At 38.9% G+C, this 107327-nt stretch overlaps 1 protein-coding gene across 9 annotated transcripts; it reads left to right on the forward strand.

Annotated features, from left to right (window-relative positions):
• Nucleotides 1-25687: 25687 nt before the first annotated feature.
• LOC135108104 (caspase-1-like) lies at nt 25688-90379 on the forward strand. 9 transcript variants are annotated; one of them, XM_064018770.1, is made up of 8 exons: nt 25688-25839; nt 35234-35391; nt 64091-64246; nt 65000-65120; nt 74332-74452; nt 83486-83673; nt 83776-83920; nt 89527-90379. In XM_064018770.1, exons 2-8 carry the CDS (start codon nt 35267-35269, stop codon nt 89775-89777), a joined length of 1107 nt encoding a protein of 368 aa, XP_063874840.1. In that variant the 5' UTR covers nt 25688-25839; nt 35234-35266; the 3' UTR covers nt 89778-90379. The 9 variants fall into 9 exon arrangements, with proteins under 9 accessions (XP_063874840.1, XP_063874839.1, XP_063874845.1 ...); XM_064018769.1 differs by having other exon boundaries at nt 25704-25863; XM_064018775.1 differs by having other exon boundaries at nt 25704-25863; nt 64160-64246.
• Nucleotides 90380-107327: the final 16948 nt, after the last annotated feature.

The following is a 107327-nucleotide window of genomic DNA, read 5'->3' on the forward strand; positions in this document are numbered from 1 at the left end:
TTAAAGAGAAATTGGACAAATTCGGGTATGGAGACAGGACTAATTGAGCTTTGGCTCAGATCCTGTACTATACAACTAGGTAAATACAACTAGGTAAATACACACACACACACACACACACACACACACACACACACACACACACACACACACACACACACACACACACACACACACACACACACACACACACACACACACACACACACACACACACACACATATATATATATATATATATATATATATATATATATATATATATATATATATATATATATATATATATATATAGGAGGAGGCAGTAAGCACCTACCAAAATGATAATTACTCCCAGTGAGGTCTAAAGCAGGGGATCAGAAGGTGCTGTGAACTTATCATTAAACCCAGGTGTGACCTCACTGAACATTTCTCTTTGTGTCTTACAATACAAGGGGCCAGTCACAGCATGCCCTATAAAGACAACTCTCTTCCTTCACACAAAACTTCAAGCATGTAATTACACACACACCCTTCACTCAAAATTCAAAATCATGGTGACTCCTACACCGGCCTCGGAGTCCCCATCTGGGGAGGGGACCACAAATGTCCCCAGGTCAGACCGCTCTTCTGGTATCAACCCTAAGTGTCTTGACACCCCCCTCAACTTTTTCTTCATTAATTTCTGCATTATTCACAGTCTTAGATCTAATTTTCAATCTGTAGAACATCATTTCTCCTCTAATAAACCTCATCTTCTTTTCCTCACTGAAACACAGGTGTCTGAGGCAACTGACAGTAGCGCCTTTTCTGTTCCCTCCTAAATTTCTCTATCCTCATTTTCAGTCCAAAGCTGGATGTTGCATTTATGTACACAATGACAACCTGCTCTTATATCCACGCTCTTGAATCTTTTTGAGTTTTCCACCATCTGGCTACAACTATAGAGTCACTCTCAATCTAAATTTATCTATGCTGTGTACCTCTCACCTAACTCCTCTGACTATAAGAAATTCTTTTACTACTTAACTTTCAAAGTGAAGCACATTCTGACTCTTCCCTTTTGTGGAGATCTCTATTCTTGGAGACTTAAGTGTTCACCACCAGCTTTGGCTTTCTTCTCCCTTCACCAACCATCCTGGTGAACTAGCCTTCAACTTTGCTATCCTCCATGACCTAGAGCAGTTGGTGCAACACCCTCCTCGTATTCCTGACCGTCTAGGAGATACTTCGAACATTCTTGACATTTTCCTAATCTCTAATCTTTCTGCTTATGCTGTTACCCTCTCTTCTCTGTTGGGCTCCTCTAATCACAATTTCATATTTGTATCTTGTCCAATCACTCCAATCCCTCCTCAGCGGAGATGCCTCTGGAATTTTGCCACTGCTAGTTGGGAGACTTGAGGAGGTATTTTGCTGATTTCCCTTGGAATGACTACTGCTTTCATGACAGATACCCATCTCTGTGTGCCAAGCACATAACAGAGCTGATAATGTCTAGCATGGAGGCATACATCCCTCACTCTTTTTCTTGACCTAAACCTTCTAAACCTTGGCTTAACAGCCTGTTCTTGTGCTATACATGATAGAGAGGTGGCTCACAAAAGGGACATGAGCCTTCCATCACCAGAATTTCATGCACTTTATATTTCTGCCTGGAACTATGCCAAGTCTGTTTCTCCAACTTTTTTTTATGTAGGAGGGACACTGGCCAAGGGCAACAAAAATCCAATAAATAAAAAAGCCCACTGAGATGCCAGTCCCAGAAAAGGGTCCAAAGTGGTAGTCAAAAATTGAAGGATGTCTTGAAACCTCCCTCTTGAAAGAATTCAAGTCATAGGAAGGTGAAAATACAGAAGCAGGCAGGGAGTTCCAGAGTTTACCAGAGAAAGGGATGAATGATTGAGAATACTGGTTAACTCTTGCATTAGAGAGATGGACAGAATAGGGGTGAGAGAAAGAAGAAAGTCTTGTGCAGCAAGGCTGCAGGAGGAGGGGAGGCATGTAGTTAGCAAGATCAGAAGAGCAGTTAGCATGAATATAGCGGTAGAAAACAGCTAGAGATGCAACATTGCGGTGATGAGAGAGAGAGGCTGAAGACAGTCAGTTTGAGGAGAGGAGTTGAGATGGAAAGCTTTTGATTCCACCCTGTCTAGAAGAGCAGTATGAGTGGAACCCCCACCAGACATGTGAAGCATACTCCATACAAGGATGGATAAGGCTCTTTTACAGAGTTAGCAGCTGGGGGGGGGTGAGAAAAACTGGTGGAGACGTCTCAGAAAACCTAAATTCATAGAAGCTGTTTTAGCTAGAGATGAGATGTGAAGTTTCCAGTTCAGATTATAAGTAAAGGACAGACTGAGGATGTTCAGCGTAGAAGAGGGTGGACAGTTGAGTGTCATTGAAGAAGAGGGGATAGTTGTAAGGAAGGTTGTGTTAGGTTGGTAAATGGAGGAATTGAGTTTTTGAGACATTGAACAATACCAGATTTGCTCTGTCCCAATCAGAAATTTTAGAAAGATCAAAAGTCAGGCATTCTGTGGCTTCCCTGCATGAAATATTTACGTGGAAAAGTGCAGGGTGGTAACATCAGCATAGGAGTGGATAGGACAAGAAGTTTGGTTTAGAAGGTCATTGATGAATAATAAGAAGAGAGTGAGTGACAGAACAGAACCCTGAGGAACACCACTATTAATAGATTTAGGAGAAGAACAGTGACCGTCTACCACAGCAGCAATAGAATGGTCAGAAAGGAAACTTGAGATGAAGTTACAGAGAGAAGGATAGAAGCCATAAGAGGGTAGTTTGGAAATCAAAGCTCTGTGCCAAAAACTCATTCATTAATAGAAAGTATCAAAATCTTTCAAGATCTAACTCCCCTCGTGACTTCTGGCATCTAGTCAGAAGTCACATCTCCAATAACTTTGCTTCTTCTTCTTTCCCTCCTTTATTTTAACCAGATGGCACCACTGATATCGCATTTATCTCTAAAGCTGAACTCTTCACTCAAACCTTTGCTAAAAACTCTGCCTTGAACAATTCAGGGCTTGTTCCTTCCTCTCCTCCACCCTCTGACTGCTTCATGCTACCTATTAAACTTCTTCGCAATGATGTTTTCCATGCCCTTGCTGGCCTAAACCCTCGGAAGGCTTATGGACCTGATGGGGTCCTTCCTATTGTTCTCTGAAACTGTGCCTTCATGCTTGCACCTTGCCTAGTCAAACTCTTTCAACTTTGTCAACATTTACCTTTCCTTTTTGTTGGAAGTTTGCCTACATTCAGCCTGTTCCTAAAAAGGGTGACTATTCTAATCCCTCAAACCACCATCCTATTTCTTTAATTTCCTGCCTATCTAGGGTTTTTTAATCTATCCTCAACAGCAAGATTCTTAAACATCTATTACTTTACAACCTTCTATCTGACTGCCAGTATGGATTCTGTCAAGGCCACTCTACTGGTGATCTGGCTTTCCTTAATGAGTCTTGGTCATCCTCTTTTAGAGATTTTGGTGAAACTTTTGCTGTTGCCTTACACGTATCAAAAGCTTTTGACAGAGCACAAAGCTTTGATTTCCAAACTACCCTCCTTCAGCTTCTATCCTTCTCTCTGTAACTTCATCTCAAGTTTTCTTTCTGACCGTTCTATTGCTGGTGTGGTAGACAGTCACTGTCATTCTCCTAAATCTATTAACAGTGATGTTCCTCAGGGTTCTGTCCTGTCACCCACTCTTTTCCTATTATTCATCAATGATCTTTTAAACCAAACTTCTTGCCCTATCCACTCCTATGGTGATAATACCACCCTGCATTTTTCCACGTCTTTTCACAGACATCCAATCCTTCAGGAAGTAAACAGTTCACACAGGGAAGCCACAGAACACCTGACTTCTGACCTCTCTAAAATTTCTGATTGGGGCAGGGCAAACTTAGTATTGTTCAACGCCTCAATTCCTCCATCTATGAACTCATCACAACCTTCCAGACAACTATCTGCTCTTCTTCAATGACACTCAACTGGCCCCCTCTTCTACACTGAACACCCTCGGTCTGTCCTTTTCTTATGATCTAAACTGGAAATTTCACATCTCACCTCTAGCTAAAATGGCTTCTATGAAGTTAAGCGTTCTGAGATGTCTCCGCCAGTTTTTCTCACCCCCCCAGCTGCTAACTCTGTACAAGGACCTTATCTTGTCCATGGTTGGAGTATGCTTCACATGTCTGGGGGGTTCCACTCATACTGCTCTTTTAGACAGGGTGGAATCAAAAGCTTTTCGTCTCACCAACTCCTCTCCTCTAACTGGCTGTCTTCAGCCTCTTTCTCATCGCCAGAATGTTACATCTCTTGCTATCTTCTATCACTATTTTCATGCCAACTGCTCATCTGATCTTGCTAACTACATGACTCTTCTTCCACAGCCTTGCAGCACAAGACTTTCTTCTTTCTCTCACCCCTATTCTGTCCACCTCTCTAATGCAGTATTCCCAATCATTCATCCCCTTCTCAGGTAAACTCTGGAACTCCCTTCCTGCTTCTGTATTTCCACCTTCCTATGACTTGAACTCCTTCAAGAGGGAGGTTTCAAGACACTTGTCCTTCAATTTTTGACCACCACTTTGGACCCTATTCAGGACCAGCATCTCAGTAAGCTTTTTTTTTTTTTATCAGATTTTTGTTGCCCTTGGCTGGTGTCCCTCCTACATAAAAAAAAAAAAAAAAAAATTAAATTCAAGGCATTTTACCTGTAAGACAGAGGGGAGGTGAGTGGGAAGTGGCATCATGAGGCACAGCGGTGGAGGATTTGTCTGCCCACCCACAGCATGGCAGTGCATCCCCTTGCTGTCTCACTTAAAAGTTGCCTCAATAACATTCAATTCCCTCTCTCCTCTCCCTTGCTATACAACTTTGGGATCTATTATCCCATTAGTGAAATGAATAAAGGAATGTGGAAAAATTTAGTGGCAGGGGCAAAAATAATTTCCCTTTTGAGTGACTGATACCTGTGTTCCTTCCTAGTCAGCTGAGACATTAATTTTGTACTCCTTACCCAAACGAGCTATTAGATATACACATCAGCGGGTTATTTAAAATACAGAAGACAAGGAAGGTGGCATTACATGGCCATCTTCCCCAGGAGAGAAATTTTCTTCATTACTTGATTTCACACTACACAGCCTTAGGTAAACATGCACATATAAAAAGAAAATAGGTATAAGGTGTTGCACATCCTTGAGTTGTCAAACTTGGCAATTCTCTCCTCAGCCTCTCCCATCACTCCTGAAATTCACTCTAAGCCTAACAGGTCTCAGCACAATTGACAACATTGAAGTCCCTATAAAACCTGTTGCCACCCTTTTTTTCCTAGTGGATTCCTTACTCCACTTTACCCACCTAAGTCACTCCATTTTACTTTCCTAAGTGACTTCCTTTCACCCTTCTAAGTGACTCCTGTCAGCATCCCAACCTACACTCACTTTAAGAGTCTGAATGACTTACCAAATTTGGCAATATAAATATAAGCATTCATTTACTCATCCCTTCCATCTCCATAGCAGGTGACCTTCCTCGGTGAGTTCTAGTCAGAACTTAGATTATGTCCTGATTTCCCTCTGGGCCTCACAGCCAGTAGATTGTCTAGTGGGGCCTGTCCATACTTCTTGTGAGGAAATGGTTCCCCATTAAGATGTGACAGAGTATGTGGGGCCTGTCCACCCTCTTTCTAGAGTGGTTCCCCTTGGGTCCTGTCCATACCTCTTTTGAGGAAATGGTTCCCCTTCAACTCCTTCAGGGTTCAAACTAGGCCCAGAAGAGTTAAAGTGGACAGTCAACTGACCAGAATCACTCGACCAAATAATACATTTCACACACACCCTGCTCTCAGATGTTCATTCACTTTCCTGACATACTCAGAAAATATAACTTAATCCTAAGCATCATAGCCATCTTTTAGAACAGTAATTTTTCTGTAACACACATTAGCACTCTTCTATGAGTCGTCGAGGAGGATGTCTCATACAAGGTGGTGGAAGTTAATTTTCAGCCAGTTCATCACATGACACTTCAGGAGGGGCCAGCAACCACTCTTGTGGTCCTTCACAAGGCTTGAGCTTTTCTGCAGCCCTTTGTAAGTTTTGTCCTGTGTACGTATTTTCCAGGAGATGGCTGTCTCCATCCCTGTATACTTTGATCACCTGATAAGGTCCATCCCACTTCAGACTCAACTTTCTGCAGGTACTTGGAGAGTAGTTTCCCTTCTCACCCAAACAAGTGCTCCAAGACTCACCACTTGATTCTTCCTGCACCGATTGGTGGTGTTTCAGGAGTGTCTGGTGAGTGTCAGGTGTGATTTGGCAAATGACCTCATGGGCAACATTCATCCCTTCAGTTCCTCTGTCCACACTAGGCATGTTCCACCCTGTGTGGAGCATGCCTTCCAAAGAAAGTGAGTAAGGCTGGGCTCCAGTGGACATGTGGACTGCATGGTTTAAGGCTGTCTGACTTGCAGCAAGGTGTTGTAGCCATCGGAGAGTATACTCATCATAGAGAGTAGCTAAGATTGTCTTCAGAGGGTGATAAATTTTCTCTGTGATGCTGCTTCCTCTTGGGTTGTATGACATCATGTAGTGTGCCATGACGTGATGCCAGGCAAGGAAGTCTTGGTACTGATTAGACAGTCTCCATTGTCAGAGACCAGCGACTGCAGTATTCTGAAGTCTGCCACATAGCTCTCCATTGTTTTAATGACTATCTGAAAGCATTTGTTTTTTAGTGGTACAAATTTAACAAAATGGCTATAGTGGTCAATTATGGTGAGGACACATCTGAGACCCTGAGTTCCTGCCACCATGTCGGTAAAATCTAGCCCTACCCCCTCAAGTATTTTGTGTGTGGGAGATGTCTCTTGCCATTTTTGCTGTAATCCTGTGATACCCTTGAATCTTTGACAGGCAATGCAGTTTTTTTACATACATACAGGTTTCTGATTGCCAGTTGGCCCAATAGGAGAATTCCTCTACCTTGGCTATGGTCTTTTGTCCCAAATGCCCTGTTGATATGTGTGAAAAATTTAATGCCTTGCTCTTCATACTTTGAGGGACTACCAGGCAGTAATGTAAGCTCCCATCAGTCTTTTCTCTGACATAATATAAAATTTTATCATGTACAGCAAACTGTTCCAAAATGGTCTTGGGGTAAGTTTTAGTGGGCAGTTTTCCTCCCTCCAGATATTCTGCCAGTTCTTTCCACCTAACATCTTTTTGAGCCTGTACAAATCCTTGGGCTGTCAGACCTAAGAAATCTCTGGGCCTTACATGTTTACACTACCCTAACTGGTCTGGATAGGTTGTCTGCCACCAGATTATGTTTGCCTTTTAAATACTTTGTCATAAGAGTATTCTTGCATCTCAAGAATCCACCTATTTATGTGAGGCTTTTTGTTTTCCTTTTGAAAATGCTAGTCAAGGGTTCATGGTTTGTATAAATAGTGAATGTATTTCCCCAGAGGTAGTGATGGAAATTTTGGCATGTTAGTACTGCTCCTAATGCTTCTCTATCATTGACCTAGTAACCAGATCTCTGTAGACATTAATTTCTTTGAAAAGTATCCAATAGGTTGGTTACTCCCATCAGGCTGTGTCTGGCTAAGGACTCCTCCAACATCAGTTTTATTGCCATCAGTGATGACTAGGAAGGGTTGGGTTAAATCTGCCCCTACCAAGACAGGGGTGCGGGATAGTACTTCCTTCAGTTTCTCAAAAGCTAATTTGCACTCCTCCATCCACTTGAATGAGGCATTTTTCTTTGTAAGTTGGGGTAGGGACATGGCTATTGCTGCAAAGTTTGGGATGTGCTTCCTATAAAAGGAAGCCATGTCCAGAAAATGTCTGACCACCTTGACTGTCTTAGGTGAGCAAACTTGTTGGATAGCCTCCACATTCTTTGGATCTAGCTTACATCCTTCCTTTGGGACTACACAACCTAAAAATTTAACTTTGGCCTCTCCAAATTTACATTCACTTAAATTTAGTTTCACTCCATTCCATTCAAGGATCTGAAGTTCTTTGTCAATTCTTTCTAGCATGGTGGAGAAATCTGGTGCTCACAGGATGACATCATCTGAATAATTTCTTACCCATCCTTCCCTCAATAATGTGGTTAAGATGGTGGCCATTTGCCTGGAAAATACGGCAGGGGAGCATGGAAAGCCAAATGGTAATCCCCTGAACCAATACAGTGATGTCCCATCACTGAAGGTGGTGACATCTTGTGATTGTTCACTTAACATTACTTGATAGTATGCCCCCTTTAAGTCTAGGGTTGTGTAGTATTGATGGCCTGAGACTTGTTCTACTAGTCCATTTAATCTGGGAGTGGGTAGATGTTGGTAGCCAGGTGTTGGTTTACTCTACAATAGTCAAGGCACATTCTCTTGGTGCCATCAGGCTTATTCACAAGTACTATGGGACTTAACCAAGCTGCAGTGGAGGGTTCTATGATTCTGTGAGCCTCCATGTCTTCTAACATGTCCCTAATTATGCCCTTTGCTGTCTCGGTATCTACAGGTAGGCCCCCCTGGTTGGAGTGGGGTCTGAGGATTCAATATTAGCAAGGGGAGTTGTGAAAGTTCCAATATCTCCTTCCTCTAGCAAGAATGTTTGATCATGGGCCATAATTGTTCCTTCTAAACTTTTTCTTAGAACATTTGATAAATTAGCCATCTTTCATTGGGCCAAAAGTTCTTTTAATTTTGTTTTTTGGTCTCCAAGGGCAGTAGACTGCTCAAAGTGGGACACCAAGTCATTATGTATGGTGTGAACAGAAAATTAACTTTGCCTTTCTTCCACTGGCCAAATAAGGTACCTGTCTTGAAAACTTTTGGAGCCTTTGTAGTATTTGTTATGGGATAAGGAATTTCTTGATTTGAATTTACTACAATACAAAATGGGTGACTGGTCACATTGGTGCTGCCTTGGGGATGTATTACTACTGTAGGCCCTATTTCCTCCTTGATTGGTAAGAATACAAACTTTGATTGATAGTGGTCTAGAGTGATCTTGGGGGGTGTGAGGATATTATTATGAGGGGGTGAGATTGTTATCAAAGGTTTTATTTCTGATTTCTCTTGATTTTACTTTTATGATGGATTACTCTTGTCGGGTAAGGAATCTTCCCACACACTAGGGTCTTATTCTTAGCATCCCATATAAATCATAAGGGAGGTCACATTCTATAAGCATGTTTGAAGTGAGTGGTACTGGTACCCACTGCTTAGTAATACCCTCACTTCCCACTTTTACATCTAGCAGTATTGATCCCAAAAGTGTGATGGGTAACCCTATATCTCCTTCCTCTAGCAAGAATGCCATGTAAGGCAGGAAGGCATCTTGAGTGATTTATTTCCCCTAATCTTTTTGCTGTTTTTTGTTTGATGATGGAACTGTAACTGCCAGTGTCTACTAGGGCAGAAATTATGTTATCATTTACCAGCAATGGAATTACAATCTCTCTATCCTCCTGTTCTAGTCATAATTGGTGATTCATGTGACATGAACAACCTGGCACACATGCCATATACACCAAAGGAAAGACCTAGAAGGATAAAATGGCTACCATTCAAAGGCTACACCCTGAAACATCATCTGATCTGATTTGAACACCAGGGGGAGAAGAGGACCTGCTATGACCCAGACAGGGGGCAGGAAAATACTGTTGCAGGAAGAAGATCTGCTATGACCCAGACGGGGGGCAGGAACATACTGTTAAAGGAAGAGGACCTGCTATGACCCAGACAGGGTACAGGAACATACTGTTGGAGGAAGAGGACCTGCTGTGACCCAGACGGGGGGGAGCAGGAACGTATTGTTGCGGGAAGAGGACTTACTATGACCCAGACAGGGGACAGGAACATATTGTTGTGTGAAGAGGACCTGCTATGACCCAGACTGTGGGTAGGAATGTATTGCTGCATGAAGAAGACCTGCTATGACCCAGACTGTGGGTAGGAATGTATTGCTGCATGAAGAAGACCTGCTATGACCCAGATGGGGGGGGACAGGAACATACTGTTGCAGGAAGAGGATCTGCTATGACTCAGACGGTGCAGGAACATACTGTTGCAAGAAGAGGACCTGCTGTGACCCAGACGGGAGACAGGAACGTATTATTGCGGGAAGAGGACCTGCTAAGACTCAGACCGAAGCCAGGAACATATTGTTGCAGGAAGAGGACCTGCTATGACCCAGACAGAGGGCAAGAACATATTGTTGCAGGAAGAGGACCTGCTATGACTCAGAAGGGGGGGCAGGAACATACTGTTGCAGGATGAGGGCCTGTTATGACCAAGACTGGCAGCAGGAATGTATTGTTGCGGAAAGAGGACCTGCTACAGACCCAGATGGGGGCAGAAACATACCGGGAAGAGGACCTGCTGTGACCCAGACGGGTGGGCAGGAACGTATTGTTGCGAGAAGAGGACCTTCTATGACCAATATGGGGGGGCAGGAATGTACTGTTATGTGAAGAGGACCTGCTGTGACCCAGACAGGGGGGCAGGAACATACTGTTGTTGGACCTGCTATGACCCAGACAGGAGGCAGGAATGTACTGGTGCATGAAGAGGACCTGCTATGACCCAGATGGAGTCCAGGAACATACTGTTGTGGGAAGAGAACCTGCTATGACCCAGACGGGGGGCAGGAGCATATTGTTGCAGGAAAGGGACCTGTTATGACGCAGATGAGGGGCAGGAACATACTGTTGCATGAAGAGGACTTGCTACAGACCCAGATGGGATGGGGGCAGGAACATACTGTTGTGGGAAGAAGACCTGCTACAGACCTGGACAGGGGGCAGGAACGTACTGTTGCAGGAAGAGGACCTGCTGTGACTCAGATGGGTGGCTAGGAATGTACTGTTGCAGGAAGAGGACCTGTTATGACCCAGATGGGGGACAGAAACAGATTGTTGTATAAAGGATAGACCATGGAGGACAGATCATGCATCCCTGCAGGAAAAGGAACAGAGTGCAGGTGCTGCATTAAGCAGGGCACAGCACAGGTTGCTGCAAGGCCAACCGAGAAAGCAGGTAGATAGCCTGTGATCACTAGTGATAAGAGGTGACTAGAGACTGGAGACAGGTGCACCATCTCACTGAGAGCATTATGTAGCTAGCTTCTCTTCAGTGTTAAGAGAAACCTTTGCCTGTTGTCTGTGGAGTTGCAAGGCTGGGTGTAATGTTTTGCCTTTAAAGTGTGTGCCCTCCGAAAGACCATCATGTTGAGAGGTTGTGCATAGGCTAAACACCACCAAGAAAGGCAGTTTGTATGCTTGCAGAGGGTACCACCAGGGACTAAGTTTGTATGCTTGCTGAGGCAACCACCAGGGACTGAGTTTGTATGCTTGCTGAGGCTACCATCAAGGACTAAGTTTGTATGTTTCCAGAAGCTGGCACCAAGGACTGAGTTTGTATGCTTGCTGAGGCTACCATCAGGGACTGAGTTTGTATGGTTACTGAGGCTACCACCAGGAACTAAGTTTGTATGCTTGCAAAGGCTACCACCAGGGACTGAGTTTGTATGCTTGCAGAGGCTACCACCAGGGACTGAGTTTGTATGCTTACTGAGGCTACCACCAATGAACAAGTTTGTATGCTTGCAGAGGCTACCACTAGAGAATGAGTACTGTATGCTTGTAGAGGCTACTACCAGAGAATGAGTTTGTATGCTTACAGAGGCTACTACCATGGAATGAGTTTGTATGCTTGCAGAGGCTACTACCAGTGAATGAGTTTGTATGCTTGCAGAGGCTACTACCAGAGAACAAGTTTGTGTGCTTGCAGGGATCAGACACCACCAGGGAGCAAGCTTGTGTGCTTGCAGAGACCAGACACCATCAAGGAGTGAGCTTGTGTATTTGGAGGGATCATACACCATCAGTGTGCTTGTGTGCTTGCAGGGATCAGACACCACCAGGGAGTGAGCTTGTGTGCTTAACCCTTTCCTTCGGGCACTTAAACTATTTTCCCGTTTGCTATGACGGCTAAAAATGGTAAACCTAGAAATTGTCAGAAAACTGTTTGAATACTAATAATTATTTTCTCTTTGTTATTCTGAATACAATGATGTACAGTACTTTGTAACTCGATGTGACCTCTGAAAGTTCAGTTTATGCCTTATCAAGGATTCCTCCTCCTCCCGCTGTGTGATCCGTCTTCCAGAAACAGCCCGGAGAGCGATGACACCACGCGCACACACACACACACACACACTCTCTCTCTCTCTCTCTCTCTCTCTCTCTCTCATCTTGGAGGAGAGCTAGTGACAACACTATACATGTGGAAACATGCCAGACACTTCCACTCACCATCTGACTCGAGAAACCGCACTTGGAGCTCAAAATTGAGGCACGAAAATTCTTGATTATGGGTATGATCGCCGTCGCTACGAATGCATTGATGCAATCGTATATATACGATTGCCGGAAGGAAAGGTTAAAGGGATCAGATACCATCTGGGAGTGAGCTTGTGTGCTTGCAGGGATCAGACACCATCAGGGAGTGAGTTTGTGTGCTTACAGGGATCAGACACCACCAGGGAGTGAGCTTGTACGCTTGTAGGGATCAGACACCATCCGGAAGTGAGCTTGTGTGCTTGCAAGGATCAGACACCACCAGAGAGTGCATTTGTATGCTTGCATAGGCTAGACACCACCAGAGGGTGAGCTTTTGTGCTTGCAGAGGCTAAACATTACCAGGGAGTGATTTGTGTGTTTATGGTTGTGTACTTACAGAGGCAAGACACTATCATTGGCTGCCTGCAACAGCACTCATACGAGAGGAGTGAACATGAACATCTTGGACTCAGGTAACTTGCATGGATATGACAGGAAGCAAGGTCACTTCAGAAGGACTCTTAACTCTTGAAGCCAAATTGGACATAGGCCAGGAGGAGGACAAGAATTCTTCAATGCTTGCATGTGACACCGAGTCACAAGAGCCTCACCAGGGGGAGTATATAATAATGAGAAAGACCACTAGAGATCCTGACATTTTTGAATGCTGACCTATTCATCACTGCCTTTTGAAACTCTGCGCTCACAATTATGTCACTATAAGCATCAGGCTTAGAACTAATATGGTAGTAATGAACAGAGAACCACGATGAACTGCTGAGAACAGGTGTGATGCTGAGAGTATGAAACTCGTTCCTGACCAGAGATGAAGATGAAACCTTTTGTAAATGAAACACATAGGCAGAGCTGGAAACATATCCAAGCTTTACTAACCAATTCCCTGTGACTGCTGTGTAGTTGAAGACATCGCCAGTCAGTTCTGCACATAATGATGTGTAACTGCCTGAAGGCAGCAAATTGTGACGCAAATTATTTATTGCATTTGGTCAAACCTGAAGACATACATAATAAACATAAGATGTGCGTAACATTACTAACCATTAAGTACTGTATCAACATAATACATCACTAATCATGGATTATGACAATTAGGGCAATCGACCCCTTGTAATACAAATGTGGAATTCATGTATTTGGGGTTTTAAGGAGGCCTGTCACCAAGCAACATCTGCGTCTATATTATAGTGGTCTGATCTTTCCTGAAGTAGTCACACCCAAACGCGGTGGTGGTACAAAGGGATCTGTCCCTCCGGGCTTCATCCCTGCTGGCCCTCAGCACCTCACTGAGGCTGCTGGACCAGATATGCAACCCTGGGTGACTCATTCCTCTACAGAGATCCCTCTGTTTCTTATCTATCCTACGTGCCATGTCATCAACTTTATTACATAAACACAACCCTCACTGCCTCTCTACAGCTAAGCTCCCCACAGCTAGTTCCTCTCACACAACTTCACCACTGCAATTAACTACTATAATGAATTCAGTTTTCTTAATCTCTACTCTAATTAACTCAGTTTCCTTAGTGTTACACACACTTCATATTAGTCTCTTGCCACCAGCCTCACAGGAGCTTGTGAGGCAACACAGCTGGCAATAGCACCATAACTTAATATAATAGTTCACTTTAACTCTCATAACACAGAACATGTTATTTAGCATACACATTTGTTTATTCTTCCATCATTACTTCCATAACCACCAGCACCACTGTTGGTGATAACAGGTGCATCGGCAGTAGTGTGAGTGACTATGTTTTGGAGTTTTCCCTGCAGCTTGCACCATAAGAACATAAGAAATAAAGGAAGCTGCAAGAAGCCATGAGGCCTACACGTGGCAGTCCCTGTGTGAAATATACTTACCTATTTCCACTATCATCCCCATCCATAAATCTGACTCATCTTCTCTTAAAGTTCCCTAATGACTCAACACTAACAACTTGATTACTAAGTCCATTCCATTCATCTACCACTCTATTTGAGAACCAATTCCTTTTCATCTCTTTTTTTAAACCTAAATTTTTCAAGCTTGAACCCATTATTTCTTGTTCTGTCCTGGTTACTGATCCTAAGAATTTTGCTTACATCCCCCCTGTTATAACCCTTATACCACTTAAAGACTTCTATAAGGTCCCCTCCTAACCTACATCTCTCTAAAGAATGTAATTTTTAATAGCTTCAATCTCACTTTGTAAGGAATACTCCTCATCCCCTGTATCCTTTTAGTCGTTCTCCTTTGTACTGATTGTAATAGAGGTATATCCTTCCTGTAATATGGGGACCAGAAATGCACAGCATAGTTGAGATGAGGTCTGACCAGCGCCAAATATAATTTTAATATTACTTCAGGCCTTCTACTTTAAATATTCCTAAAAATTAATCCTAATACACTATTTCCCTTGTGTCTGGCCTCTATGTATTGCTTTCTTAGATGGAGTTCAGAGCTAACTATAACTCCTAAATCTTTCTCGTAACCTGAACCTACCAGAGCTTTGTTGTTTATTGTATACCTACTATGTGGGTTTCCTTTATTTATGCTAAGTGCTTTGCATTTGTTGATATTAAATTCCATTTGCCATCTGTCTGTCCATTCATTCATCCTATCCAAATCTGCCTGCAAGGCAATGGCATCTGATTCTGACCTAATTAATCTACCTATCTTCATGTCATCTGCAAATTTACTAACATCACTACTAATTACACTATCCAAGTCACTGATATAAATTAAAAACAACAATGGCCCTAACACCGATCCCTGTGGCACCCCACTAATTACTTGACCCAACTTGGACCCAACTGTTTATTGCAACTCTCTGTCACCTGTCACTTAGCCATAACTTTATCCAGAGTAACACCTTCCTATCAATCCCATGCACCCTTAGCTTCCTCAGAAGCCTTTGATGGGGTATCATGTCAGACACTTTGCTAAAGTCCAGATATAGGATGTTATAACCATCACCATTATCCATCGCCTCAAACTTTCTAGTAAAAATTTAATAAGTTCGTAGGGCAAGACTTCCACTTCGGGAAGCCATGCTGTGACTGATTTATCACGTTAAATTTGTCTAAATGCTTCCTAATGTTCTTTGCTACTACTGACTCCATTATTTTACCTACAATAAAAGTTAAGCTGACAGGTCTAAAATTAGATGTTAAGGTTTTATCTCCTTTCTTAAAGATGGGTACTACATTCACCTGCCTTCACATTACCAGTACTTCACCTTGCTCAAGTGATCTCCTAAAGATAGAAACTAACAGTTCATTAATAACTTCTTTACATTCCTAAAGTACTTTGGGATATATTTCATCTGGTCCTGATGTCTTGAACTTTTTAGCCTATCTATCTGCTGTTTCACTATCTCCTTAGTTATAGTAATACCTGTCAGCTTCTCATTCTCCTCTGCTCTAAACATCTGTTCACTATTCGGCATTTCCTGCATGTTTTCCTGGGTGAAGACAGTTAAAAAAATACTCATTCAGAATTTTACTAATCTTCTCCCCAGAACCAACCAGCTCCCCATCTGCTGCCTTTGATGGACCTACTGTTTCCCTATTCTTCATCCTATATACCTGACAAAATCCCTTGGGATCCATCTTTGCCTGGCTGGCTGCCTTTAATTCATTATTGTTTTTAGCTTTCCTCATTAACTTCCTGACTGTTCTACCTAATTCATTATACTGTAACCTAAATCTCCTATATATACTTCTTTTCTAGCCTATGTAGTCATCCCATTACAGTCATTTTTCTGTGATCTTATTTCTCTATAAGGGATATTTGCTAATTGTCCTGTATGTAATTTATCAACAAAATATTCATACAACTCATCTACATTTACTTCCCCTAATCTTCTCATCTCAGCCCCATCCATCCTCTCCACTCCATCTTCTACTTGCCTCAACCTCACCTCGCCTATCTCAACATGACCTGACTCTCCAACATACTCACACCTATCTCCCCCTCTCTCCCCCCCTCCGACCCTTCTGGACACTTTTCCCCTCCTCTTGCCCTACACCCTCACACCTCACCTCACCTCCCTCATCTTGCCTTATCTCTCTCAACTCCGTCCTGGAGTTTACCTCCCTTTGCATCCATTGCCAGTCAACTCCTTGGAAGTGCCTTTTTAATCCCTCAAAATCTGCTCTTCTAAAGTCAGGTATTTTACTAGTGTTTTTGCTTTAAAAAGTTTCCTCCCATTTCAATTTGTGCCTAATTTCACAATGGTCACTATTACCTAGCTGTCCCCCAACCTCTATCTGCATGACTGCTTCCTCCCTGTTAGTTATAATTAAATCCAGAATATTATTCTCCCTTGTGTGTTCTAAGATTACCCATTTTTAAAAATTATCCTGAATTACCTTAAGAAATTCCTCTGCGTCAATGTTACCTACCATCAGGCTCCAGTCGATATTCTTAAAATTAAAATCTCCTACCACACATACTTGACTGTACCTGCCTGCTCTATTTCCCATAGTGAGGTGATAATTTCCTTTGTACTCTTTGGTGGTCCGTACACTAATCCCAATACTACTGACTGATCCTTCCTTAATATCTACCCATATTGACTTTGTCTTGCTATCTGTTTCAGTTCTACTGTTAATACAACACTGTAATGTGTCCCTGACATACAGTGCAACGCCTCCTCCTCTCCTGTTTTCCGTCTTTATAGAATAGTGTATAACCATCTATCTTAACTTCTGGACTAAATACTTTTCCAGATACATCTAACCAAGTTTCTGTTAAAGCAATGATATCAAGGTTCTCTACACAAACCATTCCTCTAAGCAAATCTATTTTATTCAAAATACTTCCACAATTCGTGTAGTAAACCCTTAAGCTATTCCTTGCCTTCGTTGAGCGAGTTACCTTTCTAGATTTATCTAATTTGTCCTTCATTTTGTCCTCACAAGTCCTTCCTTGCTCCTGACTAATGAAAAAAAGCACTGGTGTGCAGTTACCTCCAGGTCAAGTGTTCCTGCCAAAACCCAAACACCATGGCTTGATAAATGCACTCCATCCCTGGAATACAAGGTGTCCCTACCATAGAAGAGGTCCCATTTGTCAATGAATGTCCATCCATTACTCTTACAATGATTCGCGAGCCTGCGATTTGCTGTAATAGACCTGGACAGCCACTCAGCACCAACTCCCCCTCCTCGGCAAGACACCACATACCGCAGGGATCCCTCCCTTGTCCCTAATCCTATCCAAAGCCAGCCTAAACTTCCTGAACAGCTCCTCACCCCTGACCTTACCAAGGTCATTCCCTCTCATACTAAAAAAGACAATGGGCTTAGTCCCATAATTTTCCAAGCACATGTTTAGCCTATCTGCTATCTTCCCTATCCTAGCCCCCAGCAAACACACCCTCAACCTACACTTCTTATCTCTGGCACAAAACATACTAAGTGCCTAACCTGACTATCACCAATCACAAGTGGCTTGCTCCTGTCTGCATCCCTCTGTAAGGCTTCCCTCACAAGATCAGTGACAAAGAGAGTACCTGCACGATCTTAACAGTATCTTCTCGTAAGTTCTGTGTCACTAAGTTAATTCAACACATCATCCTTTCTGGATAAATAATTTGTGAGCTGGAGAGGTTGTGAAGCAGGTATCTTGGCTGTAGGAGCGTCTGTCAAGCCGCTAAGGCAGGGTAGACAGGTGTCTGGGAACGGATTAATCCATTCAACATTGATCCCTATGGGGAAAATAGTTACGGTTTTCGAACATTTCAGATTTTGAATGGTATTCAGGAATGAATTAAGTTCTAGAATTGAGGTTCCACTGCATATATATATATATATATATATATATATATATATATATATATATATATATATATATATATATATATATATATATATATATATATATATATATATATATATATATATATATATATATATATAATATTATAGTAGAAAAAGTGATGAAAGACTCACACTTTAATCCTTGGGCATCAAACTCTAGTAATACCCAGTTCTAGACTAATAAGTCAAGAAAGCTGCAGGTCCCACTCTTGAACACACCTAGTAAAAATGGCAATGAATGTGCTGCTTCGTAAAAAAGAAAAGATCAATAAACTTTTACATTTAAAACATCTAATACTTTTAAGGAAGTCTCTTAAATTAAAAAATGCACAAACCACTACATCTTGGGAGATAACAATGATTTATTTTTTATTTATTTATTTATTTATTTTTTTTTTTTTTTTATGTAGGAAGGATACTGGCCAAGGGCAACAAAAATCTAATAAAAAAAAATGCCCACTGAGATGCCAGTCCCATAAAAGGGTCAATTTATTTATTTTATTTATTTATTTTTTAAGCTACAGGTGTATGAAATTCAAGATAAGTCTCACTAGCATCAAATGCTTCATTGGCCTTCAGCACCAGCAGCTGGAGGTTGTGTCCATATTTTTTTGCTCATCTGCATGTTGGTGGACCACAGTCATCAGGTCCTGGTACTTCTCCCTCACAACTTTGCTAGCTTCTTCATTACGTAAATGTTGGGTTTTCTACACTTATTAATGTAATTGCTCTCCCACCATGTGCCATTGTCTAGTTCAAGTATTGGTCATATTGAATTGTCAGTCAGGTGAAGAGACTTGTCTGCTCTCTGCTATGGAGAAAGATCATGTGCACGACTCTAACCCCTTCACTGCTGAGAAAAGGGCCAGCATTTACAAACTCTGTTGGATGACGCTGGGACTACATGGGCTTACATATTATGTGATTTTCGGGCAAAACCCGACGGGGTGAGTGTTACCACAAAGCAGGTGAAAGTTGTTGTTGAGCAAGCAAGGTTGTTAATGAGAAAGGAAAGGACCTTTGGAGGTCAGGGCAAGGGCCAAGACAAATTGTTACTGCACGTAAAGCATATGTGCCTTATGTCATTATTCCTTGGTAATCATAAGTGAAAAGTTGAATAGTTTTCTACTTGCATGAAGATACATGTGATATGTGTAAGTATCAGTACTCAATGCTATATGAAGCACCAAAGCCGATGCTTACATGTTAGTAGAATGTGGTTAGCCCACTGGTCGCCTGCAGGCAGCACTCACAGCCAAATTGCGCTCAAAGAAGGGCAGGAAGGTGACTGAGTTAAATACTTTAATTTTAGAGTCTCATCTACTTCATCATGTTCATAGTGCCAAATTGATTGCATGTATTATTAATGAATACTGTAAAATGTTGAAAGTGTTTATTACCGCCAAGCGGGTGAAAGAAGTTGTTGTTGTGCAAGCGAGTTTGTCAATGAGGAAGGAAAGGATCTGGAGGTCAGGGTGAGGACCAAGACAAGGCCTAAGTCAGCAAATTTCTTGTACAGTCAGTGTTAAGGTAGTGTTGATGTAAGGAGATGAAGGATGCTTGTTATGACATGAGGCTAAGATGAGGCCGGCCTTATCGCTGTCGCTAATGGATAACAATGGATAGGGTAGGAACCCAGGCAGTAACTGAGGACGATATGGACACTTTGCTGAGGACACTCGTGCAGGGAGGACGTGTGTCAGTGCAGAGACAGAAGTAGATAGACCTATCTGGAGCACCTGTCAGAAAGGGCATGCACATTACTTAACAATTACCCCAATACCCAAACACGTAAGTGTAAAAACTGTCTGTGTAAGAATACATTATCCTATAAGTAACGTGCAGAATCATACCTGTATTACACAAATTATTCATATAGAATATTGTCTATGATCATTAATGTATGTCTTCAGGTTTTGACCGAATTCAAGTGGATCCAACCAGATTCAATTGGATACAATAAATTATTCATGTCATCATGTGGGTCTGAATCAACCTTTGCCACCTGCTGGCAGTAACAGTGTTTGATATCAGTGTATAATGTTATTTTATAAGAAATTGAAACCGAGAACTTGTTTGCAGTTCTTACGGTCATGCCTACCTCATCAATAAATGAGAGAGAGAGAGAGAACTGCCTTTCCTTGACCCTACGACGATGGGCGTGATCAGTAAAACAGATCACCTGAGAGCTAATGAAGACCTGCCGGTGCAGCTACAACAAGGCCTAGTCAGCGTATTTCTTGTACGGCTGATGTTGATGTGGTGTTCATGCAAGGGGATGAAGGATGTGTGATATGACATGAGGCCAATATGAGGCTGACTTTATCTCCATCTTTAATGGATAACGATGAGCAGTATAGGGACCCAGGAAGTAATCAAGGTCGATGGAACACATTACTGAGGACACTCATGCAGGGAGGCCATGTGTTGCTGCGGGGAACAGAAGCAGATAGAACTATTTAGAATACATGTCAGAAAAGGCGTGCGCATTACTTAACAATCACCCCAAGACCCAAAACATCTAAGTTTAACAACTAAGTAAGAATACATTATTCCATAAATAATGTGCAGAATCATACCTGTATTACACAACTATCATGTGGATCTGAAAAAAGACCTTCACCGCCTTCCAGCGGTAATACAGCTTCTACAGTAAAATCCCTCTTATCCGGCATCAACGGGACTGCCGACATGCCGGATACTTGAATATTGCCAAATACTTGAATAGAAGTGAAATTATGTCCACAATCACCACCTTACACTCACGCATCTTACCATAACAAAGATCAGCTGATCTTAATCAGCAGCTGATCTGATCAGCTGCTTAAGTCTAAGCACAACACGCTTCCTCTTTTCTACAACTTTAGGCATGATGAAGGCGTCAGGCGATAAACAGTGCACACGCAGGACTGAGTCACTGAGTAAACACAGTGCAGTGGGCCGCAGGTGGCGCAAAGCAGTGCGCTCTGGTGGCGAGGGGACAAAGCATGCCTCGCGCAGGAATTTTAATCAATTTTATGAGTATACATTGATTTTTTATTGATTTTAAGGCACGGGGAAAAATGTGCCGGATACTTGAAGCTGCCAGATACTCAAATGGCAGATGAGAGGGATTTTACTGTATAAAGTTAGGCGTTCTGAGACGCCTCCACCAATTTTTCTCATCCCCCCAGCTGCTAACTCTGTACAAGGGCCTTATCCATCCATGTATGGAGTATGCTTCACATGGTGGGGGGGGAGGTGGGTTCCACTCACACTGCTCTTTTAGGATGGAATCAAAAAAATTTTCATCTCACCAACTCCACTCCTCTGTCTTCAGCCTCTCTCTCATCGCCATGATGTTGCATCTCTAGCTATCTTCTACTGCTATTTTCGTGCTGACTGCTCTTCTAATCTTGCCAACTGCATGCCTCCCCTCCTCCCGCAGTCTCACTGCACAAGATTTTCTTCTTTCTTTCATCCCTGTTTTGTCTATCTCACGAATGCCAGAGTTAACTAGTATTATCAATTATTCATCCTTTTCTCTGGCAAACTGGAACTCCCTACCTGCTTCTGTATTTCCACCTTCCTATGACATGAACTTCCTCAAGAGGGAGGTTTCAGGACACTTATCCTTTAATTTTTTAACTACCGCCTCGGACTCTATTCGGGGACCGGCATTTCAGTGGGCTTTTTTTTTTTTTTTTTTTTTTGTTGCCCTTGGCCGGTGTCCCTCCTACATAAAAAAAAAAAAAAAGAGAGAGAGACAGAGCGCTGTGGGTGGCCATTTTTGTTAGCTCCTGCTGATCGACTGTCCCAAATGAAGGGGGGGAGGGTGAGGATGCGAGGGTAAGGAGAAACCACTCCCCCGGAACGCACCACAGGTCTTCCTCCAGAAGACTGGACAACTCACCAAAATCTAATTGTTTAACTTAACTGTTGCCAGCACTACAAACACTACAAAATCTTTTTTTTTTTTAATATTGTATCACATATTACAACACATACAATTAAAGAAGAGGAAGAAATTCGTTTGGCACGGTATGAATAAGGATATAAGGCACTGGGCCCATTGGTGCATCGTCAATCAGACAATAAGGTTGGCCGCCACACTGAATCAGGGACAGGAGAATTCAACCAACCCAAGCGTTGTTTTGGGCATCTCCATGTTGATGTGGTAGGTCCCCTTCCACCATCTGACGGCATGCAGTATCTCTTCACCACTACTGAGCGCTCCACACGCTGGCCAGAAGCTCTCCCCATGAAAAATGCTACCACCCAAGACTGCGCAGAAGCCCTCCTACACGGATGGATCAGCCCTTTCGGTGTTCCAGAAATCACCTCCGACCGGGTCCTGCCTTCGTATCTCAGCTGTGGACGTACCTGGGAGAATTAATGGGAGCGAATTCACCACACCATAGCTTACAACCCAGCAGCCAACGGTATGGTGGAATGAACCCACCGCACCTTGAAAGCCGCATTAATGGCACACTGTACTGAACTGGATTGGAAGGCCCAACTACCATGGGTCCTCCTTCCTCTTGTTCCAAGTGAGTTTTTTCCTTCATCCAACACGGCTACAGATGACAACCACCCCACCAAACTACACCAAATTGTGGGGAAGTACCGACCATGTGTCCAAACACACAAGACATCGCCTCCACGACACCTTCCCAAATCACTCAACGATTGCAATTACGTCTTCATCAGGCGTGACAATCACAAACCACCCATCACCCGGCCTTAACGTGGCCCCTACGCCATCCTGGAGCAGAACTCCAAAGCATTTCGCCTCAGCATAGCCGGAGGCGGTGACTGGGTGTCAATCAGCCGCTTGAAGCCTGCCTACCTTGAAGAAGAAACAACGCAGACATCACCCCATGCTGACGAATCACCCCCTCTACCACAGACCACCCCAGGAATGGTATTGTGTTCCAATTAAACCATGTTGTATTTCATATTAGTATTGCTTGTAACATTAGATAACACTATCGTAATTTGTATAGGGTTTGTTGATAATTTTACCTACATGTTTAGCAATATGTATTCACATGTTCAATCATTCGATAATCTGCTAAATAAAAGGTATAAAGTTATAAACTGCATCGGATCCATAAAGCATCATCAATCATCTCTTATACAGCTATCTGTTATCTTTGCTTAAACTCTATATGAAAAGGTCTATGGGGCTGATATCGCAGAATAAACATGATCTTCATCATTTTTTTTTATTTTATTCTTCTTATTATTTTTTTTTTTTAGGAAGGACACTGGCTAAGGGCAACAAAAATCCAATTAAAAAAATGCCCACTGAAATGCCAGTCCCATAAAAGGATCAAAGCAGTAGTCAAAAATTGATGAATAAGTGTCTTGAAACCTCCCTCTTGAAGGAATTCAAGTCATAGGAAGGTAGAAATACAGAAGCAGGCAGGGAGTTCCAAAGTTTACCAGAGAAAGGGATGAATGATTGAGAATACTGGTTAACTCTTGCGTTAAGTGGACAGAATAGAAGTGAGAGAAAGAAGAAAGTCTTGTGCAGCGAGGCTGCGGGAGGAGGGGAGGCATACAGCTAGCAAGATCAGAAGAGCAGTTAGCATGAAAATAGCGGTAGAAGACAGCTAGAGATGCAACATAGCGGCGGTGAGAGAGAGGCTGAAGACAGTCAGAGGAGGGGAGTTGATGAGACGAAAAGCTTTTGATTCCACCCTGTCTAGAAGAGCGGTATGAGTGGAATCCCTCCAGACATGTGAAGCATACTCCATACATGGACGGATAAGGCCCTTGTACAGAATTAGCAGCTTGGGGGGTGAGAAAAACTGGCGGAGACGTCTCAGAACACCTAGCTTCATAGAAGCTGTTTTAGCTAGAGATGAGATGTGAAGTTTCCAGTTCAGATTATAAGTAAAGGACAGACCGAGGATGTTCAGTGTAGAAGAGGGGGACAGTTAAGTGTCATTGAAGAAGAGGGGATAGTTGTCTGGAAGGTTGTGTCGAGTTGATAGATGGAGGAATTGAGTTTTTGAGGCATTGAACAATACTAAGTTTGCTCTGCCCCAATTAGAAATTTTAGAAAGATCAGAAGTCAGGCATTCTGTGGCTTACCTGCGTGAACTATTTAACTCCTGAAGGGTTGGACGTCTATGAAAAGATGTGGAAAAGTGCAGGGTGGTATCATCAGCGTAGGAGTGGATAGGACAAGAAGTTTGGTTTAGAAGATCATTAATGAATAATAAGAAGAGAGTGGGTGACAGGACAGAACCCTGAGGAACACCACTGTTAATAGATTTAGGAGAAGAACAGTGACCATCTACCACAGCAGAAATAGAACGGTCAGAAAGGAAACTTGAGATGAAATTACAGAGAGAAGGGTAGAAGCCGTAGGAGGGTAGTTTGGAAATCAAAGCTTTGTGCCAGACTCTATCAAAAGCTTTTTGATATGTCCAAGGCAACAGTAAAAGTTTCACCAAAATCTCTAAAAGAGGATGACCAAGACTCAGTAAGGAAAGCCAGAAGATCACCAGTAGAGCAGCCTTGACGAAACCCATACTGGCGATCAGATAGAAGGTTGTGAAGTGATAGATGTTTAAGAATCTTCCTGTTGAGGATAGGTGGCATGAAGTAGTCAGAAGGTGGAGGAGAGGGAGGAACAAGCCCAGAATCGTCCAAGGTGGAGTTTTTAGCAAAGGTTTGAGGGAAGAGTTCAGTTTTGGAAATAGATGTGATAGCGGTGGTGCCATCTGGTTGAAATAAAGGAGGGAAAGAAGAAGCAAAGTTATTGGAGATATTTTTGGCTAGATGCCAGAAGTCAAGAAGGGAGTTAGATCTTGAAAGGTTCTGACACTTTCTGTTAATGAGGGAGTTTATAACTATCATTATAAAGGTATATAACGCATCATCAATAGTTTAATAATCTATTATTTATCGAATATTTGAAACCACTCTCACCCATATGAAGATCTGCCACCACACACTCATAGGAAGATCTGCCACCCCACTCTAACCCATATGAAGATATGCCACTCCATTCCACCTAAATGAAGATCTGCCACCCCATTCACTCAAATGAAGATCTGCCACCCCACTCTCACGCAAATGAAGATCTTCCACTCCACTTTCACTTAAATGAAGACCTGCCACAATACTCATCTAAATGAAGATTTGGCACCCCCCAAGTATAGCTGTGATTGCGGATCTTCGTGTGATCCTTTACATGTCATAATGCGCAGGAAAAGTTTTGTCAAGTTACTTCACGGGAAGAAACAAGACTTCTTTTTTTTATTTTACTTTTTACAACATTTGAAGGGAGCCTATATTGCATGGTGTTGTCAAGCAACATTATTATAGCTTAACACAAGATAAGATACTCAGAGTTGCCAATTTAGCGCTTTGTTGGTGGTATTTTTTTATTTTTTTATTTTTATTTTTTTTTACATTTTAGCGCGGAAAGTTTACTTGCCCATTTTAACGTCCGGTTAAACACAAGAAATTGAAGTGTTCATCATTAACTTTTTTTTTTTTATTTATTTATTTTTGTATTTAGTGGCATATGGAAATCCCATGTAGATGCTGTGTGTTATCTTTGTCTGTGCCACATATCATAGTGCGTCAGACCCAGAAAGGCACCACTTGAAAGACCTCTTCAGCTGGAGCCAACGCTTTAAACAGTTTTTAGTGTGTATCTTCTAATTGCAGCATGTAAGGATAGTATGGTTGGCATTTTTCTCCCACCGACTTTAGTGTAAGGCCGAACAGAACATCCATTCATGTTTCCACTGTTGGATATCATCACGCCACCCTCCCTCACCCATTCACCACCAATACAACAATCATTCTGAATTATTATTATGTCGAGCTCACTTTTTTTTTTTTTTTTTTTTGGAGACACTAATTAGAGATTATGTAATTTCTTTTAAAAAGGTTGTGGAAATATTCTTAGCGTGATAATAGAAAATTTAACGGTTTTACCGGTCACTCATAAAACTTGTCTCGATCAGAGGGTGGAGGCAATCTTGTTGCACATAAAATATTATCAAATCAGTGTGCATATTCTTATTAGTCACTGACAAAGTTGTGAAAGTAATGTATTTAATAAGCCGTATATAGTTATTATTGCCAGCTCAAAATCTTTTCTTGGGACTGCATTTTATACTAATTAATTGTAATGAAATCATTCGAATGTTGGATGAGAATGAAATAATTCATATTATAATGAAAGCTCACGTAGCGTGAGCCTATAATGCTTTAAGCAACAACAAAGAATAAACATCATCTTCCAGCCTGTAGTAACGTAAGCAGGAAATCCTTTACGAAAATTGAAAAAAGAACAGTGTGGTACCTCAGCAGTGATTAGTGAGCGTTGGCATCACTACTACAGTATACACTGACGGCTGGCCTTCGAGTTCATAACTAAAAGGACTGTACGTGATGAAACACACTTTCAGTAAAGGTGCATTATATACGTTATATGCTGTATTATTGTACTATGTACGTTACATTAACGACATAATTACATTCGGGATGCAACAAAGTGGAACATAACTATAGAACTATTGTGAAAATTTCAAACAGCGAGGGAAAAGTATGTATGTAAACTTGTTGTGTGTGGTGGTTACGGTTGTTTGATGTACATCAAACCACCGTAATTCAACCAAAAACACGAATGTCATGGCATGAACAAGTCAGTGGAATCCTGTCACTTAAAGATTATGTCGTGGTTAGTAGATAATTGCTTTTTCACTACAGGATTGGGTCTGATGGATGGAGGGGTGGCAGTCTTGATGATAATAGGGAAGCGATTAGATAATTCCATTTGATTAACAAATTTGCACCAAGTTGTCCCAAACCTCTCGGCATATTACCTTTTGAATCTAAACATTTTGTTCTAATATATACAGTACATGTTATTTTCCGTCCTGGGTTAAATATTCATGTTTATAGACGCCTGGTATAATTACAGTTTCGCCCAATAAACCGCACGTAAGTATGAAGTGTCTCACGGTCTAGATCATACTGCTAGGAGCATTTCTAACCCAATATTACCTTGTCGCAAACGAATAATAAGGTCGGGACGGAATTTCAAAGATTTATCTCAGTTTTTAGGTTAGGTAAGGTTAGGATAGGTTAGATTAGGTTAGGTTACCTTAGCTTTCTGGTGTTTGAATATACTCATGGTGGGGGTTCAAGGGGGCACAGCCCCCTGGTTATAATAGGTTTTTGGTTTGCTACATTTAGGAAATTTCCTTGACTTCTAGGGAAATTTCCCTACATTTTCAAAGTTTATATATCACTCTTATGTGCCCCCCCAAAAAAAACCTCCGGTTCCCCACAGGCCCCCAAGCTTGCTGGAGGGGTTGGGGAGGGGGTGTGGGTAGAGATTGGGGATATTGGGTGAAACTACAAATTTACCAACCACCTTCCTACACTGCTTCAGAGTTCAGACAATAGTAAATTTCGAAATTTGGGAATAATAAAGAAGTAATATTTTTACATAGATGATTTAAACTGGGAACAATTGACATAGTAGCTCATATCCACCCTTGCTATACCCCTTTGTCACTTGTGTCAAACTCGGTGGATAAAAAAATATATATAAACCTTACAGATATACTGAACAGTCATTATTTACCAGAGTTCATTACTTTATTTCATTTGTGTTTTATGAATTTTCCTAGTTTTTGGTTATTGGGTTTTTTTTTTTTGGTTCTATGACAAAACTTGTCGCAAATTGGTATATCCATCATCTAACAATATTTTGCAATATATCATCATCTAACAATATGTTTAAAGAAGTGGTAGTGGACAGGACTATGAAGAAGAGGGAAATTGTGGAGTTCAAGCAAAAACATTTTTTTTACAGATTTTATCTCATAGATGACCAAAACAACCCAAGAAAACTATGAAAAAAAATATATAAAATGCAGTTATTGAGAACAATTTAAGGGGTAAAGTGTCCATTATTGGTGAGAAATTCCTAATAAACATATACATGTTACCTAACCAGGATGGCTCTCTCCCCACTGGAAGCCCCCAAGGACAATAACCTAAAGCAATACAACTTAACTTAGCCTAACTGAAGGCTTTGCTTACCTTGGATCCCCTGCAAGGACACTAACCTAACCTAATCAAACTTGGCTCCCCTTGGACACCCCATTAGGAGACTATCCTAACTGAACTTAACGTAGCTCAGTCTTACAAGATTATTAACTGCATACCTCACTGAGGAAGATGAATATCAAAATTCAATTTGTAATCATCACTTGCCTGTGAGGTATGGTGGGTGCACATGGCCTTGGTAGTACAGTTTAGTGACTGGATCATCCACGACTACCATTTTAAAAATGAGTAGCTAACCTTCATGAATCTATATTTAACCTCTCAAAGCCCTCTTGTACTCTAAAAAAGCTTGGTCATACAAAAACCAGAGAGATGTGCATGGCAAACACTTTCTTGAGGCTATAAATGCTCTTGCATACTTTAGCAATCTAAATTATCAGTATATAAGTTATTGCATCAGTGCTTGATCTCGATATGAATTGTCCTCGATTGATTCTTTTAATACCAATCCCATGCTTCTCCATTCCTCTGTTAGACACAAGATGTTTGGTCAGTCCTCGATAGAACCACCAAAGACTAGTGAAGGGATGATAAATGATAACACATGTTGCAAGGTAACAAAGCATTTAGACGTGGTAGGGATTGTTCATGTTTTGCCTCAGTGGTTTTTAATCAACCCCTGTCAAACTCACCTGAAAACCAGTCATGTAACAATTCTGTGATTTTGATAAGCTCACAATTAGAGATTAGATGTCTGTTCTAGCATGAGACCCAGCAACATTCACCCTCATTTACTTTAATCTTGTGCTGGGCAACTTGCATATCCCTTGTATGTAATTTTCAAATCGTTGATAACATCTGGGTTCCTGCCTGATTTGTGAAGAGTTTCTAATTTAGTTTTCATATACAATATTAAAAAGGGTCCCTTAACTGTAAGCCAGTCAGCTTGGCACAACAGTCAATATCTTGATGATAACTGTCATTTCTGACTCCCAGTTCAATTCTATGGAAGACCATTTAATATTGACATACCATGATGTCACTACCTAGGTATATATATATATATATATATATATATATATATATATATATATATATATATATATATATATATATATATATATATATATATATATATATATATATATATATATATATATAATAGTTGATGTAGTTTTCTACCTTGATTGACAAACTTCATGTCCTTGGTGTCTTGTGGCCTTTGTATGGCTGCAGATATTCCTCCAAAACAGACCATTGAAAGTTGTAATGTCTAGTAATGAGAGCTATTTATGCCCTGTACTAAGTGGGGTATCTCAGTGATCAGTTTTGGAATCTATTCTTTTTCTTATCTATATCAACCAGGTTGTGTACATGGATTATCCTGCTTTTATAAAATATTTGCCAACATTCCAAAACTCTACTTACATGTTAAATATCACATTTCCTCAACTCTGTTTTCTTGCTTGTGGCTCCAACATGGTAACAACGTAGTTTTGTAATAAATCTGAACCTTGAAGTCTCATATTTATTAACAAATATACTGTTCTCCATTCTCAGTGCTCCTATGTGATTAGACATTCCTTGGGCTATACTCATCATGATACATAAACAATACTGCCACTAATTTTGTGTAGTCCTGTTCCCATCCTGGTATTACAGTTGATCTTTTACTAAGCTTCCAACAACACATTCATACTATATATAACTATTAAAGCAGACGGCTTATCAACTAATTTGTTTAAGTCAATTGTAAATAGATCACTCAGATTTCTGAAAGCTCTTTAAGCACTTCATATTTCTCATATAATATTAGACTAATATTTGAGTGTGGATCCTGTTTGCAATCTTTGTGTTATGTTGGTGACCCTAAACTTGTGCAGTCTGTTCAGAGGCGATGGATGAAGATCATTTCTGGACTACAAGATCTTTCTTACTCTGACCGACTAAGATGCTTCATTTGTACTCTGTTCAAGGATGACCATTAAGGGCTGACATAATCAAATACTGGAAAATACTCCATGGCCTCTCAGATATCTTTATCTAAATTCCATCATTTGGCACTAGGGATCACTCCTTAAGGATTTTTTCATTCTTGTACACATCTGGAATATAAAATGAGAATCTTCAGTATAAGATTCATATCACTTTGGAATTCCTTGCCAGTTGACACCATTCAAGCCTCCAGTCCGTCTACCTTCAAGAGGCTGTTGTATAACAACATGGGCAGTATGTTGCATGACTATGAGGAATAGCAGTTTTATACCCTGTTATGTTATAAACACCACTATAGGTGCAATACTTCCAGTTTCATTCTTTCTTACCTCTGCCTAGATATTTATCTGTTTATGATTTTTTTTTTTTTCATGTAGGAGGGACACTGGCCAAAGGCAACAAAAATACAATAAAAAACAAAATGCCCATTGAGATGCCAGTCCCATAAAAGGGTCCAAAGCAGTAGTCAAAAATTGAAGGATAAGTGTCTTGAAACCTCCCTCTTGAAGGAATTAAAGTCATAGGAAGATGGAAATACAGAAGCAGGCAGGGAGTTCCAGAGTTTACCAGAGAAAGGGACGAATGATTGAGAATAATGGTTAACTCTTGCATTAGAGAGGTGGACAGAATAGGGGTGAGAGAAAGAAGAAAGTCTTGTGCAGTGAGGCCATGGGAGGAGGGGAGGCATGCAGTTAGCAAGATCAGAAGAGCAGTTAGTATGAAAATAGCGGTAGAAGACAGCTAGAGATGGAACATTGCAGCGATGAGAGAAAGGCTGAAGACAGTCAGTTAGAGGAGAGGAATTGATGAGACGAAAAGCTTTTGATTCCACTCTGTCTAGAAGAGCGGTATGAGTGGAACCCCCCAGACACGTGAAGCATACTCCATACATGGACGGATAAGGCCCTTGTACAGAGTTAGCAGCTTGGGGGTGAGAAAAACTGGCGGAGATGTCTCAGAACACCTAACTTCATAGAAGCTGTTTTAGCCAGAGATGAGATGTGAAGTTTCCAGTTCAGATTATAAGTAAAGGACAGACTGGGGATGCTCAGTGTAGAAGAGGGGGACAGTTGAGTGTCATTAAAGAAGAGGGGATAGTTGTCTGGAAGGTTCTGTCGAGTTAATAGATGTAGGAATTGAGTTTTTGAGGCATTAAACAATACCAAGTTTGCTTTGCCCCAATCAGAAATTTTAGAAAGATCAGAAGTCAAGCATTTTGTGGCTTCCCTGCATGAAGTGTTTACTTCCTGAAGGGTTGGATGTCTATGAAAAGATGTGGAAAAGTGCAGGGTGGTATCATAAGGGTAGGAGTGAATAGGACAAGAAATTTGGTTTAGAAGATCATTAATGAATAAAAAGAAGAGAGTGGGTGACAGGACAGAACCCTGAGGAACACCACTGTTAATAGATTTAGGAGAAGAACAGTGACCATCTACCACAGCAGCAATAGAACAGTCAGAAAGGAAACTTGAGATGAAATTACAGAGAGAAGGATATAAGCCGTAGGAGGGTAGTTTGGAAATCAAAGCCTTGTGCCATATTCTATCAAAAGCTTTTGGTATGTCCAAGGCAACAGCAAGAGTTTCACCAAAATCTCTAAAAGAGGATGACCAAGACTCAGTAAGGAAAGCCAGAAGATCACCAGTCTAGCGTCCTTGACGGAACCCATACTGGCGATCAGAGAGAAGGTTGTGAAGTGATAGATGTTTAAAAATCTTCCTCTTGAGGATAGATTAAAAAAACTTTAGATAGGCAGGAAATTAAAGCAATAGGATGCTAGTTTGAGGAATTAGAACGGTCACCCTTTTTAGGGACAGGTTGAATGTAGGCAAACTTCCAGCAAGAAAGAAAGGTAGATGTTGACAGACAGAGCTGAAAGAGTTTGACTAGGCAAGGTGCAAGCATGGAGGCACAGCTTTGGAGAACAATAGGAGGGACCCCATCAGGTCTATAAGTCTTCCAAGGGTTTAGGCCAGCGAGGGCATGGAAAACATCATTGTGAAGAACTTTAATAGATAGCATGAAGTAGTCAGAGGGTGAAGGAGAGGGAGGAACAAGCCCAGAATCATCCAAGGTAGACTTTTTAGCAAAGGTTTGAGCGAAGAGTTCAGCTTTAGAAATAGATGTGATAGCAGTGGTGCCATCTGGTTGAAATACAGGAGGGAAAGAAGAAGAAGCAAAGTTATTGGAGATATTTTTGGCTAGAGGCCAGAAGTCATGAGGGGAGTTAGATCTTGAAAGATTTTGACACTTTCTATTAATGAAGGAGTTTTTGGCTAGTTGGAGAACAGACTTGGCATTGTTCCGGCCAGAAATATAAAGTGCATGAGATTCTGGTGATGGAAGGATTAAGTACCTTTTGTGGGCCACCTCTCTATCATGTATAGCACGAGAACAAGCTGTGTTGAACCAAGATTTGGAAGTTTAGGCCGAGAAAAAAGAGTGAAGAATGTACGCCTCTATGCCAGATGCTATCACCTCTGTTATGCCCTCAGCACACAAAGACGGATCTCTGACATGGAAACAGTAGTCATTCCAAGAAAAATGAGTGAAATACCTCCTCAGGTCCCCCCAACTAGCAGAGGCAAAACGCCAGAGGCACCTTCGCTTAGGGGGATCCTGAGGAGGGTTTGGAGCGATAGGACAAGATACAAATATGAGACTGTGATCGGAGGAGCCCAACAGAAAGGAGAGGATGACAGTCAAGAATGTTGGGTGTATCTCCAAGATGGTCGGGAATACGAGTAGGGTGTTGCACCAATTGCTCTAGGTCATGGAGGATAGCAAAGTTGAAGGCTAGTTCACCAGGATGGTCAGTGAAGGGAGAAGAAAGCTAAAGCTGGTGGTGAACATTGAAGTCTCCAAGAATGGAGATCTCTGCAAAAGGGAAGTGGGTCAGAATGTGCTCCACTTTGGAAGTTAAGTAGTCAAAGAATTTCTTGTAGTCAGAGGAGTTAGATGAGAGGTATACAGCACAGATAAATTTAGTTTGAGAGTGATTCTGTAGTCGTAGCCAGATGGTGGAAAACTCAGAAGATTCAAGAGCGTGGGCACAAGAGCAGGTTAAGTCATTGCGCACATAAACGCAACATCCAGCTTTGGATAAAAAATGAGGATAGAGAAAGGAGGAGGGAACAAAAAAGGAGCTACTGTCAGTTGCCCCAGACACCTGAGTTTCAGTGAGGAAAAGAAGATGAGGTTTAGAAGAGGAGAGGTGGTGTTCTACAGATTGAAAATTAGATCTTAGACTGCGAATGTTGCAGAAGGTAATGAAGATAAAGTTGAGGGGGGGGGTGTCAAGACACTTAGGGTTGTCAACAGAATGGCAGTCTGACCTGGGGACATTTGTGGTCCCCTCCCCAGATGGGGATTCCGAGGCTAGTGTAGGAGTTGCCATGATAATTTTGAAATTTTGAATGAAGGGTGTGTGTGTTATTAGGTGCTTGTAGTTTTGTGTGGAGGAAGAGAGATGTCTTTAGAGGGCAGGCTGTGACTTCCCCCTTGTGTTGTGAAACACAAAGGGAAAGATTCAGTGAGGTCACAGCTGGATTTAATGATAAGTTCACAGCACCCCCTGAACAGTGCTTTAGACCTCACTGGGAGTAATTATCGTTTTGGCAGGTGCATTCCTATGGTTTTGGGCTCCCCTTTGATGAAAGATTATGTACTTAGCTGATTTAATTTTGAGCAAGGAAAGTAAAGCAGGTAAGGATGTCAGTTCCCTAAGCAAATTAAGAATATGGCAGGGATGATATCAGGATGGGTGGAGAGAATTACATATAGACTTAGTGATGATGTTCATTGGTGTTGATAGTTATGTTAGGTATGGTCAGGTTAGGTTATTGGCAATGGGGAACATTGGCATTGGGGAACAGAGATACTTTATTGGTGGGGAACATGGGCATCACAACATTGGCACTAGAGAGCAAAGATGTACCTTACTGATAACAGGAAACATTGGTGCTGGGGAACATTGGTTCTTATTGATAATGAACAACATTGGCAACAGAAAACACTGGCACTGGGGAGCATGGGTACAGGGGAACACCAGTATACACCTTGTAACCAATGTATCATCAGCTTATCCTTATTGTGATATTCAAATATATCTTTAGGACAGTGTTACTCACATCAGTGCTTAGAAGTGTCTGTAAAATCAGTAAGGGGAAACATTATAGGAATTCACAGCATCACTAGAATCCTCACATATTGCATAATAATCTTGTTTGTTTCAGGAATGCAGGCAAGTTTCTATTTAACACAAACATTATAGAAAGGTTCTTGTGCTCATTGTTATGTAACTTCAATGGATGTTTTTTTTTAGATGATGATATTGATTAGAATAATAAACCAACATTCTAATCTTGCTCTTCTAATTTTGCTTCAACATCAACACAACTTGAGGTTCTATTTTCCTTTAGATTTATTTATTTTTATTTCTATTTATTTATTCATTTATTATTATTTTTTTTTTTTCAAGTCTGAGTTGAGATACTCATTATATGGTGGAATTATTGCTTTCATATAAAGGTACTGAAGTGGAACTCATACAGTGTAGCATACTGCTGTTTTGAAGTTATGTATCTTATTGCATTTACATTATTTGTGTCCATGCATTTTGCCTTCCATGTTTAGGAAATTGCCAGCTGTATGAAAAAAAGTAGTGTTAGCTTTAGGTTGGGATACATCATGGTGGCATGGATGAATAAGACTATATCATAATTTAAGAAAGTGGAGCTGGTGTATCGTGACTACTCACTGATGCTGTCATAATTTTTCTCTTAAAAACTTTTTTTTTTATTTTTCTTTTTAATGTATCATGTTTTACTCTGATGTGTATTATATGAATTATCCAGCTGTTGGACATGGTGCAGTTTGTGCATGAGTATGTACATGTGATGATATTTAGAGAAACTGTTCCCTTATGCCAACACAGACTCTTAACTGTTTAGTCAGTATTTATAAATGAGTGGTGGTAAAAGTAGAAATAATGCTAATGCTAATAATATCTTGCCAGTGAATACCAGCACTTGGAATCTTCACTCATAAGATGGCTTCACGAAGTGAGGGGATTATGCCAGTGACTGAGAGTGATGTTAACCAAAACCTTCCATTGCATGAAGATTCCAGTCCAGAAGCAGTGCAGATTTCCAACCTTGATGATAATGGTGAAAGGTTAGTTTCCCATCTGTCCATCTGTCTCTGTCTTGTGATGCATCATATTCTCCAGATAACTGAGAATCTATCCTTTGCGTATTATCTGTAACAGGACTGATGCTAAAGTAATTCATGCATGGATCTATTTTCTTTTTGGTTTCATTCATTGCATTCTTTCATGGTAACATGATATTTACAATAAGTGATGCAAGCTTAGAAAATTCCATGCCATTATTCCACACCTATGTTTAGGCATACAATGTTTGATATATGTTTGCTATACTAAAAGTAAAAAGGACGATTTTAATTTCATATGACCTGTAAGATTCACATGAACTTTCTGCTCACATCCTTCATCCAACTTCTTACTTATCAAAATATAATAATTGTTGTATTGTCTTTTCTCTCTCTCTCTCTCTCTCTCTCTCTCTCTCTCTCTCTCTCTCTCTCTCTCTCTCTCTCTCTCTCTCTCTCTCTCTCTCTCTCTCTCTCTCTCTCTCTCTCTCTCTCTCTCTCTCTGTGATTAATTCTTATTGAGTGCTTCAGTGAGGCAAGTGTTGTGATCACTCAGTAATACAGTGTCAGGAAACATGGACACTGGGTGATGAACTTGGGAATAATTAGGTGGGGGTAATTTTTTTATTATTTACTATATATGTAAGGATGTAAAACTACAAACATTATAGCAGATAACTGCAGACAAAGAGCAGGATTCAGTAGTGATGTGGAGAATTGTAGAATGCTAGTGATGAGAACTTTGGGAAGGAATGGATATATCTTAAAGATGGATAAAACAAACTGCTTGAAAATTTAATTATTTAGGAATGGAGTAATAAGTACAAATGAGAAAAAGTTTCTTGTCTTGTATTTTATTTAATGTATGTACTTGAAGAGAGAAACTTGGAAGTGCAATTTAGTATGAATGGAAGTTATCTGTTAAAAAATATGCAGTGCTCATTATTTTACAGCTATCTCTAGCAGGGGCTCTCAGAAGGAAGTCAAGCATCAACAATGATAACTGTGTATAGTTTTGGATTAGACAGTTCACTTCACTGCATAATGTAACAGTTAATTCCATTTCTACTCACTTATACACAGAGATTAACTTCCTTTGCGCACACACACACACACACACACACACACACACACACACACACACACACACACACACACACACACACACATGCATATACACTTTAGACAAAAGCGATCATGTGTAACCAATTTGATGAGCTTTTATTCAAGAGTGACTGATATAAGGAGAGGGATGGATGGGTAGATTGTGTGTAATTAGATCTAAAAAAAGCTTTTGACAAAGTTCCCCACTAAAGGTTATTATGGAAGCTAGAAAATATAGGAAGATTAAATGAGAAAATAAAAAAAATGGGTGGAAAGTTATTTAAAGGGAAGAGAAATGAGAATGATAGTAAAAGATGTAAAATCAAAATGGAGAAAAATAGATAGTGGAGTACCACAAGGATCAGTGCTGGCACCAGTACCTTTCCTGATCTACATAAATGATATGGCTGAAGGAGTAAAGAGTTGCGTGAGTTTGTTTGCAGATGATGCAAAATTACAAAAACATGTAAGAAACAACAAAGACTGAAATTTTACAAGAGGATTTGAATAAAATCTGGAATTGGAGTAAGAAATGGGAGATGGAATTTAATGTGAAAAAAAATGCCATATAATGGAAATGGGAAAAAGTGAAAAGAGACCAAATGGACATGTAAAATGGGAAATGAAAAAAATAATAAAAGTATAAGAAGAGAAAGATCTGGGAGTGATAATACAGGATAGTCAACAGTTGGAGAAGTATGTAGAAAAGATATTCAGAGATACATATAGAATGGTGAGAAATATTGGAACAGCATTCCACTACATGGATAAAGATATGATGAGAAAAATTATTACCACAATGATTCAGCCAAAGGTGGAATATGCTAAATCAGTGTGGTCTCCCCACAAAAATAAACATGTGAAAAAACTGAAAAAAGGATACAAAGGATGGCAACAAAGATGGTTCCAGAATTGGAAGAATTAACATACGAAGACAGGTTAAAGGAAATGAATCTGCCAACATTGGAACGAAGAAGAAAAGGGGAGATTTAATACTGATATATAAATTGTGGAATGGAGTGGAAGAAATCAATAATGAGAAACTACTGCTAAGAGAAGGAGGAAATACCAGATTCACACAAGGACACAGCAAAAAACTAAGAAATTGAAGATGCTTAAGTAATATAAAGAATATAGTTTCTCACAGAGAAATATAGAAGTTTGGAATAAGGTAAGTGAGGAGGTAGTATGGCAATGAGTATGCACATCTTCAAGGAAAAGCTGGACAAGTGTATATATGGAGATGGGACCACATGAGCATAGCTCAGGCCCTGTAAATTACAACTAGGTAAATACACACACACACACACACACACACACACACACACACACACACACACACACACACACACACACACACACACACACACACTACAAACAGATTGTTTGATTAAGTAAGTACTTATGAGTATGAAGTTTGATTGTAATTTCATAAACATTTAACTGCGTCACTGAGGTATTAAATGAGATGCCCATGTTGCCGGTCTCGCGTCACTCCTTTAGAAAGTCAGTTTGAAGAAGCAGTCATCAAATTAACACCTATCTCTGTTGTAACTAAACTCCCAGCAAACATGGGGTGAGGTCTAAAGCACTGTTCAGGGGGTGCTGTGAACTTATTAAACCCAGCTGTGACCTCACTGAATGTTTCCCTTTGTGTCTCACAACACAAGGGGGCAGTCACAGCCTGCCCTCTAAAGACAACTCTCTTCCTCCACACAAAACTACAAGCACCTAATAACAGACACACCCTTCACTCAAAAATTTTAAAATCATCATGGCGACTCCTACACCAGCCTCGGAGTCCCCATCTGGGGAGGGGACCATAAATGTCCCCAGGTCAGACTGCCTTTCTGTCAACGACCCTAAGTGTCTTGACACCCCCCTCAACTTTTTCTTCATTAACTTCTGCAACATTCGCAGTCTAAGATCTAATTTTCAATTTGTAGAACACCACCTCTTCTCTTCTAAACCTCATCTTCTTTTCCTCACTGAAACTCAGGTGTCTGAGGCAACTGACAGTAGCCCCTTTTCTGTTCCCTCCTACTTTCTCTATCCTCATTTTCAATCTAAAGCTGGATGCTACGTTTATGTGCGCAATGACTTAACCTGCTCTCGTGCCCACGCTCTTGAATCTTCCGAGTTTTCCACCATCTGGCTACGACTACAGTGTCACTCTCAAACTAAATTTATCTGTGCTGTATACCTCTCACCCAACTCCTTTGATTATAAGAAATTCTTTGACTACTTAACTTCCAAAGTGGAGCACATTCTGACCCTCTTCCCTTTTGCAGAGATCTCCATTCTTGGAGACTTCAATGTTCACCACCAGCTTTGGCTTTCCTCTCCCTTCACTGACCATCCTGGTGAACTAGCCTACAACTTTGCTATCCTCCATGACCTAGAGCAATTGGTGCAACACCCTACTCGTATTCCTGACCATCTTGGAGATATGCCCAACATTCTTGACCTTTTCCTGACCTTTAATCCTTCTGCTTATGCTGTCACCCTTTCTTCTCCGTTGGGCTCCTCCGATCACAATCTCATATCTTTATCTTGTCCTATCACTCCAATCCCTCCTCAGAATCCCCCTAAGCGAAGGTGCCTCTGGCGTTTTGCCTCTGCTAGTTGGGGGGACCTGAGGAGGTATTTTGCTGATTTTCTTTGGAATGACTACTGCTTCCGTGTCAGAGACCCGTCTTTGTGTGCTGAGCGCATAACAGAGGTGATAGTGTCTGGCATGGAGGCGTATATTCCTCACTCTTTTTCTCGTCCTAAACCTTCTAAATCTTGGTTTAACACAGCTTGTTCTCGTGCTATACATGATAGAGAGGTGGCCCACAAAAGGTACTTAAGCCTTCCATCACCAGAATCTCATGCACTTTATATTTCTGCCCGGAACCATGCCATGTCTGTTCTCCGACTAGCCAAAAACTCCTTCATTAACAGAAAATGTCAAAACCTTTCAAGATCTAACTCCCCTCGTGATTTCTGGCATCTAGCCAAAAATATCTCCAATAACTTTGCTTCTTCTACTTTCCCTCCTCTATTTCAACCAGATGGCACCACTGCTATCACATCTATTTCTAAAGCTGAACTCTTCGCTCAAACCATTGCTAAAAACTCTACCTTGGACGATTCTGGGCTTGTTCCTCCCTCTCCTCCACCCTCTGACTACTTCATGCCACGTATTAAAATTCTTCGCAATGATGTTTTCCATGCCCTCGCTGGCCTAAACCCTCGGAAGGCTTATGGACCTGATGGGGTCCCTCCTATTGTTCTCCGAAACTGTGTCTCCGTGCTTGCACCTTGCCTAGTCAAACTCTTTCAGCTCTGTCTGTCAACATCTACCTTTCCTTCTTGCTGGAAGTTTGCCTACATTCAACCTGTTCCTAAAAAGGGTGACCATTCTAATCCCTCAAACTACCGTCCTATTGCTTTAATTTCCTGCCTATCTAAAGTTTTTTAATCTATCCTCAACAGGAAGATTCTTAAACATGTATCACTTCACAACCTTCTATCTGATCGCCAGTATGGGTTCCGTCAAGGCCACTCTACTGGTGATTGAAACTTTTGCTGTTGCCTTGGACATATCAAAAGCTTTTGATAGAGTCTGGCACAAAGCTTTCATTTCCAAACTACCCTCCTATGGTTTCTATCCTTCTCTCTGTAACTTCATCTCAAGTTTCCTTTCTGACCGTTCTATTGCTGCTGTGGTAGACGGTCACTGTTCTTCTCCTAAATCTATTAACAGTGGTGTTCCTCACCTTTCTGTCCTGTCACCCACTTTCTTCTTATTATTCATTAATGATCTTCTAAACCAAACTTCTTGTCCTATCCACTCCTACGCTGATGATACCACCCTGCACTTTTCCACGTCTTTTCATAGACGTCCAACCCTTCAGGAGGTATACATATCACGCAGGGAACCACAGAACGCTTGACTTCTGATCTTTCTAAAATTTCTGATTGAGGCAGAGGAAACTTGGTATTGTTCAATGCCTCAAAAACTCAATTCCTTCACCTATCAACTCGACACAACCTTCTAGACAACTAACCCCTCTTCTTTAATGACACTCAACTGTCCCCCTCTTCTACACTGAACATCCTCGATCTGTCCTTTACTGAACTGGAAACTTCACATCTCATCTCTAGCTAAAACAGCTTCTATGAAGTTAGGTGTTCTGAGACATCTCTGCCAGTTTTTCTCACCCCCCAAGCTGCTAACTCTGTACAAGGGCCTTATCCGTCCATGTATGGAGTATGCTTCACATGTCTGGGGAGGGTTCCACTCATACTGCTCTTCTAGACAGGGTGGAATCAAAAGCTTTTCGTCTCATCAATTCCTCTCCTCTAACTGACTGTCTTCAACCTCTCTCTCACCGCCGCAATGTTGCATATCTAGCTGTCTTCTACCGCTATTTTCATGCTAACTGCTCTTCTGATCTTGCTAACTGCATGCCTCCCCTCCTTCCGCGGCCTCGCTGCACAAGACTTTCTTCTTTCTCTCACCCCTATTCTGTCCACCTCTCTAACACAAGAGTTAACCAGTATTCTCAATCATTCATCCCTTTCTCTGGTAAACTCTGGAACTCCCTGCCTGCTTCTGTATTTCCACCTTCCTATGACTTGAATTCCTTCAAGAGGGAGGTTTCAAGACACTTATCCATCTATTTTTTACCACTGCCTTGGCCCTTTTACGGGACTGGCATTTCAGTGGGCATTTTTTTTTTATTGATTTTTGTTGCCCTTGGCCAGTGTCCTTCTTACATAAAAAAAACATTTGCAAACAAGCCAGTGTTACCTTTGGGCCTCTTATAAAATTTTGCAAAAGTGGATTCCGAAGACCATGCTATTGAAGACATAATGGTGGACAGGGGCAACATCAGGGCTGCTTTGCTAGATGAGGTGGACCTGGTGAAATGAGATAAGAAAATGGTGAAGTAATTTCCAGCAGATTGTATTATATCCTTAGTCCAACATTGTAAGGTGTCTCAAAAAGCCTCATGTATAGGGAGTTTTGTGGTCAGGAAAAATCTAGTGATTGTCTCCCTAATATCTGAAGTTCTTTCTAGATAACAAGTGATTGTGTGAACACATAGCAGTCTGTCTGGAGATAAGCTTCAAAAAACTAATTCAGAAAAATGTTCCCCTGGCCTAGAAGTTTTCAGAAAGTCCCCTATCCTGAAGGACACTTGGGGGATTCTGCAACAGTTATGTTCCTGATGTTAAGTAAATGTAATGTTTGCACACATTGGCCAGAAAGGAGTATCATTAAAATGTTAATTTCCTTGACAGCTGAATGACTGAGTTATGTTTGGCCCAAGGGCCTTTATGTAGTTTAGCACCACAGTTTCCCTGACACCACAGTGGTGTGGTGTCAAAAGATGGCTTCTCCTAGAAAACTGCCCTCATGAACCTGCTGACTAATAATAATAATAATAATAATAATAAACGGTTTATTATTTAGGCAGTTGATAAACTGAAAATGTACACAGGGGATGGGGAAAAACTTAACATTAATCCTAAAGGTAAGTCTAATCTAGGAGGGACTAATGGGTGTTGCCCTGCAGGCTTGTCATCAGTACAGGCTGTGGCTGAAATAGCTGAGCATATGGTGTATATTACCACCAGCAGGCGGTGAAGGTTGTGTCAGACCCACACAATGACACGAATCGTTTATTGAACCTGATTGAATCCAGTTGGATCTCCTTGAATTCAGTCAAAACCTGAAGACATACATTAATGATCATAGACAATATTCTATACAAATAATTTGTGTAATACAGGTATGATTCTGTACGTTACTTATAGGATAATGACACAGACAGTTGTTACACTTATGTGTTTGGGTCTTGGGGTAATTGTTAAGTAACGCGCACACGCCCTTTCTGACAGGTGCTTTAGGTAGGTCTATTTACTTCTGTCTCTGCAGCAACACACGTCCTCCCTGCACGAGTGTCCTCAGTACAGTGTCCCTATCATCCTCAATTACTGCCTGGGTTCCTACCCTGTCCATCATTATCCATTAGCAACGGCGATAATGCTAGCCTCATCTTAGCCTCATGTCCTAACAAGCATCCTTCATTTCCTTACATCAACACTACCTCAACACCGACCATACAAGGAATTCACTGACTTAGGCCTCATCTTGGTCCTTGCCCTGACCTCCAGGTCCTTTCCTTCCTCATTGACAAACTCGCTTGCACAACAACTTCTTTCACCTGCCTGGCGGTAACAGTGTTCATAGTACTAAAACTCTGCCCCTTCTCTTTTTTAAATTCTTGGAACAGAAAATCTAATAGGAAACTTAGAGGTGGCTGAAATGGGCCAGTTTTTCTGCTGCTATAAATTGACACCCATCTTTTAATAAGTACTCCTTACTGTAATCTTGTACTTGGTCTCCTTGAGTTTAGCAAAAATTTGGCAACCTCTGTTGAAAGGCCTTGGTTTTCAAGGGATTGCCTGATAGAAGCATTGCCATTAATAATAACTTCTGAGCCTGAGGGTGGATACAGGATAGATCTTGAGGTAGAACTGGAGGGTTCCGAAGAAGAAGAAGAGGAGTTTCTGCAAGTAAAAGCAGAGGCTGTTGGGAACCACACCTGGGTCAGCCAAAGTGGCAGAATTGTCAGAAGTGTTGCCCTGTTTTTGTGAAGCATTTTTTAGAACTTTGCCAGTGACACTGAAAAGTGGGAAAGTGTATAGTTTCCTGTTGGCCCAGTTAAAAGTGAAAGCATTAATGTAAGTCACAGATGGATCAGGTTTCCAGGAAATAAAAGTAGCTACTTGAGCATTGATTCTAGAAGCAAATAGGTCAATATCTGACAAATAAAAGGCCTGACGTTGTAACTTGAAAATCTGGGGTTCAAGCATTCAGCATCTAAATTTGTAACTTTGAATTCCTTACCTGCTTCCACATTATGTAGCCCCCTTATATGCTCCGTTGATAAGGTAATTCTTCTTGATTCGACCCCATGAAAAATTTCTTTTATTATCACAAGGGGAAACTTAGTGCTACCACACCTATCTGTACAGGCAACTGCAGTGGTGTCGTCAGAGCGGAGAGCAAATGTGAGTATGTTTACAATCCTTTCAGAGATTGTAAGCCCATAAAAATGGCCTTTAATTCCAAGCAATTGATGTGATCAAGTTCCTCATTGGGCCAATGACTTCCTGTCATTGAACCAATAGTAGGAATCTCCCATTATTGCCCACCAACCAGTGAAGCAGACATCAGTGCAAATTTCACATTGAGGAGAACAGGAGAGAATCTATGTTAAAGATCCACCAATTGATTAAACCTCTGGAATGATCATCTAGAACAGTTTTTTAATGATAATTATCATGATTCTTAGCAAGTTCTCTGTTTCTGATTATCTTGAGGTATTCATATCTGAGAGGAGCCAAATTTACTGCCAGGTCAGAAGCCATGGTGAGGCCAATAAAAGAGACCAGTTCTTGCAAGGAGACTTCTTTCTTTAGTAAAGCCAAGCCTTGTGCTTTAATTTTGTCTTTCTTACAAGGTGGCAGTGTAGCAGTCATATCCACAGAATTTAGGGTAATCCCAAGGAATTCAACCTCTTGCTATGGTGCCAAAATGGATTGACGAGAGACTGGCAATATGGACATCTCGTTGAATACCATGTGACATCAGTTCCGTCACGAAGTGAAGATATACATTTACATGTTAAAAATGCAGATAGTTCTACACAAGGATAAGCATCATTATACAGTAAAATCCCTCTCATCCGGCATTTGAGTATCTGGCAGCTTTAAGTATCCGGCACATTTTTCCCCGAGCCTTAAAATCAATAAAAAATCAATGTGTACTCATAAAATTGATTAAATTATGATTAATTATGAGGACGGCACAATCCCTGAGTTCCAAAAACAGTTTAATGTTAAGGATGTGATATTCATGGCTTCACTTGCTTGGCTAGATGTTAAAAGGCAAACATTGATGCGATGTTGGCGCAAATTGTATCCTTTGATGATGTGTGATGATGAGGATGATGAGGAGTTTGAAGGGTTTGTAGGTGGCATGAAAAATTCGGTGGTGAGCGAGCTGAGGGAAATGGGGGGAAATGTGCAACTTAAAGTGACAGATGAAGCGTTACAGGAATGGGTGGACGTGGACAAAAATCAGGCCGTAACATTCACTCTCACAGATGAGGAACTTATCAATGCTGTAGTAGAAGATCATTTAGAGAAAATTAGTGATGATAGTGATGATGATGATGATGATAATGAGCCTAAAGTAACTTGGGAACAGGCTGCTAGCTTTGTCAGGTTTGCTGAGCAGTGCACATACATGTCAACCTGAGATGTTATGACCCTTCACTGCATTGAGAATGAGTTTTTGCTGCAAAGAAGGAGCTGCAAACAAGGAGACATTAGAAACTATTTTAAAGTAGCTTGTAAGGGAAAAGAAGTGGGGCAAAAAAGTACAGAATCTGATGATGTTGATGACCCAGAGGGTGTTGAATGAGAGGTGTGGGGAGCGAAAAAGTGTCACAAACACCCGTACATTTTCATATCTTTATTGTATGCTATACATGTTGGCTAATATTGAATAAAACAAATAAGTGTATACATAATTTATTTTTGTAACCCATCAACTTATTTATAAGAGGAACGTATTAAAGAGAATGTTAGTACAGTAGTATTGTGTGTTGGTGAGTGTGAGGTGGCAGCACAGGTGGCGATGTGTGGCACAGCAATCAGCTGATCTTTGTTACGGTAAGATGTGTGAGTGCAGGGTGGTGATTGTGGACATAATTTCACTTCTATTCAAGTATCCGGCATGCTTCAAGTATCCAGCATGTCAGCGGTCCCGTTGATGCCGGATAAGAGGGATTTTACTGTACTAGTTATAGTACAAGAAGGTTAATCCTACTCCAGAACAAACTCTTTAAGGGGAGCGCCCACCTCCACTTGCAAAGTGGCTCCTTTTAACCGTAGACTTTTTTTTCCATTGTTTCATCTTCTTTGTCATTAAAAATATAATACTCGTTGAAATTTTTATTAATCTATAACGAACTGCGCTTGCGCAGTGAATTCTTTTCAAAGTTGTTAAAAAAAATTGGATAAAAAATTTTAGAGTCGATGGATCACATTGAAATCATGCATGGTAGCAGCTAGAAAGATTATGCAGGTTCAGTAAGAAGGTTTTGTCCAAATCTATATTATAAAGTAATCAAAACATTAGTCAAACATAGAGGAAATTTTTTTATGCATAAAAAAAATCACAAGAAAAAAACCTACTTGAAAAATTAAAATTTCTTCTTACCGATTGTGTGTCACAGTCCCGTCTACTTACATGACAAAAATGGTGACTATAGGACAATAAATAATCCAGTCATTACAGGAAAACCTCAAAAAAGCATGTTTTTCAGGAGAGGCAAAAATAGATCAACTTTCAATAAGATGCCTAAAAATCAGTAGAAACGAGGCTAGCTACCCCTAAAACTTCCCCATTTTCTCTCTTGCTGAGTCAGAGAGAGAGGAGGATTTATAGGGATTTCATTTATATATTGTTATATTTGTAAATCATTACTATTAGAGGCTTTCTATGCAATGCTGAAACATTGCAAGGCTCAGCGTGTGGTGCCTATAGCTTTTATCGCCTTTTTATACCCTTCCCTGTACTTTGATTTTATTTGATCAGGTTAGTGATGTAAGTGAAACATAAAAGTATTGTTGAATATTTAGTTATTTATTTATTTATATATTTTTGGCCTTTACCGACTAGATAGTCTCACCCCTGGGGTATCATGGAAGTAGTTGCATCATCGGAAAGGGATATATATTTTTCCTTTTTTCTTTCCAGCATAGATTTTGCTGTAGAGAAGGACAAATTTAAAGCCATTGATAGAGAAATAAGCAATTCTCTCTATGGCAGCTTGTCGCGCGTGGCCATTGAGACGCCACCACAGCACGGCGAAAATGGGGGGGGTGGGGAAACCGCTCTATACCTAAGCCTAAACTTGTCAGATCCGTGATTATTGTATACCAAACATTTCCCCTATCATGTGGGATGAATTTAAGCCCCCCAAAAAAAAAGTGAAAAAAAATAATTTTCAATGCAATTGGAGGTGGGCGCTCCCCTTAAAATATATCATGGAAAATTTTGCACAACTGTAATACTGATCACTATTTAAATGTATGTTTATAAGATAAAGTTAGAGATACCTAGAGTGATAGTCCTTAATGTATTGTAACACATTTCAGCACCTACAGAAGTAATCATACAACCATAATATATCACAAACAATCTTACACATCACATCTTTACTAAAGTTACTGACTACATCACTGGACAGGTCTTTATAAAAAGCCTTTCCACAATACACACACACACACACACACACACACACACACACACACACACACACACACACACACACACACACACACACACACACATACTGCCCATGAAAATAGCTAGAGGGAAAGAAGTGAAGAGGGATAAAGAAATTATAGCAGAAGTGGTGGGGGGAAGGAGAGGGGATAATTGGACAAATTGAAGAAGTTTACAGGATTGGAAAGTATGAAGAAAATGGAACAAGACCAATGAAAATAAGATTCATGTCAGAAACAGCAGTGGAACTTGTCTTGCAAAGAACAGGAAAATTGGCAAAAGTAGAAGGAGTAAAGGAAATATGGATAAAAAGAGACATGAATGAAAAAGAGAGAAGTAAATTGAAAGGCCTGAAAGTAGAAGATCAGTCAAAAAACAGAGATAACACAAGAACAAGCAAAAATATTCACCTGGAAAGTTGTGGACATGAAAGTAAGGAAATGGTGGCACAAAGATGCCATGCAAGATCACCAAGCAGAAGTTTAAAGATTACGTATACTAACATAGGCGGTTTGGTGTCAAGCCTATTGGAACTTAAAGACTACTTAAAGAACAATAAACCAGATGTGGTATGTTTAACAGAAACCAAACCAAAAGAGAAAATAAAGTTGAGATTTGCAAAGGAAGGATATATGAGTAGCACATGGTGGAGAGACAAAAGGAAAGGGAGGAGTGATGATATTAGTAAAAGAGGATATGGTTGTTGAGGAAGTGAAATATGGTGATGGAATGGCAGAAACATTGAGTGTTGTGATTAAGATCAAAGGAAGTGAAAAAAAAGAAAATCATTGTGACATACTTGCCACCAAAAACTAATGCTTGGGAGACCAATAAATTTAAAAGCTTGCTTGCAACTAGAAGCAAGAAATAATATAAAGGAAATGATAAGGAAAAGTAACAAACTGCTCTTAGCAGGCAACTTCAACACTAAAGGAATTAAATGGGAGGAGATGGAAGTTAAAGAAAATGCTGAGTCATGGAGCAAAGAACTTATGCAAATCATGATGGTGAATACAATGAGACAGTGGGTGAATGAGCCTACAAGATGCAGATGAGAAGAAAAACCATCACAGTTGGGCTTGGTGTTTACAAAATCTCCAGAAAGTAGTCCAAGTATACATTGTCTGAGTCCACTGGGAAGAAGCTATCATGTGATGATAGAAATAGTACTGCAGGAAAAAGAAGTGTAGCAAACTTTGCAGAACTTAATAAATTCTATGGAAAAATTAACTGGAAAGAGCTATTTGAATGTAAAGTAGTGCAAGAAAAAATATGAGATTTTTTTTTAGCAAGAATAGAGAAGGAGTGCAACAGTTTGTTGCACGGCCACCACTAAGAGCCCAGAATGTGTTCCCAGGTAGGAGCTGTGCTCAAGTAGAGTTGTCCTGTCTCCAGAAATAAAAAAAATAAAGGAAAATTTAAGTAATAACAGATGTAATAAAATGAGTAAAAGCTCCAGCAAGGCCATAGCCATAGGTGGAGCGAAGTGTTGCCAACGGGGTCACCATTCCCAGGATTTGAGGAAGATAATGAACTACATGATAAATTGCAAGGAAGGAAAGTGGCTTTGATGGAAGGGATGATCTGTGACATTGAAAGAGTGAAAAAATTTGAAAAAACAACATGACATAGAAGAGGAAAACAAAGAATTGAAAACACTATGCACTGATCTAAAAACAAAATTGAAGGAAAACAATGATATTATTAAAAAACAGGAAAATGAAGTGATAGGGATGAAAAGTGAACATCAAATCTGGAGGAAGGAAAAAAAGAAAGAAAAAGTAAACTTTACAGAAATCATAGAAGAACAAAAGAAGGAAAAGACAGATTTAAATAAGGAAATTGTGCAAGTGATCAAACAGAAGGAATCATTGGTAAGGGACACAGTGGACAAAAAGAAATGTATTGTTATATATGGATTAAAAGAGGAAACAGAGCCAATAAGATACAAGAGGGAAAGAGAATAAAAAAAGGTACAGAGGATGTTGTAAGAAATATACAGAGAGAAGGTGAGGACTGGATAAGTGAAACTGAGGAAATACATAGACTGGGGAAATATATAGGAGGAGAGCGACCACTGAAAGTAAAATTTAGGGCACAAACAACAGCCATGGAAGTGATATCGAATGTGTGGAAACTGGAAAAGACAGAGCAATACAGGAAAGTTTGGATAAAGAGGGACATGAATGAGGAGGAGAGACTCAAGGTAAACGATCTAATAAAAGAAGCAAAGGGAAAAAACGAGAACAGAATGGAGGAAGAGAAAAAAAGTCCTATTGGAAGGTAAAAGACAAGAGGCTCAGGAAGTGGTATCTGACAAAAAAAGAATAGAAAATGTAAATAATGTATGGAAAAATAAAAAGTGGACAGTAGCATATACAAATATAAATGGTTTAATATCAACATTGCGAGAATTGAATAATTATATTAAGATAAAGCAGCCCAGCATCATGGGTATTACTGAAGTTAAACTAAATGAGACAACAGAAAATATAAGAATTGGTAATAGTAATTATAATGTGTGGATAAAACATAGAAATAATAAGAAAGGGGGAGGAGTCATGTTACTTACAAAGAAGAGTATAACAGTGGAAGATGTCGAAATGGGAGAAGGAATGGCAGAAGTAATTAGTATTAAAACAAAAAGGAAGGGAGGAGGAAGAAGAGATTTTGCAGTGGCTTATGTACCTCCAAAGACAAATGCAATGACACAAGAGGATTATAAATTATTGTTAAGAGATACTAGTAACTGTTTGGAGAGAATACTGGCAGAGAGCAACAATATAACACTTACGGGTGACTTTAATTGCAAGGAGGTATGCTGGGAAGAGTGGACCATGGACAGACGAGAAGAGTCATGGGGATATATGCTTCTAAATTTAATAATGACAAATACTATGACGCAGTGGATTGGAGAAAATGCAAGATTTCGGGTAATGAAGAGTCATCAAGGCTAGACTTGGTGTTTACAAAGGAAATGGACATCATTGAAGGAATAAATTATCAGTGCCCACTAGGTAAAAGTCACCATCTGTTAATTGAATTCAGTATAGGCAGTGGTCCAATAGAAAATAAGAATGAAATTTACAAGAATGGGAGATATAATTACAGGAAAACAGATTTTATCAGGTTGAGGGAATATTTTGCAGAGGCTAAATGGAAACAACTGTTCATGGCAAGCAGTACGCAGGAAAAGTGGGATATATTCATGGAAATTTATAATGAAGGGATCAGTAGATATGTACTGAAGATCAAAACAAAGGATGTAAAAAGGCAAAAAAGACTGGTTTAATACGAGATGTATAATTGCAAGAAAAGAAAAAGAAGCAGCATGAAATAGATGGAGAAAAAAAGGAGGAAGTGAGAAATGGGAAGAATTCAAGAAGTCAAGAAATGAATGTATCAGAATCCTGAGAGATGAAGAAAGGAATTATGAGAAAGATATAGTTAACGACTGCAAAGATGAGCTGAAGTTGTTCCTCAGATATGAGAATGGGAAGATGAAAAACAAGCAAACAATAGATAAATTAACGAAAGATGACATTACATACAAAGATACATGGTTACAAGCAGAATTAATGAACAAGTGCTTCCAGTCAGTATTCACCAAAGAAAGCAAATTTGAAGGAGAAAGAGCATGGCACAGAGACAATGTGATGAGAGAGATACAGGTGGACATAAGTGAAATTAAGATTATGAAAGATTTGGATATAAGTAATGCTCAAGGACCGGATGGAGTGTCCAACTGGATACTTAAGGAGTGTTGTGAACAACTGGCAGAAAGTATACACGATACCATAGTAATGAAGGAAAAATCCTTCTAGACTGGAAGAGACCCAATATTGTACCCATTTTTAAAGGAGGTAATAAAGAACATCCATTGAATTACAGACAAGTGTCTCTAACAAGTGTGATGGCAAAAATAATGGAAAGAATAGTAAAAAACAGATGGATAGAATATTTAGAAGAAACACATACATTGACTGAGACAGTTTTGATTTCAGAAGTGGAAAATCTTGTGTCATGAATTTGGTGAACTTTTATAATAGAGCAATTGATATAATTCAAGAGAGAGAAGGTTGGGCAGACTGTGTTTATTTAGACCTAAAAAAAGCATTTGATAAGGTACCACACCAGAGACTGCTATGGAAAATGCAAAATCTAGGGGGTTTGCAAGGCAACACACTGAATTGGATTATAGACTTCTTGAGACACAGAGAAATAAGAACAGTAATAAAGGGAGAAAAATCAGAATGGTCTGGGGAGGTTCCACTCATACTGCTCTTCTAGACAGGGTGGAATCAAAAGCTTTTCGTCTCATCAACTCCTCTCCTCTAACTGACTGTCTTCAGCCCCTCTCTCATCGCCGCAATGTTGCATCTCTAGCTGTCTTCTACCGCTATTTTCATGCTAACTGCTCTTCTGATCTTGCTAACTGCATGCCTCCCCTCCTCCTGCAGCCTTGCTGCACAAGACTTTCTTCTTTCTCTCACCCCTATTCTGTCCACTTCTCTAACTCAAGAGTTAACCAGTATTCTCAATCATTCATCCCTTTCTCTGGTAAACTCTGGAACTCCCTTCCTGCTTCTGTATTTCCACCTTCCTATGACTTGAATTCCTTCAAGAGGGAGGTTTCAAGACACTTATTCATCAATTTTTGACTACTGATTTGACCTTTTTATGGGACTGGCATTTCAGTGGGCATTTTTTTTTTTATTGGATTTTTTTGTTGCCCTTGGCCAGTGTCCTTCCTACATATAAAAAAAAAAAACTTAGATGAAACAGTGGTACAAGCAACAAATATTCATGAATTTAAAGTTAAGCTGGATGCTTATAGATATGGAGACAGGACAGCACAAGCATAGCTGTTTTCCTGTAAAACACAACTAGGTAAATACAACTAGGTAAGCACACACACACACACACACACACACACACACACACACACACACACACACACACACACAAGAGGACATGGAAGGAAACTCAAAAGACAATTATAGAAGAAATTTAAAGAACAGCTTCCCTCACAGAGTAGTGGATATATGGAATGGACTGGATGAAGCAGTAGTGTGTGCAAAGACAATACACGACTATAAGATCTTATTAGACACTAAAAAATACAAAGATGGGACAGCACAAACATAGCTTCCCTCCCATACAATACAACTAGCTAAATACACACACACACACACACACACACACACACACACACACACACACACACACACACACACACACACACACACACACACACACACACACACACACACACACACACACACACACACACACACACACACACACACACACACACACACATTTTCACCACCAGCCTAGATTGTGAGGCAGGTAGGGGGTATGCTGCAGTGTAGGTCCTGTCTCCAAAGTGAATAATAAGAAAAGGTAAAGTGGTACAGTTATCAGTGATTTAATTTTGGAAAAAAATAAGAAATAAAAAAAATTGAACATAGGTCATGGTGGAGACCATGAGTAAATAAATGCCTGGGACACCCTTCCAGGGTGTCCCAGGAGGATATTGAATTAAATCAAAGAATGCAAGACTGGAAAATAAAAATAATTGATGAAATAATCAGTGATTTAATAGAGTAACAAAGATGGAAACAAAGATACTTGAACTGGAACGAGAAAACAAATCCCTGAGAGCTCAGTGTGGAAAACTGAAGGCGTTGTTAACAGAAAATCAGGAATGTGCTAAAAAACAGGAAAACAGTGTGATGGAGATTAGAGATGAATATTAAAAATGGAAAAAGGAAGAAATAATTAAGTTTCAAAGAGATCATGGTGTCTTAAAATACTGAAAAGGCTGCCTTAATAGTTATCATCCAAAGGAATCAGTTGTATGTGATACGGTGGACAAGAGAAAATGTGTAGTTATTTATGGATTAAATGAAGAAATAAAAGTTAAGAGAAAAGGAACAAAAAAAAAAGATAGTAGAAGATGTTATGAGATATGTTCAGGGTGAAGGAGAGGACTAGATAAATGAAACTGAAAAGTACATAGGCTAGGAAAATATAAAAAGGGAAGAGCAAGACTATTTAGAACACATATAACAGCACTGGAGGTAATACCACAAACATGGAGACTGAACAAGGTAAAACAGTACAGAAAAGTTTGCATAAAAAGTTTTGTATTAAAGAGGAGAGACTTAAGATAAATGAACTGATAAAAGAGACTAAAGAAAAAACATAAACAGATCAGAGGAAGAGAAAAAGAAGTTCTACTGGAAGGTAAAAGATGAGAGGCTGAGGTGGTATCTGACAAACAAAGAATTGGAGAGGTAAATAATGAAAGAAGAAGAAACATAAAGTGGTCAGTGGCATACACAAATATTGATGGACTAACATTAGCATTGCAGAAGCTAAATGACCATATTAAGATAAAACAGCCAGAAATCATGGGTCTTACAGAGGTCAAATTGAATAATGAAAGAAGAAGAAACATAAAGTGGTCAGTGGCATACACAAATATTGATGGACTAACATTAGCATTGCAGAAGCTAAATGACCATATTAAGATAAAACAGCCAGAAATCATGGATCTTACAGAGGTCAAATTGAATGAGCCATCAGAAAACATAAGAATTGGAGATGGTAGTTATGATGTGTGGATGAAATCTAGGAATAGTAAGAAAGGAGGAGGAGTGATGTTACTGACCAAGAAGAATATAACAGTGGAGGATGTAGAGATTGGAGAAGGTATGGCTGAAGTAATTAGAATCAAGACTAAAAGGAAGGGAGAAGGAGTAAGAGATTTTGCAGTAGCATATGTACCACTGAAAACCAGTGCATGGAATCATGATGACTACAAAATAATGTTAAGAAATAGTAGTAACTGTTTAAAACAAATATTGAGAGAGTAATGATATAACACTTATGGGAGACTTTAACTGCAAAGAAGTCTACTGGGAAGAATGGACCATGGAGGGGGGAGAAGAATCATGGTGAAGTACACCGCTAAACATAGTAATGTCTAACACTGTGACCCAGTGGATTGGGGGAAGCACCAGATTTAAAGGGAATGAAGAGTCATTGAGGCTAGACCTATTGTTTACCAAGGAACTTGTCATCATTGAGGAAATAAATTATCAGTGCCCTTTGGGCAAAAGTGATCTCCTGTTAATTGAACTTGAATTAGGCAAGAGCTCAATAGAAAACAGGAGTGAAACTTACAAGAGTGGAAGATATAACTACAGAAAGGTGGATTTCATTAAGTTGAAGAAATTCTTTTCAGACACAGATTGGAAACAACTGTTCACATTGAGAAATACTCAGGAAAAGTGGGATACATATGAAAATCTATGATGAAGGGATCAGTAGATATGTAGCAAAAATCATAATTAACAAGATGAAAAAGGAAGAAGACTGGTATAATACAAGATATGAACTAGCAAGAGAAGAAAAAGAAGCAGCTTGGAATAGATGGAGAAAAGAGGAGGACGTAAGAAATGGGAAGAATTTAAAGTAGCAAGAAATGAGTATGTTTGAATCTTGATAGAAGAGGAAAGGAATTATGTGAAAGAGGTAGTTGACAAATGCATGAATGAGCTGAAACTCTTTTGCAGATATTTAAATGGAAAAATGAAAAAAAAAATAAAGTATAGATAGATTAAAGATAGATGACATTATTTATGAAGATGCTGTGTCATAGGCTGAATCAATGAACACATGCTTCCTGTCAACATTCACCAGAGAAAATAACTTCGTAGGAGAAAGAGAGCAGCACAAGGACAAAGTGTTGAGGGAATTTCAAGTGGAGGTTCAAGAAGTTAAGAAAAAGATGAAGGATCAGGATAAGTAAGGCTCAAGGGCCAGATGGAGTGTCAAATTGGATAATGAAAGAATGTAGTGAACAGCTGGCAGAGATAATACATAATATCATAGTAAAAGAGTTAAAGAGGGAAAAGTCCTTCTAGACTGGAAAAGAGACAATATAGTACCAATTTCAAGGAGGTAATAAGGAAGCTCCAATGAATTACAGACTGGTGTCCCTAAGTGTTGTTGCAAAAATATGTAAAAGGATTCTTAAAAACAGGTGGATGAAACATCTAGAAGAATCATACACATTGACTGGATGTCAATTTGACTTCAGAAGTGGAAGATCTTGTGTCACAAATTTATTGAGTTTCACAATTGATATAATCCAAGAGAGGGATGGCTGGGCAGACTGTGTCCACTTAGATCTAAAAAAAAACCATTCATTAAAGTACCCCACCAGAGCTTGTTATAGAAAATTAAATGTAGGGGATTTGCAGGGCAAAACACTGGACTAGATAAAAGATGTCTTGACAGAGAAATGAGAACAATAATTAAGGGTGAAAAATCATAGTGTAAAGTTATAAGCAGAATTTCATGGGGGACAGTTCTGGTCCCTGTAATGCACGTAGTATATATTAATGGCATTGTGGATGAGGTTGACAGCTATATAAATTTATTTGCAGATGACACAAAGTTGCTGAAAAAAATGGAAAATATTACAGATTGTGAAATATTACAGAAGGACCTGGATAAAATATATGAATGGAGCAGGAGATGGGAAATGGAATTTAATGCAAAGAAATCCAGAGTGATGGAGCTAGGGAAGAGCAAAAGAAGACAGACAAGATCCTACACCATAGGAAATGTAGAAATTAAGAAAACCAAAGAAGAAAAAGATTTTGGAATTAAAATAAATTATAATTTATCAGAAAAACATATGAACAATATTGGCAGGGGAAGTTATGAGTTACCGAGAAAGATGAAAAGGGTATTTACTTACATGGATGAAAAATGTGATGAAAAAGTTGATAGAATCTATGATTTGACCCAGACTGGAATACGCTGCAACTGTTTGATCAACTCATAATAAAAAAGATATAAGGAATATAGAAAGGATTCAGAGAGCTACAACCAAAATGGTTCTGAGTTTGAGAGATTTATCTTATGAAGATAGACTAAAGAGATTAGAACTTCCAACATTACAGCAGAGAAGAAAAAGGAGACCTAATTGCTATATACAGGGCTCTGAAGGGGAAGGACCAAGTTGACAAAGAAGACCTGTTTGTGTGGTATTCAAAAGGCATAAGAGGATATGGTATGAAATTAAAGAAGACAGTGTGTAAAAGAGACATTAAGAAATATAGTTTCCCAAATAGAAGCACAGAGATATAAAATAATTTAGATGAAGCAGCAGTTCAAGCAAGGAATATTCGTAAATTTAAACCTAAGCTGGACGCTTATAGATATGGAGAGAGAGCAGCATGAGCATAGCTTTTTTCCTGTAAAACACAACTAGGTAAACACACACACACACACACACACACACACACACACACACACACCTATTAAGATGTTAACACTATTTGAACACACCCTCTATCTGTATAACCAGACACTGACACTTATACACATACATGCACAAACAAACATGCCCAACAATTATCAGTATATTTAAAGACCACATAATAGCCATGATCACCTCAATACATGCATTACATATACATTTCCAAACACATTGCAATTAAACTTTCCACTGATATACATTCACATACAATTACATATGTGATATACATCCATATATGTATACATTATATGTAGGAGTACACCCATACATATACATGCACACAGATGCAGACTCACAAACACATACAAACCAATAACCAGACAGATAGACAAATCTGCTCACACTTATGCACAAAGACACACTCTCACATTTTGACACACCCACACATGCACTCACACACACCTTGATTCATTAATACATACAATTATACATAATGTGCCACAACTTGTACTACTGCATGGAAAACAGATAAATTTTAACATGTTTCGTTCTAAAAAGAATTAAGATTTTTGATAGACTTGAGTTCTGGTAATGAGTTCTACGGGTTAGGCCTGGTACCTTGTACACTGTTAAGGAATAGAGTTGTTTGAACTTGATGACAGACATGGTTAATGAAGTTTCCCTTTGTGTACATAAAAATACCATCATTTTGATGTTCTGTTTAAAAGGATTTGAATAAGAATAATTGAATAAGAAGAATAAATATTTGTGTATCAAGTGAAAGTTAAGGAGATGCATATTAATAGATAGATTTGCTGGATGCTCATATTTACCCTTAAAACCTACCATTCTTATTACATACTCATTTTTGAGCAAGAGAGATCTCATTTAAATACCCCTATACAGATACGCAATACATAAGATGGGGGTAGCAGAGTGTATAATACAAGGATATCATTGCTTTTTGTGTTACTTGGTTTCTAATCCTATGTAATAAACTACACATTTTTTTTATAATTTCATTATGTATTTTATATGAGACTTCTAATTTATAAGTTCATCAACAAAAAACCCTAATGATTTTACCTGTTGCACTTGCTTTATATCTTCATTATCTAATTTTACAGTTAGAAATTCACTATGTTGAGATCGGTTCTTAAACAAAATGAGGTTGGTTTTCTGTTTATTACATGAGATCCACTCTTAGATGTATCTCAAATTCTCTTGTACAGTATTATATAAACATTTTATATTTTCTTCTGCATAGAAAAAGCTGGTATCATTAGCAAAAACAATAAAGCTACTTTTATTACTGGCGTTAACAATATCACTGACATACATCATGAAAAGAATTGGGCCTAATATGGATCCTTGCAGAACTCCATGTTTTATTCTGCCAAAGGAAGAATATGTATTGTTGCAATATGTTGTTTGTACTCTATGTGAAATAACTGGAAAATAGCTGAAGTGGTACTCCTCTTATTATGCAATCTCTCTCTCTCTCTCTCTCTCTCTCTCTCTCTCTCTCTCTCTCTCTCTCTCTCTCTCTCTCTCTCTCTCTCTCTCTCTCTCTCTCTCTCTCTCTCTCTCTCTCTCTCTCTCTCTCTCTCTCTCTCTCTCAACTCCCGGCTCAGGAGGAATCCCAAGCCACCTGCAGCATCAAGATCAAAATAACTCATATTTTGCATTTTTTTCGATGGTTATCACATCTTTCATCTTCCCACCACTTGTACTAGCACTTTTCACTTGCTTAAGAGGCATTTTCAGGGTAAAATGATCACAAAATAAACCAGTAAGAGTGAAATAAGTAAGGCACAACACAAAGTACATCCAGCTGTGGCACCACTGGTAGCACAGGAGCAATTCAGGTTTGCTGGTGCCTATTGATGTAAAATCTGGATGTCAGGAGAGGACATAAGTCAGTTTGGGTGTCTACCAGGTTGGACATAACCCGAAGTGCCACTTTATTTTACTAAAAGCTGGTAGAACAGAACAGAACTTGTCTATAACTACTTGCATCTTTTTTGTCACCTTGGAATAACTTTAGCTACTTTTGCCTTACTTAGGAAGACTCCTTATTGAAATGCTAAATTATTCAAATATGAAAGAGAAGCTATTACATTTGATGTTAATCTTAACTGTTTAAGATAGTGGTTCTTAACTCCTGGGTTTCCACTCAAAGTTGGATCACCAAACCATTTCAGTGGGTTGCCAAGTATATGTGCACATTTTTTTCCCTAATGTACCTGTTCAAAATGTTAACAAAGTATTAATCTAAGGCTAAACAAATCATATAGAGACATAGACAATTTAATTGAGGTAAAAAAACAGCCTACATCTACTCTTGCCTTTTAGATATAATTAGAACTTTAAATGAAGTTGCTATTGAAGGTATATGGATTGCCATGGTCAATCTTGATAGGATTTTGGGTCACAGCCAAAAAAAAGTTTAGGAATCACTGGTTTAAGAGGAATATCATCAATGTCAGTTCCCACAAACTTGAGACTGTGTAAGTACTTTTTAATTTCTTGTGTTGTTGATATGAGATAAAGTGAAACATTTGCTGGGGTTGGGAGATAGTCATAATATGCATCATAACACACATCATCAACATCTTGTGTTATCACATGTTTGTAAGAAAGTTTGTTAATTACTTCTGGGTTACTGGAAGTACCGCATTTTAAATCAATAAAGTTTTGCTCTATAGGAAACATTGTCTTCCCTAGAATGTTACTTGAAATTTTCCTGGCTGTTGCATTTTCTTGATTATTCCTAAGCGATTTCTTATAGTAATTATTCTTAACTATGGAAATAAATTTATGAGCTTGTTTCTAAATGCCATTCATTTTTCTTTAATTGATAATGGCCACTTAACAGACTGTCTTTCCAAATGTTTCCTTTCTTTAATGCTATTTTTAGACCTGTAGTAATATAAGCATAATATATCTTTATTATCAGGACAAAAAGTTTTGACTGGGAAATTCATTTTCAGTGACAATGAAATTAATTTTACCTTAAAAAACATCAAATGCCTTATTGGTGCAATTATGGATAAATACATCATTCCTGCTCACTTCAGAAATCTCATTAACAAACTTAACAATATTTCTATTAGAAAAGGATCCATTTTTAACAATGGATTTTTTATTTATATGTTCCTTCTCACAAGAAAACTAGATACTATCAGAAAAAAAAAAAAAAAAAAAAAAAAAGATATATATATATATATATATATATATATATATATATATATATATATATATATATATATATATATATATATATATATATATAATATTTTTTTAACATTAGATTCTGCTTCTGTTATCCAGATATTAGCAGTGAGTGTTGTGGAATTATCAGTAACTCAGCTAGGTTTGGCTATTAAAGGTATAAACGAATAGGAGTACATACATAATATTAGTAAAGTGACTCACAACTGAGTTGCTGTCTTGCTTGAGATCAATATTCCAGTCACCAAGGAGATAAATGCCTTTGGAGTTCCTCTCTGAAATATAGTTTAGTATGTTAATTTTCTTTAAAAACTTATCACATTTCCTTTCAGTGGTCAGTATATTGATGCACATACATAGAGTCCCTTAGGACACTTTACCTCAACAGCAACACATTCTACATCCATTTCTACACAACTTGTGCTAGCTAATAATGAGGACACATAAACATCTGACATATATAGTGCAACCTCAACACCCTATGTGTTCCTACATTAAAGGAGTGTAAACATTATATCCAGGATGATGAAATAGTGAGGATACGTAACAATCTAACCTTGCTTCCTTCATAGTATTTCCTTATAAGCACTGATCTAAAAAACTTCTAATATTAAAGTTAAGTTGTAGACTGATTCTGAAAATTTGCAAAAGTTCTGACATCAGTAAGAAAGCTGTATATGGATTGTGGTAAGGAAAATTTTCTTAAATTTACCATGAATGAATCTACATTGATATCACTGTTGTGACTGTCCTCCTGAGTTACAACTGGTACATAAACTAGCCTGTCTAGGTAAAAAATTGACTGAAAGTAATTTGCACAGTCACCATTAATTACATTCATCAAGACTGTATCATAGATTGTTGAAAATGGTAAGATAGCACCATTGTCACACATAGTTATGAGATTGTATAATATCAGTAAATCAAGTATTGCATAGGAGTTCAGCTATATGTTATTCACTTCCACCTCTGTCTTACATAATTTTTTAGACCAGTCTCAGAGATTGAGTGAGTAAATGAAGTCACAAGATGCAGGGGAGTGGAAGAGCTTTCAGTGCTTGACTTGGTATTCACTATGAAACTGGAACTAAAACCTAGTATGAAATACCTGAGTCTGATGGAAAAAATTGATCACGTGGTGATAGAGGTTGTAACACAAGATGATGAGGTAGAGTAATAGAAGGAGCTCAGAAAGGGGAGACTCAATCTTGCTAGGGTAAATTTTGCCAAGGTCAAAAGGTTTCATGGGGGTATTGAATGTAAGAAGTTGTTAGAGAACAAATAGATGAAGACAAAATATGAGATGTTACTGAGCAAGTATAGGGAGTGGGTACTTAAGTATGTACTGAGATATATGGTGAGAAAGGGCAAGTATAGTTAGTACAATGTAAAATGTCCAAAAGCCAGGAAGTATAAGGACATAGCATGGAGGAAAATAATGAGGTAGTTGAAGGAAAAGCACCAGAGAGCAGTATAAAAAAGCAAGAAATTAATGAGGTTGCAGTGACGGCAATGGTGGCCCCTTCCCCCACCCTATGGACTTCTCAGCAGCTTGTTGCAGCCCTATCCCATGTTAGGGTTTTGAGTCCTTTGGAGGTAAATTGGCCCCTTGTGTTAGACTCTCTCTCTCTCTCTCTCTCTCTCTCTCTCTCTCTCTCTCTCTCTCTCTCTCTCTCTCTCTCTCTCTCTCTCTCTCTCTCTCTCTCTCTCTCTCTCTCTCTCTCTCTCTCTCTCTCTCTCTCTGTGTATTTACCTTTTTACCTAGTTGTGCTTTATGGGAAAAGAGGTATGCTCGTGCTGTCCCATCTCCATATCTTTTAATATCCAACTTAGCCTTGAATCCATGTATACTTTCTGCATTTACTATCTCCTCATCCAGACTGTCCCATACATCAATACTTCTATATGGGAAACTATACTTTTTGACATCTCTTCTACAAGCACTCCTCTTCAGCCTCTTCCCATGTCCTCTAGTGTCCCTTGTATCCCAGACCCATTAAGTCGCTCCTGTCCACCTCCTCTACTCCCTCATATGCTTTATATATCGCAATCAAGTCTCCCCTTTCTCTCCTCTTTTCCAACAGTGGTAGATGTAGCCTTTCCAGTCTCTTTTCATATGACAAGTCCCTGATACTTGGTACAATCTTCGTAGCTGCTCTCTGAACTCTCTCCAACTTCCTTATATCCTTTTTCTTGTATGGCAACCACACTACTGCTGCATATTCTAGTCTAGGTCTTATCAGCAATACGATTATCTTCCTGACCATCTCTTAATCCATATATGCAAAGGCCTGCCTTATTCTTCTCAACAAGTTATAGGTCTCTCCTGTAATTTTGCTAATGTATCTCTCTGGGATCAGGTTTCCAGTCACTGTAACACTGAGATCCTTTTCCTCTTCTGCTCCACTCAACCTTACACCATTCAACACATAATTTCCTTTTACTCTTCTTGTACTTTTTCCAAATTCTATTACTTTACACTTCTTTAAATTAAATTCCATTTCCCATCCATAACTCCACTCTGTTATCTTGTTCAGGTCTTCTTGTAACATTCCACAGTCCTCTGCACTTTCAACTTTCTTCAGCAACTTTGCATCATCTGCAAAAAGGCTCATGTAGCTTTTCACACTCTCCGTCATATCATTTATATAGACTGCAAACATGATTGGTGCAAGTACTGAGCCTTGGGGTACTCCACTTAAGACTTCCCTCCATGATGATTTTTTTTATGTTTTACCACCATTCTCATTTCTCTGTTTGTCAGGAAATTTTCCATCCATCTCAGCAGGCTCCTCCTTAGCCGACCATTATGCTTCAACTTCCTCAACAATTTCCTGTGTGGCACTTTATCAAAGACCTTCATCAGGTCTAAATAAACACAATCAGCCCATCCATCTCTTTCTTGCATTACATCCACCACTCTAGAATAAAAACTCAGTAAGTTTGTAACACACGATCTCCCTCTCCTAAATCCAAATTGTTGCTTTATTATCACTTCATTTCCTTTTAGGTACTGCATCCATTTATCCTTCACCAATCTTTCACAAATTTTGCACACCACACTTGTTAGAGACACAGGTCTATAGTTTAAGGGCTCCTCTTTACTACCACCTTTGTACCACCTATGATAGCTCTCTTCCATTCAATTGGAACTCTGCTTTCAATCAGGGAGCTTTCAATAATATTATGTATTACCCATGTCAACTGCTGATTGCACTCTTTTAGTATCCATCCTGACACTCCATCAGGTCCAGGGGCCTTCCTAATGTCTAGTCCCTCCATCTGTTTCTGGACATCCTCTTCAGTCACTTGGATTTCCCCCAGACCCATTTCCTCACTCATCTCACTCTGCCACACAAATGTTTTCTGTTTTGTGAATACTGATTGAAAACTCCTGTCCATTATCTCTGCCAATTCAGCCAGATCCTCATACATTTGACCATTCACCTTCAATCTGCTTATTCCTTCTCTATTTTTCATTTTGCTATTCACATATCTGAAGAATAGTTTTGGTTCCTCTTTGCATTTGTCTATAACATCTTTCTCATAATTTTTCTTTTCTTCTCTAATAACCCTTACATATTCATTTGTTGTAGTTGTGTAGTTTTGCCATAGCTCCTGCGTATTTTCCTCCGCCATCTATTCCATGCCGTTTCCCTCTCCTCCCTAGCTATTTCACATCTTCTATAATACCAGTCATTGTTATATCTTCTCTTTGTCTCTACTTCCAGTACATATCTTTTCACTCCCTCTTCATAAATATTGATGAAAACTTCCCACTTCTTTTGCACATTACTTGCTGTGATAAGTGAACTCCTGTCCGCTTCACCAAAGTATCTCCTCATTTGTTCAAAATTTGACTTACCATAGTTAAATCTTTCACTTTTATAATCTTCACATCTACTTTCCTCTATTTTTTCTTTAATACAAAACCTTATCATGACATGATCACTTTTTCCTAGTGGACAACTATAGTTCATGTCTTCTATAATATCTGTTTCTTTTGATAATACCAAATCAAGTCTTGATGGCTCCTCTCCTCCTCTGTATCTAGTGTTTTCCTTAACCCACTGTGTCATAATATTGTTCATTGCCAGTTTCAGAACCTTATCTCCCCATGAGTCTTCTCCTTCTCTTGTGTTCCACTCCTCCCAATTTATCTCTTTACAATTAAAATCTCCCATTATAACAATTTTGTTGTTTTCTTTAATTTTCTTTATAAGCCATTCTTTTGTCTCACTCAGCAACTGTTCATGCTCTTGTCTATTCCAGGTCTTTGTTTTTAGTGGGACATACACTACTGTGACATATCATAATTCTCTTCTTCCATTTATTAGTTGTAAGTTTGGGCCTTCCACCAAGCTTTCTGCCTTTTCCACACTCTCCACCCTGATACCCTTTTTAACAAGCATCATCACTTCACCTCCTCCTTTTCCACATCTGTTTCTTATCCACATATTGTACTTTCCCCCTCCTAAATTTGGTGTTTCTGAATCTCTTAGTTTAGTTTCTACCATTGCCATGATGTCTGGTTCATTTGCTTTTATAAATTCATTCACTTCATCCATCACTGAAACTAAACCATCCACATTAGTGTGTGTGTGTGTGTGTGTGTGTGTGTGTGTGTGTGTGTTGTAGCTAAGATATATTATAATCAGGTGATTTAAATAATTACAGTCCATGACAATGTTACACACCACTACATTTGGCTTCTTTTACAGTAACATTCTCATGCAGTTACTGGTGCACTTCAAAGAAGGTAAAAATGTATACTCTTATTTTCATTCCACCAGCCAAAGAAAACAAGTACCACTTGAAAACATGGTCCCAGATGACAGTGATACTCGCTGGATGGGCTGTGGACAACCCATGAAAGAGTGCGTTGGTAGATATTAGTGTAATAAGTGCTTTCAGTTAATTAAAAGGGAATCTAGTATGCGTGTGGTCCTGTGTCTTGTAATGATTATCCTGTTGTTTGGGGAAATTATTATTTTTTATACTGATTATGTATTTGTAGCTTGTCAACTTTGTATGTGTTGGTCCATCCATCCTGTGTGTCCATCCAGTAGTGGCTTTCAGTATAGTATGTTTGAAGAAGTAAAAAATTTAAGTGAAATAACATGTTTGATAAATGGTTGCTGGTTGTATTTCCTCCTTGTTGTTTTTTGCTTGAATGTATATTGTGGAAAATAGTTAACAATAATGGGATACTTTTTTTTCACAATTCCATATTGTCAATTTGTTTATAGGTGTGGTTTTGTGAGATGCCACTAGGTGAGAAAAGCTGAAGAAGATAAACATGAACTTGCTGTGCAAAATTATTATATCTAGATAGAATAATCTGTCATTTGTCACTGATTCATGTGTATATTGTACTATATATACTGATTATTCACTTATGTATTTATTTCCAATTTCTGCCATTTAATATCTTCTTTTGAGAAGTTTTGATATCAGAACAGGTATTCCTCAAAAGCTGAGCATATCTGTAAAGTAGTACATGACTTCTTAGTGATGCACAGTGATCTGTTTCTGTCTCTTTTGTTTGTATTGTAGTTCCTGTTGTGTATGATTTGGAGTTAAGAAATCTCACAAGACTGATAGTTTGCTGTTTTTTTGTCTTGCTGCAGTATACGTCCACAGGCTGCCATGTCAGTGGGGAGAGATGCTGACTTCTACAAGATGGATCACAAGAAGAGAGGACAAGCCATTATCTTTGTGCATGACCAATTTGATGATATTAATCTACAAGTAAGTCATAAGCACCATAAGTGCAGAAACTGTACAGTATTTAAGTTTTTTTAATGTGTTGAGTCTAGCCAAGGAAAAAAAACAAGTATGATCCTCCATAAAAGATAATCATTACTCCCTGTGAGGTCTAAAGCACTGGATCAGGGGATGTTGTGAACTTATCATTAAACCCTGCTGTGACCTCACTGAATGTTTCTCTTTATGTCTCACAATACAAGGGGGCAGTCACAGCCTGCCTGCTAAAGACAACTCTCTTCCTTCACACCAAATTACAAGTATATATACCCTTCACTCAAAATTCAAAATCATGGCAACTCCTACACCAGCCTCAGAGTCCCCATCTGGGGAGGAGACCACAAATGTCCCCAGGTTGGACTGCTCTTCTGGTATCACCCCCAAGTGTCTTGAAACCCTCCTCAACTTTTCTCCATTAATTTCTACAACATTCGCAGTCTTAGGTCTAATTTTCAATCTGTAGAGCATCACCTCTCCTCTAATAAACCTCATCTTCTTTTCCTCACTGAAACACAGGTATCTGAGGCAACTGACAGTAGCCCTTTTTCTGTTCCCTCCTACTTTCTCTATCCTCATTTTCAATCCAAAGCTGGATGGTGCATTTATGTGTGCAATGACTTAACCTGCTCTTGTGCCCACACACTTGAATCTTCTGAGTTTTCCACCATCTGGCTACAACTACAGTGTCACTCTCAAACTAAATTTATCTGTGCTGTATACCTCTATCCTAACTTCTTTGACTATAAGAAATTCTTCGACTACTTAACTTCCAAAGTGGACTGACTCTTTTCCCTCTTGTGGAGATCTCCATTCTTGGAGACTTCAGTGTTCACTACCAGCTTTGCCTTTCCTCTCCCTTCCTCACCATCCTGGTGAACTAGCCTTCAACTTTGCTATCCTCCATGACCTAGAGCAGTTGGTTGGTGCAACACCCTACTCGTATTCCTGACCGCCTTGGAGATACTCCGAACATTCTTGATGTTTTCCTAACATCTAATCCTTCTGCTTATGCTGCTACCATTGGGCTCTTCTGATCACAATCTCATATCTGTATCTTGTCCTATCGCTCCAATCTCTCCTCAGGATCTCCGTAAGCGGAGGTGCCTCTGGCGTTTTGCCTCTGCTAATTGGGGAGACCTGAGGAGGTATTTTGCTAATTTTTCTTGGAATGACTACTGCTTCCGTGACAGAGACCTGTCTCTGTGTGCTTAGTGCATAACAGAGGTGATAGTGTCTGGCGTGGAGGCGTACATCCCTCACTCTTTTTCTCGACCTAAACCTTCCAAACCTTGGTTTAACACAACCTGTTCTTGTGCTATACATGATAGAGAGGTGGCCCACAAAAGGTACTGAAGCCTTCTATCACCAGAATCTCATGCACTTTATATTTCTGCCCGGAACCATGCCAAGTCTGTTCTCAACTAGCCAAAAAACTCCTTCATTAATATAAAGTGTCAAAATTGTTGAAGATCTAACTTCCCTCATGACTTCTGGCATCTAGCCAAAAACATCTCCAATAACTTTGCTTCTTCTTCTTTCCCTCCTTTATTTCAACCAGATAGCATCACTGCTATCACATATATCTCTAAAGCTGAACTCTTCACTCAGACCTTTGCTAAAAACTCTACCTTGAGTGATTCAGGGCTTGTTCCTCCCTATCCTCCACCCTCTGACTACTTCATGCTACCTAATAAAATCCTTCGCAATGATGTTTTCCATACCGTCGCTGGCCTAAACCCTCAGAAGGCTTATAGACCTGATGGGGTGTCTCCTATTTTTCTCCGAAACTGTGCCTCTGTGGTTGCACCTTGCCTAGTCAAACTTTCAACTTTGTCTGTCAACATCTACCTTTTCTTCTTGCTGGAAGTTTGCCTATATTCAGCCTGTTCCTAAAAAGGGTGACCACTGTAATCCCTCAAATTACCATCCTGTTGCTTTAATTTCCTGCCTATCTTAAGTTTTTTAATCTATCCTCAACGGGAAGACTCTTAAACATTTATCACTTCACAACATTCTATCTGATCATCAGGATGGGTTCCGTCAAGGCTGCTCTATTAGTGATCTGGTTTTCCTTATTCAGTCTTGGTCATCCTCTTTTAGAGATTTTGGTGAAACTTTTGCTCTTGCCTTATACATATCAAAAACTTTTGATAGAGTCTGGCACAAAGCTTTGATTTCCAAACTGCCCTCCTACGTCTTCTGTCCTTCTCTTTGTAACTTCATCTCAAGTTTCCTTTCTGACAATTCTATTACTGCTGTGGTAGATGGTTACTGTTCTTCTAAATCTATTAACAGTGGTGTTCCTTAGGGTTCTGTCCTGTCACCCACTCTCTTCCTATTATTCATCAATAATCTTGTAAACTAAACTTCTTGCCCTATCCACTCCTATGCTGATGATACCACCCTGCATTTTTTTTCACATCTTTTCACAGATATCCAACCCTTCAAAAAGTAAACAGTTCACACAAGGAAGCCACAGAATGCCTGACTTCTGATCTCTATAAAATTTCTGATTGGGACAGAGCAAACTTAGTATTGTTCAGTGCCTCAAAAACTCAATTCCTCCATCTTTCAGCTCGACACAGCCTTTCAGACAACTATCCCCTCTTCTTCAGTGACACACAACTGGCCCTCTCTTCTACACTGAACATCCTCAGTCTGTCCTAATCTAAACTGGAAATTTTACATTTCATCTCTAGCTAAAACTTCTATGAAGTTAGGCGTTCTGAGACGTCTCCAGCGGTTCTTCATACGCCCCCAGCTACTAACTCTGTATAAGGGCCTTATCTGTCCATGTTTGGAGTATGTTTCACATGTCTGGGGGGCATTCCACTCATACTGCTCTTTTAGACAGGGTGGAATCAAAAGCTTTTCGTCTCATCAACTCCTCTCCTCTAACTGACTGTCTTCAGCCTCTTTCTCATCATTGGAATGTTGCATCACTTGCTATCTTCTACCACTGTTTTCATGCTAACTGCTCTTCTGATCTTGCTAACTGCATGCCTTCCCTCCTCCTATGACTTCATGCAGCTCTATGCTATCCACCTCTCTAATGCAAGAGTTAACTAGTATTGCCAATCATTCATCCTCTTCTTTGGTAAACTCTGGAACTCCCTGCTTCTGTATTTCCATCTTCCTATGTCTTAAACACCTTCAAGAAGGAGGTTTCAAGACACTTATCCTTTAATTTTTTATCACCAATTCGGACTCTATTCAGGACCAGCATCTCATTTTTTTATTTATTTTTTTTATTAGATTTTTGTTGCCCTGGGCCGGTGTCCCTCCTACATAAAAAAAAGTTTTTTTTTTTTATGTAGGAAGGACACTGGCCAAGGGCAACAAAAATCTAATAAAAAAATGCCCACTGAAATGCCAGTCCCATAAAAGGGTCAAAGCAGTGGTCAAAAATTGATGAATAATTGCCTTGAAACCTCCCTCTTGAAGGAATTCAAGTCATAAGAAGGTGGAAATACAGAAGGAGGCAGGGAGTTCTGGAGTTTATCAGAGAAAGGGATGAATGATTGAGAATACTGGTTAACTCTTGCATTAGAGAGGTGGACAGAATAGGGGTGAGAGAAAGAAGAAAGTCTTGTGCAGCGAGGCCGCGGAAGGAGGGGAGGCATGCAGCTAGCAAGATCAGAAGAGCAGTTAGCATGAAAATAGCGGTAGAAGACAGTTAGATATGCAACATTGCGGCGGTGAGAGAGAGGCTGAAGACAGTCAGTTAGAGGAGAGGAATTGATGAGACGAAAAGCTTTTGATTCCACCCTGTCTAGAAGAGCAGTATGAGTGGAACCCCCCCAGACATGTGAAGCATACTCCATACATGGATGGATAAGGCCCTTGTACAGAGTTAGCAGCTGGGGGGGGGTGAGAAAAACTGGCGGAGACATCTCAGAACACCTAACTTCATAGATGCTGTTTTAGCCAGAGATGAGATGTGAAGTTTCCAGTTCAGATTATAAGTAAAGGACAGACCGAGGATGTTCAGTGTAGAAGAGGGGGACAGTTGAGTGTCATTGAAGAAGAGGGGATAGTTGTCTGGAAGGTTGTGTCGAGTTGATAGATGGAGGAATTGAGTTTTTGAGGCATTGAACAATACCACGTTTGCTCTGCCCCAGTCAGAAATTTTAGAAAGATCAGAAGTCAGGCATTCTGTGGCTTCCCTACGTGATATGTTTACCTCCTGAAGGGTTGGACGTCTATGAAAAGACGTGGAAAAGTGCAGGGTGGTATCATCAGCGTAGGAGTGGATAGGACAAGAAGTTTGGTTTAGAAGATCATTAATGAATAATAAGAAGAGAGTGGGTGACAGGACAAAACCCTGAGGAACACTACTGTTAATAGATTTAGGAGAAGAACAGTGACCGTCTACCACAGCAGCAATAGAACAGTCAGAAAGGAAACTTGAGATGAAGTTACAGAGAGAAGGATAGAAACCGTAGGAGGGTAGTTTGGAAATCAAAGCTTTGTGCCAGACTCTATCAAAAGCTTTTGATATGACCAAGGCAACAGCAAAAGTTTCACCAAAATCTCTAAAAGAGGATGACCAAGACTCAGTAAAGAAAGCCAGAAGATCACCAGTAGAGCGGCCTTGACGGAACCCATACTGGCGATCAGATAGAAGGTTGTGAAGTGATAGATGTTTAAGAATCTTCCTGTTGAGGATAGATTCAAAAACTTTAGATAGGCAGGAAATTAAAGCAATAGGACGGTAGTTTGAGGGATTAGAACGGTCACCCTTTTTAGGAACAGGTTGAATGTAGGCAAACTTCCAGCAAGAAGGAAAGGTAGATGTTGACAGACAGAGCTGAAAGAGTTTGACTAGGCAAGGTGCAAGCACGGAGACACAGTTTCGGAGAACAATAGGAGGGACCCCATCAGGTCCATAAGCCTTCCGAGGGTTTAGGCCAGCGAGGGCATAGAAAACATCATTGAGAAGAATTTTAATACGTGGCATGAAGTAGTCAGAGGGTGGAGGAGAGGGAGGAACAAGCCCAGAATCGTCCAAGGTAGAGTTTTTAGCAAAGGTTTGAGCAAAGAGTTCAGCTTTAGAAATAGATGTGATAGCAGTGGTGCTATCTGGTTGAAATAGAGGAGGGAAAGAAGAAGAGGCAAAGTTATTGGAGATATTTTTGGCTAGATGCCAGAAATCACGAGGGGAGTTAGATCTTGAAAGGTTTTGACATTTTCTGTTAATGAAGGAGTTTTTTGGCTATTTGGAGAACAGACTTGGCATGGTTCCGGGCAGAAATATAAAGTGCATGAGATTCTGGTGATGGAAGGCTTAAGTTTTCAAACATATGTAAAAAAAAAAAAATGATAGGACAGAGAATCTAAATAGTTATATAAACCTTTTTGCTGATGATGCAAAAATAATGAAAATAATAAAGGATGAAAATGACTGCAAGGAGTTACAAAAGGATATTGACAAGATACATGCATGGAGCCAAAGATGGAAACTAGAATTTAATGCCAGAAAAGGCCATGTGTTGGAAATAGGAAAAAGTAGAATGAGAACTTCATGGAATTACAAAATAGGAGGAGAAATATTCATGAAAAGTAATGAAGAAGATTTGATAGTAATGATCCTGGACACACTGTCACCTGAAGGGCACATACACAGAATATTCACCTCTGCATACAGCTTGTTAACAAACATTAAGGTGGTTTTAACTATTTAAATAAAGAAATGATGAAGGAAATTATAACAAGCATGATACAATCTAAATTGGAAAATGCAGCATTAGTTTGGGCTTCATATAGAAAAAAAAAAGATATATGGAAACTGGAAAGAATACAGAGGATAGCGACAAAGATGGTACCAGAATTGAAAAACATAAACTATGAAGAAAGACTTGAAGAGATGGGATTACCAACGAGAGAAGAGAAAGAGGAGACCAGATAACAATGTGCAAATTAGTAAACAATATAGAAAAAATGGACAGAAATTACTTGGTACCACAGATGGAGGAGGGAGAGAGACAGACGAGTGGGCATGGAAAGAAAATAAATAAGAGTGGATGTTTGAGCAACATCAAGAAATACAGCTTCCCATATCAAACTATTGAAATCTGGAATGATTTGAAGGAAGTGGTGGTTTTGGTAAACAGTGTACACATGTTTAAAGAGAAGATGGATAAATATGGTCAAGGAGACAGGACAAAATGAGCTTTGGTTCCTGCCCTGTACAGTACAACTAGGTAATACACACACACACACACACACACACACACACACACACATATGAGGTTTTAGATGTGATGGCAGTACTACATAGCCACAGCACTGCATCACACCAGATGTGAGGACAAAACACGCACTCTTTTACGGGTTTTGGCACCGACTTCCTACTATTCACCAATGATCTAAACCAAACTTCTTGTCCTATTCACTCCTACACTGATAATACCATCCTGCACTTTTCCACATCTTTTTGTAGAAGTCCAGCACTTTAGGAAATAAACAGCTCATACAGGGAAGCCACAGAACAACTGACTTCTGATCTCTCTAAAATTTCTTATTGGGGTAGAGCAAACTTAGTTTTGTTCAATGCCTCAGAAACTCAATTCTTCCATCTATCAACTTGACACAACCTTCCAGATATCTATCCCCTCTTCTCCAATGACACTCAACTACCCTCATCTTCTGCACTGAATATCCTCTGTTTGTTTTCTAATTATAATCTAAACTGGAAACTTCACATCTCATTTCTAGCTAAAGCAGCTTCTGTGAAGTTAGACATTCAGTGCTGTCTCTGTAAGTTTTTCTCACTCCTCCCCCCACCCCCCTCAGCTGCTAACTCTGTACAGGAGCCCTGTCTGTCCATGTATGGAGTATCAGGTTTCATTCTAAAAGAGTGCAGAAAACAATTAATTGAACCAGTTCATGACATAATTAAGTGCTCCATATCAATTGGAAGATTGTCTAAGGAATGGAAGAGAGCATACATAGTGCCACTTTATAAAAGTGGGAAGAAAGAAGAACCACTAAACTATAGATCAGTATCAGTGACCAGCATAGTGTGTAAGATCTGTGAAAAGTGATAAAGAAACAGTGGACAGAATCTAGAAAAACATGATATAACAGCAAAACAGTATTGCTTTATACAAAATGATCATGTATTTGATGATCTGCTATCTGAGAGTGATATAACATGAGAGAGGGATGGATGGGTAGATTGTGTGTATTTAGATCTAAAAAAAAAAAGCTTTCAACAAAGTTCTCTAAAAAAAAAAAAAAGTTTTCAACAAAGTTTCCCACAACAAGCTACTATGAAAGCTAGAAAATATAGGAGGATTAAATGGAAAAAAAAAAAAAAATGGATGGAAAGTTACTTAACCCTTACACTGACCCTTGGGGTCAGTTACACTGACCCTTGGGTTACACTGACCCTTGGGGGACCCCACTTAATACTGGGCTCCACACTGATGCTCTGGTCCCTTATTACTGTTCGCATCTCTCTGTTTTAAGGAAATCGTCCATCCATTTCAGCATTTTTTCCATTTACACCACCTATCTTTTCCAGCTTCCACAGCAGTCTATTATGTGGCACTTTATCAAAAGCTTTTCTTAAATCTAGATAAATACAGTCTGCCTAACCATCTCTCTCCTGTATGATATCATTCACTCTTGAATAATAACATAATAAATTAGTGACACAAGACCTCCCTTTCCTAAAGCCAAATTCACAATTTGTGAGAATGTCCTTATCTTCCAAAAACTTAGTCCATTTATTCTTTATTATCCTTTCACATATTTTTGCAACTGCGCTCGTCAGCAAAACCAGTCTATAATTTAGTGGGTGTTGTGTGTCTCCTCCGTTAAATATGGGTACAATGCTTATCCTTTTCCAATCCTGTGGAACTATTCCTTCATTAATAGAGGTACATATGATGGTGTGTAATTTATCATTAAGCTGGTTACTGCATTCTTTCATTAGCCATCCCAACACTCCATCCAGTCCTGTGGCCTTTCTCACATCTAACATTTTGATGATTTCATAAATTTCCTCTTTTGTTACTTGAAATTCCTCTATTATTCTATTTTCATGTGTGTACAATGGCCTTACAAATTCCTTTTCCTTTATAAAAACTTCCTTAAAGTTCTTATTCATCACTTCTACCATCTCTTTCTGGTCTTCATAAACCACTCCATCTACCATTAGCTTTCCTATATTCACTTTGCCTTTCAGTTTGCCATTTACACATCTATAGAAGAGTTTAGGCTCATGTTTATATCTGTCTATTATATCTTTTTCAAACTGTCTTTGTTCATCCCTCAGGATCTTCATGTAATCATTTCTTGCTTGTTTGTAATTATTCCATAGGTTAATTCTTTTACTTTTCCTACATTTTTTCCATGTATCCTCTTTCGTCCTTCTTGCTGCTTTGCATCTTTTATCAAACCACTCTTTTTTTACCCACTATTACTGTCTGCTTTTTAGGCACAAACTTTTTTCACCTTCTTTATATATTTTAAGAAATTCATGCCACTTCACTTGGATCCCTGTAGCCTTATGGAACATATCCCATCTCTCCTCTTGAAAAAAAACTTCCTCTCATTATCAAAGTCTGCCTTACAGTAGTTTAATCTCCCAGCATAGTGTTCTTCATTCCTTTGATTCTCTATTTCCTCATTTATATTGAATTCTATGGTAGTGTGGTCACTTTTGGCTAACAGACATCCTATGTGAACATGTTGTATCACCTTTTATCCACTGAGTTAATATATTATCCATTACCAGCTGTAATAATTTATTTCCCTAAGATGGTTCTGTTCCCTCCATGTACCACTGTTCCCAACACACCTTACAGTTAAAGTTTCCCATCATGATCAATTTATCACCACTTAGCACTTTCTCTATCTAGTTCACTGTGTCTTTTATCATTATTTCATATTCTTCATTTGACCAGTGTGTGTGTGTGTGTGTGTGTGTGTGTGTGTGTGTGTGTGTAGGCTTGCTACAAGAGACCAGAAATGGTCTAAATTATGCTCTGAGGTATAAAAAAAGTGGAAGTATTCCTCTTAGGAATATACACACAAAATCATGTATGAAGAATTTTTTTATTTATTGAGTAGAGAAATGTTTGGTACAAGTAAATATCTAAGTATCACTTCATCTTAATAGATACCTAGTAATCAATAGATTGATAGCCATTTAAGGCTTACCATCCCTTTTGTCTGTTTTTTGTAGCCACGGACATGTGCTAAACATGACACTGCTATCACCAGGCATGCCTTTGAACACCTTAGCTTTGAGGTGAAGGAGCACTGGAATCTGAAAAAAAGAGACTTCTTGGCAACACTTCACCAAGGTAAAACTTAAATGTTATTTTAAAGGTCTGAAATACAAAGTTATCACAGTTTTTACAACAGTGGTACATAAAAATCTAAGATGGTAAAAATGTAGTACATATTTAATTCTAATACCTGTTTTTTATTTTAAATTATTTTTAGTTTTATTTATATTAGGTATACAGAATTGTAATTCTAAAAGTAGTTTTGTGAAAGTTTTAAGTTTGTTAGCTATTTGAAGTCATGCATCTCATTCTTGCATTCTGCTTTTATTATTTTGGGTGCCACATCACTTGCTTAGAAAAATGTTTAACCTATCTAAATAAAAGAAAATCCTTATTATGTCCTCATAAGATGGACATAAAGTCTACTTATCTGTGTTGCTTTCAGGCATTCATATACAAAAAAATTTGCTGAATAATGTTCTTTTGCTCTTGTAATATTTGGAGTTTTATTTCTATATTTCATGGGATGCAGAACATTGTATGTTCATAGTGTACAAGGCTTTATATAATGTAATTCTCAGACTGTTACATAAATTCCAAAACTTTATCACCTCATCTCTCAGTCAGCATATTTCTCTGATGCCTTACTTCCTCCCTCAAGGAGGTAGTAATAGCAGTAAATGGCCTTTTCTTTGCTTTTAATTCCTTCAACTTTGCATACATACACTTTTTTAAGAAATATTTTGCTCTTCATCCTCTCATTATGGCCATACCATTTTGATGTGTTTCTTCTCACCCATTCTACTAATCTACAGTTTATACCATTGTGCTTGCACTCATACCACATTGCTCATACTTTCATTGCTTTCACCCTCCCATCTTGTCACTCCACATACTCTTCTCAGATAACTTATTTTCACAGTATGCACTCAGGATTGCTGTGTCATATCCCATATCCATGTCTCTGTTGTCAGTGTTGGCAGGAGCATATTATTCCCTAAGCCTTTCTTTTACGTCCATAGACACATTTATTTCTATGACTTGGATGTGAATCTATGGTATGGTATCCCCATGAAAAGCCTTAATTAATTCTTCCCAACAACTGTCCTCTTAACCATAAGTTTTAAGAATATCCCATTGGGCTTCTTTGTCCACCCTGTTATATGCTCTTTCTAGGTCCATGAATGTGAATACTGCATACAACTTGTTGTCTTTCCTTAAGTATTCCTCTGTTATGATTTTGAACACAAAAGTTGATCCATCCACCCATTTCCTTTCCTAAAATCTCCCTGTTCCTCACTGATCTTCACCTCAGTCACTTCTATCAGTCTTTTACTCTAGACTCCCATAAAATTCTAGACACTAAAACAAACTTTTTTGTCTTATTATTATTATTATTATTATTATTATTATGATTGTTATTATTATTACTATTATTATTATTATTATTGTTATTATTATTATTATTATCATTATTATTATTATTATTATTATTATTATTATTATTATTATTATTATTATTATTATTATTATTATTTATTTATTTTATTTATTTTATATTATTTTTTACACAAGAGGGTCACAAGACACCAAACAAACTTTTTTGTTTTATTATTATTATTATTATTATTATTATTATTATTATTATTATTATTATTATTATTATTATTATTATTATTATTTATTCATTTATTTTATTTTTTATTTTTTATTTATTTATTTTTTATATTTATTTATTTTTTTAGACAAGAGGGTCACTAGCCAAAGGAAACAAAACTGGAAAAAAAAAATCACATTTAGAGGCCAGTCCCAGAAGAGACATCAAGAGAATCATAGAAAATTAAAGGATAAGTGTCTTGAAACATCCCTCTTCGAAGAGTTCAAATCATAGGAAGGAGGAAATACAGAAGCAAGCAGAGAGTTCCAGAGAGTTTACCAGAGAAAGGGATGAATGATTGAGAATACTGGTTAACTCTTGCATTAGAGAGATAGACACAATAGGGATGAGAGAAAGAAGAAAGTATTGTGCAGCAAGGCCACAGGAGAAGGGTAGGCATGCAGTTAACAAGATGAGAAGAGCAGTTAGCATGAAAATAGCAATAGAAGATAGCAAGAGATGCAACATTGCAGCAATGAAAAAGAGACTGAAAACAGTCAGTCAGAGGAGAGGAGTTGATAAGATGAAAAGCTTTTGATTCCACCCTGTCTAAAATAGCGGTATGAGTGGGACCCCCATACATGTAAAGTGTACTCCATACATGGGCAGATAAGGCCCCTATACAGAGTTAGCAGCTGGGGGGATGAGAAAAACTGGTGGAGACAACTGAGAATGCCTAACTTCATAGAAGCTGTTTTAGCTAGAAATGAAATATGAAGTTTCTAGTTTAGATTATAAGTGAAGGACAGACTGAGAACGTTCAATGTAGAAGAGGGGGATGGTTGAGTGTCACTGAAGAAGAGGGGATAGTTGTCTGGAAGATTGTGTGAAGTTGATACTTGGAGGAATTGAGTTTTTGAGGTGCAGAACAATACTAAATTTGCTCTGCCCCAGTCAGAAATTTTAGAAAGATCAGAAGTCAGGTGTTCTGTGGCTTCCCTACATGAATTATTTACTTCCTGAAGAGTTGGATGCCTAGGAAAATATGTGAAAAAGTGCAGGGTGGTATGATCAGTATAGGAGTGGATAGGACAATAAGTTTGGTTTAGAAGATTATTGATGAATAATAGGAAGAGAGTGAGTGACAGGACAGAACCCTGAGGAACACCACTGTTAATAGATTTTTTTTTCTCTTTTTTTACGTAGAAGGGACACTGGCCAAGGGCAACAAAAATCCAATAAAAAAAAAAAAAAGCCCACTGAGGTGCCAGTCCCAGAAAAGGGTCCAAAGCGGTAGTCAAAAATTGAAGGATAAGTGTCTTGAAACCTCCCTCTTGAAGGAATTCAAGTCATAGGAAAGTGGAAATACAGAAGCAGGCAGGGAGTTCCAGAGTTTACCAGAGAAAGGGATGGATGATTGAGAATACTGGTTAACTCTTACATTAGAGAAGTGAACAGAATAGGGGTGAGAGAAAGAAGAAAGCCTTGTGCAGCAAGGCCGTGGGAGGAGGGGAGGCATGCAGATTTAGGAGAAGATGTGACCATCTACCACAGCAGCAATAGAACAGTCAGAAAGGAAATTTGAGATGGAATTACAAAGTGAAGGATAGAAGACATAGGAGGTTAGTTTGGAAATCGAAACTTTGTGCCACACTCTATCAAAAGCTTTTGATATGTGTAAGGCAACAGCAAAAGTTTCACCAAAATCTCTAAAAGAGAATGACCAAGACTCAGTAAGGAAAACCAGAAGATCACCAATAGAGTGGCCTTGACAAAACCCATTCTGTTGATCAGATAGAAGGTTGTGAAGTGATAGATATTTAAGAATCTTCCTGTTGTGAATAAATTTAAAAACTTTAGATAGGCAGGAAATTAAAACAATAGGATGGTAGTTTGAGAGATCGGAACAGTCGCCCTTTTTAGGAGCAGGCTGAATGTAGGCAAACTTCCAGCAAAAAGAAAACGTAGATGTTGATAGACAGAGTTGAAAGGGTTTGACTAGGCAAGGTGAAAGCATGGAGACACAGTCTTGGAGAACAGTAGAAGGGACTTCATCAGGGTTTATTTAGGCCAGCAAGGGTATGGAAAACATCACTGTGAGGGATTTTAATGGGTAGCATGCAGTAGTCAGAGGGTGGAAGAGAGGGAGGAACAAGCCCTGAATCATCCAAGGTAGCATTTTTACCAAAGGTTTGAGCAAAGAGTTCAGCTTTAGAAATAGATGAGATGGCAGTAGTGCCATCAGGTTGAAATAAAGGAGGGAAAGATGAAGCAGTAAAGTTATTGGAGATGTTTTTGACTAGGTGCCAGAAGTCATAAGGGGAGTTAGATCTTGAAAGATTTTGACACTTTCTATTAACGAAGGAATTTTTGGCTTGTTGGAGAACAGACCTGGCATGATTCCGGGCAGAAATATAAAGCACATGAGTTTCAGGTGATGAAAGGCTCAAGTACCTTTTATTCGCCATCTCTATCATGTATAGCACAAGAACAGGCTGTGTTAAACCAAGGTTTGGAAGGGTTATGTCGAGAGAAAGAGTGAGGAATGTACACCTCCATGCCAGACACTATTACCTCTCTTATGCGCTCAGCACACAGAGACAGGTCTCTGACACAGAAGCAGTAGTCATTCCAAGGAAAATCAGCAAAATACCTCCTCAGGTCCCCCAAATTAGCAGAGCCAAAATGCCAGAGGCACCTCCGCTTTGGGGGATCCTGATGAGGGATTGAAGCGATAGGACCAGATACAGATAAGAGATTATGATTGGAGGAGCCCAACGGAGAAGATAGAGTGACAGCATAAGCAGATAGATTAGAGGTTAGGAAAAGGTAAAAAATGTTGGGCATATCTCCAAGACAGTCAGGAATATGAGTAGGGTGTTGCACCAGTTGCTCTAGGTCATGGAGGATAACAAAGTTAAAGGTTAATTCACCAGGATGGTTAGTGAAGGGAGAGGAAAGCCAAAGCTGGTGGTGAACATTGAAGTCTTCAAGAATGGAGATTTCCACAAAAGGGAAGAGAGTCAGAATGTGCTCCATTTTGGAAATTAAGTTGTCAAAGAATTTATTATAGTTGGAGGAGTTAAGTAAGAGTTATACAGCACAGGTAAATTTTGTTTGAGAGTGACTCTGTAGTCATAGCCAGATCGTGAAAAACTCGAAAGATTAAAAAACATGTGCACAAGACCAGGTTAAGTTGTTGCGCACATAGACACAACATCCAGCTTTGGACTGAAAATTAGGATATAGAAAGTAGGAGGGAACAGGAAAGTGGCTTATGTCAGTTGCCTCAGACACCTGTGTTTAAGTGAGGAAAAGAAGATAAGATTTAATAGAGGAGAGATGGTGTTCTACAGATTGAAAATTAGATCTTAGACCCCAAATTTTGCAGAATAAAAGGTTGAGGGGGATGTCAAGACACTTAGGGTCAGTACCAGAAGAGTAGTCCGACAGTGGGACATTTGTGGTTCCCTTCCCAGATGGGGACTCCGAGGCTGGTGTGGAAATCACCATGATAATTTTGAATTTTGAATGAAGGTGTATGTATAGTTAGGTGCATGTAGCTTTGTGTGAAGGAAGAGAATTGTCTTTAGAGGGCAGGCTGTGACTGGCCCCTTGTGTTATGGGACACAAAGGGAAATGTCCAGTGAAATCACAGTTGGGTTTAATGAAAAGTTCACAGCACCCTCTGATCTAGTGCTTAAGACCTCACTGGGAGTAATTATAATTTCGGCAGGTGTCCTCCAATCTTTACCTTTATATAGGGCTACAATAACTGCCTTCCTCCTCCTATCTGGTACTTCTTGCCCCCATGCCACTTCACATATTAGAGGCATGCACTCTACTACCACTACATCTCCATGCTTAACATTTGAACAGTTATTCCTTCTATACCTCAGTTCTTGATCTGCTTCCATATTCATGCTAGATATGTATCATTGCTTCTCCTTCTTTCTTTACATTAATTGAATAGTCAAAAGGCCTTTTCCTTTCAGGAAGTAGGCAGTTCACGCAAGGAAACCACAAAATACCTGACTTCCTATCTCTTTAAAATTTCTGATTGGGGCACAGTAAATCTAGTATTGTTCATTGTCTCAAAAACTCAATTCCTCCATTTATGGACTCAACACAACCTTCCAGATAACCACCTCCTCTTTTTCAGTGACACTCAACTGTCCCCCTCTTCTGCACTGAACATCTTCGGTCTGCCCTTTACTTATAATCTAAACTGGAAACCTCACATCTCATCTCTAGCTAAAACAGCTTCTATGAAGTTAGTATGCTTCACATGCTTCACTCTTTTAGACAGGGAGGAATCAAAAGCTTTTTTGTCCTCTTCTCTAACTGATTGTCTTCAGCCTCTCTCTCATCACTGCAATGTTGCATCTCTTGCTATTTTCTCCTGTCATTTTCATGCTAACTGGTCTTTTGATCTTACAAATGCAAACTGCATACATGCCCTCCTCCCATGACCTCACTGCACAAGACCTTCTTTCTCTCATCCCTATTCTGTCCACCTCTCTAATGCAAGGGTTAACTAGTATTGTCAAACATTCATCCCTTTCTCTGGTAAACTCCGGAACTTCCTGCCTGCTTTTGTATTTCCTCCTTCCTATGACTTGAACTCTTTCAAAAGAGAAGTTTCAAGACACTTACAGCCAGATTATTAAATAACCTCTTTCCCCTTCCCATCTGGAAACCACTGTTTATTATCAGCCTCAAGGAGGTTCCTGGAGCAGCACATGAAGAGGTCAAGCAGCAGAAAAATTAACTAGTGGCACTCCTTCACAAAGAGCAGCCCAGCACCACCTCTTCACCAAGCTCTTTGCTTATTTTATAGTTAATTACATCATTTTTCCATATTATTGTATTAGTAATTGGTTATAGGATCAGATGACTTTCTAGGTGTCATATGAAAAATCATACCTTGCAGGAAATATTACTTTTCACTGTGTTAAAGAAGCACAAAGCAATTCTCACTTGTCCCAGGCAAGGCTGTTACCAGCCAGCCCTGGGTTCCCTGGTCTCCTTCCCCCACCAGCCACAGGAACAGGGTCCTCATCATTCTTCAGCTCAGCTGTTAATTGTGGTCTTTTTTTAGTTTCTTTTTGCACATTTCTATTTAATTTTTATAAGAAATATTTGCATTGTATATATGTTTATTTCTTTGGTTGTTTTGAAATGATAGCCAGAAAATCCCAGGGTAGTGGTGGCTGGCAGGAACGCTTACCCACCAACCTCGTTATGATAGATTGGCTTTACTATTGTGTTTATAAGAATACATCCCAATCTTATAGCTAAGGAGCAGTGTATTGCAGCTCTTCCTTACTCATGTTCATGGCCAACTCTACATAAGTAAAGTGAATGTACTGCTGCATAGTGATGAGGCTGCAGTGAAACAGGAGGTTGGCAGGCTTCATTAAAAAACATCCACATGGCTGCCAACAGAAGGACTCGCCTGGTATTTTCTGCTAAACCTATTGTATATCACCGTATCCCATATTTTTTATGTACATATGAATTGCATAATATTTTCAATCATTTCAGTATATGTAAAATACATTCTCTAGTTTTCAAAGTTTTTGTGATTTGCATGAGTACCTACACAGCAATGAACACCCTCGCACACAGAGAAACAGAGGAGAGCATCTGCTAATATCTTGATGGGAAGCACCTTCTCTAGAAGACTCTCTGAGGAAAGGGCAAGAGGTAGATTGATAATCTGACCATTATCCTTTGTTGTTTGATCATTCTATCAGATGTCACTTTGGGAACTGGTATTTGAGTGAGTCTTTTTTTTATTAAGAATATTTTGTTCCCCTTGACCAGTGACTCTTACATAAAAAAAAAAAAACTTCCACTTCCTCCCTGCTACCTGCAAGAACCCCAACCTGTCTCTTCATTCTCACACATTTTTCCTTTCTCTTTCTCTCTCTCTCTCTCTCTCTCTCTCTCTCTCTCTCTCTCTCTCTCTCTCTCTCTCTCTCTCTCTCTCTCTCTCTCTCTCTCTCTCTCTCTCTCTCTCTCTCTCTCTCTCTCTCTCTCTTCACTTCTATCTAAAACTTCATTCTCTTATTGAATTTTTTACTTGGCTTCCTTCCCAAAGTCTTTGTCTCTCGTTTTACTTTCTCTTATCAGCTCATTCACTTCCATATACCAAAACCTACGCTATTTTCTTCTCCTTATATTGTCTCTGGTGCAGTTTTCTGAAGTATTTTCTCATATGCTTTCTTCTTTTTTTTTTCTTTTTTTTTATGGTCTTCTTGATCCCTGCTGTCCACCATGCACTTCCCTTACTGCATAAACCTCTTATGTGTACCCTACAACTTCAACTACTACTGTTGTAATTGTATCCTTGAATACTTTAAAATCTTTCTTTACACCTGATCCCTCACCAACTATTGCCTTAGCTTCTCCATCTTTTGCATACCTTCCTCTCGTATTTCTCTCCATACTCCTTCCTGTCCAATTTTTCACTGCCCACTATTGTACTCACTTGCTCACTGCCAATATTTCCACCATACTCCCATCCATTTTATTTTCATCCTAATAACCCCATCATTGTGAACTGACCTGTCAAACATGTAGCTTGCTGCTTGCATACAACAGATCTTTCCTAATTCTTTCATCCACTGCTACATAGTCAATCAGGCTCTTCTGCTCACCTGTCCACTTGCATGTGTACCTGTGGATCATCTCATATGAGTAACTCCATGGGAGAGTGATCCAAGCACCATAGGCCTCCAGACCCTGATTTCGTGCTCAATCACCTGACCTGGGCTTCCCACACTGCCTGGTGGGAGTTGAATTCGTCTCCCTCTGAATTAACATGGTCAAAATTGTTATACAATATAATGTACTTTTGACATAATGGACCTGGCCTGCCCAGGTATAGTTGATTCCACAAGAGAATGATCCATGCGCCAGCAGCTGTGCCAAGACAGCAACCAGCCAATGAGCACGTTGATGGGGATGATGTATTTGTGCATGGGCAGTTAGCCAACGGTGTAGCATGAGTCTGTGACAAAGGCAACGCGCAACCAATGAGCATGCTGTGGGATCCCCCAGACTATGCTTACAGTTTAAATTCTCCCACAGGCTGTATCACTATTAAACTTAGATTACCTCTGTTTTTTTGTGATTTATCACGATGGCTATGCATGATTCAGGTAGTGATGTTAATATCCCACAAGCTATCATTGTTAGTTAACATTAGAAAATCACATTACTTGAACTTCACAAGTGCATGGTTTGGTTTGATTGTTAATAAGTAAATGATAATTGATTCTAATCAAAATTTTATTCATACCATTGGGAAGCGTTGGTATGTATTTCTCTAAAATTGTATGGTTGGTTCTCAAGATATTTGATATTCTGTGACAGTAAACTTTAGGAGTGATTTGTGATGTTTAAAAAAATGGCACTTGGATCATTACCATGGAGCTACTCATATACCATAGAATAAAACTTGCATATCTTCAAATTAACTTCCAAGAACCTCTTGTGTTTAGTGAGCAGTGAAAACCATCACAACAGTGACTGCCTGGTGGTGGTATTCATGAGTCATGGTAACGTCAATAACAACAAGGAGTTTCTGTGCACCCAAGACTTCAAGGTTGATACAGAAGAGTTGTGGAAGAACTTCACAGCAGATAAGTGCCCAAGTCTTGCAGGGAAGCCCAAATTATTCTTTATACAAGTAAGTTCTAAGTGTTCTATTTAATGTTCTTGGAGATCATAAAAAAGTGACTTAAAAAATTTGGTTTATAATTTTGATTACAGACTAACCCAAGTTTTCCAGGCATGCAGGGGTGACAACATTGACAAGGGTGTGAAGATGAAGCATACTAAAGCCCTCAATGTCCAGGTAGACTGTATGCATCGTAAAGAAGATTACGTCATCCCATTGCATGCTGACATGCTCATGATGTGGGCCTCCTATCCTGGTGTGTTTACAGCTTTTTGTTACATAAGATTTAGAACATCATGTATACATAATATGCCCTAAGCATCCCACCAAATACAGTTTATAAAGTGTAAATAAAATGTTCCCAGACTACATCTATGAAAAACAGAAAACATATCTTACTTAAATTTGGCTTTCATTCCCATTGAAGAAGATATTTTGTGCAGTGATACACTCTTTTTTGTGTTGCTGCCATAATGGAAATGCTTCCTGGAAGCTGGAAGTCCTATTCTTTTTATTCGTAAAACAGTGTGTGATTTGTGTTGGATCTCCTCCATGATGTTAAAACTTTGAACTTTTGTCATAAACTTTTTTTTAGAGTTGAGAAAGAAGTTGCAGTTAGTCAAATCTGGTAAACAAGAGAGATTAGAAGTAACAGTTGTGTTGGTGAGTGGATGTCAAGATTTGTAGGGTTTGAAAGGTTTATTTAACGTGTGCAATTCCTAGTTAAAATAACACATTATTTCAACAAATTGTGGTAGATTATGTAATATAGGATAGTGTTTTCACTTGAATAATACATCTGTCTTGATTTCATTAATGTTTGTATAATAGTATTTTCTCAAAGACTTATGTTTTGATTCTCAAAATGCTGGACATTTTAGTAAATGGTGGACCTTGCCTCCAATTTGATTTTGGTTGTGTAAATTACATAGTCTCTCACCCATTGGTATATTACTGTCTCTTTAACCATCAGGAAATTATGATTTTGGCATTTAAATACACAAATGCTGATGTGCATTTTCTGTGGTAGTTTTCAGAAAGATATTCTTCAGATACTTTAGAACAGGTCACAAGCCTCTGATTATGAGCAGAGTGAAGTTTACCATGGAGGTTGTTTCATTTTGAGCGGCCTGGCCCAACCGTAATGCTATTCAAATGCTAATATCTCCTGAACTACATGGCCAATTATGATAAAATTAGCACCATATGATAGCACAATTCAGTCAATTTTATATGATATACCTTTCATCTCTTATATTGGGTGAAGTCAAAGGGTAACTTGCAGAAAGTAGAAGGGTGTCAAAAATGGGATTTCTCAAAAGCTACTCAGCGAGTTTCAATGAAACTTAAGAGGTGTCATGTTGCTATAATTTTAATAAAATTCCTCATCTTGACTTTGAAGTAGCACTGCACATGCACAAAGTCAAAATTACAATTTTTTAACTAATTGATCAAGCTCACATTTTGTTTTTATAAGAGTAATACAAGTTATAACAAAAAAGCATGTCAAATTTGCAACACTATTGCATATGTGCAAAATACATAATAAGATATTTTATAAACTGAACATTAGTTTTCTGCAATTTTTCACTTTTTTTTTTCTCTCAATAAGACTGAACACAGAATGAAATTTTCTATCCAGTGGTATATACCACAACCACTGGGCTCTTGCAAAGTTTTGAGCTAGAGTAATCTGAATATTGGGCAAGTGCACAATGTGTGGGGTGCTTCCATTGTTGCATTACTAACAGCTTTGCTCGTCAATCACCTTCCAGGCATTTTACTGATTCATACATACTGATCTTGAGTTGATCTTATCTGACCATAGGGTGTTGACATCTTTTGATCATAATTTGAAAGACTGTATTAACCAAGTGGCACTAACATCATTAAATAAATTGGTCATACTATTTTCATCCAAGGCCATAGGTGGGCATTATCATAATCATGATAATTTATTGTGAAAATGACATCAGGTTATCATTTATCTGATAATTATTCTTTCCCACATTATCAGTTCATTGGTATCACTGATACTTTTGGTACCAAATTAGCGGTAATGAATAATTTTAGTTTTTGGAACATGAGCATGTTGAAGTTTTAAACTTCCAAAATCAAATGTAGTTATTTTACTTAAAACAGTACTTTTCATTAGTGAAGAGATGGGATAAACATTGAATTTGAAGTTTTTAAGATTTTTTTAAGTTTTCTAAGATAAAGATAAAAAATATTTTGATTTATTGATTTTTTAATTCAAAATATCAGTATCATTATCAGTAGTATGGGAATTTTGGATATGTCGATTTATCGGTTATTGGTTATCAGGTGATAAACATATAGCCAGTTACTGATTATCGGTTATTGCTGATAAGGTTAGTGTTATCAATTTATGGGTTATTGTGATAAATATTTTCGTTATTGCGCCCAGCTATGTCCGAGACATTTTATCCAAAGAAGGCATGGAGACATGCATATATCATAGAATATCTTTATGAATCTATACATCACATCAGAAAACTTTATCTCGCTTTTAAAAGCTATTTTACACCAACAGGCTATCAATCTATTATCTACTGCATTCATGTTGGTGTAGATTTGTTTAGTTCAAATAGTAATCTTTGTAGCAAAATATTACAAATTACATTCAACTTCCGAATATTTTCATAACCCAAGCTTTCACTTTTTTTTTGTAATAAAGTGTGGAGAACAAGTTTCTCATGCCAGTTCAAGCTTTTTTTTTTAATAATTGTAAGTTTAATTTATTGATCCTGTTCAGTAAACCATAAGTTGCTCTTTTATACTCTGTCATTTGTTTAGCTTTGTGAAATAATCGATTGTAATTCTAGTTGCCCAGAGGCAGCTAAAGGATTTTAGACCCACACGGTGACGCGAATCGTTTATTGCATTCGGTCAAACCTGAAGACACACATAATAAACATAAGACGTGCATAGCACCACTAACCATTACATACTGTATCAACATAATGCATCACTAATCATGGATTATGCTAATTAGGGCAATTGACCCCTCGTAATACAGATGTAGAACTCACGTGTTTGGGGTCTTAAGGAGGCCTGTCACCAAGCAACACCTGCGTCTGTATTGTAGTGATCTGATCTTTCCTGGAGTAGTCACACCCTAACTCAGTGGCAGTACAAAAGAATCTGTCCCTCTGGGCTTCGTTCCTGCTGGCCCTCAGCGCCTCACGCCTGCCCGTCTTACCCTTAGGTCAGCAATAGTTCCCAGGTGACTCATTCCTCTACAGCAGTGGTTCTCAAACTATGGGTCGCGACCCAAAGTTGGGTAGCAAGATCAATTTTGATGGGTTGCAGGGACACAGGAACATTATCATACTTTCAGTGTTTCAGTGTATTTCAGTTATTTAATTGAATTATTCTTCTTTAACCACAAATTACTTTTGTTATGTATGTTCATCTTCCCCCCACCTCCCTCCTCCTGGGCCCCATGTAATGGTGTCTCTGACTGCTGTACACAAGCTGTACACATTATTTATTTTTTTCCAAAATAAAGTGTATATATATCATTGTACATTTTCTTTCTCTTTACTCTGGGTCACGAAGGAATGAAATGTTCCAAATAGGGTCGCTCATGAAAAAGTTTGAGAACCACTGCTCTACAGAGATCCCTCTGTGTCTTATCTACCATATGTGCCATGTCATCAACTTTACCATGTAAACACAACCCTCACTGCCTCTTTGCTGCTAAGCTCTCCACAGCTAGTTCCTCTCACACATCTTCAGTACTGCAATTAAGTACTATAATGAATTTAGTTTCCTTAATCTCTATTCTAATTAACTTGGTTTTCTTAGTGTTACCCATGCTTCATATACTAGTTGAGCATATGCTTGCTCAACAACAACTTCTTTCACCCGCTAGGCGGTCTTTCACCCGCTCTGCAATAACAGTAATTGAAGGTTGTGCCTAGATAGATTTAATCATTCACAACTTCAGCATTTTCACTCAAACTTATTCATAACAGTTTACTTTATCCAGTTTACTTTTGTTCACTTGTACTGATCATAATTGGCAACATTCATGACAGTATCAAAAACACCTGGTAACTTGGTATTGTTTTTTGTAATAACTATGATATCAGCATATAACAGAAAGAACAGATTAAAATAAACTTCAGTATTGTTACTATATAAAGCATAACTAATACCAATGAATAACAGTAAACCTGAATATTTGCTACTGATATCATTCTTAGAATCATTTAAATATAATGAAAACAACAGAGGCCTTAATTTTTTTCCCTTCCTTACTCACACATTTGAAATAGGAAGATGGTACACCAGTACACAAACACAGCATTTGGCATTGTCATTTGAATTCTTAATTATCTTCAAAAGTCACTCATTTATATCTAGTAGTTTTGGTGGTAGAGATGTTAACATAGTCAAAAAGCTTTCCTAAAATCTACATACGTACAAAATAATTGTTTCTTGTGACAGACACTGAAGTTTGTTAATACCTGCAGTGTGAATATTTAGTCAATTGTACTAGTGCATAGTCCTTCCTAGAACTTCCCTGTTCTTTACACGATAGTACAGAAACAATCAAATAACTGTAAATTCTTATGTTCACCAACAAGATAAATAACTTACCCATTACCAGTGTAATACCTCTGATATTGTCAACATTGCCTTTTTTTTGGTAAAGTAGTTTTGTATATTGTAAATTTTTATTTTGGTACATTGTGTGTTTAACTCTTTCAAATAAATATCTCGTTCACATTTTTATGTTATAGCAGTTTGACCTTGTCACCTTGAGTAAAACTTACAATTATGGGCTTCACTTTTCTGGTGTCATTTCTAAAACTTGACCTGGTAGCTTGTGCTGATGTCTTATGCGATTGTTCCATGTATCTTTTTCAGCAAGCTCCATCACAATTACAGTTGTATTTTTCCTTGATGCTTAATATCTTAAATACTCACATTTACTTTTCTTTTATGCTGCTTCATTATATGTAGTTGATATGCCTGTTTCATTGGTTTCTTCAGGTCTGATACAATCTTTTTTTTTTTTTTTTCATCCTTCATTTTTTAAGCAATGGTGGTAACAGCATGAGAAATAGGAACTATTACACATAGCACAATATCTGACTGCATTGGCTTTACCATTTCAGTGACTATTGTGGGGTGTGTGGTCATAATGGAGCCAAGTCCCTAGCTATGAATTTGGTAGTGGTGCAATGCATGTTCCAGATAACACATTGACAATGTTAACAATTTTCTTGATGGTTATCCATCAGTAGTAACAAACAAGCATTTTGTAAGCTGTGCTTATGGATAGTTGCCCTAACCTCATGTTAACCCAAACAGTTTTGCTCTTTTAGAAGCACAAGTGCCATTTATAATACTTTGTATAGGTTGTTTTATTGTTGTTAGTCTACTACATGAGTGAGAGTTCCCGTTACTGAATTCCCATGTTTAACACGAAATTTGATGTTTGTTCTCTTTTTTACTTGATATCAATAATGACATCAAAAGTAAGCCCATTAATAAGATCATGAAGAGTAGTGTAACACAGATCCTGATAATCACAGTAAGATGCCAGTGGACATGCTGACTAACTAAAGTTACTGCTTGTTCCTGTTGTACATATATGAAAATGTTAGTTTCTTTGCTATATGGACAGTCCAAGAATATTTTGATTCTTGTACATTAATACCTCTTTTCTTTCAGGTATTTATGCATTAAATGTTTTGAGTAGCTAATAGAGAACGCATTTATCATCTCCTTTTTTCAAGCACATACTCTATAATAAATGTATAACACTTCATACAGGATGCATAACTTCCAAATATCAACACATGCTGAATACTGATTTTCTTTCAGGTATGTTTGCTTTCAAATCATACCAGAATGACATAAATGGAAGTGTTTTCATCCACTTCCTTAGTAAGGTGTTGATACAGGATGGCAGGACGTGTGACCTCTTCACTTTACTGCTGCGGGTGACGCGGGAAGTGGCAACACGGTATGAATCATACACCCCACAGAGTAATCTCCTTCATCAGAACAAACAGACTCCCTACATGGTCTCCACTCTGATGCGCAAATTGGTTTTTCCTGTCTGGAAATCCTAAACCAAATGACTTAAAAGATGTAGGCAGATTCTAATACATATCCTTGTGAAGACAGTAACATCCAGTCATTGATATACAGCACAGACAGACCTGGGAGGTTAAGAGAGACTTCTATGGCTCCCAGTGGAATTTTTTAAATGCTCTTTTCTTTTGTCATAATGACATCATGTATGATAGTGGTTATTGTGGTGTTCAGAATTTTATTCTTAACCCCCTTTGTTACCAGATTTTACAAATGTTGTATGTGTATACACGAATTCATTTAGGCTGCAGAATCAGTGTTGTACATGCATACAACATAACTATAACAGGAGTGTATGGAGCCTTTTGAAAGTCAGTGGAGCACCTATGAGGACAACTAAGCAGGGGCATCATGCCACCTTGTATGACTGTAATACTTTCATTTTGTATGGGCATTATATGTTGTTTATAATTTTATATGCATACTCATCTAATCATGCTAGATATATTATATAGAAAATTATCACAGCTGGCACCTCGACTATCTCTCTCTCTCTCTCTCTCTCTCTCTCTCTCTCTCTCTCTCTCTCTCTCTCTCTCTCTCTCTCTCTCTCTCTCTCTCTCTCTCTCTCTCTCTCTCACCAAGTCCAGCACATCATAATATAGTAATTTTACATTTTTATGGCCTATAAAGTATGTAAAGCACATTCCTCAATACCTGTTTATTTCTTGCAAGTGTTATGTGTAGATTTTTTTTTTTCCCAATTATGGCAACTTCTGCTTTGGATCAGACTGTGATGATGCCCTGGAGACTGAGTTTGAGGGCTCTGACAATGAAGGTACTCAGACAGATATTAGTGTAAGTGATAACAATGAGGAATACCTGCTCAAAAACAATCCTGATATGTGAGTGATGAGTTGAACTCTGGTGATGAGTTGGCACCATCACCACCATCACCATAGTGATGGTGCAGAGGAAGGGGGTAAGTGGGGCATGGGGAGGGAGATTCTGTAATGAAGGGGTTAATATAATATCTGATTGAAGCATAAAAAATTGTAATTATTGGAGAAGTTTTTATATTGATATTTATAATATAAGGAAGGTGTTTGTTAACTGATATAGATATTGAAACCAGAAATTATTATTATAATATTGAAATATCAGTTATGACAGAATCTAATTCTGTGAACATTTTGTATAATCAATCAAATATAATCAATTTGTATTGATATTTATAATATAAGGAAGGGGTTTGTTAACTGATAGAGATATTGAAACCAGAAATTATTATTATAATATTGAAATATTAGTTATGACAGAATCTAATTCTGTGAACAGTTAAAGAGTTTTCTATATACAGTGTATATTGACTTTATATTTGAGGAAATGTTTTTATTAGCAATGACAATTTGTGATTTTAAGGAAGATACGGTGGTTTAATGCAGTTTTATACTTTTTTTTTATTTATTTTTTTATGATATATCTGTTGTATCATTATGATTGCATTTGATTCTTATTGAAATATTTCATACATGGATATTATATTTTCTTTATTGCCTTATGTAATTTGAATGTGAAATTGGAAGTGGTTCACACATTGTATTTGAATGTGAATAAAGGAGGCAACAGTGACAAAAATTTAAATTGGTTCTTTTAAAAATCATGATTATGAATAATTCCCCCTGCAGTTATCTACTGGTTACCTAGCCAGCCATTCCCCTATGGAAGGAACTTAGAACTTACAGCGACCAATTTTTGTATAGGACTGAGACCACTCACACACCACACACCAGGACAGCAAGATTACAACTCCTTGGCTTACACCCTGTAAATACTTGCTGCCAGCTGAACAGGAGCTATACATTAAGAGGCTTGTCCATCTGCCTTACTGTGCCTGGGACTCAAACTTAGACATTCTTGGGCATGAGCAACTTGACAACAAGTACTCTTCTTCAGTCTCTTTCACTGTCTCTAGTATCCCATGTATCCCAGGCCATCAAAATCATTCTGGTCCACCTCCTCTATCTTCTCATACACTTTATATATTGCAATCAAGTCTCCCCTTTCTCTTCTTTTTTCTAGCATTAGTAGGTGTAACATTCCCAATCTTGATACTTGGTATAATTTTTGTAACCTTACCAATCTTGATTCATATGGCAAGTCCCTGATACTTGGTACCATCTCTCTGAACTCTCCAACTTCCTTATATCCTTTTTCTTGTAGGGTTACCACACTATGGCTGCATATTCCAGTTTAGGTCTAATCAGTGATATAATCTTTCTGATCATATCTTCATCCATAAACATAAAAGCCAGCTTTATTCTTCTCAAGTTGTAAGTTTATCTTATAATTTTGGTGATGTATCTCTCCAATGTCAAATTTCCATTCACCATAACACCCAGATCCTTTTTCCTCTTTTGCTCTACTCAACCTCTCCCCATTTAACACATCCTTTTATTCTCCTCTCACTATTCCATTACTTTACATTTTTCTAGATTAAGCTCCACTTCTCATCTATGACTCCACTCCAGTATGTTGTTTAGATCCTCTTGCAACACTCCACAATCTTCCTTACTCTCAACTTTTTTTCAGCAACTTAAAAAAAATTGAGAGTTAGGAAGATTGTGGAGTGTTTCAAGAAGATCTTAACTAGATATAAAGTAGAGTCATAAATGGGAAATTGAGTTTGTTAGGATGTGTGTGTATGTGTGTTTTCACCCATATATAGCTCAATCACTGAAAATTGAATCAAGCAAGTTGCACAAGTTTAGGAGAGTTTGCAAGTAAGTGTTGATTGGCTACTGACATATTTACAAGTCAGTCTTGTTTTTGTTTCTGTTTTATATTGATGTTGCATTTATCATGTTTCTTAAATAATTTAAGTTAAAAATTATCATTGATTTCAGGCTTATAAGAAATAAGGAACTGATAAAGAAAATATACTTGATGCAGGGCTGACATTGCCATTAAGGATGTAAAAATTAGGCAGCTCTTCTGTTGCACATCTACCACACTGGTATACATGGCCTCTTCAGAGGCTTTGTGGTTAAATGACTGAATTAAAAGTAACTGATGTTTAACAGTTTAACGAAAAATAAACACTGAGGCAGTGTGTACTGATGTGGTACATGTGTAGCTGCAGTGCTGCTTAACTCATACAGTGTAATTGATGGCCCTGCATTCTATCTATCTCTCTGACACTTCATTTCCTCCAGGAGCATCCCCAAAAGAGGTGGCCATGGCAAAAGAACCACCTTTCCCTATCCAAACATTCCCTTCTTGCTTCTTCAAGCACTTAGCTTTTACTAACACCTCTCTCACACATGTACACACACTCAAAATACTGTTGTATTTCAAAATTAATAAATCATATTGTCTCTGCAGAATTGGTGAGGTGATGAGGACTGAAAGTTGCCATATGGGAAGCACATAGAAATAGGAATGGGATATGTAATATAATGTGTGTGTGTGTGTTTAATTAGTTGTGACATACAGGAAAGGGGCCATTCTCACACTCTCCTGTCTCTATATCGACTATTGTCAATCACTTGTGTCAATCACTTCTTTTTATAGTCTGTTCCAGGCTTTCATTGTTCTCTGTGGAAAACTTATCTTGACATCTCTTTTTTCACACATCCCCTTTGATTTTCTTTCCATGTTTTCTTGTGCCTCTTGTATTCTGTCACAAAATATCTGTCCAGTATCTTCATTCCCCTCACCACTCTATATAGCATGATTAGGTCTCCTCTCTCCTTTCTTTCTCTGTTCCAGTGATGGGAGACCTGATTTTGATAGTCTCTCTTCATAGATCAGATCTGTTAGGCTGAGAGCCATCTTTGTTCTTGCTCTTTGTATTCTCTCCAGTTTTCTTATATTTTTTTCTGTACTTTGTGATGACACCACCACTATATAATCTAATCTTGGACAAATTGTAGTCATAATCATTTGTGTGTGCCTGAAGAGAGAGAGAGAGAGAGAGAGAGAGAGAGAGAGAGAGAGAGAGAGAGAGAGAGAGAGAGAGAGAGAGAGAGAGAGAGAGAGAGAGAGAAACTTGAACTGGTTCTGCCTTTATTCTATTAAATGCTGTGTCAGTTACCTCAAAGGGCCAGTGCAGCTGTAGAAAACCTGTGCATAGCTGTATATGAAGGCTTTCATCAAAAGTTTTGTTAGCTGAATATGTATTGTGCAGGTATAATAATGATAATAATAATGTCCATACAACTTTATTCTCCCATCTTCCAAGTGGTCTTCCTCTCCTATTAGCACCTTCAGCTTTTCTCATATATATTTTATTTAAAAAATTTTTCCTCTTCATCCTTTCAGTATGGCCATAAAATCTCAGTGTATGTTCCTTTTCACCTATTTCATCACTCAATACTTTACACCATTTACACAGTTGCTCATACCACATCTCTCATACACACAATCATTGTTCGCACCTTCCCAGCTTGTTACTCCACATGCCTGTCAGATAACTCATTTAAGCAGCATGCACTCTAGATTGCTGTGCCCTTTTTTAACCCTACCCAGAGGGAATGGGTTGGTGGTATTTTTCCTACATAAGTTTTTTTTTTTTTTCATGATAGGCCTTAATCTTATTATTATTATATTTAAATATTTATGAAATAGCTAATATAAAACACTTCGATTTCAATGCCAACGTAAAATTTAATTATAATAATAAAAAGTTGTGCATACAGGATAGTAGTTAATCAATTTTTTATTTATAAACTGCCATAGGCTCATACAGTTTGCTTGGTTCAGCTTCCAGGGAACAGACTGTAGTAACATTACTAGATAGATATTTTCAAGATATGCAGATGCTTTGATTATAAGTATTCTTTCTTATAACTTACCTTCAGAACATTCTTTTAGACCCAAAAGCCTCTGTATATGACCTGTGTGGGAAGCATAATTTTAAACAAGAATGCTGATTCACATCAAAGGAAATATCAAATATCTTAAAAAAGAAAAAAAAGCAAACATATAAATTTGATACATGTGTACTGAACTTTCTTTTTAAGGGGTTGTTTAATGTGGAATTTAAATTAACTAAAAAAAGTATGAAGGTTAATATATTTGAATTAAATGGAAAGTAAGGATGCCTGATTTATTCAGTAATTTATTTTATTTCACAAATTTATTATTGTATATGAAAAGTACAACAAAAGAAGAGGGCAAAACCTGCTGGCATAACATTATTAAAACATTCAGGTAACAAGTGGTTGAGGACATGTGTAAAAGTACTGAAAGATATTTATAAGAAAAATACAACCTCTGTAAAGCTACATGATGTGAGCAAAAAATTCTAAATTCCAATAAAGAAAAGCATTGCACAAGACAAAACTATTTTTTTCTGAACTGCTCATTACAGTATCAGGAATTTTTCCATAGTGAAACTAATTTTGTATTGAGCATACATGCATGTCCTTCTTGGGGATTCAGCTTTCTGCTGCCCTGCCAAATCTATCTGCACTGCATCTAAGATGATCTGAAAATAACCTTGCCTTTAATTTCTCCCTTTATTTCTGTGATTTTTTATGGTCATTGCATAACCTTGGCAATGTTGGGAAGCAGCATCATCAGGTGTTGTGGTATATATTACAAAATCATTGCTATTATTGTCAAAGAAACAAAACTTTCATGATACTTTCATTGTTATTAAAGAATTGGATATACTCAGATTCATCTTGAGGCAATAAATAATGTATCAGACATAAAGATGACTGAAATGGCAGAGTGATGGGCTCAGAAGAACACTCAGTAGAAAATTATTTTACTTTTGGAACCTGAAGTAGGAAGGGGCAGGAATTAAGAGGAATAAAGGATAACTGCAATGACCCAAATATATATGTTCCACAACCCTGCTTAAGCATACGATGTACATATGCATGTACTGCTCAATCAATAACATGATGGGCTTTCATGCTTGGATCCTGGTTTTGATTCCCAAATAGAGCATCTTTCTCACAAACCTTAGATTCATTTGAGCTTCCAGATCAGTTGCTCAGTACTTCAATGATCTTAGTTTATTGTGGTGATGCCCTTATTTTAGGCTTTACAAGTGGTACATCCTGATCTGAAGTAATACAGTAGAAGACAGTGGTGTGATAACCTCTAGGATGGAAGCATCATGGAGCTATGCTACCAGTGTCTAACCCTGCAGGAAAAGGGAGACATGTGATCTAAGAGGAAAAGGAAGGTCTTGTAATTATTCAAACACACAACCTTGCTTGAGCGCAGGGTGCACCTATCAGCTGATTGGTAACATGGTGTATTTTCATGCTTAGGTCCCAGGTTAGATCCCCAATATAGCACTATTCTCCCAAGTCTATGATTTATTTGAGCTTCCAGATCACTTTCTCTGTATTTCAATGTACTAAGTGTGTTGTAGTTGTACCTTAGCTTGAGACAATTCATATGGGGTGGCCTAGTTCGAGAAAATACATAGGTATTTAAATGTTTTCAAATTTGCTTATAATACTGTTCTGATGAGCAAAGCTACAACAAATTATTTTACAGTTACAAAGAAAAGATCAGAAAGTACTGTAAGTCTGAAGTTGAATATGAAGAAAGCAGGGATGTTCAACAATATATATATATATATATATATATATATATATATATATATATATATATATATATATATATATATATATATATATATATATATATATATATATATATATATATATATATATATATATATATATATATATATATATATATATATATATATATATTATACCATGAAATCAAAGTAAAATGAATTGAAAGAAAGTGTTAAACTTATCTACTCATAAAATGTATATATATATATATATATATATATATATATATATATATATATATATATATATATATATATATATATATATATATATATATTATACCATGAAGTCAAAGTAAAATGAATTGAAAGAAAGTGTTAAACTTATCTACTCATAAAATGTAAAGAGAACACAGAGCAGCTGGTAGTAATTGCACTGTTGTGGGAGGTTTTTATCTTGCACTGGAATGAACTTTGAATGTTTTGTTGTTCTTGACTATCGCCCTTCTTACATACGCACAAAAAAAGTGCCTCTACAGCATGATGTGATGCTGTGCGGTGAATGCAGAGGGGCCACAGTCATGAGATGTCTCTCATTTGCTTGTAAGTGTTTTTTGAGACCAATAGTATAATAGTATATAATGGTATAGTGTGACACCAGCCTTTCTCTCCCCTCTCTCTTGCATGCAAACTAGTGATTTATACACATAAATAATCCATACACAGGAATGAGCATACAGTAATCTCTTGCCATGTTGTGGTTCATCTGTCGCACCCTCAGTACATCGCGAATTTTCCTGGCTAATACATTGGTACCCTGGTTTATACCCTTAATCCTTTGCATGACCCAGGGTGCAACCTGATTTGGGCGTAAAGCAGATCTTCATTTCCCATTCAAATCAATGAAAAATAATTAATCCATTCCAGGACAAAAAAAAAAAAAAAAAATCTAATATAATTCACATTGCAAGCAAATGGATAAAGAATGATGGTTATTTGAGATATCTGAAACATAAACGTCATAAAGTAATGTCAAAGCTATGATACATACAGTCTCTCTCTCTCTCTCTCTCTCTCTCTCTCTGGCTATGACTTTGATGACTCGATCCAGGATTTGGAGTAATCCCAGGCCACCTATAACATCAAGATAAAGATCAAGACAATTCATATTTTGCTGTTCTATCTTTCTTCCCAGTAGTTAGTTAGAAGTAGTTACCAAACAGCCTCGCAAGAACCAAAAGGTCTGTTGCTGTTTGGCTCTCCTTTGTATTCCTTTGTATTCCTTCCATCCATCCATCCCACCCACCAATCCTCCCTCCTTCCAAATTCTCTCTCTCTCTCTCTCTCTCTCTCTCTCTCTCTCTGTGTGTGTGTGTGTGTGTGTGTGTGTGTGTGTGTGTGTGAGAGAGAGAGAGAGAGAGAGAGAGAGAGAGAGAGAGAGAGAGAGAGAGAGAGAGAGAGAGAGAGAGAGAGCAATCCTGAGGATTGCTAAGTTGAAAGAGACTGACTGAGAATACAAAAAATAAATGGAAGGAGCATAAATGGAAAGAAAATGAATGGAGGAAAAACTGAAATGAGTGGAGGACAGGAAAAGGGAATGCTTATTTTTCAAAACTTTCTCTTGCCCCTCTAATTTTTCACTCATTCTTCACCCATGCCGCTTATATTTATTCTTTCTACTTTCTCCTCATCCTCCCATCCTCTTCCTTCACCCTTCCTCCACTTCCTTGCCCTATGTACTCTCCTTCCCCGGTTATGTTCCTTCCTCCACTTTTTCCTTTCCTCTCCCTTCCTCTTTCCTCTTGTCTCTAACCTCCCTGTCACCTCCCCTTCCCCTTATCTGCCAGAGAGAGAGAGAGAGAGAGAGAGAGGATGGACAGATGGAGGAAATGGGGAGGGAAGAAGGGAAAGGAGAGGAAGGCAGGGAAAGGAGAGAGAGAGAGAGAGAGAGAGAGAGAGAGAGAGAGAGAGAGAGAGAGAGAGAGAGAGAGAGAGAGAGAGAGAGAGAGAGAATTTTATTATTAGAAACAATATTTGTGCTTAGTGTACTACTGCTTCAACTCCACATCTATAGGCATAAGCTTACAGGCCTAGACATCTGTATTACGGACGCATTAAACTTTTTTTCAAGAAGAAAGTGCATTTAATGCGTCGGCAAATGCGGTATTTATATGGTAAAATAACCATTTTCTAGCCTAAAAATTAGTAAATAAGAATAAAAAATACAGTACAGTACTGTACTGTATAACACATTAATTAAAATATGTTTAAAGAAAATGTGTAGTATACTGTAGATGAATAAATGAAGAATCGCACATACTGTCATCATCATCATTGCAGTCAAGTTGTAGTATCTTCAGAGAGATAACTTTACCAAATTATTATTATTTTTTATAGTATGTAAGGATGTGTCTAAAAGTAAGTTTGAGTTTAAAAGTATTTAAGAGTATATAGAAGGTTTATAAGCAAGGAGGTGGTGAGCTTAGTGCTGTGATGACGTCACAACAAAAATGGCCACCCAACCATACTTATATCGGTGTAATACTTACTCATTTATCCGCATATATGCAATGACATGCACTTGTAAGTAATGTACTGAGTCTTAAAAGTATGAAAATAAAGGAAATAGAATGGGTAATTAATGATTTTAGTAATGGATCTTCACCAAGAACCTTACCGCCGAGGACAGCAAGTGCTCCGTGGTACAAATCACCAAGTGTCAACCATATGTTTCCTGCTATAGAGTTGGGTAGAATGTGGCCACAGCAACATCGATGATTTGTTTGCAGTATACTAGGAGGTCCCAAAACTGTTCATTTGGGAGACTAGGGCGACCCGGGTCGCCCGAGTCACGCTACTGCACACAACCATGTTTCTACTTCACGGATTTTGACCTATCGCGTGATTTTTTTTTCTTTTGAGCGTAATACCCGTAATAGTCGAGAAGTTACAGTAAAATACATAACAGATACGTTATTTTTACTGTCTGTGACACCAGTAGTAGGAAGACACAACCCATGCATTGCAAAAGCATGAAACTCAAGGAAATACTGTGCAAAAATTGGGATGGTAAAAGTGTAGTAGACTTGGCACAAAGTTTAAAGATAGCAGAACTCGGATATTGGGAAACTTTGTATGAGGGTGTACTGTGCCATATGGCCATAAGAGATATCCTTTTTGGTCACTCGCAAGCCCTTCGCAACCAAGTAGGCAGTAGGCAGAGGAGGCAGTAGACCTCCTCTGCCTGCCGAAACGATAATTACTCTCAGTGAGGTCTAAAGCACTGTACAGGGGGTGCCCTGAACTTATCATTAAACCCAACTGTGACTTCACTGAACGTTTCCTTTTGTGTCTCACAACACAAGGGGGCAGTCACAGCCTGCCCTCTAAAGACAACTCTCTTCCTCCGCACAAAACTACAAGCACCTAATAACACACACACCCTTCACTCAAAAATTTCAAAATTATCATGGCGACTCCTACACCAGCCTCAGAGTCCCCATATGGGGAGAGGACCATAAATGTCCCCAAGTCAGACTGCCTTTCTGTCAACGACCCAAAGTGTCTTGACACCCCTCTCAACTTTTTCTTCATTAACTTCTGCAACATTCCCGGTCTAAGATCTAATTTTCAATCGTAGAACACCACCTCTCCTCTTCTAAACCTCATCTTTTTTACCCCACTGAAACTCATGTGTCTGAGCCAACTGACAGTAGCCCCTTTTCTGTTCCCTCCTACTTTCTCTATCCTCATTTTCGATCCAAAGCTGGATGTTGTGTTTATGTGCGCAATGACTTAACCTGCTCTCATGCACACGCTCTTGAATCTTTCCACCATTTGGCTACGACTACAGAGTCACTCTCAAACTAAATTTATATGTGTTGTATACCTCTCACCTAACTGCTCTGACTATAAGAAATTCTTTGACTACTTAACTTCCAAAGTGGAGCACGTTCTGATCCTCTTTCCTTTTGCAGAGATCTCCATTCTTGGAGATTTCAATGTTCACCACCAGCTTTGGCTTTCTTCTCCCTTCACTGACCATCCTGGTGAACTAGCCTTCAACTTTGCTATCCTCCACGACCTAGAGTAACTGGTGCAACACCCTACTTGTATTCCTGGCCGTCTTGGATATACACCCAACATTCTTGACCTTTTCCTGACCTCTAATCCTTCTGCTTATGCTGTCACCCTTTCTTCTCCGTTGGGCTCCTCCGATCACAATCTCATATCTGTATCTTGTCCTATTGCTCCAATCCCTCCTCAGGATCCCCCTAAGCGAAGGTGCCCCTGGCGTTTTGCCTCTGGTCGTTGGAGGGACCTGAAGAGGTATGTTGCTGATTTTCCTTGGAATGACTACTGCTTCCTTGTCAGAGACCCATCTTTGTGTGCTGAGCGCATAACAGAGGTGATAATGTCTGGCATGGAGGCGTACATTCCTCACTCTTTTTCTCGACCTAAACCTTCCAAACCTTGGTTTAACACAGCGTGTTCTCGTGCTATACATGATAGAGACACTTATTCTTCAATTTTTGACTACCGCTTTGGACCTTTTTATGGAACTGGCATTTCAGTGGGCATTTTTTTTATTGGATTTTTTTTTTTGCCCTTGGTCAGTGTCCCTCCTTCATAGAAAAAAAAAATACAAGCCACTCTGCAGAGTATTTTAGCGTGAATTGGTTATATCAGTCATGACTTCACACTGCCTTATGGCATTTTACCAGAACACAATTATGTGTTTGAAGTCGTGGCCCAAGACGGGAAGGCCATTCAGACACCTTTACCTCCACTGCCAGAATGCTGCGCGCTGCTGGAAGGCTTGACTGTTTCACGCTCATTGCAAGCTAATGTTACTATTCACTTAATTTGAACCAATTCATGCTACACGGTTTTAATAATGGTTTTCACCCACAAGTGACTTCTTAGCAGATAATCTTGTATGCTCGAAATTTTATTGAAAACAATAGAAGCACATCCGCTTGCTTACATCTAACAAATTTGCATCACTGCCCGTGAGTGGCTGTCTTTCACTCCGCCCTGATGCACGCCTATTTCTCTGAAAAATTCCCATGGGAGCTTCGGAACCTTGCAGCCCAGGGAAGCTGTAAGGTTTCGAGGCTCCCAGGAGACCTGCGTGAAAGGAATCCATCGAAAAAAAAAAAAAAAAACCTGCTTTCAAGGCGCTTACGAAGAAATGAAGAAGGCGCCTTAAGTCATCCCTGTGGTGGAGAAATTAAGGAAACTCGAAGAAAGGGGAGAAATGGCGAAATCCAGCCTACTCAACATTGCAAGGCTATAGGCTGTCATATGTTTAATTCAATCCCAGCAGAATTTTTCACAAGAGCCTAGATTTTTAGCTCCTCCGAGCTCCACCCACTTGACCAGTGAAGAACAGACTAGCAGGCCTGGCGTGCTATCTAAGGAAAAAGTGTTGTACAGTTCATTGGCAATGTGTCCCTCACAGAGACCACGGCAGCCTTAACCATCCGCTCCTTGTGGTTTATGTTATTTAGAAGTTAATAGCTGGTCTTCCAGGCTTTGTGATATTGTCAGTTGAATAAAAGTAATCGTATAGGGTCGATTTTTTTATTTATTTTATTTTTTTTTTCCTAGTCGAAGGAAGGAGACCGGCACATTGGTTATTCTTATTTAGTGGTCGTTACATTTAAAGAAGAGGCATATAGTAATATGCCATAACTTGGTTAAGACATTCTGGGTCAAAATAATGCCTGATGTTGGCCAAATATGATTAGTAAAACTTGCTGCATGGTACCGTACATATAGCAGTTATGAAATGAAATGTCAAAGCGTTTCTTTGCTGGTATTTTCACATTTTCCGCGTTTTGGGTGCGCTCCATCTTTTAGGTATTTTTATTTATTATCCTGCCAGGTCTCTAGACAGACTCCAAGTACTATAATAAAACGAAATATGTTCTATAATTAGCGATTATGGATAAAGGGAAAATTGTGATGCAGGGAGTAAGTCTAGCAGTTGTCCAGGTCACAGTTAATTCACAGGGGCAAGAACAAGGTCCTTTGACCCGGTCCTCAGATTCCGCCATGTTAAGGGAACGTTCTGTTCCATGTATCTTTTATTCAGACCTATCCTACATCATCACCTATGCAAATACAAGCCACTCTGCAGAGTATTTTAACGTGAATTTGTTGTATCAGTCATGACTTCACACTGCATTATGAAATTGTACTAGAACACAATTATGTGTTGGAAGTCGTGGTCCAAGACAGGAAGGTCATTCAGACACATTTACGTGCCCTGCCAGAATGCCGCACTCCATGGGAAGGCTTGACTGTTCCACGCTCATTGTAAGCAAATGTTACTATTCACTTAATTTGAAACAATTCACGCTACACTGTTTTAATAATGGCTTTCACTCATTGAGTGACTTGTATGCAGATATTTATGTATCTTCAAGATTTTATTGAAAACAATGCAAGCACATCGGTTTGTTTTTACCTAACGTGTTTGCATCGCTGCCTGTGAGTGGTTATGTCTTTCGGTACGCCCCAATGCCCGCCCACGATTCTCGCAAGCCCTTAGAAAGCTTGTGGCCCAGAGTAGGTGTAAGGTTCTGAAGCTCCTCATAGGAGAACTGCGTGAAAGGAATGCGTTGGAAAATGCCTGTTCTGAGGCGCTTGTAAAGAACCGAAGAAGACGCCTTTGAATAATAGTAGTTTGCAAGCTTTCTCTGTCAAATTTTAGAATTATTATTATTATTATTATTTATTTATTTATTTTTCAAGATATCATGATTCGGTGTATGAATTGACAGAGGTACCGAAGTAATCTCATATTACTTTTTTAGACTCGGTGGAATCAAAAGTTTTCTGTCTTATCAATTCCTTTCCTCTAACTGACTGTCTTCAGCTTCTTTCTCACCGCCGCAATGTTGCATCTTTTGCTATCTTTTACCGCTATTTTCATGCCAACTGTTCTTATGATCTTGCTAACTGCATGCCTTCCATCCTGCGGCCTCGCTGTACAAGACTTTCTTCTTTCTCTCACTCCTATTCTGTTCACCTCTCTAATGCAAGAGTTAACCAGTATTCTCAATCATTCATCTCTTTCTCTAGTAAACTCTGGAACTTCCTGTCTGCTTCTGTATTTCCACTTCCTATGACTTGAATTCTTTCAAGAGGTCTCTTGAGATCTGTTCTCTTTAGACTTTTCGGGGACCGGCTTATATATATATATATATATATATATATATATATATATATATATATATATATATATATATATATATATATATATATATATATATATATATATATATATATATATATATATATATATTTTTTTTTTTTTTACGTAGGAAGGACACCGGCCAAGGGCAACAAAAATCCAATAAAAAAAAAAGCCCACTGAAATGCCAGTCCCATAAAACGGTCAAAGCAGTAGTCAAAAATTGATGAATAAGTGTCTTGAAACCTCCCTCTTGAAGGAATTCAAGTCATAAGAAGGTAGAAATACAGAAGCAGGCAGGAAGTTACAGAGTTTACCAGAGAAAGGGATGAATGATTGAGAATATTGGTTAACTCTTTCATTAGAGAAGTGGACAGAATAGGGGTGAGAGAAAGAAGAAAGTCTTGTGCAGCGAGGCCGCGGGAGGAGGGGAGGCATGCAGTTAGCAAAATCAGAAGAGCAGTTAGCATGAAAATAGCGGTAGAAGACAGCTAGAGATGTAGCATTGCGGCGGTGAAAGAGAGGCTGAAGTCAGTCAATTAGAGGAAAGGAGTTGATGAGACGAAAAGCTTTTGATTCCACCCTGTCTAGAAGAGCAGTATGAGTGGAACCCCCCCAGACATGTGAAGCACACTCCATTCATGGACGGGTAAGGCCCTTGTACAGAGTTAACAGCTGGGGAGGTGAAAAAAACTGACAGAGACGTCTCAGAACACCTAACTTCATAGAAGCTGTTTTAGCTACAGATGAGATGTGAAATTTCCAGTTCAGATTATAAGTAAAGGACAGACCAAGGATGTTCAGTGTAGAAGAGGGGGACAGTTGAGTGTCACTGAAGAAGAGGGGATAGTTGTCTGGAAGGCTGTGTCGAGTTGATAAATGGAGGAATTGAGTTTTTGAGGCATTAAACAATACCAATTTTGCTCTGCCCCAATCAGAAATTTTAGAAAGATCAGAAGTCAGACATCCTGTTGCTTCCCTGCGTGAAATGTTTACATCCTGAAGGGCTGGACGTCTATAAAAAGACGTGGAAAAGTGCAGGGTGGTATCATCAGTGTAGGAATGGATAGGACAAGAAGTTTGGTTTAGATCATTAGTGAATAATAAGAAGAGAGTGGGTGACAGGACAGAATCCTGAGGAACACCACTGTTAATAGATTTAGGAGAAGAACAGTGATCGTCTACCACAGCAGCAATAGAACGCTCAGAAAGGAAACTTGAGATGAAGTTACAGAGAAAATGATAGAAGCCGTAGGAGGGTAGTTTGGAAATCAAAGCTTTGTGCCAGACTCTATCAAAAAGCTTTTGATATGTCCAAGGCACCAGCAAAAGTTTCACCAAAATCTCTAAAAGAGGATGACCAAGACTCAGTAAGGAAAGCCAGAAGATCACCAGTAGAGCGGCCTTGACAAAACCCGTACTGGCGATCAGATAGAAGGTTGTGAAGTGATAGACGTTTAAGAATCTTCCTGTTGAGGATAGATTCAAAAACTTTAGATAGGCAGGAAATAAAGCAATAGGACAGGAGTTTGAGGGATTAGAACGGTCACTCTTTTTAGGAACAGGCTGAATGTAGGCAAACTTCTAGCAAGAAAGAAAGGTAAATGTTGACAGACAGAGCTGAAAGAGTTTGACTATGCAAGGTGCAAGCACGAAGGCACAGTTTTGGAGAACAATAGGAGGGACCCCATCAGGTCCATAAGCCTTCCAAGGGTTTAGGCCAGCGAGGACATGGAAAACATCATTGCGAAGAATTTTAATAGGTGGCATGAAGTAGTCAGATGGTGAAGGAGAGGGAGGAACAAGCCCAGAATCGTTCAAGGTAGAGTTTTTAGCAAAGGTTTGAGTGAAGAGTTTAGCTTTAGAAATAGATGTGATAGCAATGGTGCCATCTGGTTGAAATAAAGGAGAGAAAGAAGAAGCAAAGTTATTGGAGATATTTTTGACTAGATGCCAGAAGTCACGAGGGGAGTTAGATCTTGAAAGGTTTTGACACTTTCTGTTAATGAAGGAGTTTTTGGCTGGTTGGAGAACAGACTTGGCATGGTTCTGGGCAGAAATATAAAGTGCATGAGATTCTGGTGATGGAAGGCTTAAATACCCTTTGTGGGCCACCTCTCTATCATGTATAGCACGAGAACACGCTGTGTTAAACCAAGGTTTAGCAGGTTTAGGACGAGAAAAAGAGTGAGGAATGTACGCCTCCATGCCAGACACTATCACCTCTGTTATGCACTCAACACACAAAGACGGGTCTCTGACACGGAAGCAGTAGTCATTCCAAGGAAAATCAGCAAAATACCTCCTCAGGTCCCCCCAACTAGCAGAGGCAAAATGCCAGAGGCACCTTCGCTTAGGGGGATCCTGAGGAGGGACTGGAGCAATAGGACAAGATACAGATATGAGATTGTGATCGGAGGAGCCCAACGAAGAAGAAAGGGTGACAGCATAAGCAGAAGGATTAGAGGTCAGGAAAAGATCAAGAATGTTGGGCGTATCTCCAAGACGGTCAGGAATACGAGTCGGGTGTTGCACCAATTGCTCTAGGTCGTGTAGGATAGCAAAGTTGTAGGCTAGTTCACCAGGATGGTCAGTGAAGGGAGAGCAAAGCCAAAGCTGGTGGTGAACATTGAAGTCTTCAAGAATGGAGATCTCTTCAAAAGGGAAGAGGATCAGAATGTGCTCCACTTTGGAAGTTAAATAGTCAAATAATTTCTTATAGTCAGAGGAGTTAGGTGAGAGGTATACAACACAGATAAATTTAGTTTGAGAGTGACTCTGTAGTCATAGCCAGATAGTGGAAAACTCAGAAGATTCAAGAGCGTGAGCACGAGAGCAGGTTAAGTCATTGCGCACATAAACGCAGCATCCAGCTTTGGATCGAAAATGAGGATAGAGAAAGTAGGAGGGAACAGAAAAGGGGCTACTGTCAGTTGCCTCAGACACCTGAGTTTCAGTGAGGTTTAGAAGAGGAGAGGTGGTGTTCTACAGATTGAAAATTAGATCTTAGACCGGGAATGTTGCAGAAGTTAATGAAGAAAAAGTTGAGGGGGGTGTCAAGACACTTAGGATCGTCGACAGAAAGGCAGTCCGACCTGGGGACATTTATGGTCCCCTCCCCAGATGGAGACTCCGAGGCTGGTGTAGGAGTCGCCATGATGATTTAAAAATTTTTTGAGTGAAGGGTGTGTGTGTTATTAGGTGCTTGTAGTTTTGTGTGGAGGAAGAGAGTTGTCTTTAGAGGGCAGGTTGTGACTGCCCCCTTGTGTTGTGAGACACAAAGGGAAACGTTCAGTGAAGTCACAGCTGGGTTTAATGATAAGTTCACAGCACCCCTTGAACAGTGCTTTAGACCTCACTGGGAGTAATTATCGTTTCGGCAGGTGTCTACTGCCTCATATATATATATATATATATATATATATATATATATATATATATATATATATATATATATATATATATATATATATATATATATATATATATATGTATAAACCAATCTGTGATTGGTTTAATGTGTCTTGAGATTTGCTCTCAAATTGTTTCCATTAACAATCGTGGAAAAATAAATAAATGAATAAATGAAACGTAGATCGCATACCAAAGTGGAGTTTAACTCTTGTAGACCACGTTGGGTATGTAAATCACAAACTAAAGTAGCACCTTTGACTCAGAATCACTCGCAGCATTTCTCTCCTGTCTTTTCATAGCTACCTCTCAGTCTCTTACACTCCGCTTGCGTCATAACTTTTCATATATTGGGAACTTTTCTCTTTATACCATTCCAAGGTTCTCTCGTTCTAACTCATTCTTTCAACCATTCAGTGCCAC

The sequence above is a fragment of the Scylla paramamosain genome, chromosome 16 (genome assembly GCF_035594125.1).
Source record: "Scylla paramamosain isolate STU-SP2022 chromosome 16, ASM3559412v1, whole genome shotgun sequence".
In the NCBI taxonomy this organism is placed as follows: domain Eukaryota; kingdom Metazoa; phylum Arthropoda; class Malacostraca; order Decapoda; family Portunidae; genus Scylla; species Scylla paramamosain.

Bases quoted from the DNA above. Each gene is read 5' to 3' on its own strand.
- LOC135108104 (XM_064018770.1), top strand. From the start codon at position 35,267: ATGGCTTCACGAAGTGAGGGGATTATGCCAGTGACTGAGAGTGATGTT. The intron at 64,247-64,999 runs GTGCGTTGGTAG...GTCTTGCTGCAG, and splicing joins TGTGGACAACCCATGAAAGA to TATACGTCCACAGGCTGCCA. The intron at 83,921-89,526 runs GTGTGTTTACAG...ATTTTCTTTCAG, and splicing joins GATGTGGGCCTCCTATCCTG to GTATGTTTGCTTTCAAATCA.